This window comes from Sphaeramia orbicularis, chromosome 7, assembly GCF_902148855.1.
Source record: "Sphaeramia orbicularis chromosome 7, fSphaOr1.1, whole genome shotgun sequence".
Taxonomy (NCBI): Eukaryota; Metazoa; Chordata; class Actinopteri; order Kurtiformes; family Apogonidae; genus Sphaeramia; species Sphaeramia orbicularis.
The window spans coordinates 20,845,614-20,959,765 of record NC_043963.1 but is presented as its reverse complement, the minus strand read 5'-3'; the positions used below and the strand labels follow the sequence as shown (position 1 = coordinate 20,959,765).

The 114,152-nt window shown below is 38.6% G+C and overlaps 7 protein-coding genes across 11 annotated transcripts; 4 read left to right on the top strand and 3 right to left on the bottom strand.

Annotated features, from left to right (window-relative positions):
- The first annotated feature begins 5,343 nt into the window (after window positions 1–5,343).
- On the top strand, window positions 5,344–25,565 carry LOC115422407 (monocarboxylate transporter 1-like). The gene is made up of 5 exons (XM_030138739.1): window positions 5,344–5,501; window positions 15,217–15,534; window positions 21,163–21,306; window positions 21,435–22,241; window positions 23,028–25,565. The coding sequence occupies exons 2-5, from the start codon at window positions 15,318–15,320 to the stop codon at window positions 23,315–23,317; spliced, it is 1,458 nt and encodes a 485-aa protein (XP_029994599.1). The 5' UTR covers window positions 5,344–5,501; window positions 15,217–15,317; the 3' UTR covers window positions 23,318–25,565.
- A 1,091-nt stretch (window positions 25,566–26,656) lies between these two features.
- On the bottom strand, window positions 26,657–46,550 carry LOC115422408 (vasopressin V2 receptor-like). Its single transcript, XM_030138740.1, has 8 exons — window positions 46,539–46,550; window positions 44,681–44,816; window positions 41,968–42,236; window positions 37,819–38,064; window positions 35,822–35,968; window positions 33,753–34,047; window positions 33,427–33,651; window positions 26,657–26,949 (listed from the first exon to the last, which is right to left on the bottom strand). The coding sequence occupies exons 3-8, from the start codon at window positions 42,229–42,231 to the stop codon at window positions 26,765–26,767; spliced, it is 1,362 nt and encodes a 453-aa protein (XP_029994600.1). The 5' UTR covers window positions 42,232–42,236; window positions 44,681–44,816; window positions 46,539–46,550; the 3' UTR covers window positions 26,657–26,764.
- Window positions 28,350–31,914, top strand: LOC115422406 (E3 ubiquitin-protein ligase TRIM39-like). Its single transcript, XM_030138738.1, has 2 exons — window positions 28,350–28,472; window positions 29,829–31,914. The coding sequence occupies exon 2, from the start codon at window positions 29,831–29,833 to the stop codon at window positions 31,469–31,471; it is 1,641 nt and encodes a 546-aa protein (XP_029994598.1). The 5' UTR covers window positions 28,350–28,472; window positions 29,829–29,830; the 3' UTR covers window positions 31,472–31,914.
- A 778-nt stretch (window positions 46,551–47,328) lies between the features above and the next one.
- On the bottom strand, window positions 47,329–53,980 carry LOC115422975 (isocitrate dehydrogenase [NAD] subunit gamma, mitochondrial-like). 4 transcript variants are annotated; one of them, XM_030139636.1, is made up of 12 exons: window positions 53,809–53,929; window positions 52,047–52,094; window positions 51,811–51,816; window positions 51,574–51,671; window positions 51,326–51,441; window positions 50,992–51,052; window positions 50,678–50,810; window positions 49,441–49,574; window positions 49,252–49,354; window positions 48,671–48,817; window positions 48,311–48,466; window positions 47,329–47,750 (listed from the first exon to the last, which is right to left on the bottom strand). In XM_030139636.1, the coding sequence occupies exons 1-12, from the start codon at window positions 53,908–53,910 to the stop codon at window positions 47,649–47,651; spliced, it is 1,206 nt and encodes a 401-aa protein (XP_029995496.1). In that variant the 5' UTR covers window positions 53,911–53,929; the 3' UTR covers window positions 47,329–47,648. The 4 variants fall into 4 exon arrangements, with proteins under 4 accessions (XP_029995496.1, XP_029995498.1, XP_029995499.1 ...); XM_030139638.1 differs by having other exon boundaries at window positions 47,649–47,750; window positions 53,851–53,980; XM_030139639.1 differs by lacking the exon at window positions 51,811–51,816 and having other exon boundaries at window positions 47,649–47,750; window positions 53,851–53,980.
- Window positions 53,981–57,329: 3,349 nt separating this feature from the next.
- Window positions 57,330–75,923, top strand: fam120c (family with sequence similarity 120 member C). 2 transcript variants are annotated; one of them, XM_030139786.1, is made up of 17 exons: window positions 57,330–58,892; window positions 61,138–61,384; window positions 61,577–61,659; window positions 61,883–62,011; window positions 63,148–63,247; window positions 63,347–63,420; window positions 63,881–64,074; window positions 64,890–65,052; window positions 65,141–65,224; window positions 65,406–65,577; window positions 66,173–66,422; window positions 67,513–67,627; window positions 67,960–68,169; window positions 68,621–68,861; window positions 68,963–69,095; window positions 69,556–69,619; window positions 69,814–75,923. In XM_030139786.1, the coding sequence occupies exons 1-17, from the start codon at window positions 58,377–58,379 to the stop codon at window positions 70,069–70,071; spliced, it is 3,033 nt and encodes a 1,010-aa protein (XP_029995646.1). In that variant the 5' UTR covers window positions 57,330–58,376; the 3' UTR covers window positions 70,072–75,923. The 2 variants fall into 2 exon arrangements, with proteins under 2 accessions (XP_029995646.1, XP_029995645.1); XM_030139785.1 differs by having other exon boundaries at window positions 63,800–64,074.
- A 5,491-nt stretch (window positions 75,924–81,414) lies between these two features.
- Window positions 81,415–92,048, top strand: hsd17b10 (hydroxysteroid (17-beta) dehydrogenase 10). Its single transcript, XM_030139817.1, has 6 exons — window positions 81,415–81,485; window positions 82,743–82,907; window positions 86,144–86,308; window positions 86,399–86,527; window positions 89,300–89,408; window positions 91,512–92,048. The coding sequence occupies exons 1-6, from the start codon at window positions 81,462–81,464 to the stop codon at window positions 91,700–91,702; spliced, it is 783 nt and encodes a 260-aa protein (XP_029995677.1). The 5' UTR covers window positions 81,415–81,461; the 3' UTR covers window positions 91,703–92,048.
- A 14,269-nt stretch (window positions 92,049–106,317) lies between these two features.
- LOC115423194 (uncharacterized) lies at window positions 106,318–112,136 on the bottom strand. The gene is made up of 6 exons (XM_030139943.1): window positions 112,131–112,136; window positions 108,210–108,330; window positions 107,773–107,787; window positions 107,498–107,626; window positions 107,126–107,140; window positions 106,318–106,973 (listed from the first exon to the last, which is right to left on the bottom strand). The coding sequence occupies exons 1-6, from the start codon at window positions 112,131–112,133 to the stop codon at window positions 106,573–106,575; spliced, it is 684 nt and encodes a 227-aa protein (XP_029995803.1). The 5' UTR covers window positions 112,134–112,136; the 3' UTR covers window positions 106,318–106,572.
- Between the last annotated feature and the right edge of the window lie 2,016 nt (window positions 112,137–114,152).

Genomic DNA, 114,152 nt, shown 5'->3' with positions numbered 1-114,152 from the left:
CTGCTTGTGCAGTAAAACCTCAGTAAAATCCCTGCAAGAAAATCTGAAAGTTAATTTCCTAAAGATGACATGAAGGCATTAAGTGCTCTTAGTTTATGTCTTATCTTGTCACATTCTTTAGTAGAAAAAATGTTGCACAATGTTAGTGATTCCAGTGTAAACACCTCTTCGTCTTAGTCTGATAAAAGTGTAAAGGGCAAGAATGAAGCGTAAATTAAACCTGGGGAAAAAAAAAAAAAGATAAAAACATGACAGAATGAGACCACTTAACTTTTCTTCTTTTTTTTTTTTTTTTAAACCAGAGGAGCAATACAATAAATCACCAATGCTGTAAAGAATGCAAACCATTTTAATGACATAAAATTATCATTTGTTTATATGATGGTGTAACTTTTACGCTGTAACATGCAACACACAATATCATTTAACATTTAAGGGGGAATAAATGTTCTGAATAGCAACATTTGTGATATGATTTTATGTTTAAAGCCGGTCTTTTCTCACAGTAATCCACATATGATGATCCTTTTCATCACCAGAAATTCTTAATTTAGTTTTTTTAGTGGTCGTGTTTGAGGTATATATTAGAGGTGGGTAAAATGCAGAAACTGATTGTTGTTATATTTATTTTATTTATCTGTTTAAAAGAAAAAAAGAAAAACAAGACTAATAAAGCACAGAATACAATAAATTGTGCAGATGAGACAAAAAAGCACCCTGATGTTTCTAAAATTATCTCACTCAAATAAGTATAAACAATAAGACAACAACCAAAGAAGATACAAATGAATGGCAATAAATAAAAAGTGAGTACATACTGCATATGTGTATATGTGCACATCTTTGAGCGGACCTTGGTGCAACTTTTTTAAAAATCATACACGACGAACGAACTCAAAACAAAGAAATAATTGCCCAAAAAATGTACAATACTTACAACTACTCTGACACTAAGTGTGTCTTTTAAATTTTAACCCTCCCTCACTCCTTGAATAACAATTTCCATATATAATGCATATGAAAAGTCCTTTACAAGTGAAAATGTAAATTGGGGAAAGCATAAAGTGACTCAGATTGAGTCCTTGTCTGGATTCAGCAAAGATTAAGGAAGATAATAATGAAGGGAATAAATGAGGATAATGGGGGTCAGTGTAAAATCCAGACAAAAGTAAATGGAACAAAGGTAAGACGGCCTCTGAAAATGGACAATGACTAACTAGAACAAAGGTGAGTAGAAACCAGAGAGTTCAGCAACACAGTCAACACAAACAGATCAATACAGTTTGTCAGTTTCCAGCATTGACCAGTCCACCCTTATCCAAAAACACACATTCCCCTAATCTAGCCGTCAATGGACGTCACAACTTTTAGGATCTGTGTAGGTGAACTGGGTGATCCTGTGTCAACACAGACGCGACCAAACAGTATACGTAGTTTTCAGTTAATAAATGTCTGGTTGTTATTGATGGTGACATGATGAAATACAAAAAAGTCTGAGTTAAATGAGCTCACGGGGTTAGTAGATTAGGTCAGTGAGGAAACTAGATCATCTATCTATCTATCTATCTATCTATCTATCTATCTATCTATCTATCTATCTATCTATCTATCTATCTATCTATCTATCTATCTATCTATCTATCTATCTATCTATCTATCTATCTATCTACCTATCTATCTATCTATCTATCTATCTATCTATCTATCTATCTATCTATCTGTCTGTCTGTCTGTCTGTCTGTCTGTCTGTCTGTCTGTCTAAATATTAAAAATATCTTACATATGACAATCATAAAGAGTGCGTCTCAGTGGCTAAAAAAACACATATTGTACTTTTTGGACCTTCAAGGAATGCATCTTCTCTACATCTGGGATATGTCCAAGGTAGAGAGAGATATCCTCTTTAGACCCAACAATGCATTTTTGTCCTCTCTAGGGGATTTTCCCAGTTTTACTTTAAAAAAAAAAAAAAAACACTCTCCACTGCAAGGGACATTCCATAAAAAGATTGTTGCATCATCCCATTTCCGATCAAGACAATTATTTAGTGCAAAAGCATAAAAAACTTTACTTTCTTGGGTCTCAGGAGGATATGTATGTCACACTCATTAAAAAACAAGATTTTTTTGTTAATTGCAGCTGTTTCCTTCCAAAAAGGCTGAATGGAGGGACAATACTTTATCAATAATATTGGTCCAGCAGCTCCACATTCCCTCCATCTGTCCACCTGTTTGTTTGGATGTCTTTGAAGTTAGAAAGGAAATTAAGGTTCTGATTCTCAAAGATTCCTGGGGGTGAATGGGAGGATCCCCAGACCTGGGTTTAATTTGCCCCCCACTGATGTCCAAACATGACCTATGTTACCCATCCTTTACTATAGGCTCAACATGTGCATAGATGTACTGTGTAAGAAACATCAGGACAAATCTGCAAACTATGCCTCAGTAAAAAATTATCATTACAATGCAGGACTTTACAGTAAATCTGAAAGATCAATGTATGATTGTGTGACTGAAGGACGTCTGGTTGAAGGTTAACTCAAGTAGAGGACCAAGCAAACTGTACAACTGCAGACACATAAGGCAAAAAATAATCTTATCAGTTTCTTTAATTAGAGCCCATGAGCGTTGACATGTGGACTCTGCACACTGGCAAATGTTTATGGTCTCAAAGTTTGCCGGGTGATCGTAAAATCACCACCTATGGAGATATTGTTCTCAGGCTGCTAAAATGACTGAGAACCTTTCATGTGAAGAGAGAAGCTTATGAAAGCAGAAACACATCATCATGGACACACAAACGCTGTTTTTACTCGCAGCACGTAACCCTGACACCCAAAATCTCCTGCTGGACGCTCCCCAAAAGAAAATCTGTCCCTCATTCCTGGTTATTCCTGTAACTCCCAACCCCCCCCTGCCACCAAAGACCTCCCCCGTCCCATTGTTTTCCTCTTCTGTGTCTGTATTAGCACTGAGAGAACAGTGTCTCCAATTTCCCCTACAGTATTTGTTGTCCATAGAAGCTCTGTGAGAAGATAGAGGCCAAACACTGCTGACTGTCCTGCCTGTTTCAGGGTACAGGCCAGACAAATATTGAAGGAAAACCATCTGCCCTGCGGGACAGAGTCCAGAACCACTGATAGGAGACTCTTAGAGCAGAAAAGAGTAAATGTAACACTTCAGAGACAGCAGAAGGTCATGCCACAGGACATAAGGATAATTCATATCTCACCGAGTCATTACTGCCTCCACTCTTCCACCTAAACTCTGCACTTCTCTTTCCTCCTTTTCCTCATTAGCAGAAACAGTATGAACTATCCAATTAGGCACTGTCACATTACTGAGCCAAAACCATCCTCACATGCCCTTAGCTGGAAACAGTTCACAGAAAATGATGTTTTCTGATGGTTTTAACAATAACACAAAAGCACATTATACTGGTGGATCCAATCCAGACAGTGGGACGATGTTCCAAGTACAGAGCCAAGAGTTCACCTCTTTTGGAAATCCTGGGAAATCTTAAAGTGGCAGGTCTGGTCTGATTGGATTTGCTGTAAAAGTGATAAAGGCATGTGATTTAGTTTTTGCTGCGGGTAAGGTTGGAATGTTAATTCAGTAAACTGTGCTTTAATGGCTTCGGTGAAATGTGTAGTATACTGTGAGAAAGTTCTGCACTAAGAGAAAAAGAGAGAAATGAATATACCTGCTGCAATTCACTGATGAATCAACAAAAAATAAATGCTTGAAAACAGCTGTAATTGTTCGCATGCTGTTGCATTAACACATCTTTGGGCAGTCAGTAAAAACAAAAAGCAGCAACAGGAGGTCTGGCTACAGCTGTAGGCTGTTGCAGCAGCTGCATGGTTTTAAATCTGATTTCATTGTCACGCAGTAACACACCCAGACATGGCCCCAAGACGAGCCTTTTGTTCCCAATTTTTGCAGTTTTCACCCTAGTTTAAAGAGTCACAGTAAAGACAGTGAGCAGGATTTCAGCACTTAGTTTCTCATCTCATCTAGGCTCAGAAGTATCATTGGCTTTGAGATCATTTAGTGCATGAATCTGTCAGCCAAATTGTTTCAAACCCTGTAGTTAACGTGACTGAGACCAAAAAAACAAATGTGGGAGTATGTTTCTCTGTGGAAATGAGGGACATGTTACCAGTGCTGAGAGGTATAGACAGAATGTATTTATAACTAAAGAAACACACAGTATTTATTTACAAAAATAAGATGAAATCAGATGTTAAAGCTCTCTATATAACACTATAACTGTAAATACGACTTTTGCCAGTTGAAGCCAATTTGTTCTGATTTTGTGAGTATTCTTTGTGTGCACTTACAATATTCCCTGTGTTTTCTTAAGAATACTATGACTACTACTAAAACCACAACTACTACTATTACAACTACTACTACTAATAATAATAATAATAAAGAGACTGAGAAATGAAAATATAAACCCATTGAAACAACAAAGCAAAAGGCATCCTATTTTTGCGCAGAAAGCTGCATAACACATAGCACAGGGGTCAACAACCCTGGTCCTCGAGAGCCATTATCCTGCATATTTTAGATGTATCCCTCTTCCAACACACCTGATTCAAATGATAAGCCTATCATTAGGCTCTGAAGAAACCTGATAATGACTGTCAGGTGTGCTAGAAGAGGGAAACATCTAAAGCACGCAGGACAGTGGCACTCGAGGACCAGGGTTGCTGACCCCTGACAGAGCATAACACATCACATCACATCACATCACATCACAGCACAACAGAATAGAATAGAATAGAATAGAATAGAATAGAATAGAATAGAATAGAATAGAATAGAATAGAATAGAATAGGGTGTATGGTCATTACAAAACACAAGTAGTACAGTGCAACATAATTTTGTTTACAAAGTGCCCTATATTAAAAACAGAGAACAATATACAAATTTAAATATAAGGGAACTAAGGGTAGTAAATTTACACTATGGACAGAGTAAGTAAATATAAATATGACAAAGTACAAAAATATGGATATAGGTAGAAATGTGTGCAATGTGCTGAAATTAGTTTCCAGTGTAAATTTGTTACATACATAGCAGTATGAGTGGCAAATTAAGATCTAGAAAAATATATGAACGACTGAATAACATAACATAACATAACATAACATAACATAACATAACATATTCCGGCGGTGCCCCTGTTCCCTCATTATTTGCTGATCCACTCAGGTGAACTACATCCAACTTTAATGTCGTCATTTCACACCCACTATCGCTGTCCCTGACCTAAGGCACGTGCGCTTTGCATCAGATTCCTTCGCCTGCGCTCGGAGCGTCATTGCGCATGCGCGGCACCAACCGTGTCATCATCACCATCCCAGAAGTTGTCTGGTACCCTGATATCCAGGCTCTACGTCTACCATTGTCAAATACAAGGACACCCGCTCCAACTGGCAGACGCAGAACCGACCCTCCACCGGACAGGACCCACTCCACGGCACACCGCGGTGAGTAAAGCTGCGCGTGGAGCTTTAACCGTCCCAGTGTGGCGTGTCCGCCCCACACAAAGAGCCCCCCCCCGCTTTGTTTTTATTCACAGCTGAATTTCTAAGAGAAGCTGAGTTTGTGTGAAATAATATAGCTATTTTCTCGAGTGGGCGAATGTTTATCCTAGGCTTCCGCAGTCGGTACTGTTACACTCACACCACGGGACGCGCGTGATAACACAACCCGCGCGACACGGTAGTTCTCTGCCGTTGGTTCATTCAAGCGGCGTGGAGCGTCCGCTATTTTTATATCCACGTGTGAGGTCGGCGAGGCTGCCCCTCGCGCATCTGAGCCGGCGGCGGTGTTCACTGACGACCCACTGTGGGTCTGTTACTCTGGTGGGGTCGGCACCGAGCCAAAAACCGCAGGTTTTTTGACCCAGAGTAGCTGATCGTGGACCGCTGCTGTGATTTCCACTTGGGCCAGAAATGTATTTAATGTGTTATCTACCCTGTCCAGAGCAGGCATGGGCTCAGCCCTCTGCAGCAAGATCACAGGGCGACCCCACGCACTGCCCACCCTGTCCACTTAGTCATATTGTCTCCAAACAGCAGGAGCTACACGTTATCTATTCCAGTTTTAACACGTGTAGCAGATGCGTGTACTGAGTGGGTTACACTGAGTACAGTTACTCTGCTTTACACTCAGTCTGTCATTTTATTATGCACTTTTTTTCCAAGACTCTGTACAGGAGTACAGTATAGGATGAAGTCCTGTGGTCATTTTGATGTTTTTCATTTAATGCTGTGAACTTTATAGAATCATTTTTAATATTAGACAGAAAAAAAATAAATTTGCAGCTTATATTTACACCATCTGTGTGGTCGTACTGATTGAAAAACACTGTATGACAAAGTTTTCAAGATGTGTGTCCTTTTGCAAGTGACAGTGTTTGCTGATTCGGTGCAAGGTTTTGTGGTAAGTGTGTACAGTTTTACCCTAAACATGTGATTGTTTCAATTGTAATAATCAGAAGAAACCGCAAAAAGAAAGTGACCAAAGGCTGTTTTGTAACTGTGGTTGCAGAAGGTGAGATCTACCATGTCATTTTCTATTCATGGTGCCAGGGTGACTTGCACGTAGTAGAAAGATGTGCGCGGTCTGTGATCATGCACGCTGACGCCTGCTCCAGGGTGTTGTTTACTGAACTCTGACCCCTCTGAGTTACTGAGAGTGACAGTAAAACATCAGTTAGTATATGGTAGAGCCGTTGGAAAATGCATCCAGCTAGTGTGTGCATAATTTATTTGCATGTTTACAATGGTGAAGTATTCTTGCATCACTTCCACATAAAAACCACAAGCTTTGCATGACATGAGTTGACCTGGACATGTACTGGTGCCGCCTATCCTGTTGTTTTTTTTATTGGCATAATTATATTGAAGGTGTGGTTGTAACCACAAAAAGTACATCATTTTGCAACTTTTTTTATATGTTGCAAGCTGCAAATGTGCAATCTTTAATGTATTCATTTATTTATAGTCAATCAAGCGCTGTCTGAAGTGCTTCCTACCCCCTCCTGTTTCAACACCTCTCAGCTTTTGTCATCGTAAACAAATGGTCAGACCCTCATGTCTGAATGCAAATCCGCTTTATTCTCCTGATTGCATTTGAATATGCCTAATGTCTGATCTCTTTTGGCCCGCTGCATAATGGTGTCATTGCTGGTTCTCTTTGTTGACCTGCTTTCTCAGACCCTCTGTGTTTCTATAAACTGAGCATATACCATTAGAAATACCATTTCAGTGAACTTTGGACAGGAAATTGAGTGCTTTCCTCAGCAGTGTCCAGAGGGTAAATGTGGGCAGGTGTGAAAAGTATCTTGCAAAGCTCATTTTCATTTTTGAGTCAGAAAACCTGATTTTTATCGAATATATATATATATATATATATATATATGTATATATATGGTAGCTAATAACTCGAAGAATGTCAGTTGAGCCTGAGGTTAAAATATAGGTACAGCAAATGAGTGGAGACTTGTCAGTGATGTACTGTCGGGCTGCATGTATGAGTGTACATAAGCATGGTAATGATTAGAGGAGAAGCAAGATATGAGACAAATTTATGCCTGAAGTTGTTACTCATTATTTGGCTTGCCACTTATCACCATTTCACTGATAGAAACTAATCGAAAAAAGCAAATGGAGCGCATTTGCATCTGTATTCAGACTGGAATGAGGAGGTTCCTGGTTACCTCCGCCAAGGAGGTTATGTTTTTGCCAGGGTTTGTTTGTCTTTGTTTGTCTGTCCGTTAGTGTGCAACATAACTCAAAAAGTTACGGACAGATTTGGATGAAATTTTCAGGGTTTGTTGGAAATGGGATAAGGAAGAAATGATTAAATTTTGGTGGTGATCGGGGGTGGGGGGGCCCACGGGGGGCGCCACTGATCAGCCTTGGCGGAGGTCTGCGCTCTCCGAGTGCTTCTAGTTTACTCTGTTTCCAGAACCTGGGAAATAAAGTGAATTAGTGTGAGGGGAGGTCTACAGCCAAGCTCAGTCTAGAGGTTAGAGCCTGAGTACAAGTGATCTTTATTGAAGTCACATTTCCGTTGGGAAATTTGACTCGACAGACTTGATTTTGGATTAACTTGCATGCACGAGCTTGTGGTTGGTGAATTTTGCCTTGTGAAGTATTCAGACATGTTAAAGCTGTGCTCCCTGTGCCCCTCAGTGGGTTTCCTGCGTGGCTGTGTGTGAATACAGGGCAGGACATGCACAGCTGCCCATGTTTGAGCCAATGACTACGTATGTGCACATGTCTGAGATGCTTGCAGAGTAAAGTTTAAACATTGTTTTGTCCTGTGACTTTTAAGTGGTCATTAGTGCTAAGTTGGTTTGTATTACATGCTCATTTAGTTGAGGAGAGAAGATATATGGCCTGTAATATGATTTTAAAAGGGCACATGTAATAAGTTGGAGGTTGTAACCCGTATAGAACCTGAGCTACTAAGCCAGACAGATACTGAAAGAATACTACCCCTAATGATCTGTCAGCTGTTTCATAAACTGTAACTTACAGAACCATGAATGCATAGATATTTGTTGTGACATTTTGCAAAGCCTCAGATGTTGAAACTATTATTTGTTCTTAAAGGGATGTCAGGTAACTCCAGTAGCTGAAGTCTGTGTGGTAAAGGGAGCATTTGTTAGTCCTGAATGAATGGCCTCATTGAGAAAGTCCTTCAGGAGTTGCCCTGCTTTACTGGCATCCCCACACAAAAACAGACACCTAACTAAGCTCCAGTACTCAACAGTGGGACCTCAGGGGACATGGCAACATTAGGCCATTCCCACTGTTGAAGTTTGATCTTGATTAAGACCAATCTGTGTATCACATTCCCCCTCTGTCTCTGTTCCATTTTAACATGGCTCAGTAATATGTTATGCATTCGTCTTTGGCACTTCTTAAGATCAGAAATTAAAATTAGGGCAGTGAGCAAAGTAGTTCTCACTTTGTTAGTCAATTTGAAGAGGCCAAAGTTCCCTTTTTAACTTCCTTTTATTGGGTTTTCCTCATGTTGCTCAGGCTCCCTGCCCTTTTTACCCCCCTGTTCCTGCACTTAGAGTAACTGAAAGGGTGGGTACATCCACACAATGTGACCCTCATTCTCCCATGTTCCCAGGAAACTCCAGGTCTAGATACGTGTTGAACAAATTAACAGAATGGATTTATAAGTGGGAATTAATAATAAATGATTTCATGGCTTTCAGCATTGATGTATTTCACATACTACAGAGTGTGAGATTCATTCAAAGTGCAGGTTTTGGCAACAGATTCCAAACAACACTCCCATCTTTTCTAGTAACACGACAACTCCAATTATGATGTAATGTCGGCTGACATCTTTCTGATCTGTTATAGGGCATGGTTTATGGTGTCGGTAGATATAAATGCAAAGAGGGCTTATAAAAAAAACCTGAAAGTGAAATAGAGACTTGTATATGTGTGAGTTTCTTAATATAGCTAACATGCAAAGAGGTCACAGGAAGAAGTATAATCAGGTCACTTAGACCAGCAGTAAAAGTGTTTTTTCTCTGCACTTTATCTTCAGTAATCACATCAGTTTGAGCCATCATAAACAGAAGGGAACATGGAAATTACATTTTTTAAATTTAATAATAACCATGTAGACTTAATATCTTCCATAGAAGTGCTGTAACTCTTAGGGATTGGGAGCTGTTTCTTTTGGAAGTAAAGGAAAGTCAGGCGGCATCATTACCCCTGTAGTCATCACATTCCTCCCAAGTACAGGAAGGCCAGGTTGCGATGGATGTCAGGACTCAGTGCTTAGCATCCTGCTGCTGTAGTTTGGACATATACCCTTTGCGAGTGAGGATATGTTTTTGTTAAGATTACACAAGGAATTGTCTCTCTGATTTTCATGAAAGTTAATGGTAGGGTAGGGTGTAGGTAGAGCTATGTGATAAAAATCAATATTAAAATTAAAAGTTAAATAACTTTTGGTAGGTAGTGACTAGACCTTGATCTTTTCTCATTTTTTGCATCAGCTGAGAAGCAAAAACTTGATTATCTAATTCAATATAGTGTCCAGCTGCAGGCATTGCCCAAGGACAAACCCATTAAATTCTGGAACAGATCCAGAGAAAGGGACAGATCCTGCATTGGAATGACAAGACAGTGGATGGAGATGCATGTTATCACAGTCCCCCCTTCTACTTTTGTTGTTTTCTGGTTGTACCTTTTTGATCTGGAGCTTTTTTCATCATACTTTTAGTTATTTTTGCTGCGACAGATTAGATTCAGTTCTATGGTTTTGGTTAATAATTGAGAGAATATACTTGTCTTTATACAAGCATGTGATTGTTTGCATAGCTCAGTCTTGGTGAGGTCATTAAAGGAAGGTCAACTTGCCAGATGACTTTGTGGGTAACATGAGAGGGGACCTCAAGGCTTATTCACTGGCCCTTGGATGACCTGTTACTACAAGAAGTTTAGTCTAACTTGAAAGGTCCTGATAAATTATAGCCTTGGCTTTAGCGTTTATGCCACTGTGACATTTATAGCAGTTGGATTTAATTGCATTTCTCTAGAGTTTCCAGGGGGATTAGTTCCTTGTCCAGTTTTCGAGGAGGGCTTATGCACATTTACATTCATTATATGCATTTTAAAACAAATTCTGTGTTTAGTTTCTTTTTTTGCTTTTTGTCACGTTGTTGGATGTGCTTTTATTTGATGGTGGACATCAAAGGGCAGACAGGAGGGGGAGAAACAGATGGAAAGAACTTTCAACAAAGGTCACCCACCCAGGAACTAAACTGGGGACGTTGCCACTCAACTACCAGGCCAAGTTATCATGTGTCATTTCTGTATCTATGAAATCAACTGCTCTGGTCTGGACTGGGTTGCGTGTTGAGTGATTGTTGGAAGTTTGGTAATTCGACATCTGCTGGCTTTCTGACAACGAAAAGTAATGTTTCCTGCCAAGTAAGTACTCAGGCACACACCTCTCACTCAGAGTTTTTGTTTCCGAGGAGGTGTTGTGGCTTAAAATGTGTGAGTTGTCAAGATCAGGTGCACACAGAGTACGGGACGTTTCAAAATAAAATATGGTTTGTCTCTCAGAGTTCGTGTCAAGGTGAATCCACAGATGGCAGTTTTGTTGCTCGGTTTATAGCTACTAATGTGCATGCGCAGTATCTGACGCCATAAGAAAACTGAGATGGAGGAAGTGAAACACGCTTTTGCATGTATCTGTCTGCTGACTCTTGGGTTTCCTACATCATCTGTGTGTTGTGTTTTAGCCCTTAGAACCAACACACATCTGTGTTTGTTGACCGCAGTCAGATATGTTGGAGTCTGATAATAGAACACAAAGTAATTGAGCAGCCATAACAATAGGCTAATTCCACTTGAGAAAACCTGAGTTTGTGAGAAAAGGCATTAAATACACATAGACATTTCAGGAATTTAGTTTTGTGTTGGTAAAACTTATCTCATGTTGGAGGGAAAGAACAAACACTGTTTTTTTGCTGTCATTTGCTAATAATACCAGTGCACTGCCCACTGCAGTTTATGATTCACACCATCAAATGAAAAAGGAGCTGCGAATGTTGCATGTGCCCTTTAGGATGGGAGCTATGGAAACTATAGATACACTTAAACAGCTGGTCTTTGTGTGCTATATTTACTTGTGAGTCATAGATATTGCTCCGTGTGTAACTTTATAGTACATGTCATAAGGCCACATTATTTTTATACAGGTGAAACAGTGCTGTGTTAGTCTGAGCTTGGTTTTCCAGGAAATGCAGCCTGTGCTCAAATCAGATTTAGTGAGTATATTAATGTCACCCAGGATAGAAAAATTCCCCCCCCTAAAGCAACCTGACAATGAACACCCACACGGTTTCAGTGAAAACTATTGAGTTAACAGTATAACGTACAGAAGGTGGGTGCATATGGGAGCAGAGTAGAACCAGTATAAATGACAGTGTGTTTTCTTCTACAGCAGACCTGTGCCTGCATAGAACTGTACCAGACAGCAGAGACCATATATTTCACAAGTGAGGCTCCCAATTAAACTTCCATCCAACTCCAGAAGGACACGAGATGCATAAGGATATGTCAGTTTTCACCCCCAGAATCTCCTTCAGCTGGATCCACCATGTATCCTGCTGCTCAGTTCACTAGTTTTGTGTGAAAAGCATTAATATTTGTCTTGGCGCAGCTGTTGGGTGCTGGCGTCCAGTCAAATCTTTGCTGTAATCTACTGCGCAAAGAACCAAAACATAACATAAAACCAACAGAACTGTACACAGAGTTGGAGGGTTAATTCACAGAAGCTAATACAAGCCACAAGTCTAAAGCTGTTAAATTGAGTGTAAATAATGAAGGTTTGTGACTTGTATAAGCATGATCTGAAACTGCCTTGACTGAAGTGAAAAAGTAGTGTCACCATTACTGTGCATGACATGAAACATTAAAAATGGAGGCATTGTAAAGCTGTTTAAACACAGGATGTACGTCACTGAGTTTAGTCACCATGACATATGCAGTATTTAGTTAATGTTACATCAGGGCAAAAACAGGGTTAGCTGAAGCTCTCACTACACCGTATACCTGGGAAATATGTTACTATGATGACAAAACTATGTCTTTATAATTAGTATGATGAAGGTCTTGATAGTTAGTATGATAAAGGTCAATCAACTTTTACTTTAAAGATTAATGGCTGATTTGTGTTGGAGTAAAAGATAAAGAAACCAGATAGTTAATTGTGGTTTTAAACATTTTTTTACTCTTGGTACTTGACAAACACTTCTACGAATCTGAGGGTGGAATAAGCTAGTCAGCATGTAAATAGCACACCGTTCGGGCCTTTTCCTTTGTAGCTTAAACCAACTAGATATATCACACTAGGTATTAGGGCTGGGAATCTCTGGGTACCTCATGATATGATACAGTACGTGATACATGGCTCACGATAACTGTAATGTCTCAATATGGCGATACTGCTATTATTGATAGGCTGCTCTTAATAATCTACGATATATCCGTGTGTTTATAGGGGTGTATACGTAGGGGTGTGTTCCGTAACTACCGTAACTGGTGTAAACCGAAAGTGAACCTTAACATATTTTGAATGTCCGATCCCCGGCTACTGTGCCTCTGTTGTATGTCGGAGCTTACACAAAATTTTCACAACTTCTAACCTATATCGACTGAGCCTCGTCCACTACTCTATGGGCCTCCCGGGAATGCTGGACCCCATTCATTTGTCATGTTTGCACCCCAGTGTGACATACAATGCCGTTTCATGAGATCAGTCTCATTTTAAACTCATTCAGAAAACATGACATCTCATGTCACTCAAATGTGCATGTTTGTTGTGCTGCCCGTGTATCGTACTTTTGTGAGACAGTTCTTACTTCTTACATACTGCAAAGTCCTTTTCCAGCTTTGTCCCAGCCACAATATAAAAGCCAAAGTCAGTCCACACTTTGGATTTAAATGATGCCGGTGCATCTTTCACTTTAACATAACAGCTCCAGTCCACCATATTATCACCATTGTTTGTTTTTTCTTCTTCTGTGACTTGGGCCCAATTTTCAGCCACTCATAGGAAGAGCGCCCCCTGGATGATATGTAAAACAGTAACTCGACTCACTAAGGGGGAAGTGAAAGTGACAGAAGTTTATAGTGGGTATATTTTAATAATATTTTTTTTTAAAAAATGCTACATGGCGAGAGCGCATTGATAATCCATCGTAAGATTAAATATTGCGATAGTTTGCCTTATCAATATTTTGTCACACTCCTAGTAGGTATAGCTGCCCTGTACTCACAGGGGATATGCCTGTGGATGCTGCAGATCGATCTATCATGTGCTGTTAAAACAAATGAGCATTGGTCAGATATTTGTTGTCAATATTTAGGGAAAATCATACTGTGATAATTATCATTGTTCTTTCATCATCCAGCCCTGTTCTTCTCTGAGTGTCCTGACACTTCCAGTGCATAGTCATGCTGATGTGTTAAGTGCATACTGACCCATTTAAAATAATGTAATGGCTATCAGCAGTCAAGTCTTATGTCCTGCAGCCACTGAGCAGAGTTAACCAGTCACTGCAACAGCTGACAGAGTAATGATTAGTGCAGTGTGCTTGTTTACAGCATGATGCAGTCTAAATGCCTTGTAGGGGAGCAAGGCGTCTGGTTGTTCATTAGATCTGACCTGTGTATCTTACTGACTCGGCCTACATTATGCAGTCTTCTAATTGAAATAATGTGTTCCCAACAGATTAAAAAAATGAGGATTCTGTCTTTGATTTTTCTTCCATAGTATTATTCAGTCTTGTGTAAAATACATGATCACTGCACAGATTCAGTGTGAAGTGACTTGTTTTGTATTTGGAGTCCATTTAAGGCAAATGGTCCAAACAGTGGCAGGGTTGATATCAGAGCAGACCATAAATAGCTCCTCTTCTCTTCTGTGAGGCCTAAATCGAAAAGAGGACATTCAGATGGAAACATTCATTGATGATGCTCTGGGATTTCTTGCTGTTTTTGGCAGCTCAAATTTTTAACCAAATCCTACATGTGGTTGATACATGTGGTAAATGTTCAGTCAGATTGCCATGTGGCCTTTTACTGTGAGATGATGTTGAAGTGCCAGTGCTTCCCCTGAGGCTCAGTCACCTGATCAGGTTGTAGACCTCATTGGTATTTGTTATTTTTACATGCTGTTTGCACACTGACGTTTATGTAATGACTCATGCAGTTAGTTCAAGGTCATTCTTCAATGTAGCAGTGATTTTTTTTTTTTGTGGTCTTTTATTGAAATTCAAGTTTAGATGTCAGCTTTTGCTTCCTAGTTCCAGTGTCACAAAGTTCTTACTAAATGTTGTAAGGTAAGCAGCCAGACGGGCTTTTCTGCTGCTGGTATGTTGGCGTGAAGCCTGGCACAGATGTTCTGTCTCCTAATGTTGTAAAAAAAGGATCAAAAACACCGTAAATCTGCCTCCTTCATTCCTCTTTCATACACCTGTCCTCCCATCTCCAAACTCGTCCATCTTTTATTGTGTATTTATTTCAACACCAAATTGGACAAAATGGGAAGCTGCAGAAAAGTATGAAGTATGTGTTATGTACCTTCTTGTACCATCTGTCTGTCTTCACTTATATTTACAACCTCTGTCTCTGCTCTTTGTAGGATCTGTTTTGACTCCAGACCTCCATCGTCCTCTGAAGCCCAGCGGTCCACCAGCAGTGTGCGTTTGACTTCCTCCTCCTTGCTCCTCTTCATCAGCAGACATGCCACCAGCGGTGGGCGGCCCTGTGGGGTACACCCCTCCTGAAGGGGGCTGGGGCTGGGCCGTGGTTGCAGGGGCCTTCATCTCTATCGGCTTCTCCTACGCCTTCCCCAAGTCCATCACAGTCTTCTTCAAGGAGATCGAGGCCATCTTCGATGCTACACCCAGCCAGGTGTCCTGGATCTCCTCCATCATGCTGGCAGTCATGTACGGCGGAGGTGAGTGGTATATGTGTATATTCTTTGTAATCGGTACACACACCCTTTGCGTTATTACAACACTGAATCATGTTGGAAGAATTTTGGCGCAGTGACAACAAGTCAGACCAAAAATAAGAGGCCATTTTCCCCTCTGTTGTAACAAAGTCAGTGACTGAACAGCTGTTTTTTGAGTCGGTCCAAAATCCCCAGAAATGTTTTTCTTCACATCCAGCCACAGATGCACATCATAACCACATCCACAGCAATTTAAACGTACTTCTCATAATGGACATTTTCAGATTTTTGCCTCCCATAATACCTCATCAAATTGATGTAGAGGAACACACAACTAAAGATAAATGTCAGATGGAAAATGTGTCATTTTACTCACAAGAATGTGCTTCTCTGTGGTATTCTGACACCAGAAACTTATCAAACTCACTGAGCTTGTACAGTTGTGTATTATACTTAATTTCATACAAAATTAAAATGAATTTAATGCTCAATTTAGTGTTAAACTGTGAAGTGTAACTTTATCAAGTGGTTGTTGGTGTTTTTACATATGAATGAAAAATCGTTGCTGTAGGCGGGTTTTTGTTAGACTTCATGCTTCTTATGAGGCTTTACCTCTTGCTCTTTCACCCTTCACTGAAGCCAAACAAAATAATCACAAACCTTTTTTTCCCCTGCGCTGATTTTTCTCTCTCCCCAGTTGCCTTCCTTATTCTCCCTCATTTAGTCAGTGCTTTCTCACAGCTTTAATAACACCTACTGGTGAGCAGGAGACAATATGTGCATCTTTCAGGAGCTGCTTGTGCAAACACATCCGTTCTTAATATCCAGGGGACAATATTTTGTCAAAAAAGGTACAAATAAAATTCATGGCTGGTCTAATGTGACTTACCATGCCTGGCTTTGTACACAGTTTGACATACCTAAATATGATTTAGTATTTTTATATGATACACAGCCTCGAAAAAAATCTCCCAATATTTCCTTAGACCGACTTAAGCTTTCATTACAGCTCACATTCGCCATGGTGTCATTTTGGTAAGTATATGCAATGTCACAACATTTATTTGCATAATTTTTCAGATATAATGTTGCTGATCCTAGACCTGACCAACTGAAACACGCCCAGATCATAACTGCCCCCACAGGTTTGTACTGTAGGGACTAGTCATGACTGGTTATCAGTTCATTCACCTCTCCTCTCACTCTTAATACATCCAGTCCTATCTTTATGCTACCTAGCAAATCATCTGCATCAGTTAGGGTTAAAGACCTTGTTGTAACTGAAACCTATTAACTATTTGACCTACTTGCTCAGTTAAATCCAGGTGGTGGTGTTTTTTAGGCTGTGTACATTTTTTTATCATATCATGCAATATGTTTAATCACAGCAGCTAATGTTTTAGTAGTCAGACATAATCCTGTCTAGGGGACTAAAAAAGCCAATCTTCTGTATCATCTATAAACCTACTGTCCATGACTGTTAGACCTCATAACCCCTCTCCCATTTAAACTGATAATGTTTTGCATTATGAACATACATCTAACTTCATGCTTGATCTAAGGTTGGATAATTAGTAACTTCCATTAGAACACATACAAAGGACTTTTCACTACTTAGGATCTTAAGCGTAGAGAAGTGGCGTTTACTGTTGCCATGACAAAAAAACTCAGCTGTGACCTAATTTTTTACAAGTTAAAACCAGCCTTTCTCCTACGTGTGTTTCTCACTCTGCTGTAACCGCTTTCTTTCCATTTCATTAAGAAAGGATTCAAGCAAGAAGTCTAATCCAGTTTCAGATAAGATTTGGTTTCAGATCACCTTTCGCTCGTTTTGTCCAGGGACACAAAGCAAAATGTTTCCCATCCCTCCCTTCATCCTTTTCACATGGACAGCCTCATCTTCTGGGTTTCTGTTGCCATGTCTCTCTGCACGCCAGTCTGTAGTCCTTTTTTAGGAGGATAGACTTTTAGGAAGAAGACCCACTGAGAGAAAAAAAGAACTGAAACAGTGAAATTGCATAACAGGAGCCAGATGTTTATGAAGTTTCTTTTTTTTCATCTGTGAATTTCCTTTATTTTCCCTTTTTTTTCACACCTCTTTCATAAGGTATGATGATGTCACTGCCTGATTGTAGTATGAATGAAGTTGAAGGGTTCGTTGGCAAACTCTGGTTTAAAATAACACAAACTACAGTACAGTAATCACTTGATACACATGGGGCAGGGCACGTACACATACTGATTTCCATGTAAATGAACCTCACATGGTGATTCACTGTGGTCAGATGACGTTACGGATAAATGACAAATAGCAGGAACCAGTTGAAGTGTACACAGGATGTTCTTCACAGACATAAAACTTCATCAAGCACAGGAAGTAGAAAGAGTTACTCATTTGAAACTGTCCCTGTGAGTATTTTGACAAAGGAAAACAGCTTACGCCTAAAGAAGGTACTTTCAAGATCCATTTAAACAGAATATTAAATGTAGTATAAACATTGCAGTGTCTGGCCAAGCATACTCCCTCTAATTACTATATTTATCACAACATCTGATGCAGCCAGAAGAATGTGCACCATTTTTGAGTATTTTTTTAGCACACTGACCCTACCCTGTTTTCAAGTGGTGCATCTTTCCCAGAGGGACCCTCTCCAATTTGGCCCTCTATATTAGTTTGGGAAATAAACAAAAGACTCCCGCTTTAGCTCAATAAGTCCAATATGATCTATCTGCTGTTGTATCAGAAAAAAAAGTTATGGTTATCTTAATCTTTTCAAAATGCAGCTTGTATTATTCATGGATGATAATTTTTTACTTGATAAATTTAGCTTTTATTTATGGTAACACAAAGCAGGATATGGAGCTGTAGGATACTGATTAGTAGTCAGGAAGACAGATAAGTCATATTTGGAATTGACATTTACTCTACATTTGCAGTTTGTGTCTTTAGTATAACATAATGCAAGACTGTGTTGAGAGCCTAATAATTGGCTGTTAAAGTAAAAAAAAATCACGTTGAGCCAAAGGATCTTTCTTTTCCTGTTTGTGTATTATAAAGACAAAAGGCTCAAGCTGAAGAAAGACAGACGTTCATGTGATGTGAGTCACATGACGTCACATCACCCTTTGTAAATGTAACAATCACCTGGGCTTAAAACATTCATGCATATTGATATAATTCGATATGAAGTTGCTGAGTAGTTGAGCTTGGATTCATTACTGAGAAAGAAATATGAAACACTGTTACATAACGCTATTGTTAAAGCCGGACTCTGTAGACAGCAAAGATAGAAGCGTACATTACTGTTGGAGAAATGTAATGGATTCCTAATAACCATTGGGGCAAATCCAATCAGCTGTTTCAGAGGTGCGAGTACCACATGACATCTCCCATATGTTCAGTTTTTCTGGTTCAACTGACTCATCACCAGCTGCTACCCTTCTTCAGAAGCATACAGAGGGGGAAAGTGTTGGAGTACCTACTAAGCTGGTTCAGTTTAGACATGTGTTTTCTCTCTTGTGCTGATCTTTGATGCAGTATCATAGCTTTGTCTTTTTTCCACTCTGTGTTCATTCTTTTACGAGAGAGAGAGCAAAGTAATAGAGGCAGGCATGGAACAAATCGTTTATATAATATCTCCGAGGACACTTCTCACTGCCCTCTTTGTGTTTGCCAGAGAGCAACAAAGACTGTCACTGCTAATTTGTTTATATGTGCATGAGTGTTGGTTGGTTGGACGCACTCATTCCTGTCCTTGTACAGATTCACATTTGTTCTCTGCAGAGCTGCCACACGAAATACCACAAAGTCTACACATACACAAAACGTACCTTACACAAAGCCTCCTAAGCAGGTCCTGATTGACTCCAACGTGGAAACCCACCAAAACGGGCTTCAAGCCAGGCGTTCACAGACACAACACAGAAACAAGGTGTCCAGGAGGAATTTAGTGTGTGCGTGAGTGAATGTTCATGGTTCCAGAGCGCCCCCCAGGCCTCTATGGTCTGCTGCCAAGTTTCAAGGGTAAAGCCGCTCTGGAGGGTCAGTATGAGGGGCCCGGGCAGGTTGTGAGGACACAGATCCCTGGTGCATTGTTACCAAAGAAGATGTTTAACCCACACAATCATTCATGTTCAGTTATCTCTGCTTTTTCTTCGCCTCTTCTTCCTTCAGGTCACTTTATGTAACAGGTCAAAACATGCAAATTATTTGTATTCAGGCTCTCCTTTATCTAATTTCTGCCTTCTCCATGAATCCGTTTCTGTTCTTTCATGCAGAATAGTTGCACACTGAGTTGTAGGTTCTGCAGGCTTTTACTTTGTATTCCAGCAGAGCCAGTGTCACCCTGGATCCATGTGAAGGCCCATTCATTGTGAACTTGGCACGGAGGCTGAGACACGTGGACACTTCTCTTTTTTTTTTTTTTTTTTTTCCTTCCTCCATCTCATTTCTCACGCTGTACATAATTTTCCAATCAAACCACTCCCTGACATGTACCACGTTTTACCGTGCACTGCTTGGATTCCTTCTTCCGTCTCCGTTTTCATTCCTCCATTCACACTTCTCTCCCCTCATTCCTTCCTCCTTCTCCGTCCATATTTCATCTGAGCGCTGTTACACAATCACTTATTGTCCCCTTTAAATTTATATCGTCATAGCACCACCTTTTGGTGAGGAGTTGAAATGATGAGTCAATGTTCAACAGCAGGATGGTGAAATAGACCAGTGTGTCTGTCAGTATGATTTCATGCATATGATGTAAAATGTGCATATACAATTGAAGATAAAGTTGTCTAAGCTTCAGTAGTTGTTTTGTTTTTGTTGTTAATTTTGTATTTAATTTTTTTTCTAAATGTGAGGCACCATAATAACATTTAAGCAAAGTAAACAAAACCACATTTGTTTATCCTCAAAATCCTGCATGTAAATATTTGTCAGGTCTTTCTTTTGCTACTCTATCATTCATCTATCAGTGATAAAATATTTACTTTATTAATAAATTAAATAAAAACTGTATTTTTCTGAAAGTGAACAGAACTGATATTTAACAAAATAAAATCAATCAGTTAAAATGTTATTAGCTATTTAAATACAAAATAATTAAGTGTCAAAAATAATCATCAAATCTCTTCCACACAATAACGGACATTTAATATTCTGGACCCTGGGCTTTAAAATAGACGTGTCATTTTCTCTCTAGAGTTACTCCTGAAGGCTTACGTAAAGGTGATATAGTATACCTCTTGAAGATTTTCCTGGTTGCATGTTAACTAAAACTCACTACAAACAGTCCCTATTGCATTTAGAGGAAAATAAATGATAAATTACTCTTCATGGAAAATGTGACTTGTTGTCTTTGTCTACAGGAAAGTGAGAAATACTGTGGAAATGAGACTTAATCACAGGAAACTGATTTTGGAATGGGGCTCCTTTGCATTTTCCCTGTTATATTAAAGCTGAAATTCTGTGTATAATTAACTGAATGTTCACTGTCTAATGCATATTTGTTCTATGGAAGTGTAAATATGATTTTTTTTTTTAAAACATGTATAAAATAACTGTTTACAGATTCAACAGTGCTGTGGTCTCAGTTTTGTACATTTACATTGTTTTCCTTTCATTGTGTCCAGGTCCAATCAGCAGCATCCTCGTGAACAAGTTTGGCAGTCGTCCGATCATCATTGTCGGCGGTTGTCTGTCAGGGTCAGGACTAGTCGCAGCCTCCTTTTGCAACACTGTGGAGCAGCTCTATTTCTTCATAGGTGTAGTAGGAGGTCAGTAGTTTGTCATCTCCAGCTTTAATGTGACTTGGAAAATACATCCACTCTGGGTTTAACATGCTGTCAGCTGTTGCGTTCATTAATTTTGTGCTTGTTCTGGTCTTTTCTGCCTCCTTCTGTAGGTTTGGGACTGGCGTTCAACTTGAACCCAGCTCTCACTATGATTGGTAAATACTTCTACAACCGCCGGCCCATCGCCAACGGCATCGCCATGGCAGGCAGCCCTGTCTTCTTGTCCACGCTGGCTCCTCTCAACTCTTGGCTTTATGATGAGTTCGGCTGGAGAGGCAGCTTCCTCATCCTCGGAGGACTTCTTCTGAACTGCTGTGTGGCCGGGTCCCTCATGCGTCCCATCGGACCCAAAACACCGCCACCTAAGGCCGACACTGAAACCGGAGATGGCAAGATGATTGAGCAGCAGCCTAAGAAGACGGTGCTGCAGACCATTAACTCCTTCATCGACTTGACTTTGTTTAAGCACCGTGGCTTTCTGCTGTACCTCATGGGTAACGTGGTCATGTTCTTCGGCCTCTTCTCTCCCCTCGTCTTTCTGTCCAACTACGCCAAGAGCAAAGAGATCAGTAAGGAAAAAGCCGCCTTCCTGCTGTCAGTTCTGGCTTTCGTTGACATGTTTGCCCGGCCCTCCATGGGTCTAGTAGCCAACACCAAATGGGTCCGTCCCAGGGTGCAGTACTTCTTCGCAGCTGCTGTCCTCTACAACGGAGTGTGTCATGTGCTGGCACCGCTGTCCGTGGACTACCTTGGATTTGTGATTTATGCCATTTTCTTTGGTTTTGCTTTTGGCTGGCTCAGTGCAGTGCTGTTTGAGACACTTATGGACCTGGTGGGGGCTCAGAGGTTCTCTTCCGCTGTAGGACTGGTCACCATAGTGGAGTGTGCACCGGTGCTGCTGGGGCCACCGCTTACAAGTAAGATACCCAGCATGCCTTGGAGTCAGAGTGTTGAGGGAGGCTTTAGCTTGAAAAACTAAGCAGAATTTATTTGTATTTTCTTTTTAGTCCTGGTTTATTTAGTTTACTGGGTGTTTAAGTAGTTTTAGTTTGAGGAATGAACCAGTTTTTGTTGAGTTTTTATTAAGTTGTAGTGTTAAAGCAGTTGTTGTTTCATGTATTAAGACAAAAACCTTGATTTGTAGAAACTGAAAAAGCTTAGATGAAAGAAAGCATGATGACAGATATAATTAAGCTCACATCAGGCAAATGATTTTATTTTTTTGTACCATGATCCTTTACATTTTGGGGTAAATTAAATTGATTTTTACCTGACAATCTTTTTCATTTAGGTTCAAGCTGCATTGTTCTCATGTTTTTATTGCAGTTAATAAAGTTAATTTTTTAACTGCAAGTTTTAGTTTTCATTAACTATTAGGCTGGAGGTTATCATTTATTTATTGTATTTTTCTAATAATCCTCTTCTTTAATTCCCACACTTGGATCATTTTGTAGTTTTTGTTACTATTTCTAGCAGTAGCAATATTTTAATCACTGTTAAATACTAAGATGTGAGAATACAGAAACACTGCTAAATAGATGTCAGCTGAGGCTAGAAACATGAGTACTCACAGGAGCAGACAGATTCTAAATGAACCCAAAGTGAACTTATTTAAAGGGTAAAGTCAGTCTGGTGGTGCAGACGGTCATTGGGTTACTAAATATGTACTCAGACCTCTCTTTCTCTCTCTTGTTCACTTCCAGGTACTTTCTATAACTACTACCATCACTATGACTACACTTACATCACCTGTGGCATCATCCTAATCATCTCCAGCATCTTCCTCTTTGTGGGAATGGGCATCAACTACCGCCTGCTGGCACAAGAGAAAAAAGAGGAGGAGAGAAGAGAAAGAGAAGAGCCAAAGGAGGAACGCACAGCCATGTTAGCACCACCCTCACCTTCAAAATCAGATGAGGAAGCAGACGAGAAAAACGCACCTCCAGCCGTCACACTGGAAAACGTCGCAAGGATGGATGAGGACACAGTATAAAAAGTCAAACCGGACTCGAAGGACCCACACCGCATCACACACCTCACAGAAACACACACATGCACACACTTGACATGTTGCAGTTACTCGGTACAACCACAAGCCATCTAGAGAGATAACATTTGGTATCTCGCACACAAGCCCCGAAGCCATAGACGCAGTTAGTTTATCGTGAAAACCTGAGACCTGCTGCTGTGACGTTACGCTAGTCGAGCAGCGGTGCACCACGTTTTGACCTCTGGTATTTGATGTGCCTTTGGTAAATTTGAGTCCTCTAGGAGCACACACCGGCTTACATAAACACCACATAGTAGACGCACAACAGACAGAGTGACTGTACTATGATCATCCGGTTATGAGGACTTTATTCTCAGGGTCTTGAGCTGCAATTTAGGTTCAGAACCTTTCATACCCACACACACAGATCTCCAAATCTGATTTATACAAAGGAAAACTCAGATATACTGTCACTTATTTCATACACACTGACATTGTTTCACTCCTTAAGGGCTGGACACAAGTTAAAGGGACACATCCATATTCAATATATTTATATTTGCAGTGTTCACATGTTAACTTAGAGTGTTGCATTAATTGCACTTCCAGGTCGTAACATTTATGTTGAAGAACACAAAGAATTAGACAGTTTTTGAAACAGAAAATATGGGGAACATCACCTCAACACGGGGAAAATTACTTTTTACGCTGGGAGCAGTAGTATTTCTTACCTTTTTTAAAGTTAAAGTGGTAAAATAATGAACAAAAACTGAACAAAATGAAAACATCAAAAAGAAGAAAGTGAACCACATGAAGGAGAACTCAGGCTAGCACAGCTCTGTGGCCTAAAGCAACAAGGTTACAATGCAACTTAGCTACAGTTTAAAGGGCGCTGCCGGTCGTGTGCTTGTACATAAATGTGTGTCCACTGTGTACCCTCTCCACACACACCGCCCAACAGAACAGCTCATCATACACTGTTGTACTGATAAAGATGAGACTCATTTCAACAAAACACTTGAGCAGTTCCACTCCACTGCCCCACCGATTATCTGCTGTGTAAGCAGCAGGATGAGATCTCTCACAGTATTAAATGACACCACATGCTGGTTTGTGGGGAATAACAGGCAGTGATTGTAACAGAAAGATGACTTTACTGGGTACTCGTGCTTCAATATGCCCTGCTGTGGTGCAAAACCCAAAACGATTTTTCTCCAAATTGCACAGAGTCCTATTTTTTTGTCATCTTGGGTTTTAGGAATCACAGCAAAATCTAGTGTTTTTAATTAATTGTGAATAACACAGTAGTTTACAGTGATATCAAATGTGTGTTTTGAAGAATTCTATTTTAGCTCACTGTATGATTACAATCTGACTTTTTTTGATGGTTTTAGATGAAGTGTGTGAACGAGAGAAGTTGTATTTGTGTGTGTTTTAAACTGTAGCTGCGCTTCATTTCATTTGTGTTTTGAAGTTCGGTCATCGCAGTATCATGAACTGTACAGAATGTTTCATATCACATGGACAATGTTGAAGTTTCAATCAGATCCTTTCTGAAAAACAGGAAGCCGTTGATCATTGATTGGTCAGCAGGAAGCATGAACTGCTGATGTTCACAGTAGAAACTTGTTTACCAGCAGCAGACTAGAGGGAAATAAAAACACCCACTGCTCTTCTTCAGCCTAAATAAGCTTTCATTCTTTTCCTAATAAATAAATAAATAAATGGAGGTTTTTAACAAGGCTTTCTTGAATCTTACCAGTTTAGCATTTTAAATGATGTCAAGATTTGAAGAATATTTTATTTCAATGAAAAATACATTTGATGAATGCACATTTTTTCCTGCAATGAAACACTATTGTACCATTTCAGAAAATCCCTGGTGATGTCCAAATATTTCAGATTTCACAAACTATGTCTGTTCCTTTTATTAACAAATTTAGATATGTTTAAGGTGACGTTACTTTCTGAAAACTGTTTTAAAAGGTTGTACATTTACTCTTTTTTTTTTAAATGTTGTTACCATGACCAAAATGAAGTAAAATTTCCAGTAAATTAATTCTGTAAATGTTCTGAAGTAAATTTTGGAAAAGAGATCGGGGTCTCCTAACAACCCAGCATATGCCAGTGGGAACAGAAGTCACTTTAGGTACTATTGGGAGAATTATTTCCCTCTCGTTCCAGCTGAAGTATGTACCTGTCCGTGTCATTACTGTAAGTTTGACGTAGCTGCCTCTGATAAAAACGAACAGGTTTATATTTGACGGGAACGAGCAGAGGAAGTACTTACAGACTATCTCGGTGTATCCACATTCCCCTGCTCAAAACTGAATAAAACCGACTGAAACACACAATCACCCAACATGTAACTTGTGAAAACAAAAGGTGACACATTTAAAGACTATTGGAAATCCATTTCATTAAAAATCGGAATGTTAGCATTTTGTAATGCAGGTTTTTTGAAAATGGTACTGTACATTATCGCAGCAACTTGTGTTGTTAAAACTGAACAAATTATTGTGTTAAGTTTCTGCAAAATAACATTTTTTAAAGCAGTAGTTCAGATGTTTGTTTGTTTGTGGGATGTGTTTTTATGACTGTTGAGAATGAATAAACGTTTTGTTTTTGTTTTTTAAACAATATGCATTTGATGTGTTCTGTCCCATATATGATCATATATGAACTAACTGGGGTAAGGGAATATGAATGATGCATACTTTGGCTATTTTAACATAGAAAGGCATCACTTCACAGTCATACTACACTTAGAGGATTTATAAATAGTATTAAACTATAAATCATTAATATGCTGGTTTAATATGTTAAGAAAAAGTGAAAAGACCAAATAGTGAGAGCACATGTCCGTTTTAGAATAATGTTATCCCAGTGTTTCTCAGATAACATCCTAATTAAGCAATATGTGATGCAACTACTACTGTATGATCTGAGATTTAACAGAATAGATCAATAAAATGTGCAACAATTGCCTTGATGCATAGAAATTGGTACAAATCATTTTTTATGAATAAAATGTCTTCTTCATAATTATGTAGAAATTACTCATAAATTCTTCATAAGGTTGGTTTTTATTAAGAACTGTTACTGACATAAGAACATGAAATAGCCATAGTAAGACTTGTGCATATGTTATAAAACATGAAATTGCTCAAAATTCTAATAAGTTTCACATTTATACATTTATGTACATATGGTATAGTTTTTAATTTCATATGTACATTGTATTTAAAAAATAATTCAAAATATACACATATATCAATGCAGATGCAAAAATACACACCAAAACAGGCATGTTTACATAAATTACCCAATCTGATGGAATTAACAGCGATAGACAAACTATAATACCATTTAATTTGGTTGCATTCTACAAAGAGTGCAGAGAGTTTGCATTTGTCCAGTGTAAGTTTATGTGTGTATGTCTTTGTGCGTCTAGTAGTTGGAGGTGTGTGTGGTGGTGGAGTCATTGGGTATGGAGCCGCGGCGCTGAGAGTGTGCACGACACAGCAGCAGCAGCCGGAGCTCTGGAGAGACACTGCTGGAGAACGCTGAGTAGATCCACGGGTTGGTGCAGGAGTTCAGACTGGCCAATAACATCAGCAGGGTGAACACAGGACCTGCACACACACACACAAACACACACTGTAAACCACAAAGCAAACCAAAGAGAAACAATGTTCTGTGGGAGTGCAATGTAATAAAGCACTTAAACTGGTGTCCAGTTTAGTACAATTTTGAAGTAATTGCACTTTGAGTTTTCCATTTAGATAAGTAGCATTATTCAGGTACTTCATTTGTAAAAAGTATCTGAATGTTTCTTCCCCGACTGGTGCTTTTAGAGCCTATTAATATTAACATTTAAATGTATAGTCAAAGTTTTTGCACTGACACAACTTGACTCATCATAAATGTTATTTATTTGCCAAAAAAAATCTTTGAAACTTATAAAATGCTTAAAATTGCACTTCAATGTGCCTCAGAAACATAAATACAAAACTGCAAGATTTCTTGGTCACAAATGAATTGTATACAGTGTTCACAGTGCTACCCTTTTTTATTTTTTATTTTTCTTGTGTTACAGCCTTATTGTAAAATAATTTTTTTCAGAATTCTGCACACAATACTTCATCATGACAAAGTGAAAAAAAATCTTGCTTTCAAATTTACTAAAAATAAAACAAGTGGTGCCAGGCACAACAACCCCCCTCCCATAGCTTATTTCGGCATCAGTCCATCTGATGTCATCATGTCTATGTATGTGCTGATGTCAGCATATAAATTACCTTTATATAAGTGCCAAGTTTGAAGTAAACTGAAACAAAATTGATGTTTTTATAGACATTTGAAATTCCACTCATTATTAGTAAATAGGGGGGGGGGGGGGATTTTAAAAATTCATAAAAAATTTGAACTTTGACATACTTTTCCCAAAATGTAATCCCATCTATTCTGCATCAGTGGCAATTTATAAACCCAGTTTGGTATGAATTCAAGCAATAGTTTTAGAGTGTTAACAGACAAAGAAACAAAGAAACTGAACCAAAAACATACCCCTTGCCTCCCCTTTGGGGGGCGGGGTAAAAATAAATCTAACATATCACAAATAGCACAAATCACGTCATGAAGTCCAAGGAATGATAGATGGATGGATGGATGGATGGATGGATGGATGGATGGATGGATGGATAGATAGATAGATAGATAGATAGATAGATAGATAGATAGATAGATAGATAGATAGATAGATAGATAGATAGATAGATAGATAGATAGATAGATAGATAGATAGATAGATAGATAGATAGATAGATAGATAGTAGCCAGGTCAACATTAAGGTTAGTATGTATACTCTAAAAGACACTTACTAAATAACTAAAAAACTTCTGCTAAAAGAGCTCCCTCTTGTCTGTGCTCTGTGATAAAACAACACGCACTTGGATTCTTTCAAAACATCCACCAGGAAACAGATCAGAGGTGGAGCCACATTCAGCTGAATAAGGATCATTTCCCAGAAATGAAAGTGAACGTTGTTCCCAGTGTGAGCAGAGCTGCAGATGTGTCTGTGGAACCGACAAACAAACCATTAACCGACTTCATCAGATCTGTTTAAAGTCTCAGCAGAGTCTCTGACAAACAGCGGTGAGTACGACTGAGCTGATGTACGGCTTCAACACCACAATTCAACTCCAAACACACAAACATACAGTTACTCTATTCATTTCACACCAACTCTCCTGAAATGGTTCCTATCACTCTGAACTACATGGATAAACCAACAGTGTTTACATATATTCTGTATTATTACAGCCCATGTCCTTTATATGGTCTGGACTTTGACTGTACGGCTCTTCCTGGTTTTGTTACCACTAACATTTTCTGCTAGGGTTGGGAATCTTAGATGTAAGGCAGATATGATCCAATATATTAAAGATATGTGTGTGGCATCTCGCGATACGATATGATATGATTCACACCCAAAGCACGATATAGAGCAATTAAGGTCATTCTGATTCAACACATTCATTCTAGTAAAAAAAAATATGCAGTTCAGTTCAATGACTTTGATTATTTATTTGTCAAATAAGACCATGACTTTTCACAAAGTGGCTTTTGTGCAAGTTCAGAACACGTGCCTCACATTCAGTCAGTGAAAAGGTTAGGACTTTGTTTCCAAAGTCTTTTTAATCTGTGTGTTTCTAACACTCAACTTCTTGCTCCCTCACTGAATCAATTCATAATGTCATGTATTTGTAATGTAGGTAATACAGAAAAAGGTTCTGTCACTTTAAGACACACCTGCACAAGGTATTCTGGGATGTGTTGTTAGATATGTATGTCACTGTTTAAGGAAGTATCTGTGGTATGTACTGCAGTATTCAATGTAGTCCATATAATAAAAAGTACACGTTCAGGAACCACATGTGGTCTCCTCCCTTCTATGTCTGTCAGATTCAGATACAGACATTTATTCATCGGTGGTGCTCGTGCCCAGTCCATCTACGGAGCTCAGACTGTTAGTGTACAGTGTACACATCCACGAATCCACAGTGCATGCTAATGTGGGTCTGAAGAAAAAAAAAAACTTTACCCAAATAAAGAGCAACACTTTTAAATGCAAGTAAAACTATGTTCTATTAAACAGATGGAATTTTATCGATACAAACATTCAATAACTGATGCATCATGATGTCATTTCAAACTTTTTGTTCAGTCGCAGCTTCTGTACTGATGCACCTGGATCGTGGACATGTGTGTCAGCATATTGATATGTATCAGATAATCTTCCCATCCCTATTTTCTACAGTTGCACTTCCATGAACTTCCAGAACATTTCAAAGTCCAAGGATTGGACTGACGTCATGGATTATTAACACTGCTGCAGAGTCATTTAGGAGTCTTTTATGAGTCTCCTTATTGTAAATGATCATATTACGATAAACACTGATAATATAATTACAAATATTTCAGTGTTGTATATGTTCTTTTGGTCCACAGATATGGCTGCTGCTGGTCATGTCCAATGTGAAGATGAGTTCCTGTGTTCCATCTGTCTGGATGTCTTCACTGATCCAGTCAGCACATCATGTGGACACAACTTCTGCAAATCCTGCATCACCAAACACTGGGATAATAATGAAAACTACCAGTGTCCCATGTGTAAAAAAGATTTTTACCCAAGACCTGAGTTGTGCATCAACACTTTCATCTCAAAGATGGTGGCTCAGTTTAGACATGAAGCTCAACATGAACCAAACATCTACAGCTCAAACCAACAAGCTGCCAAACCAGGAGAAGTTCCCTGTGACGTCTGCACCGGAACCAAACTGAAGGCCCTGAAGTCCTGTCTGGTGTGTCAGACCTCCTACTGTCAGACTCATCTGGAACCTCATCTGACACGTTCAGGACTGAAAAGACATCAGCTGATCCACCCTGTGGAGAACATGGAAGACATGATGTGTATGAAACACGAGAAACCTCTGGAGCTGTTCTGTAAAACCGACCACATATGTATCTGTCTGCTCTGTCCTGTTGTAGACCACAAGAACCATGAGTTTGTTCATCTGAAAGATGAATATGAAGAACAGAAGGCAGAGCTGAAGAAGACAGAGGCTGAAATTCAGCAGATGATCCAGGAGAGACAACTGAAGATCCAGGAGATCGAACAGTCAGTGGAGCTCAGTAAGAAAGCTGCAGACAGAGAGACAGCAGAAGGTGTTGAGGTCTTCACTGCTCTAATGGACTCTGTTCAGAGAAGTCTGGACCAGTTCAAAAAGAAGATTCAAGAAAAGCAGAGGACCACCAAGAAACAGGCTAAAGGCTTCATCAAAGAGCTGGAACTGGAAATCTCTGAGCTGAGGAAGAGAAGCACTGAGATGGAGCAGCTCTCAGGCTGTGAAGACCACCTCCACTTTGTCCAGAGATTCACATGTGTAAAAGCTGCTCCATCCATGAAGACCTGGACAAAGGTCAGCGTCCGTCCACCATCATATGAGGGGAGTGTGGTGAGAGCTGTGTCTCAGCTGGAGGACAAACTCACTGAAGACATAAAGAAGGTGGTGGTTGGAGCTGAGCTGAAGAGAGTCCAACAGTATGAGGTGGATCTGACTCTGGATCCAGATACAGCTTATCCTTATCTCATCCTGTCTGATGATGAGAAACAGGTTCATGACGGTGATGTAAAGAACCTTCCACCAAAACCACAGAGATTCTCTGATTGTTGTTGCGTCTTGGCAAAGCAGAGTTTCTCTTCAGGCAAGTTTTACTTTGAGGTTCAGGTCAAACAAAAAACTGAATGGACTTTAGGAGTGGTCAGAGAGTCCATCAACAGGAAAGGACAGATCCTGCTGAGTCCTCAAGACGGACATTGGACCATCGATTTGAGTAATGGAAATGAATACGAAGCTCTTGATGATCCTTATGTCCTTCTGTCTCTGAAGTCTGGTCCTCAGAAGGTGGGGGTGTTTGTGGATTATGAGGAGGGTCTGGTCTCCTTTTATGACGTAGATTCTTCAGTTCTCATCTACTCCTTCGTTGGCTGCCACTTCAATGACCAACTCCTCCCATTCTTCAGTCCAGGTCTGAATGATGGAGGTAAAAACTCTGCTCCTCTGATCATCACTCCTGTCGACACTGAGTGAGAAACTCATCAAATGTACAGATTTTCTCTGATTTACTGGAGTCACTAAACTTAGTGGTAATGTAAACTGTTTTAATGTGTATTAATCCTTATCCAAATGTACTTAAATACTGACATTTGTGGTGATAATAATCCTGGTTTGACAGATTGTGATTCACTGTGATTTAATACAATGATAATGATGGTGGTTTAACGTTAACTTTAGTTAAAGATGTTGTGATTGTGAATGTGTTTCCAGTATGTGACTGATGATAGAATTGTTCTGGAGAATTCAATATTCAATAATTACAGTGATAGTAAAGATTATGTTCATCAGCTGTATTCATATTAAATGAGAAAAAGTATTAAATATTATGTTTTCTATTTGTTCATCGCAGACAAACATATGTAATTAGATAGATAGATAGACAGACAGACAGACAGACAGATAGACAGATAGATAGATAGATAGATAGATAGATAGATAGATAGATAGATAGATAGATAGATAGATAGATAGATAGATAGATAGATAGATAGATAGATAGATAGATAGATAGATAGATAGATAGATAGATAGATAGATAGATAGATAGATAGATAGATAGACTTTGACAGAGCTGCAGTGTTGCTGTGTGGAGAGGAGAACCTTCCTGAAGGACAATTCCTTCTGCAGTCCTCCACCTATCAGACCTGTGTGGTAGTGACCAGATGGAAGCCCCTCCCCAGTAAAAGGCAGATGACAGCCCACCTGCAGTTTGACCAAAGGCACCTGAAGGACTCCCAGACCATAAGAAACTAAATTCTGTGCCCTGATGAAACAAAGCTTAAACTCTTTGGCCTGAATGCAAAATGTCAAGTCTGGATTAAACCACACACATCCTCATCCTCATCCTCATCACCTGCCCAAGATGTGAACGTCTCTGGAGAGTCTAAAAATGGCTGCACCGACGCTCCCCATCTTACCTGATGGAGTTTGAGAAGTTCTATGAAGAAGAATGGGAGAAATTGCCCAAAAATAGGTGTGCAAGGCTTGTAGCGTCACACTCAAACACACTTGAGGATATAACTGCTGTCAAAGGTGCAGCAACAAAGTATTGAGCAAACACTGTCAATACTAATGTACATGTTATATATTTTTAATAAATTTGCAAAAGTTACAAACAAATTTTTTTCACTTTGTCATGAAATATTGTGTGTAGAATTTTGAAAAATGTGTTTAATTTATTTTGGAATAACGCTGCAACACAAATATATATATTTATATATCACTTGGTGCAAGTCTACATGGTGTGAATGGATGTGTGTGTGAGTGTTTGTGTTGTTTTGATCCAAGTTTGTTATGTATATTATTATTTACTTTGTTTACCTTTCATTATAAAACTTAAATACCAATAAAAGTATTGTGAAAAAAGGCTGCAACACAAAATGTAAAAAAAAAAAAAAAGTGTTGTTGAATATTTGTCATATTAATTCTAGTCTTAGATCTGCTTTTCCCAAACTTGGTATCAGGACCAAAGCTATAGATAAATAAAATTAATGACAATAGTATATGTGAAATCATGAATTAGGATGGAAATGGCAAATGATGTAAAAGATGCAGCAAGATCCAAGAAATGAGATTTTTGGCAGTAGAAAACTTATTTAGTTTAAACACACACTATAACAGAAAAATATATATTTAAACTTAAATAGACAAATTATAACCCAGGGTCATAACAAAGGTGAGATCGTTAACAATATTTATTTATATTTCAACAAAATATTTTTAATAATTCAAGATTATTTTGATGGTAACTTTAAAACAATATTGAAAATATAACTTCTATGACAATCTGAGGCCTATTTTTGTAAATTTGGTCCCTTTTGAGTCAAATAATTTCAATTATTTTTCCTCCAACCTTGAGCTGAAGAAGTTGGAACCCTGTCCTACATGAATCTGATGTCTGGGATGTAAAGACTTAAATGTGTTCTCACTGGTCTGAGGAGGGTTCGGGCTCCACGCCGCCCACAGCTGCACACTGAAGAAAGGAGCCCAGCAGATGGAGTAGACCAGCACAATGACCAGAGTCATCCTCACCGTCTTTGACATGGCCGCTGATACCTCTCCTCCACGGGCAGGGGGGCCTTTGGCTGGTGGGGTGGGGGAGCAGACAGCAGAGGGCACTGTGTGGTCAGGCAGTACGTCAGGCTGAAGCTCAGCTGGGATGGAAAACACAAGCAACTGGTGATTTAGAAGTACTGTATTTTTAATTTTAAAAATAATGACGTACAATTGCAAAGTAAAGCATCGTGTAAATCACCGCGAACAGAAGTGAAACTGTGAATGTCACAGTGTGAACTGATGCTGCTGGTCGTCAGGGGCCCCAGCGGCAGGTGCTGATAGGTGGAGCCGGGCTCAAAGCTGGTGGGATTCTCAGCGGTGTCATAGAGGAGGGGGGGGGCATACAGAGACAGACTGGACCTCCCTCTGCTCACCCCCCCTCCCCCTGCTCCTCCTCTCTGGCTTTCCCGTCTGGACGAGGGGACGGAGGCAGGGGACAAGTATCGCACTGACTTCAGGTACAGGTTATTGTGGATCTCCTTGAAGATTCTCACCTAAAGGGGAAAAGGATCAGAAATGACCTGATGAACCCTGTGATCTGTCTGTGTTTTTTTTTTCCACTTTAGGGTCATTTGATACCAGCAGACCTACAACCTCCCAATTCAGGCCATGGTTTACCTTGAAAAATATGTGAGAAGGTCTATTAATGTCATAGAGCTTTGCAAAATTCAATATCAGTTGTCATGAATTGCCCATTTTTCACTGGATGGAGATTAATATAATATTCAATTTGCATTAACAAAGCTATGTAAATAGTTGTTGCTGAAATCAAATTGCCAAATGTTAAAAAAATCGCCAAAATGAACATTTCCACTACTTCCCACCTCTATCATACTACAAATTGATTTCAAAATCAGCAACTTCGAAATTTTTGTATAGTGCCTGCAATTAATATTATTACCCACTATCGCCATAATAATAATAATTCCCTTGATAATAATTTCTCTTTGCAAAATGCACAAAGTATTTTAAGTTTTAAATCCCTTCTTAAAACCCATTTTTTTCTCCTTGGCTTTTGAAACTATGGGAGATGTTTGAAGGTACTATCTTTATTCTATTGTTTTTATTTGGTAGTGGTTAATTGTTCGTATTTATTTATTTTGTCTATTTCTTTATTTTGTTGTTTTTACTTGTATGGTTTTTTAATCTATCTTATATTTTATTCTTTTATTTGGGTTTTATTTATTCTTTTGTATAGCACTTTCTTTTCTTTTTCTGTACAGTTTCTATGTCTTTAAGTCTATTCTGCATTTTATTCTTCTATTTTGGTTTTAATTATTCTTCTGTACAGCACTTCGGTCCACTGCAGTGTTTTTAAAGTGTTTTACAAATAAAGTTGGATTGGATTGGAAAGTATGATTTTCCTCAGCCGTGTCTATATTCGATACAATTGGTATCAATAACACTGGTCTACAATTTTTTAGAAATGATTTGCTTCAAAGATTAACTGTGCTAAATGTTACGTATTTTAATAAGATTAATTGGAAAATAAATGACAAAAGTGCCGGTTTGCTGATGTTTTCAAGGTATATGATTAAGTGTTATTACACGTATATATTGGTTTATGTACATTTATATAATAGTTTTTTAAATCTTCCACTAAATAGAACCTGTAAAGTGAATGTATTCTAATGTGCAGACAGTGTTTTGAAGTAGATCTTGTAGCTCTGAGACAAATATTCCTTTTGAGTCAAACCCATTCTCTCGTTAATTCTTGAATTTCACATTTTGACCCAAGGCTGTATCTTGGAAAGTTCAGCCAACCAGCATTTTTTACTTGATTTTTCTTTATCAGTGACTCTCATGTGGTAAAATTTCATTACTTTTATTCTGGAAGCATTTTCCTTGTAGACAAGTGTAAGTTTTCAATGAAAGACCTAATAGACATAAAAAAAAACTACATTAATACACAGAATTAAAATTTAGTTGCAAAAGAAATTGATTCTTGTAATGAGATTCTTCATCCAGGTAGCAAATTATTTAATTATGTGGAAAAATGTAATTTCAACAACAACCATTTAATACATGGTAATCTTTCTGAGGATTTTGTGGATGATCAGAACAAATATCAACCCAATTCAGTGACAAATCAAATCAGAAATCAACCTAATCATTTGAAATAGAGCTCGGGATTTTGTGATTTTTTTTTTTTTTTTCTCTGACATGAACTATGAGGACGTATGTGAGCTGGTGAATGACACTAAAGTAAACGTTTTGTGTGCAATATACAGTATAAAGAATGAATGGAGAAACAAATGTGCTCTCTACTTGGCAGACAGTGATGATGAAGACGGGAAGGATGAAGACAGCCAGGGCCATCCAGGTCACGTACGCTTTGAGGCCCCAGGACCCTGCAAAGTTGCCCCAACATTCATAGACCCCCGGAGCCACCTCTGATCGGGAGAAGATGAACACCTGGTGGGCACAGAGGGGGCGGGCTTTATTTTTTAGCTAACCATTAAATTAGTGCGTTCATGTAAATATTGTGGAAAATTAATTATTGCTTTTTTTATGCATCTATAATTTTCCCCCAAAATATGATCTTTTATTTCATTGCTGCTTCCAACACATCAGCTTCAAAGCCTAATACACTATATGGACAAAAGTAGTGGGACACTTTGAATTCAGGTGTTTCTTTGCTTTACAGAGATCTGGGCTAAAAAAAAAACAAACAAATATAAAAATATAGTTTTATATTGTGGTAAATATTATTGCATTGCATTGGTTAGTTTTGTTTAAATTGTTATCTTTGCTTCCAAAATGCCTCAGAGAGGATTTTTGTGAGAGGATTTTTGTTTTTATATTCTTGATTATGATAATATTTATAATCTATATAGACAGAAATATTGGGACACATCATGGCTACAGCTTGTAAGTGTCCTGTTCATGCTAATATGGGATATAAACATCAATAATTCCTTAGTTTACTGCAAAATTTTTCTTCCTTAGTGAGATTTGAAGAAAGTAGATGGTTAGTTGTGGTATAAAATTATTACTTTGTCAGAACATGAAAATATTTTAGAAATTTAGAGGTAGAATACTTAAAAGCAAAGTCATGGGTGAAAAAATTGTTCAGATGATAATGAATCGGCTCACATTTACCTGGCATATAAGTGTAATACATGGATGGAAAGGGTATTTCTAGTACTTTGAGGCCATGCAAAGACATGTCAATTTGAGCCATTTTCACTGAAATCTTTGTGAAAAACATCTAGGTTACATAGGGTACAAACAAACAAAAAAAAAACTACATCAAAAACTAGCAAATGTTTCAGCATGGCAAAAGTTGCTGTTTTCACTTGAAGTTGCCAAAATTAACATTACAACAGTGTCAGGTATAGTATTGACTACAACTTTTGGGGAAAAAATAATAATTGGTCTAGGATTGGGGATATCAATATGAAGAGAAGAGTAACGTGATCATAATTGCGTAGGGTTAATTCTCGAGTCCTCAAGGCCGGTAATCAAAATTATCTGTCAAGCATAAATGATTTAATATTATCCCAATATCATGCTCAGAGTGAATAAGTATAGATAATGTTTAAAACCTATAATCATTAGGGTTGAGATATTAACCAGTACTTTCTTGGGCAAGTAAAGTATGAGACAAAAATGTAAATGTGGACGTAAATATAGTCTTTTAAAACCATTAAAATCAATCTGCACTTTTTTTTTGTAGACATCATTTAGAAACAGTTAAGTTGGTTTTAGGACTCCCAAATAGTTATATATCAGCTACAAATGACAAAATAAGTGTGTTTTAAAGTTTTTTTTTCACCCATCATGTTCATAGTCCCCTGACTGTGCCCCTGAATTCAATGTGTCTGAATAATTTTGTCCATATAGTGTATATCCAACCCAGTGAAAGGTGCTGTTGTAATGAAATAATATTATTACCACTTCTCCTGTTAGTGGTTAGAATGTTATGGCTGATCAGTGTGTATCACAGCTCTATATTATCGATTACCCATATATCCTCCTGAGACCTAGGAAAGTGACAATTTTTAGCTTTTTTACATTAAACAGTTGTCTTGATTGGAAACTGCATAATGCAACAGTTTTTTCAGATACATTTTTAAAATTATTTTTATTTATTTGTTTATTTATTTTTAATGGAATGTCCTTTACTATGGACAGCATTATATAAGTAAAACTGTCACACTTTTGTCCCCTACAGAGGACAAAAATACATTGCTGGGTCTCAGGAGGATATATAACCTTATACCCTGACCCTGTGGTATCCTCCTGTCCAGACTCTGACATACCTGAGGCAGGCTGAGCAGCAGTGACAGACCCCAGGCCAGCAGGATGAAGGTGTTCCAGCGCTGCGTGGCCCCTATGCGGTGTGCCTGCAGGGGGCAGCAGATGGCGTAGTGACGGTCCAGAGTCATGGCCACGATCATGTAGGACGAGGCAAACATCCCTAACACCTGGAGATACTTCACCAGGCGACACAGGAAGTCAGGGCCGGGGAAGCGTCCCCTAGCGTCCCACACCAGCTGGGGCAACACCTCAGAGAGAAACACAGATGAAAGGTAAATACGGAATATATTTAGAATGAAAACTAGAAATGTGTTGAAATTAACCCATAAAGACCCAGTGCTACTTTTGTTGCAGTTCTCAAATGAATTTTTCTCTATATTTAACCTTTCTTACATGATTTAGACTTTGACTTAGACAGACTTTATTGTCATTCAGATATACAAGCGTATACAGAACAATTTATGACCACTGAGTGTAATATTATCCTCCTTATTTTGCATTTTCTCAGTGTAAATCATTTATTTTCCTATAGTCATTTCACTGATTATGTAGATATTCATAAAAGCTTAGATTAAAGTTGAGGGTTTTCATATCAGAAACAGAGAAATTTGAAGAAAAAGTGAATTTTTCAGTAAAATCTATCATTAACTTAACATAAATCAAGCGTGTCCATCCACTGTCACTGATCAAACTCTGTGGGTTTTACTGGTGAATCAGTGTTTTAGAGGATGACAGTGTTTCCACGTGCACTACGGAGCCTCTGAACATCCAAATGGGTCATATCTGATGACCATGAAAAGATGAGAACCTGCATTTTACACCTATTATTTACATGTATTGATAGGATTAGTGGATCAACAGGTACTAAACAGTCTAGATCAGTAGATGGTTTTTGTTACCAGTGACTGTTTGAATCTTCATGGGTTAAGTGCTATCACAATGTTTTAAGGGATTATAAAGTGTTTGAGATAGCACCCAGCAGCTATAATGTGTGATCTGATGCATCTATAATGTAAATACAATCTGTACATCAGCAAATAATATGAACCTCCTGTAATGCATTTTATCAAAACAGCAAAGAACTGTTTATTATGAGGTGCATACACAGCCAAAAAAAGTCCCCTCTTGGATTTAACAAAGCAAATAGTTCAGATCCTTCCATTAGATAATCCCTGCAGTAACTAATATGTTTCAGGTACAAGTTATTTAACTCAAACTGATGCGGTGAGGAGCTTTTTATTTCTTAAATAACAATGCCAGAAGAAATATCCTGGGGTCCTGGAAAAGATACAACTACCTCTGTTTTGGAAGGGTCAAATTACTGGCCTGCATCAAGAAAAGTAAACAACTGACGAGATGTTGGAGCTACTAAAATTAGGTCAAAAACTGTCCAATGCATCATTAAAACCTGGAAGGGTAATTGGACCAGGACTTTTGAGAAAGAAATGTAGATGGAACAAAATTTTAAATTTTGAAGAGAGGTGATCGACACACACATCCAGTAAATGAAAGGTGTGCAGGATCCCAAAAAAGTAGATGAAAAAATGAAATAAGATCCGCACAACCTGTGAGCTCCCAGGTTGTGCGGACCTCATTTCATTTTTTCCAAAAAATCTTAAATAATCATAACTGAAGATCTCTTAAACTTTGGAACTTAACTTTAATAGTTAAGATCATTTCCACATGCACAATGTGAATCGAACTCAAGTGACCTAACAGCTGTATAGCCTTAAGTAAACCACTTATCAGTGAGAGTAATAGGGCAAAAAAAGGTTACATTTGCTTGAGAGCGTAAAGAATGGACTGTGTTTCATTGGAAAGACGTCATGTGGTCTGATGAGTCCGGACTGACCCTGTTCCAGAGTGATGGACGCAACAGGGTGAGAAGAGAGGTGGATGAAGGGATTACCCATCAGGCTTTATGCCAAAAGTACAGGCCTGTGGGGCAGTGTTATGATTGGGGTTGCTTCAGTCAGTCATCTCTAGGTTCAGCAATGTTATATGTTTAAAAAAAAAAAAAAAATACATCAACTGAATCTGAATATAAAGAATGAACTGATTTGAACATCAGAAGATTTCTTTTCTTTCCTGATGAGGCTAGTTCCACGATGATAGTTCCAGAATTCATCAGGATCATCAGATTGTGTAAGAGTGGTTCAGGGAGCATGAGCCATTATTTTCACATGGACACCACAGAGTCCAGACCTGAACCCCACTGAGCATCTTTGGGATGTGATGGAGTAGACTTTATACAGTAGTTTGACTCTCCATCAACAATACAAGATCTTGGCCAAATATTGTTGCAACTATAGGCAGAAATAAATGTTGTGATATTGCATAAGCTACTTAAAATACTGAAATCAAAGCTAAAGGCAGAAAGTGACAAAGTGATGAAAGCTAGAAGCACTGTTGTTGTTTTCTCCACTGGACACAGCTCCAAATGAAAAGAATGGAGTTTGAAGCTGAAATCACTGCCTTTCTTCTACACAAGTGAGTTTGATTCTGAGGCTTATGAAGGTATAAAGTTCTTATGTGATGTTATTATCTTTGCTATGTTTACTGTTTGTTGATCCATGGTTCAGACTGAACTGTGACAATTCTGACCCCGATGATTCTAAACAGATCTTTAGTGCAACTATTATCAACACATATCATAAAGAAAACAGAGGTGATGTGTAGTTTTATTTTACCGTGTTACTGTTTCTGTCAAAAAACAAAGCTACGCTAACAGAGCTATAATGTAAAGTATCAGCTAACCCAGCATGTTAACATTATAAGACAGCAGTCATTTTTCCATTGGACATATGCGGAAAACTTTACCGATATTTACTAAATGTCGAAAAAACAGAAGTGTGTACTGTTGTATTCGTCCATTAAATCACAAATGTGATGATTTGTTTATTTATTATCACGAGATGACACGAGAAGTCATTCCATAAACATGGCGACGAACATAAATATCACGTTGGTTTACAGATGTATTCATATTATTATTTTATTACCCCTCTATCCCGTACTAAATTAAAAAATGATTTGGTTTCCTGATGTGTCCACACATACCACACCATGTTTCTTTTAAAACTCTTCTTTGCTTGTTGTAACGTCCGTCAACATTGTTTTGTTTTTCTTTTTTCTTTTTTTTTGTCCTTTTTTTTTTTTTTTTTTTTAATTCACGTGATTCTAGTTGCGGAAAAAGGTCTTTCCATTGCAGTTTTGCATGATATACCAAATGCACTACACCCAAAAACCACCTCTTGTCAGTGCAAAGACTTTTAATCAAAAAACGAGAGTTTTGGCGAAATTGTCACTTTTCCATTAAGTAAATTTTAATGCGCAAGTTATATTCACGCATTTTGAGGGTCAATAAAAAAGTGACTTGAACACTCAATGATACCATAAAATAGATGTGTAAACAATGAGCTTTATACTTTATTCAGTGAGTGATACAGTCTGTGGATAAATAGTGTTGATTTGTTAGTGGTTTTGGTGGTACTAAGTGTGTTCTGGTATCTGACTTCACCTTGCTATGGAAAGTTTGGAATATGAATACCATTATGTAACCCCTTTAATGCTGGATTCCATCTGCTATTAAAAAAATATAAAAGGGAGAAGAAGTCTGTTCTTAGCTACTGTAGAAACATTACAACACAACACGGTGGACCCTGGAATGATCTGCTCCCTCTTAAAATATAAATATTTCATTTTAAGGTAATGAAAACGCAACTATTCCAATGTATAGGCGATTGTGCATAAAGAAAACATCATTATGAGCATTGCATTAAACTTGTGTAATTAGATGCTCTTAAATCTCACACTGGACCTTTAGAGGAGAACTAAAAATGGGAGTGGTCTCTTTTAGGATTACAGGAAATGAGGGTTCACTGAACAGTCTGATCAGTATGAAAATGATGTGAGTCACTGTCACCCGAACATGGCTCCAGTTGATGCCTAAAGGGGATTTGGGTTTGTTAGTGTTCTCCACCACATAAGGGAATATCACTTGAAGCATGGTGTCAGTTGCTTCATCTGAGTTCCACAGAGCACTAAAGCCATTCTGGAGATGTGAGGTTATCCAATACTTTACAAATACACTTAATGTTTGTTTTTCCTTTCATTTTTCGCCCATCTGTTTGTGTCTGAATGAGTGTTACCTGGAACAGTGCCACCACAAGGTCAGCCAAACAGAGGTTGAGCATGAACTGGTGCAGTGGGTTATGGTGTTGTCTCCGCCTCAGCAACACCACCAACACCAGCCCATTGCCAAGCAACGCCATCACCAGGATGATTGCCAGGACCACCACTTCAGCCACCGCCAGCAAGGCGTCACGTTCCCACTCGGTCACATTGGTTGTCGTTGGCGTCACAGACATCGCTGACCAATCAATGGATGGGTACGTTACCAAGGAGACTGACATGTTAGCTGAGGAGTGGAGAGGAGAGAGTGTTCATGTCAACAGAAGGCAAATGGCTGTATCTCAGAATTATTTGATGCCAATAATCATTTAACCCTATAATGCCAAAAGCATCATATTTGATACATGAGTTTTGAAGCCCTCTACATGTTCAGTGTGATATTTTTTTCTTTAAACACCTGATACATACAATTAGATACATGCAATACACAGATAATCCAGAAAGGGGGAGGAATTCAGTCACCAGAGGTCTTTCCAGTGACACTACACAATTGTCATTAATGACGAACGAGGCAGAACTTTGCCAATTTTGAAAAGGAATTACCAATTTGTTAGACATGTTTGTGTTATATTACATTTTTGTTTGTTCAGAAATAATAATATTTGAGTATTGAGACCTGATGTATCAAATATGATACAAAATTGAAACTCATACATGGAAATTGATATTTGAAAAAAATAAAAATAAAAAAAATGTGTTGTTCAGAAGGACAATAAAGGCTCCAGTTTCAAAGAACTGGAATTTTCTGTCAATGATTTAATGGATCAGGCTTTACAGGGTTAAGAAACCAAAGATTGTGTGTGCCTTCTTTTTTTAATGACCCCACTACCCTGTGCTGCAGACATTTAGTTTTCTCAGGTATGTAGGAGCATTAACCCTCTATAGGACACCCATTAAATACTCTGAAATTCAAAATTTCAACCTTATTGTGTTATTGGAGGACATAATAAGACTTTATTACTTTTATGAAGTTCATTATTGTCATGTAGAAAATCAAGGTCAATGAAGTTACCATATTTGGTTCCTTGCTCATAAGTGGTGCAAAAAATAAAAAAGAAAATAAAAAAAGGAAAAAGTTAAAAAAAAAAAAAAAAAAAGAAAAGGAAAGAAAAGGGGAAAAAAAGAAGAAAAAAAAAGAGAGAGAAAATACAATAAAATAAAATAAATCCAAAAAGTATTTGTAAAAATACAAGAAAAACACATATAATGTGAAAGGAACATCTATTTTAGAACATTAGAACAACATAAGTGCTGATACAGACACCTGTCAACATACATATTATCACTTTGAACATCATTACTTATATCAAATATGAGACTGAAAGCTGCAGTTACCACTAGGTGGTCAGATTCAGTCGGGCATCCCAATATAGAAACTTGGAAATGTGGATTTCTGTTTTCTGCAGCGGTACAAAAACACCATCATGCCATCTATATTTAGACTTTTGATTTGGACCAAGAGGAGAGAGCTACAGTAATATACTTAAGAATTCTGGTGTTTTGACATTGATTTCATCTCCTGCACCTTTAAGTCCAGTTTTTTGGACACCAGAAGGCACAGTCACCACCTTGTTATTAGTGCAAAATGTTTTAATCATGGGAGAGTAAACATGCAGATGTGACCTTGCCTGAACACACTCATTTGTGCCATGTAAACAGTTCTATATGAGGGGCCCACTCTGCATAACCATGGATGTGTTTTGTAAATGTGTGTGAGGAACTGTAAACATGCCATGTTTCTCAATTCACTAGTTCACAATTATTGTGCTAACAGGAGCTTGACCCTTCACCCAAACCTATTAACTTCAGCTGTATGTGTGTGTGGGATGTCAGCTAATATGAACATGGTGCCAACTTTAGCCCTGTCAGGTCCAAACTCCAAACATGTACATGAGAAGAAAGCACAGGGGGTATTTATATGATCAATATGAACAATCTGCTCACTATCCCATGCTGATGCTTGTTTCATAACTTCCCTCATCAATCCATCTCTGCTCATTCTTGGTACATTGGGCAAGATCTACAGAGAAATGATGGGATTCACTAATTAGTAGTCACTAATTGGGATAGCAGTTAATCACAAGAAAAACTGCTACCATCCAAACAAAAACTGCTCTCAGCATGCATTGGACACATCGTAGTAAACTAGGAGTTTCCTCATTTGAGAGATGCAGTGAGAGCTGGTCATGTCAAATCATGAGTTGATTATTTACAAAATGATCAGTTTTCAGGTTCAAGTTGTAGGAAACACTTATCCTAAGTGTACACTGGAAACTGTTTCATTAATTTCTACACAAAATACACATCAGCCACAGCTCAGCAGACAGTTTTCTCTCATTGTCCTGTTTTGAATCCGTAATGCACAGCCAGGCATGTTGACATCTTTCAGCTGTTATTCCACTTCGAACACTGGACACCTACTGTTTACCCTTCACTTTTCATTCCATCAACCAAAAAGCAAAGATCAGTCCAGTTACTTCTTTTCCATTTCTCTGGGCACACTTCAAAAGATTCTTTTTCCACTGATCGATCTTTACCTCTAATCTCCCCATGCTTACTGATCATTACATGTAACAGCCAGATGCAAAGATTCCAGCTTCAGCTTTATCTTCTATCACAGAGAGAACACAATGGAAAATACGAAGCAATGCACAAGCAAATGTAGACGACCTACTCACCTCGTCTTCAGCGTCCTGTGAAGCATCTGTAGGAACCAGAACAACCTGATCTGCTGTTGCACACACTAGCTGCATCCATGCTGTGTGTGTGTGTGTGTGTGTGTGTGTGTGTGTGTGTGTCCCTCTTGCTTGTTACTCTGAGGGTGACCTCTGCCAACTCATGCTGTTGACTCCTGTCTCCCCATCTCCTCCCTTCTTCCAACTCTGGCTTTCACTCTCATCTCCCTCCTCTTTAATACTCTCTCCCTCTCTCTTCAATTAATGAAAAGTGCGAAAAAAAAAAAGAGGTGGAAAAAGAAAAAGAGGGGGTACTCTAGCGGAAAGTGGGCATGTTGATCAAAGGACCTGATGCACAGACTGTGTTGGCAAATTAATGTAATTTCCTGTTGATTGTTTAGATGTTCACCATGTTGCTGTTGACTTTACTTTGATCCTCAGCATCTACACACATACGCAAGTCAAGTGTGTGTGAGGGCCACACAGCAACAGATCAAATGAGATTTCTGCTATTAGCCTTCAGGACTGATCAAAGACTTTTTTTCCCTTACACACACAGATTAAACTAATATGTGTTTGTGTGATTATGCATCGCGAAGGGTAGGAACAGGCGGAGAGAAGGAGGAGAGACCATGTCAGATGTTGCAGCAGATGGGATGAAGGGTTTTTGGAGAGAAATTAGAAATCAAGAGCAGGAGAAGGGTCAACTTTCTCATCAGACTTGCCTCTCTCACTCTAGCCCCCCCGCCCCTTCCTCCTCCTCCTCCTCCTCCTCCTCCTCCTCCTCCAGTTCTTCCCTTCTCTCTGCATTCCACCTCTCTTTCTGTCTGTGACGGCACAGTAATCTCTTTTCTTACCCTCAATTGCTCTCTCATTTGGAGAAGCCTCTAATTAACGAGGGGCCCACTGTGTGACCTTAAACGTACACACAAACACACACACAAAGACACACTGCAGGGCGTGTGACTCGTGTTGGCAAAATAACACCAAGGCTCGTACTCTTTCTTTCATTCTGAAACACAAATCTTTGACACATGAAGCCCTTGACTGTTTGAAATCCTGCTTTACTTGTTACAATCATATGAAAAAATAACCACATGTAGCTTCTGTTGATCAGTGAGCCTGATTAGATTGGATTAGACAGCTTTATTAATGTTCAGTGGGGAAACTCATTTGCCACTAATTCATTTAGCAATATAAACACTGCATTCAAAGACAACAGACAACATAAACATTGCAGCAACATGAAACAAGGCCAAAACAAATTCATTTGAGACATGATTAACGGGTCAAAGATGCTTTTGGATCTTCACATCTAAAAATGTACAAAAACTCTTCTGAGTCACCCACTAGACTCCAAAGCTTCACTGGACCATCTCATAAGTCTGTAAAAACACTGGGTGGTCTTCAGCTTCAAATCCATGTTTAATGGTACTGTTCTCTTTCCTGCAGTGACCTCAAATGATCTTGTTCATCATGTTTTCATAATTCTGCTTCCTAAAAGGCGAAACTACTGAGATTCCCTGATGAAAACATGGCAAGCCTCTTGTTTATACCAAGGGACATTAGCCCCCTCCTAAAAAAAAAAAAAAAAAAAAAAAGAATAATCTTGAGCTTTCTTTAACACCACAGTTCTTTTTCCACTTTCATTTCTAGATAAATTCCAATATGTCTGACAGACTGGACAACCTCAATGAGCCAAGCTTCCGCCCTCCCTTTAAATTCATTAACAAACTCTCTAATCTTGACAATATTAAATTAAAAAAGCATCAAACCAGCTTTCTTTCAGAAGCCTGGCCATTTCCTTCTGTACATGGCCAACTAGGGCACTATCCTTAACCTACATCTGAAACTGTGTGGGTGTGACAAGACAATGTCTATAATGATATTGATTATGAATGATAAAAGACGGGATAAATCCCTGTGGGGATCCTGTTTAATTATGATAATGTTATATGATCTGTTTATTTTTTTCAGTTTAGTTTGTGATTTATCTAATCTTATCTTATCTTATCTATTGATAATATTAGACCCAAGAAATAGCTGTTCAGTTGAAAACTCTGGATGAAAAAAGCATAAAAAACTTGAAAAATTATGCAAAGTTGATAGTTGTTTTCAGATGAATGTAAATCCTGTAGAGCTTAAAAAGCTGGTAATAATAGTTATTAAAGCAAGCGATGCAAATATTCAGAAAGTAACATACAATTGTAACTGACAATTCCATAATTTGTGTTCAATTTAGGCCTAAGAAATACAAAAAAATGTTTTAAGTAAAATTGCAGTTAAATATGGGCATCAACCTGGAAAATAATATTTTCGTATTACTTGAAGCTACTGTACTTCAAACTCCAACATTCATATTGTACTATGTAAATTAGTGCTTTGCTGAAAACAAATACTAGTTGCAACTACACTGTTGTCTATTTCTGCTACTAAATGCACCATAGTTACTACAGCTGCAGTTGTTGGTGAATAAACAACTTTTAGAGCCACTGCTGACAAGTTCTTAGAAAGAGTCACTCTTCATAACAATCCAAATGTATTATCCCACACAACACAATGTGGCCTCCCTGTGGTCCTGACTTGTTACTACTACTGCACACAGATATGATGTGTAGACATGAGTTCAAAAGACAAAGAAAAAGAGCTGCCACAGGATTTATTAGGAATGAAGGTCAGATCTACATCTGAGCTCAACATAACATGTATAGTACATTCAGGAACAGTACAGTAGTACTTCACACTATATGAATAATACATAATAAAGTCATAATACTTCACTTCAGATCTACAAGAATTATAGAATTATAATGTGCTACTCTACAACTTAAATTGTATAAAGTTAAAGCAATGTGCAAAGAGCAATTTCAGTATCCCTATTGAACATATTTCTGTTATGACATTGCATAAAAGATTTACTGGACGGAGGAAGAATATAGGATTTATCTTTGTACATTTATGTTCTAGATGCTCAGGGTCAGTGGTCCGGTGCTCTGGACTGCTTTCATGACAGTCTGGACAACTTCAGAGGTGGAGCCTTGGCCCCCCAGATCAGCAGTGTGCAGCTGGAACACAAATGACATGACAAATGCATATGAGACAAAATGTAAAGAGTAACCCCGTCCACTCTGCAACACATAATCACTGAAAGCATTTGGTAACAATCACTGAAAAACAAATAACTACAGTCATGGTAAAAATTATTAGACCATCAAAAGCAATCAAAAACAATGGTGATGCAATCAAGTACGAACTTCTGTGGGAATCATGTGACTAAAAAACAGACAGAAAAGAAAACACAGAATGCCTAAAAGAACTGTTTTTGGCAGTACAATGCCATAACTATCAATGTAAGAACTGAAGTGATATTGGTTATTATCAAGGCCACCATGGAAAATGGCTAGATATTAGCTCTGAAATTAAACTCTTATGAGCTATTTTTGTTGGTATCATTATATTTGTCCAAACAAATGTACCTTTAGTTTTACCAGGCATTAAAATGAACAAGAAACTGAAGAAAACAAGGGTGGTCTAAAAAAATGTTTGCAACTGTATAAAAAAATGTCATTGTATGTGAAGTTAGTGAACTAAAAGGACAGCTTTGAGTATTTTTTTAAGTGATTACCCGAGTCTCAGTGACAGTGGTGAGGATGGCTCTGCGGATCATGCTGGCATAAGCGCGGAGCTTCAGGTGATCCAGCAGCAGACAGGAGGCCAGCAGCATGGCTGTAGGGTTTGCTATGTTTCGGTTAGCAATGCTTTTCCCAGTGTTCCTGGTGCCCTGGAAAAAAACAAAGAAATTACACGTAGCAATGTCATGTATTTAATGTCTGACTTTTTCCTGTGTTACTCTGAAGCCGTAATGTTGGTTTTAAAATGATTCAAAAGGAAAACGGGAAAAATTAAGATGAAATCAGATTCTGTTGTATCTCGTAATGGGAAATTTTTTGTTAAATATATATGTGTTTGTGTAAGTCTATTTTACCGTTTCAAAGACTGCGTAGTCCTCTCCGTAGTTGGCTCCAGGAACCAGACCCGGTCCACCAACCAATCCAGCACACACATTACTCACAACGTTGCCATACAGATTCGGCATGACCATCACATCAAATTGCTGGGGTCTGGAAACTAACTAACACAGAGAAACAGATAAAGCACATTTTAAATGCATGTTAGTTTATTTAATGTTGGATCAGAGTCATGTGTGAGGTTTGGTCTGGGATCTGTTTTGTTCGAGGAGATAGAACCAGTACTGACAGCATGTTCAAATGAGTCTGATGTTCAGGGCAGGACCTCCTTTTTCCCTTCAGAACTGTCATGAAAAAGGCATCAAGGTGCTATTTCACCTAGTCAGCATTGGGAAATCTTACCAGTCTGGACTTTGGCTCTTTCAACATTTCAAAATTAATATGTAAATTGCAATATTCTGAATATTTACATTAAGAAACTAAGTCTGTGGGACTGTGTTAATAATAAAACATACTCAAATCAGGACTAATAAGCTCAGAGTATGTATTATGTTTTGGAACAAAACATGTAAGCTTATGTACATGATATTTTTGCTACCTGCATAGTAGTGTTGTCCACAATCATACTGTCGAAGGCGATTTCAGGGTAACCACTGGCAACCTCCTTACAGCATTCCAGAAAGAGACCATCACCTAACTTCCTGCTCGAAAAAACACACACATCAATGTATTTGAGCAACAAATGTAAATACACACAGACAGAGAATTTGAGGGTTCATGCACCCACATGATGTTAGCTTTGTGTACAGCAGTGACTCTTCTGCGTCCTTTCTCCCGAGCTGTTCTGAAAGCGTAATCAGCAATACGCAGAGACTTGGCCCTGGTGATGATCTTCAGACATTCAACAACACCAGGAACATTCTGCAGAAAAAACACAGACAGAATATCAGTATGCGATGGTTTGTTTCATCAAGGTGAACATGAACCACATTTACTCATCTCAGGGGGTTTTAAATGGGTTCTACTGATATTCCAAACTACTAACTTTATATCATATCATAATTTGCCTCATACTGCTGCCTCTTGAAATAATAAATATTTTAGACCTTCATATGCCTCATAATCAAACTCACCCCTGTAAAAGAAATGCTGAAATTCCAGCATCAAACTCCATTCTTTTCATTTAGAGCTGTGTCCAGTGGTGAAAACAACAGTGCTTTTAGCTTTTGTCACTTTTTCACTGTCTTTGACTATAGTAGTTTTTTCTAAATTATTTTTCCCATCTTGTCACTTTGTGATGCTTTGGCAATGCTGTGTTATATTTCCTCACCATGAACCAGCGGTGTGTCTCACTACTCCCTCTAGTGGTCACATACATTATCCGTCTGTGAATACTCAGTTCATATCTCAACAATTTAATACATTAGTGTGTTTGGCATAACTTTAGAAGTCTATATTCTAAAGACTATAATGACAATATTATATATTAAAAGTAGAAATATTACATGTAGACCCTTTAATATCTACAGCTTCTTTTCTGTGGTCAGATAATGGTTTAAAAATTTATTTCAGATATAGATCTGACCGTCATCCCTAATAAATCCTGCGGAGTATATTTCCCTTGTTAATTCATAAAGGGAAAACTCCATCACCAGATCAAATCACATCATTGGTCCTATACTGTACATCCAAAGGTGTGAAATAGAAAACAAGCTTGGATGTGTCTGTGCTATGCGAGTTGCTAACAGTTATCTTGCTCTACTGCACACCAAGATGAAAAGCATCAGGAGCCACAAGAGGAGTTAGGTTGGTCTCATACAAAACGCTCACAACACAAACAACCCTCTCCTGTGTATATTTCTGACCAGACTGGGACCCTGATCCTCTACAAGGTCTTATTGCAGTTGTTTTGGTCCATACCGAGTGCAATTACCTTCTCACATCTGCCCAAACAAACAGCACCGTGGTAGAAAATGCAGTGTGGTTTGACTGAAAAGGACAAAAGGCTTAACACACAGGATCACCTCATGTTCCAGGCTGCTGTATTCTCCTTCAGTGTTCTCTCTGATGATCATGATGTCAATGTTTTTGTGGCGGGTCCTTACTCCTGGAAAAGACTGGCAGTGCATCACATTGGCATACAGATCCAGAGTGGTGCTGCAGACAGAGAGCCAAAGAGTGTCAATGAGATAAAAGGGAAGCAGAGGAAAAGATACAACAACTATAAACCTACTACTGTCTGCGTGCACTGCTGCTGGAATGGCTGTTTCACACTGGTGACTTCTAGATAAGATGGTAAAGTTAAAAGACTGTGACAGCTTTAATGTAGCAGACTCACCGGAGAAGATTGTTTCTGGACTTGTAGGAAGGTGGCAAGTTATGGTTGGTCTCAAGGTTGCCTGGGTAAATATAGTGATAGTGTAAGGATAGCTGCAAGGAGTCATTCATTTACCTAAAATCTGAGTTGTACTTGAGAAATGTTGGTTTTGTTTTTTGTTTCATATACATTGCACTCAGAGATGGTCAAAGTACACGCATTCTTTACTCTAAGTATAGACTCGAAGAAACTAAACTAAACTAACTGAACCTTACATCATTTATATCAGCACTGGTTCTCCTGGTCACACGTCTTATTAAATAGATGACACGCTTTATCTGTAGTGAAGACTAACCTTTCAGTGCAACTCCATTGCGCCTGATAGCCATTATGGCGTTGTTGATATCATCTTCAGAAGTCATAGCTGAATCAACATGAACAACCTCAAAGTCAACTGGCACACAGCAGAACCTGATGATAAAAAAGCAAAACACTTGGAGAGCACTGAGAAAGATGTTGATTTGATTCACATACTTTAAATATCTGTCTTTATTTATATGCATTATGTGTGTTTTTCTGCATATATGATGTGTGAATTCTCACCGGAACAAATCACAGACATGGTGGGCAAGTTCTGGCCCAATGCCATCTCCAGGGATCAGAGTCACCGTGTGTCTACCTCCGTACAGCGCAGGTGGAGGCTTTAATACAAACAAACACATATAGTCAAACCCCTGATGAAGTCCAGCATTTGCAAATCTAACATAGTATTTAATGTGTTTGCCTTCAATCGATTAAAGCTCTGAGTGTATCGAGGAGTCTGTGAGCAGTCATACTCACTATGTTCTGGTGTGGGTGGGTGGATGAAGGAGGATCAGAGCAAAGGAAAAAACAAAGGGGTGTTGGTAGGATAAAGACAAAAGGACAGATTTCTGATAGAAAAGGTACTCCAATACAGTAAAAACATCTTAGAGGGGTGGAGATTAACAATGACTTCAACACTTTAAGAGGGCATGAGGTCATGAATGTTCTTATTTTGAGTAACTTTTGAAGAAAATGTTGTTATTAGTACTCACTGTGTAAGTGGATTTGTTTCTCTGGTGGCATGTGGTTGCACCATAAGCCTATTGATATAGTAAAAAAAATCATATCAGTTCATTCAGTGAAGAGTCTCCTAAAAAGAATGGTTAGAAAAATTCAGATCAATTAATTAACTTAACCCATAAAGACCCAGCGTTACTTTTGTGGCAGTTCCCAAATTAATTTTCTCTATATTCAACCTTTCTTAAGTGATTTATCACCATTTATTTGTATTTTATCCTCTGTATGTTGCATTTTTTCAGTGGAAATAATGTATTTTCCTATATTTAATTCACTGACCATGTAGATGTTCATAAAAGCCTCACAGTAAACTGAGGGTTATACATCAAAAACAGAGAAAACTGAAGAAGAAATGACTTTTTCTGTATAATATATCATTAACTGAACATAAACCCAGTGTCTCCATCCTCTGTCATTGATCCAACTCTATGGGTTTTACTGGTGAATCAATGTTGTAGAAGATGATGGTATTTCCATGTTCACTACAGAGCCTCTGATATGGGTCATATCTGATGACCATGAAAAGATGACAAACTGCATTCACACCAATTATTTCAGTATATTAATAGGTTTAGTGGTTCAGAAGTTATTAAACATTTTAGATCAGTAAATGATTTTGGTTGCTGGTGGCTGTTTGGGTCTTTATAGGTTAAAATGCAAGAAAACATCAATCAATCAATCAATCAATCAATATTTATTTATATAGCACTTTTCATACATTTAGGATGTAGCACAAAGTGCTTTACATATAAGTTTAAAAATCAGTACAACCCCCACCCACACATACCCACCCACCTACTCACACACACACACACACACGCACACACATATGCACACACACAAGCACACATACACTTAAAAAGACTGACTGAGCACGAGAGGACCAGAAAGTAAAAGTAAAAGAGGAGGTATTCCACCACAAAGGAAAGTTCTGCATTAAAAACCTTTGTTAACTGTAGCGTTTAAGTATTATCAGCAAAATGTACATCAAGTATGAAAAGTAAGTCACTGTGCATATGTATGCTGTATGATGTTTTTGGATTAGACATGGATGTTGTATTATATTACTATATATGATAAAAATTTGAACAACTTTATGAACTGTTGGTTAATTTAATAAACAGTGGTATACACTGCTTATGTTTTAGTATGTTTTTTATGTCTAGTTTTTATTTTTAAATCTCACCTATTGGTTTTATTTGATCCTGTAGCTGATGTTGTACATGTTAAGAACACAAGAGTATGGATGCAGTTGGGGAGTCAAAAATGAATAGAGTGAAAAGTCTTATTATATTTAAATAGTGTAAATGGTAGCCTATTTATGATCGTTAGGGTTTATTTTCTAATCCAGGAGAAACATTTAAGGTTTGTTGAATGTGTTTGCTAGTAGGCCAGTTGTTAACCGTTGTTAGGTTGTTAACTTAGCCATTAATGGAGGAAGCTGCTGTATTACTCTGAATAATTTATGACTCTGCAGGGAACACTTAAAGTATACATTTACAGGTTTATCTCAGCTGGGGGGAAAATTATGCATGCAGCTAAAGTAAAGTTTAGCTTTCTCTGCAGGGAATTGAGCTAAGTTGACATTGACAGAGTGGTGCTGAAAGGACAGCGACATAAACCCGGCTAGCTTGGTTAGCAACTACTAACTTACCAACCCACTGGTAATCAGCTTAGCTACACTGACCACTGTCCAGGCAAATTAAAGAGGAAAACTGTTTAAAATAAAGTCTGTACAAGTGTTGAAACTCTGGTTTTAAACTCAGAGGCTGGTCCTACCCGGAACAACCGCTCTCCGAACACGGGCTTCAGGACTCTGCACAGGGACCGGGTCGTCATGTTCACTCTCCGCGCGGACGGATGATACAGGGCGGGGGCGTGCCGCGCGTTCACCGGTAATCTCCGTCTGTCCCTGTTGAAGCGCACTCATTCATCCATATGTACACATCCATTCACCCACTAACACACACATTTAGATCAGAAAGGATATGAAGACACCGATACAGACAACCGCCCCCAGTCCCCCCAGGCTGTACTTTCATATCCCAGTGGAGCCGAGTGGCCAGAATAAATACTCTTCCCTCTTTTCCCCCGAGGGTGTTTGAGGACTAGTGACCACAAACCAAATATGGGACACAGAAAATGTTAGCAGGGGACAGATTACCAATGAGATTTACGCTTTGATATACTGGGTTTTCCTGTCTCTGTGGAGGGCTTAAGTGGATTTGTTGTTTTTCTTTGACAGAAATCTATGGATGTTGAATGTTATCTATGGATATGAAAACATGTCTGATTAATCCTTTATAGGGCACTCGTAGAAATACTGTGAAATTCAAAGTTTCAGCCTTGGTGTGTTATTGGAGGACATAACAAGACTTCATCACTTCTGTGAAATTTTTCAAAGTTTTTATTGTTTTGTAGAAAATCGAGGTCAGTGAAGTTACCATATTTGGTTCTTTACCATAAATGGCACAAAAATATATATAAATACAAGAAGTAAATATAAAAAAAATACAAGAAAAATACATGTAATGTGAAAGGAGCAAGTATTTTAGAACATTAGGACATCACTTTAAGAACATTACAGCAACGTAAGTGCTGATCCAGACACCTGTCCACATCCACATTATCCCTTTGAACATCATTCCTTACATTAGTACCATTACTTCATGGTACCTAACAAAGCGGGTACACTCACTGCTCATACAGAGGTGGATCTTGCAGACCCTGTAGACCACATTGGGCCTGAGATTGTTGTCTCACTGTAACTGTTGCTGCACCTGTCATGTAATGTATTCAGATATTATCAAAAATAGTCACTTGCCCGATAAATTGTTAAGTACATCTTTAAAAAAGCATAAAAATAAAGTTTAAAATAAATAAGAAATATAAATAAATAAAAATAGAGGATGGATATCTTTATTCAAATTACAAATAACATTACTTATTACTTTCTGTGTAACATAAATGTCCCACTATTCCCATAACAGTGGTTGACGGAAAGTTTAATTTTCTGAAAATTTTGTAAAAATTTAGGATGTATTTGGATGTGAACCTGTCTATAATCTACTTCACCTGAAATATTCTCCTCAAGATCTAAATGTAGAACATACATCATTGTGAGATATGGAATACAGGATTAAAAAGATGTGAAGGCCATCACAAAATTGACCTGGTCACCTAGTGAGGATGTGTTAACCACAACCCTAGACTAAATATGTTGTTTATTTAATAAATACAAGATGTCTAAACATGTACAGGCTGTATGTATTAATTTACAAAGACTAACTGTAATGCATATACATCCACAGATTGTATATACAGGTACATCTGAAAAAAAAAATTAAAAAAATTAGGATATCAAGAAAAAGTGTGGGGTTTTTTTCTCCATGATTTAATTTACAGTTAAACTTTGAGAAAATTTTGATTCATTACACATAAACATTTCAAGAAAATACAAAATGTAGTATCTCAAAATATTTGAATATTTCATAAGATCAAGAAAAAATTATTCATAATATAGAAATGTGAAACTCTGTATATATAATGCATTTATGCACTCAGTACTTGGTTGGGTCTCCTTTTTCATGAGTTACTGTCTGTGGGTCTGTTGAGGCGTTACGGAAGCCTATAGCTTTCAGTTCATCTGTATTGTTCAGTCTGATTTCTTGCATCTTCCTCTTGACAATAGTACGCAGACTGTCATGGTCATCAAACCAGTTCTGAGTAGTTTTGGCTCTGGGGACAGGTGCAAAGGCCTGCTGGACAAGGAAATCAACACCTCCATAAAGCTTATCAGCAGACGGAAGCTTGAAGAGCCTAAAATCTCCTGGTAGATGACTGCATCGACTTTAAATTTGACGAAACATTGTGGACCATCACCAACAGATGACATGGAAACCCAAATCATCACTGACGACGGAAGCTTCACACTGAAAGCAGCTTGGATTCTATGCCTCTCTGCTATTCCTCCAGACCTTGGCTGGTGGGGCCTTGACTGCCAAATGAAATGCAAATTTTACTTTCATCTGAAAAGAGGACTTTGCACTGCTGAGCAATGGTCCAGTTTTTTCTCCTTAGCCCAGGTAAAATTATTCTAATATCATCCATGGTTCAGGAGTGGTTTTGATACCATGAATGTAACTTGTGTAGACCATTTCCTGGACTTGTTTGTGCATGGTGGCTCTTGATGCACTGACGTCTGCCTCATTCCACTGTTTGTGGAGCTCCTGCAAAGTCTTGATTCAGCTTTTCTTGACAATCTTGTCATCCTTGTTGCTTGTGCACTTTTTCTTACCATACTTTTCCCTTCCAGTCAATTTTCCATGAATATGCTTTGCTACTCTGAATAGCCAGCCCTTTCAGCAATGATCTGTGGCTTAACATCCAAGTGGAGGATTTCAATGAGTGTCAAGTCAGCAGTTTTCCCCATAATTCTGGTAGTGTCATTCATGGTATTTATACTGCATAAATAGTGATTTACTCAAACTTGAAATGAATGAATGAATGAATGAATGAATAAATAAATAAATAAATAAATAAATAAATAAAGACATGGTTTTATTCTTTCTTTTTTGGGGCAGATGTTCTTAAAATTAAATTTTAAAAAACTGAAACTATTTTAGTTTACATGTTTTAATATATACATTTTCGTTTTCTGGAATAGCTGACCTTCGCTGCGCTATACTCAAATTTTGTCGAGCTGCACATACATGTACATTATGTACTGTTTATCATGTATTATATACAGTCTATGACATAACCACACGGAGGCGCCATACACACAAAGATACAACATGAACAGGACAGTAATTCTACCTGTTACACCACTCAGCACTAACTCATAAACACAACTACGACCAGTCTAATACTGCGTCTTTCTTCACTTAATTTACTTGTTTATATGTCACTGCAAGTGTATTTCTGAATGACTACATAAGGTAGTACTGGAAGAACAGCATTATGCAATCAAATATGCAGTGCAGGAATGTAAATGAGCAATGAATTATCATTCCAAAATGACAATATGATAAGCTACGAAAACGGATAAATACAAATCAGTTGAGGACTACTTTAAGTCTATAAATTTTACTCTTCAGCTTTTTATCCTCTTCCAACCGTCTGAGAAATTGTGCTGGTAATTGTAGTTTTTTCTCCTTTTGACTTCAGCTAATGTGACGGGGCATGATACGATTTCGAGAATACATTTCCCATCGTCCCCGCGGCCGCGCCTCCTCCCTCCACTCCGTCCGCCTTCCCTCCCACTCCACTGGGCCGCGAGGAAGTCGCAAGATGGCTGATGTCGCTTGGAAGTAATGTTCCCCTCTGCAACATGAAGCCGTGAGTGTGGAAGAAAGCGAGGGAGGCACCATCGGGCTTTTATTTTTGTTTTCTTTTAGTTACTTTTCTTTTATTTCGTCAAACATCCATCTCATTCCGCGTCGTGTCCGCCCCGGACTTGTCTTCGGGAGTTGACGCGTCAAATCACGCCGGGGACCCTGCCAGCAGCTAACATCAGCTAGCCACACAGTTAGCAAATATTAGTTCAGCTAGCCACTCTTGCCAGGCATACTGCTTGTTAGTTTGTTTTAATTTATATTTTGACAACTGCGAGACACCAAGCTACTGCTACACATGTGCTAAAAATCCCCGAGGTAATGCAGAATCAATGTCAAATATTTCAGCTGTCAGATAAAAATAACGATTTGGAAGGTGCTCGGTTTAACATCATGTCCGCGAACTGGCCATCCAGTCTGGGGGTTGCTAACTAATGCGCAGTATTGCATATGTTTCATGTGCACACACCAGCAACATAATTATTTTGTAGTCATTTCTCAATATTATACGCCACCTTTCTGCATTTCCGTTATTAGCTACCAATTACATTTGGAAGCTGCTTATGTTAAAGGAAAATTATGGGCGCAGGGAATATGGTGAACTTTTTCTGGCTGTAGGTAGCTACACTGGCCTTGTTGGCATCTCACCAAAAATCCACAGAGATGGACACTAAACTGAGCACACACGACCAAAACTAAGAAATTGGCATTTCGGTAACTTGTGATTCTCAACAATAACTGAAACACTTGTACGACAGTGCGCGGTGACTCGTTTCACTAGTCTGGGTGACAGAGAAGTTGTTTTGCAGGGTTAACTTAACTACAGTAAGTCACTACATCGGAGACGAGTTAGCTTGCCAGAAGTGCACAGCTAGCTACAGTCTCGCCCAACATCACATTACAAACACGGCGTACAGAACGTATTCAGAGCCCGCTCCCGGCCAGACACATAGGCTCAATAACACCGTCATGGGAGTCCAGGGTTTTCAAGAGTATTTAGAGAAGCGCTGTCCCGGGGCCGCAGTCCCGGTGGACCTCCTGAAGCTTGCTCGTACAGCGGCCCGCCAGCCCCCTCACCATCATCACCCACACCACCACCCACATCACCCCGGGCCCATGCCTCCCCCGCCCCCGCCTGCTAGGATCCTAATCGACGCGGACTCCGGCCTGCAGCGCCTCTACGGCGGCTACCAGACGGACTGGGTGTGCGGGGGCGAGTGGAACGCCATGCTGGGCTACCTGGCCGCCCTGTCACAGGCCTGTCTGTACCAGGGTGGCTTGGAGCTTGTCGTGGTTTTCAACGGCACACTAGGGAAGGAGCGCTGGCCCGAGTGGGCGCGGCGAGCTCAGGGCCAGCGACAGACGGCGCAGCTGATAGTCAACCACGTCGGCAGCAAGGCCACCCCGCCTCCCCGGGCATGGTTCCTGCCCCCGGCCTGTCTCAGCCACTGTGTCCGCCTCGCCATGTTCCGCTTCAGAGTGCGGGTGAGCAATGTGATCATGGTTGTGGAGTTATGTTACTGTGGTCATTCGGCGTGCCAAATTAACACTTGCCCTGTCTTTAGCACGCCCATGTTGTAGGTTACGTCATGTAGCCTCTCTTAACTCTTTGGTGTTTGTGAACAAGTGCAACTGCATGTCCTAAGCACTGAAATGATTCACTGGGATTTTGTCGTTCAGTCTATTCATAAATGCAAAACCGATGGGCAGTAGAGAGACTTAAGTTTCCACCTGATTCTCGTAGCTGGCATGTTTCCCTTCATTTATGCATATGCGATGGTCAACTGGGAGGAGAGATGTGTCCTGTTCAACTGTTTTTGATAAATGAGGCATGCTACTGGTCAAGCCTCCTTATTAGAGAGAGGTTAAAAACATGCATTGTACAACATGACCTGGTCTAGCCTATATATTACGTAACATGAACCCATTCAACCTTTCCTACATTGTTGAGCAACTGCTGAGTAGAAAAGACTATTTATAGGTTGTAGGCCTTTTACAGTGTTGCATTTATAATAACTTATATTGTGCATTTCAGTTAGTTGAATTATAATGTTCCAATTAGAAATATACATTATGTATGTATTTTGTGACATTTCTAAATTTGAACGTGATAGAGTAAGACAGATGTAATCCATATGCTTATGGAGTATCTGCCTCATACTATAAATTAGGTGTAATAGCCTAAGAAAAAATGTTGTCATCTAAAGGAGTCATCTGATTGGGCCACAGAATAGCTTAACATGATATGTTTCAAAAAGGAAACATACCTCATGACTCATAACATTTTGTTCTAGGTCAGTGATAAATGCAGTTAAACTGCTGATTGTCTGTCAAGGTTCCTTAGCATCAGCGTTGCCGGTCTCCTTTTGCTTTTGATCCATTTCTTCATCTCGTTGCATGCTAATGTTAAAACACTACAACATGGTGTGTCCTATGAGAATACTTGTTAGAAAAGAAAAATCCCACCCACATTACAGTACACACACTGATGCTCCTTGTTCTTGTGCAGCATTGTTACTCAGAGTTACTCATGTGTACTTATTTATTTTTCCTGGACTTGCATGCATTCTACGAAACAGCCTTTACAGTTCCTCCCAGTATCTTGCATTGTCTTAAATTCTACATTTGCTAAATGTATTGCTGGTCATTGCTCTGCAGCCTCTCAGTAATTGGTTGCTGCATTATATTGCCAGGTTGTAATTGTACATCATTGTCATTTTCATTAGAAATTAATAGTTTAAATAAGTCTTACATCAAACAGGGTTCTCATAATCAACCTGTGATCCCTGTCCCATATTGAATTCATTTGATGACAGGGATTTGATTACCAGCTCATTAGATTGATCTTTAATGAATACAGAATGTAATTTAGTTTTCACATTAATTAGCCTCGTTCTGTCAGAGTCATTGGGTTCTCCTGGTGCTATAACTGTGCACCTCATCCAATGTTTGGCTCTATCACCTGCTAGTAGTTTAGATGTGTGTTATCAGTGGAATTTCAAGAAATATTAGTCTGGGCCATGTTACTGGTAATCTTAAAATGTATGAAGCACTTTTGCTCCACAGGTGTGTCTCTTAAAGTCATGGTTTTCTAATGCTTTTGAGATGAAGTACTGGTTTGGGATCAAAATTGGCATCATTGGTAGTTAAATCCTTGCCTTACAAAAAATTAAGCTAATTAGAGTCTCTGGTTTTATTCTCTGACAGTAGGGGGTGAGCAAAAAATTAATGTGGTGCTTTTATTTGGTGTTTAAATAAGTTAAAGAGATGAAAAGAAAAAAGGGATGATTAAAAGTCAGAGAGTCCTCTGTCATGATGTATGTATGTCATACTGTATTGTATGCATGGTTGTTGGTATACCGTTTATCTGCATGTTTCATATAAAAACCCAATTAAGAATGAGTCTATTCTGTGTAACATTCACTCTCCTTCAGGTTTGCTTGTACTGCCTTTATGTTAAGTCCTTGTCTGAATCTTTGCCACAAAAGAGAGAGCATCCAGGGGATGAATATTCCTAAAAAGAGTTTAGTTTTTGATAATATAAACCATAGAGCATGTGTTGTGATATACAGATTTTTCTGTTGTCACATTATTTATATATTCTCAAACAACTGAGCATCAGAAGACGACTTCACAAACCAGGCAGTGGTGTTTTTTTTTTTTTTTCCTAACCTCATGCAGACTTTATATGCTAAATGTAAAGCTGAGTTTGTCCGCTCTGCTTCTACAGGTTGTACAGACTTTGGAGGACCACCACCAGGAAGTGCTGTCCCTCTACAGGGACTATGGATTTGCTGGCCTGATTGCTCAGGATTCTGAGTTTGCCCTCTGCAATGTACCTGCCTACTTCTCGTCACACGCACTCAAACTGAGCTGGAATGGCAAAAACCTGACCACACATCAGTATCTGCTGTCTGAGGCCGCCAGGCAGCTCGGGCTTAAGACACAGCACCTGCCCTGCTTTGCTGCTCTGCTGGGTAAAGAGCCCCATACTCTTGAATACTTCAGCATGCACACAACAGCATCAAACATGCATCCTACATTTATCTCTGTTGCCTACTTATTGCAACACACAGTCATACTTGTGAGTTGTATTTTTGGCAACTCTCTTTACAGCTTGCCCTTGTTTGGTGACACTGCCAGCATTTAAAAGAGTTTCTGCCTTGCAGGAAATCATATTCTGCCTGATGAGGACCTGGCTGCCTTCCACTGGAGTCTGCTGGGACCAGAACACCCACTAGCTTCTCTCAAGGTACATTATATTTCTAAATTCCTAGTCCTTTGCAAACTACAACACACTGTAAGAAAATACTGTAGCTAAGCTATTGTACTACTGTAAGTTCTCAATCAGTTGCCTTTATTTTGTACAGTGCTTTATTCATAATTTCCTTTTTCATTATATTACTGTATCATGTAAAACAAATTTGTTCCATGTTCCTTATCTCTTAAAATCCTTCCACCTCTTGCTATGTCAGGTGCGAGCCCATCAGTTGGTGCTGCCACCTTGTGAGGTGGTGATCAAGGCCGTCTCAGAGTATGTCTCGTCCATCAAAGACCTGGGAAACCTCGATGCCATCGCCAGAGATGTCTTCAAACAGTCACAGGTAAATCACTCAGTTTTACTCCAAAAAACAGAAGTATCTGAATTTGTCCCATTTCGATCAGATGGACTGTGTTTCTTACATTACTCTTTTCATCAACGAATTGAGATCACTTTCAAAGCTTTGGTTCCTCTATCTTGCAGAGGTAATCTGTTTTTTTAGCTTATGATGAATTGTATATTTTCCCATCACAAATGGATTTAAACATATATATGTATCTCTTGTGAAACAATATAATAAAGGTGTGTTTCAAATAATGTTTGACTGCTCCTCCTAGACTGTATGAATGGTCAAATAGTTAAATAGGTCATAACAGTTTACACAAGACTGGAGTCAGTATCTGCAGTTTCTTACAGATCATCGCTAAACCATATATTTGACCTACATACTTGATAGTTTCACTTCATCAGACACAGAAGTGCACTTTTGGATGACTGTTTCACTTATTTAAATGAGCAGTTTCTTCAACAACGTTTGTTTGTAAGATTGGTTCAATGCATCGAACTGGTTACACTTTTATGCATTTAATTGCTACTTGGATATTGCTCTTGTGCAACTGCGTCCTTGCAGGTGTGCACAAACACAAAGTCAGAGCCCCTCTTTAAAACTTAGTAGAGCTGGTCTCCTTGTTGTCCAGAAACTGAAGACACAACACAAACCCAATGAGAAAACTCTGTGTCTTGTTTGGTCTTTGACTCCCTTAACCTCTCTTCATACATGTACTGCAGGTGTATCTCGTGGAATATCCAAAGAGTTAGTTGTGTAACTAAGAGCTATGTAAGGTGACTTATTAAGAGATTATTATATATGCATTAAGTTCTAATTAAACATATATGGTTTCATGGAGCAACTCTGACAGCGTTTTCCTCATCATTTTACCATTTAGGCACAGAATGTAAGTATTCTGTCACAGCATCAAAGGAAAAGGCAGAAATTCTGCAGTTTTGCTTTACTCCTTAATCACAATACAAATCCCTTTCCTATTGTTTTCTGAGTTTTATTGGGGGATTATTATGTATGGCACAGTGTTACTTCACAAGATTGTGCATGCGTTATCCATTTTTGCATTTAAATATTACTGTCACAATTCCAACATAGTGTGAACTGTGTTGTACATAATATTTTTGTTTTGTCTGCAGTCACGTATGGAGGATAAGGTGGAACGGTTTAAAAAAGCTGTGGAGTATTTCTCAGCTGCCTCAAAACCACGCTCACCCAACATGGGGCCCTCTTTCATTTGTGAGTAGGAAGTAATTGTCTGTACTGTTGTGTAATTATGTATTTATGGAAATATACTAACACACACCTTTTTTGTGTTTGCATCCTTTTTGTGTTCAGTACCTGGGTTTGGACCCAGTCCATTCGGGGGACCACCTGGCCACATGGGACCGATGCAGCCTGGAAAGAATCAGGTAGGTTCGTTTGTCTTTTACTCCATCTTTCTTTGTTATATGAGTGTAATTGTTCTCTGCTGTACATTATTATACATACAGTAAAGTGGATTGACTGGTGGCTCTATAAAATCCCCTTTATCATGTGGTTATACTGGGAACACCAGCTAAAGGAGGAGAGTACAGTCCTTTCCATCACAAATCCGTCTTTCAGCCTTGATTATAGATCCTTTCAGTATAATGTGAAATATGATAGGACAGTATTACTGCCTGTCCCCTGAGACATCTCCTCCTCTGTCACCTCCCTCTTTACCGTGCCCGCTTCACTCCATTTTATTTTCTTCTTTTCTCCCATGCTTCCTCCTTTCCCCCTATCAATTTTCACCTTTCCTCTGCACAGTTCCCTCCTCCCCAGGTTCCGGGGTTAAAGCAACCCTTTCAAAATGCTCCATATGGACCTGGCTCCACCCCTCTGTTCCAGACCCCTCCACCACCGTCGCAAGACTGCAACGATTCACTGACAGGCAAGATGGGTTTATCTGACTGGTCAGCTCCATATGATTCCACTCAGGGGGGAAGTCGATTACCCAATCACCACACCGGCACACAGTCTGGTCCCTCTCCCTCTCCTTCCTCGTCATCGGATGGAGATGAACCCAATGACAGCAATGCAAAGTAAGTTGCAGAGAAAGCAAAGTCATGTATTTTTGCAAACTGATAGCTTTCTAATTACGCTGATGTGAAAAGGAGATGTTGTTGTTTGTCATTCCAGGTCAGGGTTTTCTGTTTCTCTGCCATTATAACACTTGGGAGCAACCCCTGTTTCTCTTAACACTCTGCAGGAATTGTACCATTTTGCACAAAATGATAGTTAAAATGTTGGCTGTCTCATAGTCACAAAATTAGAATTGTGTGTTAACTTTACCATTCAGGTGATTTTCTTTGTGTGTTTTCAACTATTTTCTAAAAACTGCAATAATATGCAGTAGTTTAAAACTTACATATATTTTGACTAAACACAAGAAAACATCTAGTTTCAGTGTTTCACCAATTTGAAAACAGAGAGAGACAGAAAAAACAGAAAATACATGAGTGCTTGGAGAAAAGTCTTGTAGAGTTGTAGGGATTGTGTTCCTGGAAACTACTGACTCCTATGCTCTGACATTAATAAATATCAGAGCTGAGGATCGCCACTTATTTCCCAAATTGGTTTAATATCTATTCACAAGGATAGGATATAAAAGACATTTTCAGAGAAAGATAATAAGTATATAACGAATCCTGTAACATGGTGCATTATTGAAAATGCTAGTTTACTTCAAGAATTAAGAATTTAGTGAAATGGCTATCAGGGTTAAAATTCAGTCCCAAAACATGAGCATCAAACACATTTTTTCATCTACAGAAACAGCTGTGGTGTAAACTCTCACTTAGACATGATTAATGTCAAACAAAGATGACCAAACTGTCCTCAAATCCTTTTCTTTCAGCCATTTGACGGACAAGCCCTCACGGTGGGAGGATCCCACTGGAAGGGGGGGTTCAGCCTCTGGGGATGGTTCCCAAGGCAACGGGAGCGGGTCAAACATTCCGTCACTGCTGTCTATGGCGACGCGGAGTCACATGGACATAACCACACCCCCTTTGCCTCAGGTATGCATCTACGAATACAAAAATACAGTTATATGTTGAAATCCAAAGTTATTTCAGAGAAACTAATTGTGTTTTGTATGATGCTTAGGTTAGTGCTGAGGTGCTTCGTGTAGCCGAACACAGACACAGAAGAGGACTGATGTACCCCCAGATTTACCACATATTGACCAAGGTACTGTGAAGTTGTTGGATTTCTTTCTTTGTTTGATACTTTGTTTATTGCCGTCAACATTGTGTTTAAATTTGGCATCTATGTCATTTAAACCTAGGTTGTAAAATGAAGAGATGATATAGTATCCTGCTCCTCTTGAGTTCTCTTCTTAATTTACGCCATCTTTTCTTCTGCCTCTCAGGGAGAGATGAAGATGCCAGTGTGTATAGAGGATGAGTGTAATTCTGAGCTGCCTCCTGCCTCTCTGCTGTTCCGTGCTGCTAGACAGTATGCCTATGGTGTCCTCTTCAGTCTGGCTGAAACACACCGCCGCCTGGAGAGGTTAGCCCTGAGGAAGAGAGCTCCTCTGGAGGGTAGGTCCTTGGAATGAATGAAAAATGAATGACCTAAATGACAGATCATGGATGATTTATGATTATCTTTTAAAGAATATCTATATTCTATATAATCTTGCATTTATTGTTTGTGTGTGAATCACATCTGAGGTAATTATTTTACCAGTAAAATATTATTATATGCACTGATACGAAAGTTTAAATCTATTTAGTGCTTCTTCTTTTTTTAACGTTTTTATTTTTCTGATTGGAAGTGGTTATACTTGTGTTTCTAATGACTTGCCCAGTGTCTGTTTTAAGAGTATTACACACTGTTACTACTTATAGAGACACAAAAGAAAAGAAAGGTAGAATAATAAATGGAGTGCTTGTATAAAAACTTAAAAATGGAATTCTATAGGTTGTCTCTAATTCGGGGAAATTATGTACCCTTTGTTATATCTTCAGTAAATAATTAGAAATATTAAATGACTGTAGTGAATGCTGGACCAGAACGAAAGGCATACATGTTGATGACTTTTGTAGTTGTGCCTAGTAAATATCCGGTTGAACAGCTATCCTAAATGACATGGTTGATGAGTGTCAAGCTGACTTTTCTGTCACTGTGTTGCAGTTCCTCCAGTGATTGTCAAAGAGTGGAGCAGCGGCAAGGCCAAGTCAGCCCTGACTCCGGAGCTGGTCCCAGCCCTGTGTTTCCGGGAATGGACCTGCCCCAACCTGCGACGGCTGTGGTTGGGTCGTGCCAGTGAGGACCGCTCCAGGAGAACCAGGGCCTTCCTGGCCTGCCTTCGCTCTGACTGCCCCGCCCTCCTCAACCCAGCACAGGTCCCACAGCATCTGCTGCTCATGTGCTGTGTGCTCAGGTATGATGGCACTGGACACCCTCTGTTTTGTTTTAATGCCTATATTTATGGTTGTGCTTGTGGCAGAAGGACCACATACCTGAGAGGCAGGCTCAGAAAATAAAACAATTAGCCTCATTGCTCATGAAAATTGGTCAAATGTTGTTAAGACTTCAGTCATTTAGGTTCACTGCACAGAGAAAAGCAGTCCAAGGTGTGTAAACTAAACTGAATATGTTGAGCTTCATGCATGTTCATATAGGCCTGTCACATTATACATTGTACCTGAAGGTTTAGTGCCATAAAGTTAATTGCAATTAGTTATTTGTCATTTTCTTCATATATTTCACAAATATACAGGTGGACATAATGACAGCTACTAAAAGGAGTACCTCTGCATACAGGGTGTGCAGTATTATTTAGAGTATCAGTCAAATTTCAAACATTAGAAAATGATGTTGAAATGGTGATTTAATAATACCAGCTGTTTTGATATTGACGACTATTGTGATATTACAAGTAATTGTGCTTTGCTCAAATAATTGCTATAAAACCATTATGTAATAATTGTGAAACATTGATTCTTGTAGCAGGAAGAAACTGTTTGCTGGGCTGAGAGTACCTATAATATACGCTTGCCTAAAGCTGACAGATGTACATTCCCAGTATAATGTAGCACATAATGATTGACTTGTAGTAGCCAAATAGTTGTTAAGACTGATGTCTCAAAACTGTAGTAACCACCAGTTGCTCAAAAGTGATGCATTACGTGGGCATCCTTGAGCTTTGATAATGTGTGCTGTGCCTCAAGCTTGACTTATGTAATTTCTAAAATATTAATATCACTGAGCTCTCTGAGTAGAGAGGACTGGATTGAGGTTTATAATTTTACTTCCTCATTTCAATAGTAATGACAATTATGTTTCAACTTTACATTCATGCTCCTGCCATATATATCTTATTTCCTAATAAGATAAATAAAAACAGTTTCTGCTCATTATTAGGTCCAATTATTCCTTACTGTTATTGAAATTCTTAATGAATCGACTGGGTGGGGAGACATTAGTGTTATGGTTCTGCATTAACTTTACTCCTCTCCCCTCCCTCTCAGGTATATGATGCAGTGGCCTGGAGGAAGGATCCTCCAGAGACATGAGCTAGATGCCTTTCTCGCCCAGGCCGTTTCCAGCCAGCTCTACGAACCCGACCAGCTACAGGAACTAAAGGTAAGTCCTACTCTCTGATAGCTGAATAATTCTTTATGTGCACTGGTTGAAACACCCTCAAGCTCATCTGGATATGTTAGTGTTACAACCATTCTTTAAAAGTAATTGACGTGATTTTGTTGCTTCAAGCACAGTGTTTCTCTTGAGATGAGCTGTACTGTGTGTGGAGCATCCAGATGGCTCAGCAGACTGCATACCACGTCTTCTTACCTCATCCTTTAAATTTTTCTCTAGTGTTGCTACTTTTAGCTTTCAGATGTTTAAATTCTACTATCATGGTGCTGTCCTAGAATGTGAAACTACAGTCATCCCTTTTTGTATGTCACTGTCAGGTGGAGAAGGTGGATGCCCGCGGCGTGCAGCTGGCTGCTCTCTTTATGGCCGGCGTTGACACAGCACTGTTCATCAACGATGTATGTGGACAGCCGTTGCCATGGGAACACTGCTGTCCCTGGGGCTTCTTTGATGGCAAACTGTTTCAGAGCAAACTGGCTCGGGCTGCCAGAGACCGGGCTGCTCTGCTGGACATGTGTGAGGGACAGGTACGAGCCTGAATGTGTTTATAAAGTGTCAGCAAAGCTGAGTGCATGTTGTATTCTTTTTTTATCACATCCTTTGTTTAACCAGTTGAAAACTTCAATCAAATTAACAAATCTCTTTTCAAACACTGGCTGCTTTTACAATGTGGCTGTGTAAAGTCCACAGTACAAGCCAATCACTATAAGACAGAATAAATTCTCAGTAAGAAGAAAAATGTCTGTCTGTTTAATATCTGTTTATCCACATATAGGCCTGTAATGAAAAAGGTTATATAGAAATTGTATAAATAAACTGGAGATGTACAAATGATCTTGTGTAGCAACAAAGTGAAAATGTTAGATAATAGTTGCAGATTAAAGTGGGAATACAGTCTGTTCAGTCTCACACTCTGAAGGATGGAGACATGGCTGCACGACTCCAGTCTGTGAGGCTTTCAGTCTTTTTTCTCTGCAGGAGGAGCTGGTGTCCAAAGTTGAGAAAATGCGTCAAGCGATCCTCGAGGGCATCAACCTATCTCGCCCTCCTCCACCTCCTCCACCACTTCCACCTCCTGCCTTTCTACCCCCTGCCATGGTGCCCCCTTTTTACCCCATGCCTCCTCTCTACCCACCACGCCCCATGGGCGGCATGCCCCCTCATCATCACCCTCATCATCCACATCACCCAGCTCAGCACAGACCCAGAGCCTTTCCAGGTATAGAGATAATTCTAATTGACTGATGTAAATTTATTCTGCTGTTACAAAACATGATATAATCTGCAGTGAAAGTGTTACCACTTTCCTTTCTTCCTCAGGCATTCAGTCCATCCCTCCACAGGGAGGGAAGCTGGAGATAGCCGGCATGGTTGTAGGCCAGTGGGCTGGGAACAAACCAGTTCGTGGCAGAGGGTTCAACATGCAGGTGGTGTCAGTTGGAGCAGGAAAAGGGTAACATAACGATCCTTTAATCAATGAAGCTAACATTATTGCGATATTGTAACCTAACATATAATCTATTAAGCTGTGTTTCCACCACAGGAATCCTACAAAACAGTCATGTTTGGGGGTAATACTTTGTGATTCTTTTTTTTTTTTTTACTTTTGGGTGTGGGTCTCATGGCAGTGAACATTATTCATTGGTCAGTTCTCAAAAAAAAAAAAAAAAAAACTTTCACTTTGTCACATGCTATTGGATCAATTTACCTCATCTTTACACGTCTTTAGATCCAGGTGAAAGCAAGCTGAGGGGACCTTCAGATGAGGGATTTAAAACTTCTGATTACTTTGGGTCGAAACACAGCTTTACAGAGCATAAAGTACAAAATTCATGGTTTTGATAATGATGACAGTCTGAGATCAGGTTACATCTAGAGTCTGTTATTGTTCTCAAACTGTTTCTTTGTTGCAGAAGGGGTAAAGAAATTCCAGCTAAATTAAGGGGAGGAAAAAAGGCAACTGGCAACAGAACACAGGTATGATGCCAGAAACTGCAGTGATTCTAATACAAAGCTCTGGTCTGATGGATCTTTTCTATTACATGAATAGTGAAACCATCAGGCATATTCACAGCTGTGAATTTCATTTTCATATGCCTCATTTTAACTTGACCTACCCTTAAAATTCAAGTGTTCTGATTGAAAAAAAAATTCCTCTTCCTGTCCTCTAGTCGTCGTCATCCCCCCCATCCAGCAGTCCCCCAAAGTCCTCAGAGGAGGCGGGCTCCACGCCAGACATTGCGACTCAGCAGCTGAACGGCAGCTCAGCAGCCTCCGCCATCGGCCAGCCCTTGGACCTGGCTCCCCTGGCCCAGCCAATCCCATGTGCCTTAGCCAGCAGAGACAACCAATCAGAGGGGGTGGAAGTGGAGGCCCCCTGTTGCCTTGACGACTGCCCGTCAGACGGAGCGCTACAGAAGGAAGAGTGATAGCATCCTTATCAGGATGCACTGCTCTGAGAGAGTTATCTGTGTTCGACTGCCTTTCCCTGTTTTTGTAGCCCTTCCGGCTAGCTGCGCACATCATCACATGGAGCAGGAAGTGACACCAGGTCCCTCTATGAGGCCCCCACCATCCTTGCTGCTCCATGTGGTCAGCTAAAGCAGTTAGCTGTTACTCCCTTTTTAGTTTTCTCATGTGGTTTTACATTGTTTTATGAAGAGAGGTTTTCTCCATGAGTATGTAAGCGCCCCACCCCTCAAAAATCCTGATTGCCACCCCCCCTCCCTACTTAAGTAAAATAAGCTTGAAGCCCCGCTCCCATTACACCCCATGACTTTAATGAGCCCCCTCTTAAGTATAGGTGTCTGTACAGTTATAGGTTCTTATTTAGTGTTTTTAACGCTCCCCTTGTTTGAATCTCTGCACAGCTAAAGTTAAGTTTATGGTGACAGTTTGGATGTGGTTTCCATGGTTACAGCATCTAGGCCTGGTTGCCATGATTGGCAGTTGTGTGTTGAAGTGGACTGTTGCCATAGCCATCTCGTGTAAGGTGTGCCTTGCATGAGTTCAGAGAGTTGTTCTGGATTCAAAGGAACAATGTGATTTACCATTCTTCTGTGCAGTGTCCCTTGTCCCCCTATTCAGAGGGCTAGCCACCATACTCAACACACTGGGTTAGTATGTGTGCTAGCAACAAAGCCCTTTATAGGTTGATTGGTTATCTGTCACTGGAGGACTTCTGCACCATCATGGTATTATGCTGCATTCCAGAATGCTGGGGGGTAGAATATATCTTACTTGGTTTTAACTGCATCCCACCTCAAAGTATTCCAGATGATCCATGTTGAACATAAACAGCAACTATGGAGATTGCAAATCTAAGCTCTCATTTGTTTTGTTACTGAAGAGACATTTTGACTGTCGACAGTCCAGTGTTCTCATATATACAAACGAGATGGAAGAAGCGAAATGACGAATGACCTAATTACACATTGTGAAGTTTTTTTTTCATTGCGAACTTGCACACTGTGTGTCGCCGTTGTTGTGTTGACATGTTGTAGTTTGCAGTGAGGTCATGGTACTTCAATCTGGCCCCACTTTGCAGCAAGGACCTCCGGCTTGGACAGGCGTTCCAATGCATTTTACCAAGTAGGACGTCAGAAACTTCCCATCTCCCAGCACTCTGGAATGTAGCATTAGTGTGCTATCTTACTCTGACCTATGTAGCATAGCCTAGAGCTTAGCTGTGCTAAGAGACCCCAGGAATTTATGCACCTTAAGCCCTGACGTATGCAAAATTTTATCCCACTCCTCCAAAAAAAGTGCATTATTATTATTATTATTATTATTATTATATTTTATCCCACCCCCCTACCCCCCCTTGTCCCTTACTCCAAAAGCTTTGATTGTATCATCTCAACAGAAGCACTTAATGTTGTATTTAAATATAATGAATTGAACAAGCTCCTATACAGCTGAATTGAGTCTGTGAGGGGTGTCCCCTGCGCCTAAGTAAATCATTATGACATGTAGAACTACATTTAAAGGTAGAGATCTATTTGAGAGACGTCAGAATGTGAACAGAGTGGTTTCAGACAAAGAAGCACTTTGTTTTAAAAAATATTAAACCACACTGGACAGTCCTCTACCAGGTGAAAAAGAAATGAAAAACTCTGAAGCACCTTCTGGAGTTAAGGCCAAAAAGAAAGAATAATGCTGCCCAGCAAAAGATGGAAATGAATGGCAAGGTTTCCGGTAACTGCTGCCAGGCAGAGTTTCCGTCAGACTGGCCTTGCACATTCACACAAGAACTTTGCAATGAAGCTGAAAAGACTCCTGATTTTCCACATGAGGGATTACTAGGAATCATTTCAGATTTTCTTATAAGTAAATTTCCAAAGTGTATTTTAATGTGACTGGCGATTAAGCCAGCTAGTGAAATAAAAGGGGTGTGGCAGCAAAGCCTCAAAGGTCCCTCCATCCTTAGGTGGTGGTTGAGCAACTGTTGTCACGACGATAGCCCAACACTAAGAGCTGTTGCCCAGCAGAGCTCTGGTGTGTCACTTTAGACCAGCAGGAAGCACTTCCCTGCCCTCAAAGCTCCTCAGCTAAACAAGGCAGAGGTTTTATGGGTTGGATCACATGACGGGAGAGAGAGACCTCATGGCGGACCTTAATGTGCCGCTCACAATCTGAGACTTCTAAGATACTGAATTGTTTTTATAGAGCACTTATGTTTATAGAGAATGAGATGTGTCCCCCAAAATAGGTTTCATCTGACAAAGAAAATACAAGTATTGACATAACAATTACTGGTAGCACAGCTGCAAATGAAAAAGCAGTAGACTGACAGATACAACCTGAGAGATGCTGGCCATGAACATTGTAATCTCTAGAAATTTGGAGAGGTTCAAATGAGCTCATTATGTTAAAAAAGGCAAGTCAACAAGAAGCACCTTATTTTCTTACTATGTTGATGACTTACGCTCTATCGTGTGCCACATAATTGACATGGAAAAGCTCTTACAAAATGCCGTTTCTGAAGGAAAAAACCCTGACTATATATGTAAGTGTTAATGTAGTCGTGTCAGACATCCCCTCTGTTATGAACTCAACCATTACAGTGATACGCTGACAGCCGACCCAGCGATGAGTGTAGGCCTACGCTCATCACACCACTGGGCCCCACCGCCGTCTCTTATACCAACACCAAATGAAATCAGAGGTTTGGACTCGTTAGCCGTTATTGGTAGGCATTAAGCATCCGATACAGAGAGCCGTAGGTGTTAATAGGTTAAGAGTAGGTAACAGCGTCGGGCTTAACACATGACTGTAATACACAGACACCAAGACTAGGCTAGAGAATATAGCTCCACTGGCCGAAATACTAAGTCTAGAATTACTAGGAGTCATATACTTAACTGCTTTCAACTTTTGACATTAGTACAAATGTGTATTGCAACAGTACATTGTTAGAAGATGGCTTTTCAGTGGCGAGCCAGAGTGTAATCTGTTATACGATGCCCTCTCTTGATTCGCTCGCCAGATAACACAAGCATACACGTAAACACACACATAATTACACATACACACATAGAAGCATAAGACACACAGACGACGCAAATACACCACAGACAGGTATTCAGTTGCATCTGTTACCAGCAACATTCTCTCTGCTTTTGTGCTGAAGTGATTTTGTGCAGTTTCAGTTCCCAGTGGAGTGGTTGTCAGTCCATCAGAGATCATTTGGTAACACATTCTACTGATTATAAAATCCCACGTTCAAGTTTGCATGGACAGATTAACACACGTAAGAGGTGTCGGGTAGGCACACCACAACGGTCATCTCTACACAGTACATTAACACAGAACACACACAAATACATAGATGTTAAAACCCTGAGTTACACAGTAGCTAGTATGGAAAAAAAAAGTCAACACAATACATGATGTAGTGTCCCGCTTTTGTCCTTGTCTGTTTTAGTTCAATAGATATTTGATCAGTGATTTTTATGCTTGTTATCCTAACCCCCCTGCTATGACACTTTCTCGCCTGCCCTCCTCTCTACCCCACCGTTCGGTCACCTCTTTCTCTGCCCTCCTCCGATCTCCCCTGTCCCTACTATAGTACATGCATTCAGTCATGCACACAAACACATCGACAGTACATAGACACAACACACACTTGAAGGTCTAACTGACTGCCCTCCGATTCAGGCACTCATTACACACAAATGCACATTCATATTTTACACACAGGTTAACCATTCCTGTATTTCAGTTCTCTCTTTTCACTCTTATCACCCCCCTCTCTGTCTCTCCTTAAGCCCTAGAACCGTTTCTATTGGCCGTTTTCTCTTTCTCTCTGGGCTGCCCCGCCCCTTAATCAACCCAACTAACAGTAAAGGTTATATTAACGTTGATAATCAGTTTCTGTATGTATCTAGCCAGAGTCTGGAAAAAAATCAGAAAAAAAATCAAAACTGTTTTATTCGATTGTGCAAATGTGTTTTTTCTTACTATTTTTAATGTTATTACATCTTCTAATCTAATCCTTCTACCATTGCTTCAGTTAGTACTGAAATACGCTTAGCCAACCTAGAGATTTGAACTGTAATGATTGCGATTTTCCTTACCTGTATTTTATATGGCATCTTTAGACCACTTCACCGTTTATTATGTACGTAAGTAAATATTGCCCGTTTTCGAATTGAAAATCGTCGTCTGCACTATGTTTGGTTTTCATAATATCCCTAATAACAATTTTGTGGTCAACGCATTATCAATCTAAGCTGATCTCTGCGCCCTTGCACAAAGCAGCGAAACATCTCTTGTGAACACCTGAGAACCAAAGTACACCTAGAAATCCCCTGTCCCCTCCCCTTATAAAGCTCCGATAGCCCCCTCCCCTATCCCCGATATTGACGGTTTGCCCCAAGTAACAAGTTTTCTGATGGATATGATTATATATGTATAATGACATTACAGCACGAGTGATTTTTCTGACAAGTCTGTGAGGATAACGATGTATTTACGCTGTGGTTGTCGTGGAGATGCAGACAGACAGGGAAGTCGAAAGGAAATGTGTTTGCGGACATTGAGTGAATGAGCGAGTCATCAAGTAGACGAGGGGTGTGAGATGTTGCCTCGATGTCAGAGGTCAGTTGTTTTTGCTCACGCTCGGATGCTAAGTTACTTCATTGACTGAATCGAGGCTGTGTGAACCACTGCACAAACATCAGATGTACACTTTTACACAGGAAGGAATAACATCTGACATATACTTTCAGTCATGCTGGGTTTTGGTACCCTCTTTTATATTTTTTTTCTTATGTTTGTCGACTCCCCAGACTTGTAAAAAAAAAAAAAAAAAGCGACTGCATTTTCCTCAAAACACAAATCTGAGATCGGTCAGCTTTCAGTTGACTTTTACTTGTGCTGAAAAAATTTGTTCATAGTTAAAAGATGTGCTCATGTGTGTAATGTCAGCAAACTCCAAATGCACAGGATTGAAATGATTGTCAACACTAGAGCAAAGCCTTAAAAGGAAACCAGTCTTAGACCAAGTGTTGCGAGGAAAATTCACCCGCTGGGAAAATGAGTGTGTCCAGTGGAACAACGCCCGTGCAAATGAGAGCATCTTTGAAGAGCTAAACAATGTTAAAAGAACCAAAAGTCCCAGAATAGAAATGTATTATGTAGTTTTGTAGAAGTTGAACAGTATTAATGTCTGTTATACAGAATGTAGAAAGGAATCATCAGATCTGTGTTGTATCTTTTCTGATCTCTCTGCAGGATTCTCACAGCATTTTGTCCAGTTTGAATAAAGGTCCCTATTCTGTCTGTCTCTCTCTACACTGCCACTCCCCCCCTCAACAGCCCCCAGGCTCCAGTATAACCCCCTACCCTCTTTGAGTTCCACTAAAGGGGCTCAACATGATGATCATTGTGGACCATCCCTTGTCACGTTGGTCAGTAATGCCTTCAGCATCATGTGTACCGATGCACGTACTTCAATACCCAGGGCCACCTAAAACTACCTGTGCAGCGAAAAGGGTTAAAAATTTATCCATAATACTATTGTTATAGAAATATTATCATCATTATTGCTGTTATAATTATGGTTGGTATAATTTGTCATCATTGTTAGCATTATGGAAGCACCAGACTGTTTGTGGAAAGACGAGAAAAAGAAAGCTTTTTTTAATTTGTCTGGTTGTTGGTGGTCTGATCTCACAGAGGGAGGGGAGGAAAGGTTCAGAAAGAGACAAAGATGGCAGTCATGTTTGTACTGGTTGGGAAATGACTTACAGTGCTGAAATAAAATTTATTCTTTTAGTAAAAAAAAGGATTTCTTGTCTCGAGTGTCTTCATTTCAGATTTACTGTAACTGCTGGATAATCTGACAATGGATTTATTAATTATTAATCCTCAGTAATTTTCTTAGACAAGACTCATGAGGGCACTTCAACCCCTTTTAAATGGCCCCTAACACTTGATGCATTTATTTTTTATTACAGAGCATCCATTCTTCACTGTCTTGTAAAGATGGATAATGTAGTCAAAAATTTTGTGACAATTGAAGAATATTTGGTTTTACACTAATTTTTGTGGTTGGAATGTAATTGGGTAAAAATTCAAAGCTGTAACAAAATCTTTTCACCATCATTGTAAAATTAAAAAGTGAAATGTGTTTTATTTGACAAAATAGGCTTTATTTGTCACATACACAGTTATACATAGTATAATGTTTTTGAAATGTACCTGCAGCTGGTAGTAAAATAGAAAAAAAGAGAAAGATTACACTTGCAGCACACGAAATTAAAAAAAAAACATAAATGCATATCTAAAACACGTAAACTTAAAGGGGTAACTTTAGTATGTATGAACATTTTACAGTACTGAACAATTTCACAATGTAAACAAACCATAAAGGCATATAGTGACAAAGATGAAGGAAAATTCTGATATAATCCAACAATTATAACACTGTATAATATAAAATTGCATCATGATAATTACCATTACTCTAATTCACAGCCCCAGCCTCACTTTATCATATAGTTTTAGAAATGTGTCTTTTATTTATTTATTTTTTTAATGGAAATGTATTTAGATAGGCAATATTTTGCAATAAATGTTTTTCACATATTTGACTTTATAGGCCTAGCCCCTGTTCTGAATTATTTTAAAGATTTAAAAAAAAGTAGAAATATATATATGTAAAAATGTCACCTTAAAGGGGTAAGGTGTAGTATGTAGAGACAATTCACAATTTACAGTATTGACTAATTTGACAATGTAAACAAACCTTAAAGGAATACCGTGACAACTTTCATTATCACTTGATGATGATATTACTAAAAATTATAACACTATATGATATAAATCTGTATCATGGTAATTTATAGTATTTCAAATTCACAGCCCCTTACAGTATCACAGTTAGAGAATTTGTTTTTTGGATTGAGAAAAAAAAAGATCAAATGTTTAACTAATAGCTTCTGTTCTGAATGATTTTAACACAGATATCTTTGGGGCTTTCAATGCTCTTCGGACAAATAAATCATCAAATGCAATAGCTGTGATTTCGGCTCATTCTAGGTTCCATTTTTCATTATTTATTGATACAGTAAATAACTGAGATTTACTGTGTGGATGGAAAACTGCCAACACGTGAAGTCTCGTTCAGGGCGCGCTCCACAGACCTGTAAATCTCGAGATATTTACGCGTGCCATCAGCAGCCAGCAACGCAGCAACCACAAACCGCTCCGATAGGAAAGATGGCGAGGATGATATGCGGAGCCACCTGGGTTACATGAAGGCAGAAGGTAAATCTCGCCGCTTCGTTTTAGCACCAGACAGAGAGCGAACGGGGAAACGCACGTCTTTACGGGACACTCCGGTCCGCGGGTGTGTGTGACCGTGTGTGGGACGGCGGATGTAGCAGCAGTCGGAATGAGAGGTCGAGAACCGCCAATTCTAGCTAGCTGTCAGCTAGCTTGTTAACACTGTGGGCTAGCTGACGTCCAAGGCAGGCTGCAGGTGAATACCAAATGTCTGCTGTGCAAGAACAGCAGCCAGGCTTTGCTGACGCTCATGTGTTATCAGTTGCTTTTACGTCAGTACTGTTTTAATGGCTTCACCATAGTAGCCACCGTGAACTAGCTTTATATTAGATGCTGCCCAGGTTAGCCTGTTAGCCTCATCTTAATTATAGTGATACGATCTGAATAAAAAATGATACTAGTCGTTTAATGATGCTCTGTTGACTAGTAGTTCATGTGTCTCGGCGTTGAGGCCGGTTGGTCCTGTCCTGCAGCTAATGGTACATGATTTTTTATTCTCCAGGTACTGGTTTTGCACTGGAGACCATCCTCAAGGACAGGAAGCCTGTGAGAAGTAGCCTTCATCATTTTCTGGGGATTGTTGTCGCCTCTGATTTTCTCTCCTTCTCGTTTTGGCATTTCTTCACTTCTGTCCTGATTAGATATGTGCCACCAAATGCGTCAGAAAACCTGGATGCTCTCTGTAGCAGGCATTTATTTATCCAGAAGAACGGGGGCTGTGGGATGAGGTAGTAGTTTGTATAGTTTTAGGATCACACCAGATCTGGGAGATAACTATACAGCCTACTGTCTTTCTCACGGCAACCAAACCATCACCTACATTACTGAGACTGCCAGCCTATAACCATCTTGCCTTCTGTTGCCACGGTGACTGAAGTCTCTGTTGCCATTGGTGACCAACAGTGCTTAAAAATTATATTAAGCGCTAAAAAGACATTGGATCCATTCCACTGACCGTAGTCTGTATCTGTGTGTAACTGTACGCTGTTCCTGGTTAGTAACAAGTTGGAAATCCTCTCAGCTTTTAAACAGAGCATTATTTAATAATTACACATTAACACAAGACCTCCTGCAGCACTGACCTGACGCATGCTGCAATCATTCAATTCATTTACGCCCATTTTCTTCACCACAGATACCCTGTTACATTCAAGTACAAATTACACACTTAGAAACATACAGTTACAGTAATTGTCTAATATCCATTTATCCAATATCCCATGCTCATTTATAAATACATCAAATGGATTTCAGCATTAAAGCCCAAACTGTTCCAGAATGTATGAAATTTGGTTCCTGCGTAGACGGCAGATCTATGACCAATCTGTTGTGTTTTCATGGTTTGCTGCGACAGATGTGTTTGTAGCTTTGTTGTGGTGAGGTAGTAAGTTGTGTTGTTGTGGGGTGTGGGATATTGCAGCCCCTATTTTGGAGATGCAACTATACAACTTACTGCCTTCCACAATATGGCAGAAAAATGTCTTTTGTTCCAGCTCAAAGGGTGTGTAAATTTTTCTCCCTCTTACATTGTACACACTTTTACTTTGCAAGAAAATGAGTAAGTACATGAATGGATAGAGTATTCAGATTGTATGTTTCTTTTGTTTGTTTTTTAAATGAACAGTATGATAAATAAAATGTATGTGCATATTAAGTGAATAGATGTTTTTGCTTTTTGTTAAATTAACTGACTCGTGTCAAGTCAAACCTATTAATTTCCCTACACAGTTCCATTAATTTAGTTAATTCACAAATAAACTACTGTGACAAAGATATACAAGAGGCGTTGGAAATGGGTTTTCCTGTTAAAATCTCCTAGTGGTTGAATGTAGTAACTCAGACACCAAGTGACTGATATTAAAATACAGTTACTTACAAATCCAGGTTTAAAGAATAGCATTTTCAATGTACAGGGCATTTAAAGCTAGCAAAAAGAAAAGATCCAAAGCTAAACCTAAAATCTACACCCAATTACAATCTTAACTTACTAAATGGTTAATATATGTATTTTGATGTATGACTCAGGCTATTAGATAAACAAATACAATGCAATATACACAATGTAAATGAACATAATTGTCACTCATTCTGTAGATTTATCGAATTAATGTGCACCTCCAAAACTATTAACATGTAAGGCCAACCCGATAGCATCAGTATCGCCTGAGCTGACCTTGGTGAGCTACTGTGATTGGCATCCTGTATGTAGTCTGCATATTACACACATATGTACGTAAACGCCACATTGGTCGCTTCTGGCCGTTGCTGTGATACGTCAAGGTCTCCGCCATATTGGACCGGGCAGGACTGTCCTGTCAATGGCAATAAACTGGGTTTAGCTGTTTTTCCAGATCGAAAATACTACAACGTAAATGTTTCACAGTCAAGATTTTAAGGTAAAGTTTTTATTCCCCTCGTATTGTAAATTTAGGATTACAAACTCGCAAACCGTGGTATGTGGAGGTTGTAATATTCCCCGTTTACTTGTATGTGTTTTCGGGCTGGTTTTGACCGGTCCAATATGGCGTCCACGTTGGCGTATGATCCAGTGGCCAATACTGCATCTACGGGAGGGGGCGTTCCCAAAAACCTCTGTCTATTGGTTAAAATAGACCCTAGGTGGGAGGGACTAAAGTGAATTTCCGCTGTGTGACCTGCAACCACGCTGTGACCAAAGAGAAGTTAATACGAAGACCTCTCACACCGTGTAATATCTAAGACCTCATCGTGACACTCATTTCTACATCATTCTTACCTGTTTATTTCCTGAAATCAACAAGTTACTCTTTGAGAAATAATGTCATATGTTAGAGGTGGATGTTCACTGTGATGATACTGGTGAATATTAGGGAAGTGCATTAAGGTGGGCTGGACTGTAAGCATAGAGGGCGTGGCTAATATGTAGTGGAATACATGCATTCTGTACAAATTCAAAAATACAGGGACTTTTTTATGAAATTTCCCTCTAAAAAAAAAAAAAAAGTGTTTGTTTCAGAATTTATGTTGTCAAAATGTGTAGGTACATTCTTATCTGTTATTTCGATGGCGTTGGCTAAATTAAAAGAAATGCAATTTGCCAGATGGGTCCAAAAATAAAACAGTATAAGGATAGTAACACAATAGGTGAAGAAGTTATTCAAATTTTTCATTACAAAATGTGCATGTATTTTCAATATATAAATATTTAGAACAGGGGTGTCAAACATACAGTCCATGGGTCAATACCGGACCGCCAAAGGGTTCAGTTCAACCGATGGGAAGAGTTCATGAAAAGTTGTTTTTTGTTTGTTTGTTTTTTTTTAAATCTTGATATCTTCAATTTACACAGAAGATATCAAGGTTGTCACACTCATTTTACTTCAGGGGCCTCATACATACCAATTCAATCTCAAATAACCCATAAAAATCCACATTTTTCTTTTTGTTTTTGTTTAAAAATAAATAAATAAGAAATTAAATAAATAAATAAATAATAATAATAATAATCATAATCATAATCATAATTAAATTACATGATAATGTTTACATTTACAAACTATCTTTTTGAGGGAAAAGGGAATAACAAATTCAATTTTAACAATATTATGCCTTTTTCTGAATGTTTTGTGCTTTTCGTAGATTCACCATGATCTGTAAGTTGTAGTGCACATGTATAAACAATATGAGGCATAATATTGTTAAAGTTTCACTTTTTATTGGAAATTTCATGTTGTTCAGTTTCAGGTGTTCACGTATTTTAAAGGATTGTTTGTACATGCAAACATTTTCATAATGTCATTTTACTTCTTTCACTCTAAAACATTGACAAAAGTTTAGAGTTCACATTATTTATAGGTTAGTATGTAATTATTTTACTGGTCTGGCTCACTTGAGATCATAATATTCTGTATGTGGCCCCTGAACTAGAATGATTTTGACTCACCCGATTTAGAACAATATAGGTTGGTTGGATAAATGTAACACGAGTGAGTCCTCTGTTACATATACGATCTTGAATGTGACGTCACGGCTGCGCGTCTGCATCAACATGGCGAACATTCGATGTGTCAAGGTGAGGAAATTACACCAAATAACCTGTCCCTGCTCCAAACAGAGCCTCATGTGTGTTTCAGACTGATAGAGGAGGGTACAGGGACTTGACGGCAGCTCATGTTGGGGTAGTTAGGGCTGTTTTCATCCCGGTGGGTTGTTTTTGTGTGTAGTTCAGAAGTTTCATTGTGTAGCTAGCATTACAAAAGCTGTGTAGTCCGCATCACACTGCGCCCTCAGCACCAGAGTTGGATAAAGATGGACACTGACAGTGGACGAGGAAAGAGGAGGTGACTTTGGTCCACCTGACTTCAGCTCTGGGGCTAAGCTCTGTAGTGTGAAGCTATGTTAGAGGTTTAAGAAAAACAGAGGCAGTTTAAGTTTCTTGTTAAAATGCACCTGCTTTTCTGGATAAATTACAGACTTATTACTTACACACAACTGGTTGATTTTGTGCACAGAGCAGATTTTTATTCATGCAATGTATTAGTTTCTTTGTGTTTCTTATGCACTGCCCAGACAATAGTTGCTATCCTTTCATTGGATAATTACTGCAGTGATTAATATGTTTACAACTGCTTCTCATTTATTAAACCAGGGAGTGTCAGACTCATTTTATTCCAGGGGCTACATACACCCCAGTTTGATCTCAAGCAGGCCAGACCTGTAAATAATAGCATAATAATTTGTATGTAATAACTTAAAGGTTTCTCTTTGTAAAACAGTAAATATATTGTATTATAATAATTTTATCCTTTCAGCCCTCTTATTTACGCCAGCACATTAGAACTTTCAGATCACTGTGGATCTACAACGGCAGCAAACATTTATTATTTACTTAACTTTTGTTCAACTAGATAAGACCCACTGAGATCAAGATTTCATTTGCAAGAGCGATCTAGCTAAGAGGTCAACAGCACTCATCATATTGGACTGGTTTAGCTTAAAAAAATAGCTAAACCAGTCCAGTTGAACTGAGAAGAACTATGAAGAAGAATGATGACCTGGGCATGATAACCCACACAGACATATAACTGGATCATTGTTGAACTGAATTCTCTATGTCAAACTGTCAATAAATCAATGAACTGTAAACTCATAGTAATTAATCAAATGTGGAGCTGCAGTTTAACCTTAAAAATGTCAGTTTCTAGTTGAGAATCCTAATATCAGCTATTAACCACTGATCCTGTTGTGTCGATGTTGATTATCTGCTGTTTGAACCACTGTCCTGTCTTGTTTTATGTGTGTAGTGTGTGTGTGTGTGTGTGTTGTGCAGGGTATGGTGGGCCTGGTGACGGGTGGTGCGTCTGGACTGGGCCGGGCTACGGTGGAGCGTCTGGTGCAGAACGGAGCATCTGCTGTGATCCTGGACCTCCCCTCGTCTGACGGACCAGCGCTGGCGGCCAGTCTGGGGGAGCGCTGTGCCTTCGCTCCTGCAGATGTAAGTTCAAAACCTCCTGCACAGAGGGTTCATGTATTTATTTTGGATCCCCATTAGTTATTACCATGGTTACAGCTATTCCTCCTGAGGTCCACACAAAAACAAGCCAGATCACACCTTTTTGAAAACTAACAACAAATGGGGGCAAACATAAGTGCAATATTTAGTTCATACACCAATTAATATCACAAAAACAATTTAGTAACATCAACACAAGGTTAGCAACAACAACTTCATTAGAATACCTAATTGATACTTACCAAGTTGTGCTTTATGATTTATCATGGATAGTAGTCATCTCACTCATCACTGTGAACTGTACACTAAAGCTGAGTGGTCTTCATTGAGTTCCTGAAGGTTCACCTACTGGTTGTCCCTGATCTATAAGGCTCTTCTTGGGTTGGTTCCGTCATATTTATCTTCTCTTCTTCAGAGAACCAATAGCCTTATTTATCCCCTGAATGTTCTTAGGGCTCAGACTGAAATGGGATGTGAGCCTTCAGTTTTGCTGCCCCCTCTGCCTGGAATACTCTTCAATCAGAACTAAAAATACCAGAACTCATCTCGCTACAAGCTTTTCATACTATTTTACTGACTAGACAGTGAAAATCCTTTGGACAGTGCCTTTATTTTGAATTTGTTTGATAATAATAATAATAATAATAACTTTATTTGTATAGCAACTTTAAAAACAAAGTTTACAAAGTGCTTCGACAGAGGGCACAACAGCAGGATACACGAAGCAAGTAAAAATACTAAAACAGAAGCAACACAATTAGAGAGATGTATGAACAAATTAATAATCAAACAGGATCAAATTTAAAAATTAAAATTACAAATTAAAAGTTAAAAAGGGACAGACATCACATAATAGCAAGTCTAGAAAAATGTGTTTTAAGAAGTGATTTAAAAGATGTCACTGATTCCGCAAGCCTTATCTCCTCGGGCAGGCCGTTCCAAAGTCGAAGGGCCCTGATGGAAAATGCCCGGTTTGCTGACCTTCACCAGATCTTGAACTGAAAAAAAAATGTTTGTGACCTAAACTACACTGCACTTTATAAATGTTGTCAAACTGTTGTTATTATTTTATGTCATTCCTAAATTACCTATTTTTCATCATGGTATGGGCTGCTTGACCTCTTGGCCAGGTCGCCCTTATACAAGCGATATCGATCTGAATGGGATTTTATCTGGTTAAATAAAATACTAGGTCACAGTGTTTACTCAATAAGATCAATTTGTTATTGAATTCTAGCATCATGATATGGTTCATTTTTACCCTCAGCCCTCACCACAGGGTATTGTTATCAGTTCGTCGTCCATCTGTCTGCCCGCTCGCCCGTCCGTTTGACCATCCGAGGGTTTTCAAGTGCAGGCGCATTATGTTTGATAAATATGACACAATAATGTACATCGTAGAACGACACACTGACTGTCATAAATAGGTTACATGAAATACCATTTTCATTACACATACTTCACAAATAAAAGGTTTTTCCTCACATTTATTTTCATTTAAGCCTCATGCAACAATTTTAATTCTTGAAAAATATGTCCATGTGACAGAAGAGCGCCTCTTTTATACATAAGCTCCTTGTGTTCTTTCTTTTTCTGGTAGGTCTGAGTCCTTCCATTGTTCTGATTTACCCTGTCGTAGGTCACATTCATTCTCGGGTGTGTTTATTTTTGTTCCGTTCATGCAGATTTTTCCTGCCTCCATCTGTACTGTGCAATAAGACAACAACACTTTGCCCAAAAGAACAAGAATAAGCTTTGGAAACAGTCACTTGACCACCTGTGACATCAATCAGGAGAATAAATGACTGATTAATTGACAACGACAATGTGACGTGTAGCAGCTCATCAGAATCAATGAATGATATAAATGTTGTGATGTGATATATACCATTATTTCACACAGGCAGCATCTTAAAGGTTTGTTGCACCTCCCAGCATTAAAACTCGTGTAGTGACATACAATACAAATACAAAATTTCAGCTTCCAGTGTGGTTCTGTGTACACTAATGTCCACTGCTCCTCATTCTCTTATGCTTATTATAATTTTTAACTATCAAGAATCATAAATCATTCATCACCTATAGCAACACAGCCAAGAGAAAAATGGACCAGTTTTGATAATTTTTGATAAAAAAAAAATGCAATACACTGTCAGATCAGTAGATGGCGCTCATACATCAAGCAGCATTTGGTGGGGACAATTGAACAATTTAAAGGTGAAGTTACAGGAAGATTGTTGCTTTATTAATAGATTATGAATGAATGAATGTTTGTTTGTTTGTTTTATTTCAGACACATAAAAAACACAATACAAACACAAATAATAGCAAATGCCTCAAACAAAGATTCACCAGAAATGCAAAACAAATAAAGAATTTTGTATTATTATACAATAAAATACTCAGCACAATTTAAGTGTTATTTATACTTATTTGATCCCACCACTTTTCCCTAAACCATATATAACAAATATCTCAGCCTCCTGACATTACTCTAAACTACAGTAATATAATCATCAGCCCACTAAAACCATCATAATCCCATCAGAAGAAGTGAAAAACAAAACGGAACAAAAAAAGAAATGTATTCTTACTTAAGCTGGAATACATATAGTGGTAAAATATGTATTCTGGTCCTTTATTTAACTTAAAGTAGAATTGTCACAGTGTGGAAATACTCCTTTTAATTAAAAGCCCTGAATTCAAAATGTCAAGTAAAAGTGAAGAAGTGTTATTGTTGAGATGTACTTTAAAGCAGTTGTATTATTTAATTATTAACTGAATATTTTAGACCAGCTTTTCCCAAATGAAGGGCCCAAATTGGTTGCAGACCTGTTTTTATTGCATCACCCTATATATGTGAAATTATTAGGATAGATGAAATAATTTCCACAAATGATAAGGGTGTTCTCTGGAAGACTTGATGCCCTCAAAGCCAAATGAACTGCAATGGTAAAAGATGGAACTGCATGAAAATCATATAAAATGAGGCTTAATACTATTTTGACCACAGAAAAGTTATTTATTATTGATGTCTTTTTCTATTCATGATTGATGTTCCAACAGGAAAGTGTGTTTGTGTGAATATAGAAATGTGTGTATATATATATATATATATATATATATATATATATATATATATATATATATATATATATATATATATATATATATATATATATATATGTTGAATGTAGAAAACTGGTCGTTGGTTGTAGGTAACATCCGAGGCAGACGTCCAGTCAGCTGTGGCCTTGGCCAGAGAGAAGTTCGGGAGACTGGACCTCGCCGTTAATTGCGCTGGAATCGCTGTCGCCGTCAAAACCTATAACTTTAAGAAGGATCAACCTCACAGCCTGGAGGACTTCCAGCGCGTTATCAATGTAAGACATACAAACACAAACAGTAGGAAAACACCTGCCATTTGCAGCTCAGCAGACTAGTTTGTTTGTTTGATGTGTTTTGTTTTCCAGGTGAACATCGCAGGAACCTTCAATGTGATCCGCCTGGCGGTGGGTGAGATGGGGAAGAATGAGCCTGATGTAGACGGACACAGAGGATGCATCATAAATACAGCCAGTGTGGCAGCCTTCGATGGGCAGGTAATTAGAAAAACACACCTTTAACAAAAAGCTGTAATGTGTAACAACCTTTTATTTAATGTAGGAGTACACTGAGGTTAAATCCTCATACAATAACTGAGGATACACAGAAAACAGAGGTGATAAGAGATGTAAGGAGTTATATCACGAAAACAGGGCAACAATAGTGATAAGAGCAGTACAATAAAATTCAATAAAACAACAGAACCATTATGAAGACGGTCCAAATACGCATATATAGCAACTGAAATAGAAACAGCAGCGTTTTAAAAAAAAAAAAAAAAAAAAAGGAAAAAAAGGTTATGCATTTTAACAGTCAAGTTGTTTTGTTTTTTTTTTAACTTTTTAGTTTAACATTTTTAAAACACTTTTACAGCACAGTAGCAACAATAACAGAGCACAAAACAACGGGGGGTGGGCGGGGGTGGGGATGGTATTCCATATGCACTCATCTGCTTTTCCGCATCAGATCTGGTAACAAGAAGTTGTGTCCCTGAATGTGGTCCATTTTGCCCATCTTCGATTAAAAGTTCCCACCTTAATCCTCAGATGAAATGTTAATTTCTCCATGGTATATATTTCCTCTATAATGTGCAGCCATAGCTGTGGTCATAAAGGGTCATATTTTTACCAGTTCTGTGTAACAACCTTTTTGCAGGCGAGAATTAATATTTAAAATAGGTAAATGTCTTCTCTTTTAATTACATCATCAGGTATCAGACCCAGGTAGATGGTTGGGGGGTCCATTGGAATTGTATAATTTAAAATTACCTCCATTGTCTGAACAACACTGTTTTAAAACATTTGCATTTTTGCACATGTCCAAAGGATACATGAGTGGTTGGCATTCATGTGGCCACACCCTCTCCAGCATTATTGCTGTTTTCCTAATTGTTTGCTTTTTATGTTTGGTGTAATAAAAAAACAAATGAGGTTTTTTCCAGCCAAATTCTCACCAACCTTTAGAGCTGGTAGATGTTTGCAGTGTTTTACACATAGAATGCCACTCACTTTCAGACAGAATAAGATTCAGTTCTGATTCCCATTTTGATTTAACATAAAACGAATGCACATCATTGCATATTTGTAAAACCTGATATAATTTAGACACAATCTTAGTGGGTGTTTTTTTGTGTGCTCCTGTGAACACCTTATTGAGCCGCATTATGTAATAAATTCCCAGCTCCAGTGGTGTGGCAATAAGACTTAAGGAGCTGTTTAGCAAAAATTCCAAACGGATTATGGCATGGCTGTTAATCCAGCATACTAGTTATGGACAATTTAAAATTAAAGATGTCTTTTGAAAATAGTCATTTAGACACGTGTTTGGCACTGATTAGTGTGTTTTTATCGGCAAAATACATTTTAGTTACAAGTTAGCCACCAAAGGTGTGTGACGGTTTAGCTCTTTTTTCATATGCAAAAATGTTGTTTATATTGTTAAAGACACTTTCCCGTGTATTTTTTTTTTTCAGCTGCCATAGAGACTTTATATTGATCGAACTATATTCAGCAAAATACATTTTAGTTGCAAGTTAGCCACCAAAGGTCTGACTGTTGAGCTCTTTTTTATATCCAGAAATGCTGTTTACATTGTTAAAGACACTTACCTGAGTTGTTTTTTTTTTTTTCAACTGGCATAGACACCTTATATTGATCAAAGTATTTTAATTTGCCCTACAAAGGTTCTGTTTAGAAATAAAGCCATTTATTGTTCAACATCAGCATTTTCTACTTGTGTGTGCATGTTGGGGGTGTGTGTACTATTGCGAATGTAATGGTAATAGGTAGGCTATCATTACCACTACTACAACTACTAATCTGCAGGGCTACTTCAATTAAGAGGGGAAAAAAATCTACTTGAGTGTTGTTATTACGTAATGAACCATGTTATTACAGTTTCGTGAAAATAAAAACGTGTCAAGTGCATTTTGTAATAAATTTCTCAAATTGTAATAACTTACTACATAATGCGAAAAAATTTACTACATAATGCATTGAGGTAGTTTATTACAAAATGCGTCAGTTTATTACATAATGCAGCTTTATTACAAGATGACGTGACATTCTTATTACATTTTGAACTTTTATTACATAATGGGAATTTATTACATAATGTGGCTCAACAGACCTTAATCACTTTGCTGCCCTCTGATAAGTTACTCTTAATCTCTCTGTCAAAAAACTATAAATGTATAACACTAAAGTTTTAATTGCCCTAGAATTACAAACAACACAATCTTAAGACTTTTCTGTTTATTTCCTTTGTCTCAACATCTCATAATGCACTTTATAAGATAAGATAAGGTTTATTTGTCGCATGCACAGTTATACATAGTACAATGCACAATGAAATGCATGTTTGTATCAGCAGCCAAGAGCAAAATAGAAAAAGACATGACGCACACACAATTTTAAAAACGTCTAACCATCTCATTTGTCTACATCCATACAAACACCTGTTGACTATTTTCTGTTCAAATGCATAAGGGGTGGAATTTCCTGCAAAAATCCAAAGAGTCTGCCTCCATTCTAAACAGGAAACAGTGTTTAACAGCAGCTTCCGTTATCTTAGGAAATGAGTCAGTTAATATCAACAAACAACTCCCAGCACAACACAAAGAAGCTGCTCACACTGTTCAGGCAACAACCACCAGTGTTACCTCAAACACACTTTATACGTTCATATAAAATATTTCAACAAACTCATCAGTCATTCTGTTAATCAGCTCTTTTTTCTCTCTCTCTCTCTGTGTTTTTTTCCTACTATAGGTCGGCCAAGCAGCTTATTCAGCCTCTAAAGGTGGAATTGTTGGAATGACCCTCCCCATTGCAAGAGACCTGGCACCCATGGGCATTAGGGTTGTCACGATCGCACCAGGTTAGTGTGTATGGAATCATGCACAGTGAAATGGTCATTATTATAAAACAGAACTCCTTCAGGGTGGTGAAGAGCCTGCTGTGTCCTGTATCAACCTGACAGGGATTATTTTATAATAATGACCAGGACGCTGTGCATTATTAATATGTTCTATTTGCTGAATATATCAATAATTTAACAAAAGTATGATTTGAAATAAATGTTATTGCTTCTGCTGGGTAAAATAATCTCCATGAGTCTTTGGTTCTGTTATTAGTACCAACATATGCTAATGCTAATTGCTAATGCTAGATACTGTGTGTGTATTACGATGGGTAAAATGCAGAGACTAGGTTTCCATACAGGGATAATAAAGTGAAACCTTAACCTGAACAGTCTGGTATACAGAAATAACTAAGCCTTCAGTGACCAATCAGAATCAACAATTCAGGAAAAGATGTAACTAGAAAAGCACTCGGAGAGCGCAGACCTCCACCAAGGCAGATCAGTGCCCCCCCCCCCCCCCCCCCCCGTTCACCACCAAAATTTAATCATTTGTTCCTTGTGCCAGTATCAACATTTCCTGAAATTTTCATCCAAATCCGTCCATAACTTTTTGAGTTATCTTGCACACGGACAGACAGACAAACAAACAAACCAACGCCAGCAAAAACATAACCTCCTTGGCGGAGGTAATAAGTATAATTAAACAATAATGGGCAGAAATTAAAGGATCAGTGTGTAATCTTCAGTAACATTTAATGGTGAAGGTACAGATTATAACCAACTGAATACCATTCACTGTCACCTATGTCGGCAGCAAAAATCATGAAAAAACCTTGTTGCATCTATTGTAACAGGCAGTGCGGGGGTGTAGTGGTTAGCACCTTTGCTTCACAGCAAGGGGTGTTGAGTGCACCTGCATTGAGAGGTTTCTTCTGGTTTCCCCCACCATTAAAAATATATATATGTAGGTTCATTCTCCTGTCAGTCATGACCACAGAACTGATGAAGATCTGGAGTTGGTCCCCAGGCGCCTTCAATGGTAGCTCATACCTCTTAATGTGCTAATGCTAATGCTACATGCTGTGTTTCTATTAGGATGGATAAAATGCAGAGACAAATTTCCCTGTGGGGATAGCAAAGCTAGTTCACCTGTAGTTAACGTTTAACCCTTAGTTTTGTCCAACCTAGGATTTTTAGTTAAGGGTATATTGATTCTATCAACATACTAATCCACTTTAATGAATGCCATGAAGGGGAAAGGCAAGAGGAGGGTAGAGGACGTCTGCTGTGAGCTGTTGTAGACACATAAGCAGTACGACTTGCTGTCTTTGTAGATGTAAATCTCACTTTATAAGGACGCAAAACTGTAACGGTTATTATGATGACATTACATGCTTTTGAAGATATACTGACATTGTGATTTTTATGTTCCTTTGTTCATTCATTTTCCAAAATCTTTATTCTTCTGGAGGCTCACAGGGATGCTGGAGCCTAAGCATTGGTAGCAGCGAGGTGCCAGTGCTAACTGCTGCTAGATTATTATATTTTATGTCTGGGATAAGATTCTAGAACTCCACCTAAGATCTTACACACTGGACCAGTAAATATAGACTAAAAAGAACCAGTTTCCTGGTGAAATACATCTCAGCTGACTCTCTTCAGTACTTTTTTCCACCAACATTCCCTGGAACTTTTTTTATCAGGAATTTATTTACCTGGGTGAAAGTATTCCAGGTAATCAGTTGGCGTTTCCACCACATCTCAAAGTTCTGGGAAATTAATTCAAATAAGACTTGGTTGTTTCAAGTCGCCAACTCCAAGTCCTGCTGAATTTCTTTTCAGCGTATTCAGCAAATACATTCGATGAGGTCCAGACTTATTATTCAGAATGTATTCAGATGGACAGACAGATTATGGCATTGCACTTGTAGGAGCAAGATGAATACACTGAAAAGAGCCCCTTCCCTCAAGAATTCTGGGGAGTCTGAAAAGTCCTACCCCCTTACAAGGAACACTTTTCAGGGTAGGTTCATGGTAAAAATCCTTTGGTGTAAAAGGGGCTTTTGAAACCTTAGATGACAGATTTCAACACTGACAAATATGACGGTCCTCTTCCAGGTCTGTTCTCTACTCCTCTCCTGGCCGGTCTTCCAGAGAAGGTGCGATCCTTTCTGGCCCGTCAGGTGCCCTTCCCCTCCCGTCTGGGAGACCCTGCTGAGTTTGCCCACTTAGTGACATCAGTGGCTGAGAACCCCATGATCAACGGCGAGGTGATAAGACTGGATGGAGCCATCCGCATGCAGCCATGAGACCGATGACCTGTGTGTGTGTATATATGTGTGTTTGGTCACAGACAAATAATTAAATCAACAACTGACTCAAACTGCACGAAAGCAGTGAATGTTGATGTGTGTCTGGGAGTGTGTCTGTGATACTGCCTGATGCGTTTTTGTTTCTGACAGCTGCATATGATAAATATGTTACTATGGATCACCAACACCACTATCAGTTCTATTTGTTAGTGTAACAGAGAATGTGTGGAAAAATGTGAATCATTTAAAGCATTGCAGTTCTTTATTCACTCCACTTTGGTTGTTTTGTAAGTGAATCTAGATTATAATAAAACCTCAGATGATTCAGTTATCTATTAAAGGGGTTTGTGTGTTTATGTTTTCTGGTTATTGCTGTGAATATAAAGGAGATGTCAAATGAAATGTACGTACTTCCTAGTGGGACAAAAATTTTATACAATATTCGTTTATCTCCCACAAATTAATTCCATCCCCGCTCCCAGGCTCAGAAAAAGCCAGTCCAATGATAACCACTGAGATGCCCCCACCAGTGGACAACATTAACACTGGTGTTTGCTGCCGCATTGACTTCGGCTTTTATAGGAAGTGCAGAAACCCCCAAACCAGGGATCTCAGCTGTTATCATGGCCATTTGTTAAACACAGAACATTATGGCATTTGCCTACCAGACATCCTCTGGAAAAACTATTAATCTAAAATAAAAAGATTAGAAAATATGAAGAATCTGATGAGAAAAGATTGACTCGTGTACTTTGGAAGCAATTTGTTAATTTTACACATGTGGCTTATATACTTAATTCAAAGACAGTTCTGTCTGTTCATCACTGATCAAACACTGAAAATTTGCAGTTTGTAAAGCAATCAGTAAAGATTACTCTTTAATTGTGTGGTGTTCAGAGACATGTTTAGGTATCTTTTCACCAAGAGCAGTGTTTGGTCAGACTAAATTATTAGTGAAACGGAAAAGAAAAAATACATTCACACAATTGTCACTATATTCCCAGAGGTTTGAGGACACAATATGCTGTCCTCTACCCAATTTATGCTTTGTCATTCACTTTTCACTTCAGTTTTTTTTTCCCATAAAAACAAATTACATAAAACTGTATAATGTTACCAATACATTTAAGTATATTGTGTTGTTTTCACCACTGGACCAGGCTTTAAGATGTTTGAGTACAAAATACTGCACTTCACCTCATCTGCATATATTTTATTTTAATCCGTTTCAGACTTGCACAACCAATTTGAACACATTTTGCTGAAATGGTATTTTTAACAAATGGCCTGAATGTAAATGGTATGTACGTGTGGAAAAGTGAATAATAGCCTCCACATAAAATGATAATATAGAAATTATTGCCTACATTTGTAGTTCTACTTAAAACTGCCATATCGTACCAGGATCCAAAAGTCTGAAATATTCTTATTGTAAAACTTACGTATTGTGTCATGTCTTGTGCTGTGTCAGTGCTGAGTACATACATGCAGTATAAATAACTCTGGTGTCAGTTTTATTTTTAGTGAGTGTGTTACCTTCATCACTTTTTTTTTTAAATTTGTAAAACCCCAGTGATAGCCTAATTATCACTAATCCATTAGTCTTTCCGTTTAGGTCATATTCTCTGCTTCTGTTTGTTCTGTAAACATCAGTTCTTCTGATCTCTGTGGTTTCTTCATTCTGTCATGAGTGTGGATCATGAGCTGATGTTCCAGAACGTCTACCCAAACTGACATCAACATCAGGAAAAACCTGACAGACAGTCAAACTAAGCTCCTCCCACTGATGCTGGTGGAACCTGTGGAAACAGATGAGGTTCTGTTTTATTCCAGGACACAGTTCACCTGAGATACACCAACATTTAGACTCTTCCATCAGCCTTCCACAGGTCCGTTTTCTCTTCTTTCTCTTGTTTCAGTCTCATCTTTGTGGCATTTGATTGGTTCTCCATAAACATTTACCAGTTCAGTGGTGTTTATTACTAGTTCAAACTGGTTTTGGTTTGAGTTCAACCACTGGATGATGTATCAGCTCCATTTGTCTTTGCAGATTCAGGACATACCCTCCGATGTGTGTGACAATCATGTGAGTTGAAGTCATCCATGACAGGAGTGAGGTTCAGTGGATGATTGGGGACATTTCCATCACAGCATCATTAACACAGTAAGTCTGTCACAAACTCAAATGTTTGTTGTGCAAATGATGCTGAGAGTCCAGAATCTTCCACAGTAGAAAGTGAACAAAACATCAAATACATGTTAAACACACAACATGGATTTTCTACCACATGTTGAAGTAGACTCACAAAGCACAGTCAACTGATACTGAACAACACACTGTTGGTCGATGGACTTGGGGTCAAAAGTCGTCCTGAACAACAGTCACGGCCTTCACAGAGGGTTCAGGTCTGGGATTCAGGTCTTCCTCTCTGACATAAATTTGAAGTCATAGGTAACCATGATTATATTTTCCATAAAAAAATAAATAAAATAATGTGAATTTGGGTTAAAGAGTTTCTACTTAATGGTGTATTAACAATTACAGAAACATAAATAATATTGCTATAATTACTAATGCTGTTAATTTAAGGCAGCTTCACTGTGACTGTACTTTAGTCCAAACTCATCTTAATTCATTAAAACACTAATCTAATCTGTCTTCTCCTGACTGAGTGGCTGTAACCTGTCAGAGAGAAGCTGTGAAGCTCTGTCCTCAGTTCTCAGATCCCAGTCTGACACATCTGGATCTGAGTACCAATGACCTGAAGGATTCAGGAGTGAAGATACTGTCAGATGGACTGAAGAGTCCAGGATGTAGACTGGACACTCTCAGGTCAGGGTTCAACAAGTAACAACACATCATTTAAATGTTTGTCTCCAGTTATTGGATCCATGTAACTTGTCAGTCATTGTTTCTATTGAACTCCAAACCAGATCAACTGATCTTAAACTTTGTTCAGAGTCTGTAACTCATAGACTTTACACATTCAAGTCATGTTGGTGAAGTCCGATGCATTCAGAGACTCTGTTCAATTATTCCATTTCCACTTACCTCCCATCTTCAGTTGATGTATGTGATGTTTTGTGTTGCAGATTGTCAGGATGTTTGATCACAAAGGAAGGATGTTCTTCTCTGGTCTCAGCCCTAAAGTCCAGTCCCTCCCATCTCAGACAACTAGACCTGGGGCCTGTTTCACAAAACTAGAATAAGGGATTCAGCCAGGATATGTTGGTTATCCTGGCTCAACTTATCCATGATCCGGTTTTACAAAAGCAGGATAGGGGAAAGCAGGATATGTTTTGATATAAGTTACCACGGAGATTTATTCTGTGGAGCTAGCCTTCTCCAGACCAGGCTAAATTCCAGGATTTATTTAATCTCATCCCTTATCTCAGTCAGCAGTCACCACAAATAGAAACCAATAGTTATTCCACTGCCCACTACACAATGGAATCACAGTAACTAGACCCACTGTCAGTATATAAACATTTGTGATTATTAATTTCAATAATTTTACATAAATGATGATTTTAGATGATTTTGCAATCATTAGATTCAATTGTGTTTATTCAGACATTTCAAACATTAGACATTTATGCTTAGACTGTTGCCCCCATAACCCAGCCCCGGATGAAGCGGAAGATAATGGATGGATGGACATTTATGCAGATACGATGTTTAAAAACTAAAGAGTCTTTAAAGGAATAGGTTGAAGCCTAAGATCATTCTGCTCCCCATTCATATCGCCAAACAAAATGAAATAAAATAGATACCAATACCTTTAGCTTAGTAACAACAGAAACAATGAAAAACTAAACAATTCAATAGTTTGAGTGGAAAAATGAACATTCACATTCTTTATATACTTTCATGACATTTAATCCTCGTTTTACTCTAACATAGCGTTGTACAGTCTTTGAATGTAATATTTAACATTGTTCCAAACATTTTCGTCAACACACAGACTAAATGTGTTCATATTTGTTCTAACAGAAGGTTTATTGAACACATGACTTCCTCTGAAATTAGAAATACTTTCCTATATTTTAATCAAGCTCTGAATATGAACATGCAACAGATTTGTTTATTTTGAACATAAATTGTGGTGTTTAAAGTGGACTAAGTCACTAAACGTTAAACTTTTAATTTCATAATAAACTGATGTGTGTGTTCCCTATAAGGACACTGTATTGATCAGTGGTATTGGCCTTTTCTGAATAATGCTGAGTGGATTTGTATTAGTTCTGTCAGTGTTCACCCACACCTCCAAGCACTACAACATAAAACAACTTCACTTCTTTTGTATAGTTATTCCAAGGAATTTTATTACATTTACCCTTTCAGTCTCTGTATTATTTATACTTAGACAACTGACAGTTTCCCATAGACTATGTATGTCATATAAATATAAATACACAAAAAGTAACATGATGTTCCTTTATTGAATAAGGATAAATCAAAGCATGTAAAACCATCAGCTCCTTTAAAACAGAAGTCACAGTGACTCTACAAGATAGAAAGAACAGAACCAAAGCATATGATAGAACAGAAGAATAAATACACATTCAAAGGTAGAATGCAGCCCACATGTCTGCACACTGAAAGAAATACTCATGTCTGTACACTGAAAGAAATACACATCTGTACACTGAAAGAAATATACATGTCTGTACACTGACAGAAATACACGTCTGTACACTGAAAGAAATACACGTCTGTACACTGAAAGAAATGCAGGACAAATCCATACATAACAAATGAACACAAATGAATGGATGCAGTAGCCTCCCTGCAACACAGTACACACAGTATACACACAGTATATACACAGTATGTAACACAAACATCAAAACAGCCCAAATCAATTTAAATTGAATAATAAAAAAAAAAAATCCTTTGCCTCTGCAGGACATATTTAGCTTAAATCATGCATGTGAACTAAAATAATTGAACACATATTGGTCCCTGGCCAGCTGTCCACTGCAGTCAGCAGGGAAGATTGCAGGATTGTCCCAGTCCATGTGTGATGCACTTTTTTTTCTGGGGGGGGCTACCTCCTTCTCCTTCCTCAGGCCACATTGTGGAGGACAGTACAGGCCACAGTGATGTCACATGACCTCAAAGGGCTGACCTTTATGTGGTGAAGACAGTGAAAGCGTGCCTTCAGGAGGTCAAAGGTCATTTGGATCCTGGTCCTTGTCCTGGTATGGGCATGACTGTAGGCCTGCTGTGGTTCCTGGGGATCTGTGTATAGTGTCAGGAGAAAAGGCTGGTAGATAGACTCCCTGTCCCCCAGGTAGACCCCCTGTCCCCCAGAAACACACCAGACAAAAGAACCTCAGCATCACAACCTCAGAAATACAGTGACATTCTGGACACAGATCTGATGTAAGCAGTGGTTGTTAATAGAGGTTGTGTGGCTCACCTTGTGATAGGTGCTGACAGATTCCAGAGGTCTGATAGACTCAGGAGTCATGGACTGAGCCAGAACCAGAGCCAGACCACTGAGACACAACACTGATGAGACAGTCAGCATGGACCATCTGAAATGATAAGATGAAGAATATTAAACCAAACAATGAACATCACAAGCAAATAACAGTGTTCATTAACCCATAAAGGCCCAGCGCTACATTTGTGTCAGTTCACAAACGAATTTTCTCTATATCTAACCTTTCTTAAGTGATTCATCTCCATTTATTATATTATCTTCTGCAGTTTGTATTTTATCAGTATAAATCAGATATTTTCCTATATTTAATTCACTGATCATGTAGATGTTCATAAAAGCTCAGATTAAAGTTGATGGCTATTATATCAGAAACAGATCAAACTGAATAAAATGTCTTTTTCAGTCCAATCTGTCATTAACTGAACATAAACCCAGTGTGTCCATCCACTGTCATTGATCCAACTCCATGGGTTTTACTGGTGAATTAGTGTTGTAGAAGATGCCGGTGTTTCCACGGTAACTACAGAGCCTCTGAACATCCGAATGGGGTCATATCTGATGACCATGAAAAGATGAAGAACTGTATTTTACACCAATTATTGACATGGATTGATAGGATTAGTGGATCAACAGGGATTAAACAGTTTAGAGCAGTAGATGGTTTTGGTTGGTGATGAATGTTTGGGTTTTTATAGGTTAAAGATAAGATAACCTTATCCCAAAGGTAAATTCACTAAAGTCAGTGAGCTCATCTATTTATCAGTTATTCAGTCCGATGCAGATACATTTGCACAATTTCACTCACATCTACAGTCAGTTTAACTTACAATTTCACAACTACATTTTCAGAGATGTTAATTAACTATGTGGGTTGTAATTGTGATGGTTTCAGCGGAACAGTCAGTGTGTGTTTGTGCACTACTTACTCATTCAGGTGGTCTGTAGTCCTTTACCACTGTCTCTCATTGTTTTTGTAACTCTGGCAGTGTTGTCTTTCTTTTTGATTTGGTCCTTTACTTCCTCGTACACCAAAATGAGGAGTTTTGCGTCAGACTGGGGAAAGTCCCCTGCTCTAGTTGCCATGGTGAATCTGTGTTCAATGTCGGGGTCTATTGAGGAAGCTGGGTGTGAGCACTTATCCAGGATGAGTTCCACCTGGCTTGATCAATCTATGTCCGTTCATCCTGGCTTGGTCTTTGTGAAACCGATTAAGCCTGGACACCCTTGTTTGGATTCATTGAACACGGCTAGTCAGTCCTAGTTTTGTGAAACAGGCCCCTGGAAAATCATATCACTATTCTGTTTTTATTTAATGTCTGTTTGTGAAAATGTGTTCAGAAACAACAGATCTATCAAACACTGTATTTATCTGTTACTGATCAGTATTGTTCAGAGTCAGACTCACACATGATCCGTCCATCAACAACTGTTCAATTTAATCCAGTGATGTGATTAGACTGTCAGTCAATGAGCTGATCACTTATCAATAACTGCAGCTGTATTGTGTTTTCTTCTGTCCATCAGATTTCTGTGAACTCACCCTGGATCCAAACACAGCATACAGATACCTCAAACTGTCTGAAAACTACAAGAAGGTGGAACATGTCAATGAGCTTCAGTTATATGCTGATCATCAGGACAGATTTGAGTACTGGTATCAGCTGATGTGTTCAACTGGTCTGACTAGTCGCTGTTACTTGGAGGTCGAGTGAAGTGGAGGTGTTGATATATCAGTGCCTTACAGAGGAATCAGAAGGAAAGGAGAAAGTACAGTGGAGTCTGAGGTGTTATAAAGGTGGTTACAGGGTCTGGCATAACGACAAATGCACACGCCTCCCTCAGTCCTCCTCCGGTAGGGTACCAGTGTATGTGGACTGTCCTGCTGGATCTGCGTCCTTCTACAGTCTCCTCTGACAAACTGATCCACCTCCACACCTTCAACACCACATTCACTCAACCACTGTTTGCTGGATTTGGACTCTGGAGACCAGGATCCTCAATCTGTTTGTGTGATGAGTAGTTTTGTTGTATAGTTGCGTTTGTGGACATGTGTTTGTGTAAATTTTTTTATTTTTTTAAATTTACTTCTTGTTTTTGAGAAAACACAAATACAAACAGTAATAGAACAAACAGCAGAGAGAGAATCCAACATTGAATTAACATTTAGTCCACACATACATCAATATGCTCATATACCCATATTCATTTTCTTCTTTGTGATAAAGTTTGAGGATATGCCCCCCCCCCCACACAGGGGCATGTTATTATACAGTCAGGCCTTACAGTTGAAACATAGGTGAGCCATTTTAACCAATTTTCAGTAAAGATATCAATAATCAATAATAACCCATAAAGAGTCAGTGCTACTTTTGTGGCATTTCCCAATGGAATTTTCTCTATATCTAACCTTTCTTTACTGATTTATCACTATTTATCATAATATTATCCTCCATATTTTGCATTTTATCAGGATAAACCAGGTATTTTCCTGTATTTAATTTTTCGGACCACATACCCCTCCCTTACGTTTGACCGTGGTAGTGGTCGCTGATGGCCCCTTAAAAGTTTTAAACAGTCCGAATACGTCACATATCACTAATTGATACCTTTGGGATTATTTAGAACGGTAATTAAGTTAAAAAATAAAAAAAAAATAAAAAAAACTGGATCAAAATCTCCAATTTCTCCACATACGTTGTTTCCACCATAAGGTGGTCACTTATGACCCCCCTCAAAAACAGTCTGAAATACCTCATATATATGACTAACCAATGCCTTTGGGACGATTTAGAGCTATTTTTAACACCAGAATAAATGACATGAGACTGCTTTGGCTTACATTTATTGTCATCACAATCTCATACATTTTTAGACAATAGCCAAGCTTTTACACAGCATGAGGTACAAATACAGAAGCACATCAGTCAGTGTTATTATAAAGGACAGCAAAGGTTCAGCCTGCTCACAGTGATAGAATTCTGTGAGGTTACAAGGTTGGAGGTTAATAAAGATTTGATTATCGAGAGTGAGGGCACAGTACAATCTGAGGATGGTATTATATACAGCACAAAGTTTCTGTCTACCACAGATTTAATTCAATTCCACTACCAAACAGAAAAACCAACTTTGCAACCAATGGAGATGCCTGTGCCCAGCACCTTCGCCTCCAACCCATTTTCACCAACAGCAGTCTCTACTGGCCTATCGACTTTGGCTTCTGCAGACCAGCAGAGGCTGAGGCATCGGCAATCTGTGCCCTGAGATTAGGCCCTGCAGCCCCACTAACTACAACTGAAGCACGAAGTACTCCTTTTCTGGACTGCCGTACTCTGCGACGGTATTTCACAGAGTCAGTCTCATATTCCTCTTCCACAGAGTCTTCATCATCATACCCGTAATCAGCATTGGCTTCACCAGGCCGGTTGAAGTTGTCAAATGTAAAAGAAAAGTTTTTCATTTAGAAATAAAAGAAATGAAATTAAAACAAATTAAAATAGAGCATAAGAAAAAGAGCAGTTAAAATGCAAACAGTCCCTGAAAAAATTAATTACTGCACTTACCACGTGCTTGAATGGCTGAAAAGAAAAAGTGTAGAACATTTAGCAGATGTTGGTGTTCAAGTGAAATTTTGTTTAAAAACTGAAAATGTTATATGTAATTAAAAAAAAAGACCCTGGTTTAAATGTATGATCAGATCCATAAGTGTTTTGTTCAGTCACCACAAATTTCTCTGTTGTCTTTTTTTAATCTCTTCTCTGAACATGGAGGGACTTTGCTTAAATGGCTGTCATTTCTAAATGGTTAATGATTTTTTTTTTTTTGTTGAACTCATGAATTAAAGCTGAAAGTCCACATTTCAGTCACATCTTGATTGTTTCATTTCAGATCCACTGTTGTGGTTGGTGTACAGACTGTCACTGACCAAATACTTATGGGTCTGACTGTCTATGTAAATACATGCACTTCAGTGAGTATAATGTGGAAGTACATTGTGCAGCTTACCCATGCATTTCCAGGGAGTCACCTTCAGACCAGACATTTCACTCTGAAAGAAACACACACTGATATAAATATCGGGTTGTTTTCATAAAGATTCCCGCCATCAAGACATGCTCCTGGAGAGAAACCTAGGGGTGGTTGAACAATGTCCCCTTAAAGTTAAAAACAAATCCTAGTAATTTTTAAAAAGTTATTCCTTAAAGCATGTTACTAACTAGAACTGTGTTAATAGAAAAGGGAGGAAAGACAACGATGCTGAGTTAATACAGTTACTGAATACTACATGTGACATGAGGGTAGGGCTGGGCGATATGAAAAAAAAAAAAATCACAATTTTATTTATTTATTTTCATATCAGACGATATTGATATGCATCACGATATAAATCAAATCACTATTTTTGTAAAGCTTAAATTTTCTCTTACTCATAAGTTAGTTGTGAAGACGTCAGAAGGTTATTTTTGATTTAAATATGATTTATTTTCTGCCAGAGGTTGAAGATGACAGATGTGCTGAAGAACATAAAACAACTGTTTCAGATAAATAAAACAGGTACATATACTTAAAATTAAACTAAAAGTCTGACCAGCAGGCAAAAGCTTTCAAGTTTTAAAAGAGAACACAAACAAATAGACCATCTTCACCAAACAATATTGGGGGTATATATGTGGGGGTGTTCCGTAACTGCCATGACTGGCATAAATCGACAGTGAAATTTACACCGGAGCTTACACGAAATTTTCACAACTACTGACCTACATCCACGCCTGTGCTGTGTGCATCAACCTAACTTGATGCGGCTCTAGTGTAATTGGTTCAGTGCTACTTAATTATGATTGGCTGTTATGTCTGTCAAAACATGGACGAATGAATTCTATCGAAATTGTGTCGAGCATTTCTCATATTTCTATCAATAGCTCCAATTATGTGACTATATCTAAACTATCAGTCATTTAATGGTGTACGTGGTGTCTTAATTAATGGCCCTTTAAGATGACAATGAATTAATTTCATTTTAATTACCAGTTTTATGAATGAACTATACTAAGATTTGAATATAGCATTAACTTTGTACATTTAAGTTGTTTCTGTCAGCTTTAAATGCTGTCTAGTATTTAGTTAACTTTCTGTTTCTCCACTCAAACTGAGGAGGCCTGTTTTTAAATTCCCTTGTCTGACTCTCCACAAGACTGGTCAGATCCAGTTCTTATCTACACAACACACACACTGCAGCAGCTGCACCTCCTTCATTTCAACCAAACATCAGTTACTAAATTTAGCCATAATTCCTGTGCTCATGGCCTGTTCCAATAGCAGTTCCCGCAGGAACACAGTGTCAGCAGACTCCCCTTCCCTACCATTGGGTAAAGCTGGTAAATATGGCCTTTTATGGGACTCTTTAGTACAGAGAGGGCAGATAAAGGAAAGAAACCCATAAAACTCTGTTGGACCAACTCAAGTAGCTGACTCATGTCCGCCATAAACATTCACTGCCTCCATTTTAGTTAACGTCGGGTCCACACCACACCTGACAGAACCCCCCTATGGTCCAAAAGGGTCCACTTCAGAACAGGGTAGGCACATTTATAAACATGGAAGTGAAAGTATGTCATACCATATGCTGCAACCGCACCCAAATCAAGTCGTGTGACCGAATATAACTCACTTCTTACAAATAAACGTACTGAAATTAACAAGTTAAGCTGACGAACATTCACTAAAGCCCATTTAACATTCTAGTGAAATCAGTGAACGATTCTACATAATCTTAATACACTCAATCACTCTAACCAGCATCAGAAACACTGGAAACAAATACAAACTAAAAGCACTCGGAGAGCGCAGACCTCCGCCAAGGCAGATTAGTGCCCCCACCCCTCCCCCATCACCACCAAACTTTACTCGTTTGTTCCTTGTGCCAGTATCAACATTTGCGGAAATTTTCATCCAAATCCGTCCGTAACATTTTGAGTTATCTTGCCCACGAACAGACAGACAAACACCGACAAAAACATAACCTCCTTGGCGGACTTTCCAACCGAGCAAAGCCATAACAGACAGACAGACAAATGAAGGCATAATTACTTCTAGATGGTCATACACACACAGACCACTTCGCCATTACTCACACTGATATCTGCCAACAGCGGAAAAGACAGAGCTAAGGAAAAGCGCACGTCAACTTCAAAATCAAAGTCTGGTAAATTAAATAGGCTTTCTGACAGGTATCATACACCATCCTAGCATATAGAATAATATCTTAAAGAAGTTCTCACCTGAGTGTATTGGCTCGACAGGAGATGTGATCAGTTCGAGAACCACAGTGGAAAATAACTGATCGGAAATGGCGGGTTTTAAGACTTTCAAGAACTGAACTGAAAATAAATATGTAATATTACCTCGCAGTACTTTTTAATATTGATACAGTGTTGTGAAATGAAATATCTCGATATATTGCAGAACTGATATTTTCTTACACACCTCGTCTGATTCTCCACAGGACTGGTCAGGTCCAGTTCTCATCTACAACGCACGCGCGCGCGCACACATAGATGTTTTCAATAAAGTTTGGGAAAAAAAAAAAAAGGTAAAGCTGCTGTGTATGGCCTTATATGGGATTCTTTACTAAAGAGAGAGCAATGCAGCAAACAAACGCGGTTGGACCATACGCTTCAACCGAACCTAAATCAAGTCATGTGAGCGCGCACAAACCCAGTGACCCGATAGGCTGTGCTCTGTGCCACCTGCCAATCAGCACACAAATAAGGTGCACACCGACATGCTACATAAGCAAAATAAGTTTATTAACAGAAATAAAACTAAGAACAATGTACAAAAGCAAACTACAATGAACAATGCACCATAAAATAAAACAGTACATTATGTCAGGTAAATTCCTCTTCGTTTTAGTTTAGTGGTTCTTGATGTCCCGTAATAAAATAGCTGTACACAATCCAAGACCTTAAATAATCAGTGGTGTCTATAAATCATTTGTGTCGTGTATTGTTTTTTGTTTTTTTGTTTTTTTTAATTCTTTCATCCTTTTTCAATTTCTTGTAAATCAAGGCTTTCCCTGAAAAACTAACAGCAAAAGTCCATAATAAACAACCAAATCCTCCCAAAAAAAAAAAAAAGTTAAATAAAATGTAGTGACAAACTCTTCTGAATCAAGCAGGACTAAATAAAAAAAAAAAAAAATCATCTGTGCTGGTATTGTGAAAGAGTATGGAACTCTGGACTGCCAGTTTAAAATCAGATAGGACGTCACTGAAGATAAAACTCCAGTCAGAGAGTTGGTTAAGGAGTCATTTATTCCAATAGGTACATATGGATGTATGTGGGTGTGTATGTGTGTGGTTCTATAAAAAAAATACAGAAAGAAGATTAAACAATATATTAATAAAGAAAAATCAAAGTACATGTGCTCCAAACAACATTTCACACATTGGAATATAAAGCAAGCACAGCAGAGACACACAAGCAATACAAAATATAACTTCTGTCAAATAAAGCTCCTACTGTAGAAACACCTTTATTTACTTATTCATATGAATATGGGTAAAGCTAGCTCATTTAGACAGGCTTATAACTTCTACAGGGTGGGGAAGCAAAATTTACAATGAACATTTAGTTGTTTTTTCTCAGCAGGCACTACGTCAGTTGTTTTGAAACCAACATATATTGATGTCATAATCATACCTAACACTATTATCCATACCTTTTCAGAAACTTTTGCCCATATGAGTAATCAGGAAAGCAAACGTCAAAGAGTGTGTGATTTGCTGAATGCACTCGTCACACCAAAGGAGATTTCAAAATAGTTGGAATGTCCATAAAGGACTGTTTATAATGTAAAGAAGAGAATGACTATGAGCAAAAACTATTACGAGAAAGTCTGGAAGATACTATTAAAGAAGAATGGGAGAAGTTGTCACCCGAATATTTGAGGAACACTTGCGCAAGTTTCAGGAAGCGTGTGAAGGCAGTTATTGAGAAAGAAGGAGGACACATAGAATAAAAACATTTTCTATTATGTAAATTTTCTTGTGGCAAATAAATTCTCATGACTTTCAATAAACTAATTGATCATACACTGTCTTTCAATCCCTGCCTCAAAATATTGTAAATTTTGCTTCCCCACCCTGTATTAAATAAAGCTCCTACTATAGAAACACCAATATTTACCTATTCATATGAATATGGGTAAAGGTAGCTCATTTAGACTTCTATCAAATAAAGCTCCTACTACAGGTAATGCACCTCACCTTTGTAATACTCGACACATTGAACATGGGACAACAGAAGAAACATGACATTCAAATCAAGTCAACTTTATTTGATATATACACTATATACACTATTTTGATCTTGTGAGGGAAATTTGGTGTCCGTATTTATCCCATCCGTGATGGTTTCATGTTTCTTTTCACAGACCTCCAACCTGTAGGAGGGCACATGCTGCTTCACATCGAGCCTTTCAAACCTCTGCAGGATGTGTCTGGATGCTTGTGACGTCTCCATTGTTGAGAAACCCTTCTGCAAACTGCAAAATGGCATTTTAGGCATTCAGTTACATATGACTGGCTAACATAAAGGAAAAAAAAACTGTATACTACAAACAGTCTGAATTAAAGTCTTTACCTTTAACGCCTAAATCCCACAGCTACTGGCATCTTGCTGCTTGTTGTGGTGAACAGTTTTTACAGTCCATTTATCTCCTTGGATTTCATGGCCCACCATCCTCAAAAAGTTCCTAATTATTGTTTAAAAAGCATAACAAGCATACAAAATACACAATATACTTCTCTGGATCAAATGGGCGGGTATTTAAGACTTTCAAGAAAAAAAATCTGAAAATAAATATATTACCTCGCAGTACTTTTTAATATTGATAGTGTTGTGAAATTAAATATGTAGATATATTGCGGAACTGATATTTTCTTACATGCCTACTGTTATTCAGGTTTGCTTTGGCACTAGTATTAGCTTGGGTGTCCTTTTGTTAGATTAGAGTTTATTTTGTGTGTTGCTTTCAACAATTAAGTATTGAAACCAGTGTTGATATCTTCAGATGTGACCAAGTAGGTTTACCTCACCAATGCCACATGCCATTGGGATGATTTAGAACTGTTTTTAACGTCAGAATAAATGACATGAGACTGCATTGGCTTACATTTATTGTCATCACAATCTCATATATAGTTTTAGACAATAGCCAAGCTTTTACACAGCATGAGGTACAAATACAGAAGCACATCAGTCAGTGTTATTATGAAGGACAGCAAAGGTTCAGCCTGCTCACAGTGATAGAATTCTGTGAGGTTACAAGGTTGGAGGTTAATAAAGGTTTGATTATTGAAAGTGAAGGCACAGTACAATCCGAGGATGGTATTATATGCAGCACAAAGTTTCTGTCTACCACAAATCGATTTCAAAGCCACTACCAAACACAGAAATGCCAAATTTGCGACCAAGGGAGAAGCCTGTGCCCAGCACCTTTGCCTCTACCCCATCTTTACCAACACCAACACCAGTCTCTGCTGACAGACCAACCTTAGCCTTCACCGGACCAGCAGAGGCTGAGGCACTGGCAAGTTCTGCACCAGCATAGACTTTGACACCTGTATCAGATTCTTCGACCCCTGCACTGATATTAGGCCCTTTAACCTGTGCAGCAAACCCGTCACATGCAGCTGTAGCAGAGAGCACTCCAGCTCTGACGCGCCCTCCTTTTTTGCGACGGCGTCTCCCAGAGTTTTTGTCAAATTCATCTTCATCAAATGAGTCTTCATCAGCACAGAGGACATCAAAACCAACTTTACCAAGCCGGTCAAAGGTGTCAAATGTGAAAGAAAAGTTTTTCGTTTAGAAATGAAAGAAATAAAATTAAAACAAGCTAAAATACAGCATAAGAATAAGAGCAGTTAAAATGCAAACAGTCCCTGAAAAAATTAATTACTGCACTTACCATATGCGTCATTGGCTGAAAAGAAAAAATGTAGAACATTTAGCAGATGTTGGTGTTCAAGTGAAATTTTGTTTAAAAACTGAAAATGTTATATGTAATAAAATAGACCCTGATTTAAATGTATGATCAGATCCATAAGTGTTTTTGTTCAGTCACACAAATTTCTCTGTTCTCTCTTTTTTTTTTTTTTTTTATCCCGACCCTGAACATGGAGGGACTTTGCTTAAAATGGTTGTCATTTCTAAATGGTTAATGATTTTTTTTTTGTTGAACTCATGAATTAAAGCTGGACAGAGACTTTGACACCTGCATCAGATTCTTCGACCCCTGCACTGACATTAGGCCCTTTAACCTCTGCAGAAAACCACTCACTTGCAGCTGAAGCACGGAGCACTCCAGCTCTGGCGTTGCGTCCTTTGTAATGGTACTGGACAGAGTAATCCTCATATTCCACTTCCTCTTCGTCTTGTTCAGAATAGATGAACTTAGCACTGACTTCACCTGGCAGGTCGAAGGTGTCAAATGTGAAAGAAAAGTTTTTCATTTAGAAATAAAAGAAATAAAATTAAAACAAGCTAAAATAGAGCTTAAGAATAAGAGCATTTAAATTGCAAAAAGTCCTTGAAAAAATTAATTACTGCACTTACCATATCCGTCACTGACTGAAAAGAAAAAATGTAGAACATTTAGCAGATGTTGGTGTTCAAGTGAAATTTTGTTTAAAAACTGAAAATGTTACATGTAATAAAATAGAACCTGATTTAAATGTATGATCAGATCCATAAGTGTTTTTGTTCAGTCACACAAATTTCTCTGTTGTCTTTTTTTTTTTAATTTTCGACTGAACATGGAGGGACTGTGCTTAAAATGGTTGTCATTTCTAAATGGTTAATGATTTTTTTTGTTGAACTCACAAATTAAAGCTGAAAGTCCACATTTCAGTCACATCTTGATTGTTTCATTTCAGATCCACTGTGGTGGTTGGTGTACAGACTGTCACTGTCCAAATACTTATGGGTCTAACTGTCTATGTAAATACATGCACTTCAATGAGTATAATGTGGAAGTACATTGTGCAGCTTACCTCTTACAACAGCCATCTTCAGAACAGATATTTCACTCTGAAAGAAACACACACTGATATAAATATCAGGGGTTGTTTTCATAAACATTCCCGCCATCAAGACATGCTCCTGGAGAGAAACCTAGGGGTGGTTGAACAATGTCCCCTTAAAGTTAAAAACAGTATAGCTGCCGTCCAAAGCATCACTCATATATTCAGTTCATAATTTCAAGAGTATTTAAAAACATAACACATTCACAGCAACAATTCATTCAAATAGTCAATAAAAAAATAATTCACAAAATGCAGTAAATTCATAGAAAATACATTTTATTTGTTTGATTTAAAAACATAGAGGTAAGAGGGGAACCAAAATGTTTGTTCCGCATGTTCAAGTTGCCCCCAGGGGATATGATTATTAGTACACTCCATGAGCCACTTGAGGCCATCATGCACGACGTGTTCTACCTGTAAGATCTGCAAAAGGACAATTCATAAGAACTGAGCTAAGAAATTTAAAACATATCGTTTAAGAAGGCACTGTGAAACCCTCTGTTTTATTCCTTTGGAGTCTATGCGGCCAATGAGGTAAAGTTTGTCAGTTTTCTTTGTTAATAAGTCATGTGAATGCTACGTGAAGCCAGTTAAGCCTGTTATTTTATATGTGTGCTTTATCTTGTTTAATGGGCATTCATTTCGTCATCTTGTGTCAAATCTTTATATTTTTGTAAGTTAATTTAAGTTAATACGTTAATATTTTATTTTCTTTAGTTCTGACGGCATTGTTTGGGCATCATCACTGTTGAGCAAGCTCAAGATTTGATTGTCCAAATAAATAGCTGTTAAAACCCAAGAACTATGTTGAGCCTTGATTGAACTCTGAGGGAGTAACAAATAGATCCTAGTAATTTTTTAAAAGTTATTCCTTAAAGCATATTACCAATTAGAATTATGTTAATAGAAAAGGGAGGAAAGACAACGATGCTGAGTTAATACAGTTACTGAATACTACGTATGGCGTGAGGGTAGGGCTGGGTGATATGAAAAAAAAAATCATATCATGATAATTTTTTTCATATCAGATAATATTGATATGTATCACAATATAAATAAAATAGCTATTTTTGTCAGGCTTAAATTTTCTGGTACTCATAAGTTAGTTGTGAAGACGTCAGAAGGTTATTTTTGATTTAAATATGATTTATTTTCTGTCAGAGGTTGAGCATGACAGATGTGCTGAAGAACATAAAACTGTTTCAGATAAATAAAACAGGTACATATATTTAAAATTAAACTAAAAGTCTGACCAGCAGGCAAAAGCTTTCAAGTTTTAAAAGAGAACACAAACAAAATAGACCATCTTCACCAAACAATGTCGGGGGTATATACGTTGGGTTGTGGTCCCCAACTGCCATGACTGGCATAAACTGACAGTGAAATTTACACCGGAGTTTACACGAAATTTTCACACCTTCTGACATAGATCCACGTCTGTGCTGTGTGCATCAACCTAACTTGATGTGGCTCTAGTGTAATTGGTTCAGTGCTACTTAATTATGATTGGCTGCTATATCTGTCAAAACATGGACGAATGAATTCTATCGAAATTGTGTCAAGCATTTCTCATATGTCTATCAATAGCTCCAATTATGTGACTATATCTAACCTATTAGTTAGTCATTTAATGGTGTACGTGGTGTCTTAATTAATGGCCCTTTAAGATGACAATGAATTAATTTCATTTTAATTACCAATTTTATGAATGAACTATACTAGATTGAATATAGCATTAACTTTGCACATTTAAATTGTTTCTGTCAGTTTTAAATGCTGTCTAGTATTTAGTTAACTTTCTGTTTCTCCACTCTAACTAAGGAGGCCTGTTTTTAAATTCCCTTGTCTGACTCTCCACAACATTCGTCAGGTCCAGTTCTCATCTACAACACACACACACACACACAACACACACACACACACACACACACACACACACACTCAATCACATACAGGAGCACCGTTCTAGGAGAGCTCACCTGAGAAATTACAGGGGGGGGTGTTGTTTGTTTTTTCCCCTCTTGTTTCTTTGTTTTTAAGACAATTAATGTGAAATAATCATGTTATCAGCCTAAGTCACGAACGGCCCACACCCACGGACACGCATACGCACGCACGCGTGCAGGCAAACAGACACATGTACGAATGTAACTGTAAATGACACCTCTGATATTCAAATCCGTCTAGCTGACGAGACCCAGACAGAACAAATGTATACATGTTGACAACTTACGCTAGGTGACTGGAGTTACGAACTTCCTCCTGTCCGGTGTGGCATAAAATACGGACCTTGTAAAATATGGACCTATTTGGAATTTGCGCATGCGCGAGCGCAGCCTTACCGGATGTCAGGTTCAGCGAGGCTTATGAAATAAGTACCTTGCGAGTAGAATTGTGCGCTTTTGGGTTAGGGTTAGGGTTAGGATTAGGGGTTAGGGTTAGGGGTTAGGGTTGGGGTTAGGGGTCGCTGAACCTGACATCCGGTAAGGCTGCGCTCGCGCATGCGCAAATTCCAAATAGGTCCAAATTTTACAAGGTCCGTATTTTTTCCCACACCGGTTCAACTTTTTTTCCTTTTTTTTTTTCCTGTCCTGTCCAACTAGCGGATAACTGTAGCTTTTACAAGCAGCTGGAGTAACAGCGGGGACGGCCAATCACATGTACAATAGCAAAACCGCAGAGCCAATCGGAGAGTGATAATTAGGTTAGAGGCGGGTCTTCTAGCAGAGACCGACTATTAACCCTTTGTGTGCCATAATCATTGACTAAACACTACGGACAGCGGTTGTATATGCAGGAACAACACAGTAGTGGATGAATATTGGTACGGACGTGTCGCTAGCGTCCCTACGCAATCCTACACCCCTGACAACAGCGTCAGCAGGCTCCCCTTCCCTACAATCAGGTCAAGCTGCTATACTATGATTTGTCTATTATGCTTTGTGTCTTTAAATCTCTGCATTATTTTCTTAAACTTATTTGTTCAAATGCTTTTTCCTTTTTGACATCTTGTTGTCTGTTTGTTCAAAAATGTATGTATTGTATACTCAAATGTTTTCAATAAAGTTGGGAAAAAGAGGTAAAGCTGCTGTGTATGGCCTTATGTGGGATTCTTTAGTAAAAAGCGCGCAGATGCAGGAAACAAACCCGTTAAACGCTGTTGGACCAATTCAAGTAGTTGACTCGTGTCCGCCATTCACATTCACTAATTCCATATTAGTTAACGTCGGGTCCACATCACACCTGACAGAAGCCCCTATGGTCCAAAAGGGTCCGCTTCGTAACAGAGTAGGCACATTTATAAACGGGGAAGTGAAAGTATGTCATACCACACGCTGCAACCGCACCTAAATCAACTCGTTTGACCGCGTGCAGACCCATTAAACTTACAGGCTGTGCTCTCTTACCAATCACCACACAAATAAGGTGCACACCGACATGCTACATAAGCAAAATAATATTATTAACAGAAATAAACTAAGAACAATGTACAAAAACAAACTACAACGAACTATGCACCATAAAATAAAACAGTACATTATGTCTGGTAAATTCCTCTTTGTTTTGGTTTAGTGGTTCTTGATGTCCCGTAATAAAATAGTTGTGCACAATACAAGACCTTTAATAATCAGTGGTGTATATAAATCATTTACGTCGTGTATTGTTTTTTTAATTCTTTCATCCTTTTTCCAATTTCTTGTAAATCAAGGCTTTCCCTGAAAAACTAAAACTAACAACAAAAGTCCATAATAAACGACCAAATCCGCAAAAAAAAAAAAAAAAAAAAAAAAAAAAAAAAAGTTAAATAAAATGTAGTGAAAAACTCTTCTGAATCAAGCAGAACTAAATAAAATAAATCATCTGTGCTGGTATCATACACCATCTCACCATATAGAAGAAGTTCTCACCTGAATGTGTTGGCTTGACAGGAGACGTGTGGGGAGATGCGATCAGTTCATGAACCACAGTGGAAAATAACTGATCGGACATGTGCGGGTATTTAAGACTTTCAGGAAACTGAAAATGAAACTGAAAATAAATATGTATATGACCTCGCTGCAATGCACCATGAAACAAAAATAGAAAAGACAGAAGAAGAAGGGATAATTCGAGCAGTGATGTTTCCTTTGGGAATTTGGAAATTATAGTTACAGAAAGTGACAGTATGTTTCCCACAGACTTCATCCATTAACCTGTGCTGCTGTTATTCAAGGCTGTGTATCGGCAACAATCTCGTGATCAGAGGCGGAGCTAGAGGGGAGGCCGGGCTAGCGCTGGACCCCCCACTGGAACCTGATTGGACCCCCGAGGTGCCACCCCAGATGATTGACATGTCATAGCACAGCACGTTTTGACGCCAAGTCCCTCCTGTACAGTAGTTGGTGCTATGTACCACAAAGAGTTGAAATCTGCCTTACTAGGAGGAGAAGAAGAAGAATCGCCACAGAAGAAGAGGGAGATTTGAGCCTGAACAGGGCATCAGCGAAGTAAGAAGAAGAGGAGGAGGAGGTGGAGAAGTGGACAGTGAACTCCTCATTCTAAAGAAAGTTTCACGGTAGTTTCCTAATGAGTCACTGTTTAAAATCACTTCTGTGGTCAGATAGCAGACAGTTTTGCTACAAGCCACGAGTGTCAAGCTAACGTTAATGTTACATTTCATGGCGCCTACTGATGACCAGCGTCAGCTTCCTAATGCCGTTCCACATTAACGTCTGCATTTAACCCTCTGGTATCCAGGTGTGCCTTTAAGGCACAATTTGCACTTTGTGTTAAAAAAATTCATATTGTTTTTCACAATTTAAACAAGGTTAGAATTCAAAAGTTGTTCATTTTTGCATGAGCTTTAAATTCTGGCCACCAACTAAAATTTGCACATTGTAAACGCAAGAAAATTACAAGACTAGCATCTGTCTCCCAAGTGTGCCAAAAACGCACTATTTCTTCCATTTGATATATGTGATTAGGACTGACCTTGATTTTAAAAAATAAAATCAAATTAGAGCAGAAAAATAAATTAATGTATAATATTTAATAGTTTGATTTAAAGGTGTGCGTTTTACGCACACTTGGTGACAGATGGTAGTATTTTTGAACATTTGACCCTAGTGCCAAAAATAGTAATACAAATTAACCAGTGTTGGAGTTAATCATTGACATATGCCAGGGTGCAAAAATCAAATAAATACGTGATCCAATTTTTATGTAGTATTTTGAAAAAAAAATAAATAAATTGTGTGTGTTTTATGCATCCAAAAAAAAAAAAAGGTTTGTTCACATTACTAACACGGCATTTAAAGGGTTAAAAAAATGTGACAATTATTGAGTATTTGGTATTTTTATTTACGGCTCAAGTTGATGAAAGAAAAAAGTGTAAAAGAATTAAAAACAAACTGTCTGAAAATTTTATTGACATTATTCCATAAGTGTGCCAAAAAGGCACACTTGGTGCTTACTAAGGTCCTTGCTGGACAGGATACCGGAGGGTTAATTCGGGTTGCTGTTTATATTTTTGTGTTTCTCCAATGAATTTAGAGCACAGGTGTCAAACATGCAGCCCGGGGGCCAAATCCGGCCTGCCAAAGGGTCCAATCTGCCCCGTAGGATGAATTTGTGAAATGCAAAAATTACACTCAAGATATTAACAATCAATAGTATAAAAATCATTTTATTTCAGGTTCCATACATACACATATAAACCACTTAGATCTCAGTTGGGTCAGACCAGAAAAATGGTGTCATATTAAGCTATAAATAAAGACAACTGCAGATTTTTTATCTTTCTTTAAGTGTAAAAAAAAAAAAAAAGTAAAATTACATGAAAATGTTTACATTAACAAACTATCCTTTTACCAAAAAAATGTGAATAACCTGAAGAAATATGAACAATGTGAAATGTCTTGAGAAAAATAA

Bases quoted from the DNA above. Each gene is read 5' to 3' on its own strand.
- LOC115422407 (XM_030138739.1), top strand. From the start codon at position 15,318: ATGCCACCAGCGGTGGGCGGCCCTGTGGGGTACACCCCTCCTGAAGGG. The intron at 15,535-21,162 runs GTGAGTGGTATA...CATTGTGTCCAG, and splicing joins GGCAGTCATGTACGGCGGAG to GTCCAATCAGCAGCATCCTC. The intron at 22,242-23,027 runs GTAAGATACCCA...GTTCACTTCCAG, and splicing joins GCTGGGGCCACCGCTTACAA to GTACTTTCTATAACTACTAC.
- LOC115422406 (XM_030138738.1), top strand. From the start codon at position 29,831: ATGGCTGCTGCTGGTCATGTCCAATGTGAAGATGAGTTCCTGTGTTCC.
- LOC115422408 (XM_030138740.1), bottom strand. From the start codon at position 42,231: ATGTCAGTCTCCTTGGTAACGTACCCATCCATTGATTGGTCAGCGATG. The intron at 33,652-33,752 runs GTGATTTACACG...TTTCCATCCCAG, and splicing joins CAGTTTCACTTCTGTTCGCG to CTGAGCTTCAGCCTGACGTA. The intron at 26,950-33,426 runs GTGAGAACACAT...GTGTGTGTGCAG, and splicing joins CCCGAACCCTCCTCAGACCA to GTCCTGTGTTCACCCTGCTG.
- LOC115422975 (XM_030139636.1), bottom strand. From the start codon at position 53,910: ATGACGACCCGGTCCCTGTGCAGAGTCCTGAAGCCCGTGTTCGGAGAG. The intron at 49,355-49,440 runs GTGGGTGCATGA...TTTTTCGAGCAG, and splicing joins GTACACAAAGCTAACATCAT to GAAGTTAGGTGATGGTCTCT. The intron at 48,818-49,251 runs GTAGCAAAAATA...TCTCTGTGTTAG, and splicing joins TGGACAACACTACTATGCAG to TTAGTTTCCAGACCCCAGCA.
- fam120c (XM_030139785.1), top strand. From the start codon at position 58,377: ATGGGAGTCCAGGGTTTTCAAGAGTATTTAGAGAAGCGCTGTCCCGGG. The intron at 61,660-61,882 runs GTACATTATATT...TTGCTATGTCAG, and splicing joins ACCCACTAGCTTCTCTCAAG to GTGCGAGCCCATCAGTTGGT. The intron at 62,012-63,147 runs GTAAATCACTCA...TTTTGTCTGCAG, and splicing joins ATGTCTTCAAACAGTCACAG to TCACGTATGGAGGATAAGGT.
- hsd17b10 (XM_030139817.1), top strand. From the start codon at position 81,462: ATGGCGAACATTCGATGTGTCAAG. The intron at 86,309-86,398 runs GTAAGACATACA...TTTGTTTTCCAG, and splicing joins ACTTCCAGCGCGTTATCAAT to GTGAACATCGCAGGAACCTT. The intron at 86,528-89,299 runs GTAATTAGAAAA...TTCCTACTATAG, and splicing joins TGGCAGCCTTCGATGGGCAG to GTCGGCCAAGCAGCTTATTC.